The sequence below is a fragment of the Gopherus evgoodei genome, chromosome 8 (genome assembly GCF_007399415.2).
Source record: "Gopherus evgoodei ecotype Sinaloan lineage chromosome 8, rGopEvg1_v1.p, whole genome shotgun sequence".
Classification (NCBI taxonomy): Eukaryota; Metazoa; Chordata; order Testudines; family Testudinidae; genus Gopherus; species Gopherus evgoodei.
In genome coordinates, this window is record NC_044329.1 from 4380697 (window position 1) to 4522235 (window position 141539).

At 47.4% G+C, this 141539-nt stretch overlaps 5 protein-coding genes and 1 pseudogene across 12 annotated transcripts in view; 3 read left to right on the top strand and 3 right to left on the bottom strand.

The window, feature by feature from the left end:
* Positions 1–2200: 2200 nt before the first annotated feature.
* MRPL22 (mitochondrial ribosomal protein L22) lies at positions 2201–11911 on the bottom strand. The gene is made up of 7 exons (XM_030573252.1): positions 11833–11911; positions 11703–11748; positions 9246–9381; positions 5863–5928; positions 5315–5392; positions 3437–3506; positions 2201–2485 (listed from the first exon to the last, which is right to left on the bottom strand). Exons 1-7 carry the CDS (start codon positions 11858–11860, stop codon positions 2274–2276), a joined length of 636 nt encoding a protein of 211 aa, XP_030429112.1. The 5' UTR covers positions 11861–11911; the 3' UTR covers positions 2201–2273.
* A 90-nt stretch (positions 11912–12001) lies between these two features.
* GEMIN5 (gem nuclear organelle associated protein 5) lies at positions 12002–44818 on the top strand. Of its 2 annotated transcripts, none has more exons than XM_030571580.1 (28): positions 12002–12199; positions 13035–13189; positions 14625–14806; positions 16986–17137; positions 17375–17488; positions 18089–18221; positions 18593–18755; positions 19396–19608; positions 21471–21556; positions 22275–22369; positions 22914–23050; positions 25040–25113; positions 25678–25859; positions 26767–26906; positions 29477–29648; positions 29920–30138; positions 30549–30662; positions 31163–31291; positions 32176–32271; positions 32565–32702; positions 33223–33370; positions 34249–34368; positions 36375–36585; positions 37704–37961; positions 38974–39136; positions 40035–40593; positions 41076–41172; positions 44118–44818. In XM_030571580.1, the coding sequence occupies exons 1-28, from the start codon at positions 12055–12057 to the stop codon at positions 44283–44285; spliced, it is 4563 nt and encodes a 1520-aa protein (XP_030427440.1). In that variant the 5' UTR covers positions 12002–12054; the 3' UTR covers positions 44286–44818. The 2 variants fall into 2 exon arrangements, with proteins under 2 accessions (XP_030427440.1, XP_030427439.1); XM_030571579.1 differs by having other exon boundaries at positions 12003–12199; positions 17372–17488.
* Positions 44819–46238: 1420 nt separating this feature from the next.
* On the bottom strand, positions 46239–56979 carry CNOT8 (CCR4-NOT transcription complex subunit 8). 5 transcript variants are annotated; one of them, XM_030571587.1, is made up of 8 exons: positions 56848–56979; positions 56147–56302; positions 55155–55296; positions 51667–51860; positions 49904–50065; positions 48918–49062; positions 47928–48038; positions 46239–47625 (listed from the first exon to the last, which is right to left on the bottom strand). In XM_030571587.1, exons 3-8 carry the CDS (start codon positions 55269–55271, stop codon positions 47476–47478), a joined length of 879 nt encoding a protein of 292 aa, XP_030427447.1. In that variant the 5' UTR covers positions 55272–55296; positions 56147–56302; positions 56848–56979; the 3' UTR covers positions 46239–47475. The 5 variants fall into 5 exon arrangements, with proteins under 5 accessions (XP_030427447.1, XP_030427448.1, XP_030427445.1 ...); XM_030571588.1 differs by lacking the exon at positions 56147–56302 and having other exon boundaries at positions 55155–55275; XM_030571585.1 differs by lacking the exon at positions 56147–56302.
* A 145-nt stretch (positions 56980–57124) lies between these two features.
* On the top strand, positions 57125–65250 carry LOC115656120 (annotated as a pseudogene).
* FAXDC2 (fatty acid hydroxylase domain containing 2) lies at positions 62969–85518 on the top strand. Its single transcript, XM_030571584.1, has 10 exons — positions 62969–63087; positions 69138–69203; positions 71233–71280; positions 73406–73497; positions 73599–73702; positions 74642–74763; positions 77120–77325; positions 78151–78256; positions 81360–81526; positions 82905–85518. The coding sequence occupies exons 3-10, from the start codon at positions 71233–71235 to the stop codon at positions 83059–83061; spliced, it is 1002 nt and encodes a 333-aa protein (XP_030427444.1). The 5' UTR covers positions 62969–63087; positions 69138–69203; the 3' UTR covers positions 83062–85518.
* Positions 85519–89434: 3916 nt separating this feature from the next.
* LARP1 (La ribonucleoprotein domain family member 1) overlaps positions 89435–141539 on the bottom strand; it is a 75071-nt gene continuing 22966 nt past the window's right edge. The window contains exons 2-20 of one of the 3 annotated variants that reach the window (XM_030571582.1): positions 116309–116370; positions 112704–112769; positions 109252–109420; positions 107417–107548; positions 106708–106860; positions 104629–104791; positions 103555–103699; positions 103009–103183; positions 102260–102429; positions 101218–101571; positions 99702–99794; positions 97647–97770; positions 95724–95929; positions 95456–95562; positions 94666–94817; positions 93723–93867; positions 93270–93379; positions 92357–92484; positions 89435–90519 (exon numbers count right to left, since the gene is read on the bottom strand). In XM_030571582.1, the coding sequence (XP_030427442.1) occupies positions 90298–90519; positions 92357–92484; positions 93270–93379; positions 93723–93867; positions 94666–94817; positions 95456–95562; positions 95724–95929; positions 97647–97770; positions 99702–99794; positions 101218–101571; positions 102260–102429; positions 103009–103183; positions 103555–103699; positions 104629–104791; positions 106708–106860; positions 107417–107548; positions 109252–109420; positions 112704–112769; positions 116309–116370 (2876 nt within the window). In that variant the 3' untranslated portion in view covers positions 89435–90297. Of the gene's footprint in view, positions 90520–92356; positions 92485–93269; positions 93380–93722; positions 93868–94665; positions 94818–95455; positions 95563–95723; positions 95930–97646; positions 97771–99701; positions 99795–101217; positions 101572–102259; positions 102430–103008; positions 103184–103554; positions 103700–104628; positions 104792–106707; positions 106861–107416; positions 107549–109251; positions 109424–112703; positions 112770–116308; positions 116371–141539 lie in introns of all 3 variants that reach the window. The other 2 variants (XM_030571581.1, XM_030571583.1) reach the window with 2 other exon arrangements.

Sequence of the window (141539 nt, forward strand, 5' to 3'; positions counted from 1 at the left end):
TTGTGTGCTGAGTTGGGACCCAGAGTAGTGATGGGCCCAGGTCTCCTATCTGCCGTCCTACTAGCAAAGTGGCCTAAGCCCTGAGAAGAGGATATGGCTCTGTTGGGAAGCCTAGGTGAAGGGTCAGGCAGAGCATTGGACTCTTTTCTACCCAGGAAGGGGTTTGTCTATTTTTGATTGAGTGGCTCAACTAAAGAAGAGCCATCAAACGAGGTTGACAGCTTACCAGGGTTGGGGGGAGGAGGAGGAGGAGGAAAGGCCTGCAATACCACACCCAGCCACTAGGAGGCACTCACTAGGCGAGTGACCCCTGTTTCACAGATATGCTGCTCCTATTGCATGAATTCAAGACAGCATTAGCCAGTGGACAAATAAGCACTCATTGATGGTACTGGTTTGGGAATACATCTCCCATTTCTTCAGAACAGCTAGTATCATGTATTGCCTAAGTTTTAGCACCCAAGACAGATGCTATATACCACACCTCATGACAGAAGGATGCTATGCTTTAGATTGAGATATTTAAGATTATAAAAAAATAACTTATCCAGGAGTTGTATAAAAAGGTGCAGTTTGTTTGTATCCTCATAGCAATCTTTATCTTCCAATTGTTATAGAAACTTAAGCCAGGCAGTGGAAGAATCTAGTATGATGAGTGCAGTATAAGAACTGAAAATGAATCTCTTCCATTCCACTCACAATGGGTAGCTTCCAGAGGTTGAAAGAAGGTCTGGAATCTAGACATTCGTGGATGACATGCTACAGATCATTCTCCCCATCCCGGACTCATGTTAAGGTATTGAACCTTAAGCTCCATAGAAACTAACACTGTATTTGGTCTCTCATGTTCAAAGCATCAGGTAGTGAGGAGAAACTTCTATTGCCTGGTAGGGAGGAGGTATCCATATATAAAGCACAACCACCCTATGGATTGCATAATATAATAAATCATTCCCCATTAGAGTCAGAGCATTTCATTTGCCTTAGTATCACAAAAAACTCTCAAAGGCACTATTTGGTCTCAAGCATGGTGTATAAAAACTAGTTTCCTCCTAGTGACTAACAAAGCACAAAAACTTTGTTCCATGTTGTACTCTTGCTACCAATACAAAGCTTCCAATGAGATCAGCTGGAATTCTGTGCATGTATCAGTTAATACCATCATGACGGCTAAAGAATGAGCTTTAACATAGTACAAGTTTTCAGCGCCATCCTACCACTCACAAACTAGACAGTGCCACCTACTGACTTAATTTAAAGCTCCCAAGCTGAAGTTTGACTTAATTTTTTACTCGGTGGCAGCTAATCTGAAACAGGCTCTAAAAATCATATCCCTTCTTTCTATAATGTGTATGAGGCACTAATGAAACCGCAGTTCCCTGCCAGAGAACTCCTGGATTAAGTATCTCAACATTCCCCCTTCTCTGATCTCTTTGGGAGACTTAATGACAGAGGTCATCATTTACAGGGCCATAAGCATCCAGTACAACTGAAGGGACAACGATCCCATCAATGATCTTAAAGATGTGCTTAGGAAATGTCAAAGATGCGTCAGAGTAAGGGACACCCAACAATCCACAAAGTCAGCCTAGCACTTAAGGTGCATAGTTGAGACTATCCTCTACAGAGCTTTCCTGTGTGTCAGAAGCTGCTACAATAGACCAGCACTAAACGAAGAGGTTAATATTAAATGTAAAGAAAATGGAAGATCTGAGACTGAAATTATGAGCTCATCAGATTCTGTCTCTACACTTTAGTCACATTGTTGTACCTATGCCAGCTAAAGACTTTATGTACATTTTACTAATTAAGGCCCTGAGCCCACAACCAGATCTGAACCAGCAGTTCCTTGCACTCCTGCAGAATGAGAGCCAAAAACAGCTACTATACAAGGCACTAGTGGATAATTTAAGGACAACTGAATTTTCTAACTTAATTCTTCCATTTTCAGCATAATTCAGAGAACAGAATTGGCAATTTGAAGACTGAGAAAAATTAGTAAGAGATACCAAAAACAAGTTTAAAGGAAGTATCATTGTGTGACTGCAAACTTCTCAGGAGAAGGGATGCTCGCTGCATTTCCAAGTGTTACATCTCTGGTGCTATAATCAAATAGTAAAAATAAGCTTCGGATCCCCCATGCATCATGCAGTGGATCTTCCATAAGCCAACAGCAAACTGAGAATCAAACAACGCCAACTGTCTTACAATCTTATTTTTATTCACACATTTTCAAACTATGAAGAAAATATACATATAGCTGGATTAGTGTGTCATAGTGTATGAATAATGGTTCTGTTTCGGAGCTGCTGCACATATTCCTTAGCTTGGTCAAATCCAGTCTTTGGTGCTTCTGGAGGGGGGGGTGGGCCTTCTACCAGCTTCACAAAGTAATGGCATTTGACTTTCTCCATGATACCAAACATGCCTCGGCCATGGTAGCGAATCCGCTTCAGATAGTGGCCTTTTCCAGAAAAGGAGTCAGCTAGAAGAGGAAAAGAAAAGAAATGAGAGAGTCTCAGAGTGTGAGGGAGCTACTGGAACCTTTAACTGGACATTGGGAGGGGGTGTATTTTTTATAGCACCCTCAAATTCCTTTCCCTCCAGACATTTTTTTCCATTATAACAATTCATTATGCATGAAATAAAGAGTAGCTCATGACTGAGAGAATTCTTTAAGACCACTAATGTCGAGTATAAAAAGCATGCACACATAATTTATTCACTTTGCACAAAGTGAATGAAAACACCAAAAAAAGAGAAGCTAATTTTGGGGCCTACCAGGTTTTACAGTGTCCCTTTAATGACTGCTCCAACTTCTCATTAGTAACAATTAACATAAGGTAACAGATTCCTGCCTTCTCCATTCTTAGTGGAGACTTAGATTCCATTTTGTCGAATCTCCACTGCCCACAGAACTCAATGTATTTACCAGATATTTTCATTATTTGAACACCCAACCATGCACTCATAGAGGGAATGTCATCGGATCTTCCTCATGTTACCTTAAAGTGACCTTCGTTGCACAGCAGATAGGCCCATATATAGGCTCCAAAGAGTCCATCAGGCCCATATAAAAAGAACCTCAGGGCAGAGCCTAACTCAGAGTACCTAACTGGAGCCTGAGGCAGGAGGACTGCATCTGGAGTAGGCCGCAACCCTGTAGCACAGCGATTCCCACATTTTTTCAATCACCCCCCCTCCTTACCCTGTCCACACCCCCTGAGAGCTGGGGCAGGTGGTGAGTGGGGCAGGACAGGGGGGAGCAGAGAGGGAGAAGAGTTGAGTGAGGCAGGATGCGGGAGGGGGAAGCCGCCAGTACCTCTTGCCAGAGCAGTCACTGAGTGTTCCTCTAGGCTCCAGCAGCAGTTGCTCTGCCCGCCCCCTGGTGGCAGAAGCAATTTTAAAAAAATTTAAGAAATAAGAAAAGTTTTACCTATGTGTAAATTTGATTTGAATTCTACATTGTGTTTTCTCACTGCCATTTCTTGAGCTTCCAGAAGAACCTATAGTGAAAGGAAAATGTTGAACATGAATTACAGCAATGCAATTTCTCATCTCCGTAAAGATACCTGTAATTGTTTTCATTTTTAAATTTAGTAGTAGAAATTGATTCTAAAAGGATGAGTCTACAAGCAGGGAGGCCTATTTCTCTCTTTCAGAGAAGCTTTGAAAATGGCAGGGATGGTCTATGGTGTAGCTGTAGGGCTAAACTCATCACTGGTGGAAGCGGTCATCTCCATTAGCAGCAGTGGAGTTGTGCATGCTTATGGCAGATGAATGTGACCTGTACTCTAGAAGGGGGTTCTTTTTCTACATATTTGGATGCCGATTCAGTTTTGACAAATTAAACACAGAAGTATTTTAGCTAAATGGGAAAGATCAGTAAGAAATTTAGATATAAAGTTTGGAATTTAATTTAAACGTTAAAGATTGCTTCATCGGATACTTTCTCACTGTCCATTCTAATGCTGTTACTAGTAAGATGATCACACATTAGCAACAACCCTCTCTGTAGCATGATGTAACATACGGGGCCCACAAAAGCATTTAAGAGTTCTTAGTGATTTAAGCCCAGCCTAACTGATTTAGGAGCCTTGATCTCATTTTCAAAAGGGGCTACAATGTTTAAAAAGACTGGGCTTCAGAGATTCACAAAAACACTTAAATATTTACAATATTGTGCACTTTCCCTAGAAGTAACAATTTAGAAGGATGTTAAATTTGGGGCACAAACTGATGGTGACCAACTTTTATGCTAAATGGAGATAAGGATTTGAAGATTTATTTTCTGCACTCATTCTAGTTTTTTTCACCAAGTGCCAGCTTTAAATCCTGCCCCCCCCCTTTTTTAACACCCCTTCACACAACACAAGAACCAGAGATCACCTAATGAAATTAATAGACAGCAGATTTAAAACAAACAAAAGAAAGTACTTCTTCACACAACACATAGTCAACTGCCAGGGGATGTTGTGAAGGCCAAAGCTATAACTGCGTTCAAAAAAGAATTTGATAAGTTCATGGAAGATTGATCATCCTGGCTAAGAGCCATTGATAGACCTGAGATGCAACCCGATGCTCCGGGTGTCCCAAGTCTTTAACTGCCAGAAGGAGTGGGTGACAGACAGGGTTGGATCACTTGAAAATTGCCCTATTCTGTTCATTGCCTCTAAACACCTGGCACTGGCCACTGCCTGAAGACAGGATACTGGACTAGACAGACCATTGATTTGACCCAATATGGCTATTCTTATATTCATCTTCATGAAGTGTCCCACTGTAGACTAGAAATGCAATTTCTGAGGTTGTGCAGGATTACCTGCTGCAGCTCACTATTTCAAGGTGAAAAGGGACATGCTTTACTTCAGTATTTTTGTACTGAAAACTGATGCCTCCCCTAGTGAGCAAGTGGGTCACCTATTTAAGAGGCCTATGACATTTGCAACAAACACAACAGAGATTTTCATACAAGACTCAGCTGTTCTCTCTTCTTGTAACCTACAATTTATAAATTCAAAACATGTTTTAAGCTATAAGCTCAGAGACATGAGTTTAAATATTTTTGAAGGCTCGTCATTATGAACAGAGAACACTTATATGCACTGTATTACCACTAGTTACTAAAATATTGTATGCAGAGGTCATTAATGCCTGGACAAATTAGAGCAGAATAAATTAATTACTGTAACCAATAAAATTGGATCAAAATATTCCAGATGGGCTAAATGGAATGTCTCTGGAAACTCTGATATAGGTATGAGTTTGAAAAGTTTGTTTGGACACCGAACTGCTGAAGAATTGCACGATATACCTCTTTGATCACCTTTGCCCCCTTCTTGTCATTGAATTCCAGCTGAGCAAGAGCCTGATCAATTGACATTCCTTTTACCTGAAATTAGGAAAAGTTTACAGAAAAATTAAACCCTTCTGAACAAAAGGAGAAAAAAAAATGTTATTTAAGATTGCAGTGCCAGGAAGAATGCTGATATTGTAATTCAAAGATTTTAGCCCTCCAATCCCAGCCACCACACAAAAAAAGTCTTTAGTGCAGAAGCCAATTGCCATACAATTTTTCATAAGGGAATAATGGTCCTTGACCAAAATTCCTACCACCATTTGCTGCTCAACAGCGGTTAGTTGACTCTACAGAAATGCAAAATGTTAATCATCTGCACTCGATGAGCAAACTTATACAAAAGCATGAGAAGAGTTTTCCAGAGATTTTACAATGCAAAAGCTGAACAAACTTGCTGATTCAGGTTTCTGCTTATCCAAAGCAATAAATGAAAAATATAGGAATTTTAAAAAATTTACACTTTCCTACCAAGTACATTGCACAAAGTTAAAATTTTCTCTTACCAGTTTTGCCAAATACCACATCTTATCCTTACTGTATTTTATGTCCCTTCGACAGTGGAATATTTCCTAGGAAAAAGGAATTTTTTTTAAAGCTATAATACTGGTGATTTGGCTGTAAAAGTGAGAAGGTGGAATGTTCATAATGTCTCGAGAACAAAAAATAATTATACGAGATCAAGGCAAGCCAAACGTCATTCGTATCTGGTCAAAGCACGTTATTAATGCTTCTACATGCTGGTGCCATAATTAACTCTTCAGAGGCAGGATGGTTTCTCAATCAGTGATTGGTAAGAAAAGCTGTCTCCAAAGAGCCGCTTGAGCACCGCTGCTGTACCAGCAAAGGCTAGAAACAGCAAGTAGAATTTAAGACATCAGTGCAAAATTTTAAAGGGACATTCTTTAATTAAAGTTTCATTCATTTCATTACTCACTGCACATATTCTTAAGGCTTAAGATCAAAGGCTCATGTCCCACACAAAATAAAGTGGTTTTTTTTAAAAAAAAGTACATCTACTATTCTTTTGAGATCTTAAAAGTAGCACTACTCCTTCCTCCAATGCCCAGTCTTTCAATATTTAGTTTATCTAGTTCCACATAAAACACAAGCTGACAGAAAAAACTCTAGCAGTAGCATATCTAACTACATTTCCAACATGGTGGATTTGATTTTAATCAAATTGATTTAAATCACTAGTCAGGAAGACTTGATTTAATCATGAATTTCTACATAAAAGTACATTATTGTTGGTTGTTCTAACTTTAATACATATTCTTCACGGCTCATAGATAGATGCAGGTTTCATTTTTAGAAGGTACACACAATACATTTTTAAAGTTATTTATTTTGAAAACTTTTCAGATTCTTTTTACAGCTATATCAGAAAATGAATGATTGGTCATTTCATTTACCAAAGGTAATTGAAGCAGATATTTATGAAGTCATTGGGAGGTGAACTATCTCCAATTCAATAGGTTAATCCAGGAGTTGTCAACCTTTCAGAAGTGGTGTGCCAAGCCTTCATTTATTCACTCTGATTTAAGGTTTTGCATGCTGGTAATACATTTGAATGTTTTTGGCAGGTCTCTTTCTATAAGTCTATAATATAAATTAAGCTATTGTTGTAAGGGGGGGCAAGGGGGAGGGATAGCTCAGTGGTTTGAGCATTGGCCTGCTAAACTCAGGGTTGTGAGTTCAATCCTTGAGGGGTCACTTAGGGATCTGGGGCAAAAATCAGTACTTGGTCCTGCTAGTGAAGGCAAGGGGCTGGAATCAATGACCTTTCAAGGTCCCTTCTAGTTCTAGGAGATGGGTATATCTCCAATTATTATTATGTAAAGTAAATAAAGGTGTTTAAGAAGTTTAAATTAAAATGCAGATCCCCCTGGACCAATGGCCAGGACCTGGACAGTCTGAGTGCCACTGAAAATCAGCTAGCGTGCTGCCTTCGGCATGCATGCCATAGGTTGCCTACCCCTGGGTTAATCATTAATATTTGGAGGATTTCCTTGACATGCTTTATTAGGAGGAGAACTTCACTAGATAGACATTTTAGTTAAATAAAACAATGTAAATAATATTATGTATTCTGGATTTTTCGCTTCAACAGCAAACATATGATTTTTTGAATACAATTAAACATTGAAGTTTTTTAAATCAGGTTTGTTTTTGTTAAAATTGTTTTTAACTAAAATGGTTAAATGAAATATTTTTTAAAAAATTAAAATTTAACTCAGTCATCTTCACCTTCATTTTCCTGTTTGTTCATAATCCAGAAAAGAAAAACAAGCTTTCCTGCCAAACGATTTCTCAATTTGGAATGAATTACAATATTTTCTTCCTTTTGGACTTTCTACACCGGCAGAAGCTACTGCTGTTAAAAGTGAGATCATCACTTCAACAGTCATTGAAACCAAGTGCTTAAGTGACTTCCACCAGTTTACTGGTGTGACTTTCTTTAAAACACCATCAGCAAACAGATTTCTTGAATGGGTCTCTTTTACGGCCTGCTACCACTATAGGTTTTCCCTTCTAGTGAGAGAATGGTATGGTAGATCTCAAATCAATGAAGGCTACACTCAAAGACCTCAGGACTTCTGGAATATGCAGCTCAAACAGTTTCATTTTTGTTTCTGCTGCCTGTCCCTCCCTTCTCACATTTATCTCCAGACTTCTTCTCCTTGTCCAGATCTATTCCGCCCCCAACAGTCTTCTACTCATTGAATTTTTTGAAACCTTGCACTTTGAGAGAGGTAAGGGACTGACTCTGTGTACACAAATTCGAAGAGGGACAATAGGGTTGAGGTCTGTTATTTCTCACCTCTCTGTATTATGTATGTATTTATTAAAACAATTTTGCTGTTAACAAGCATATCTCTGGAGACACAAATCCAGTCTGAGAACTGCAGAACTAAGCATCTCTGATGGCATCTTCCGCACTGTCCATTGGGTAGATAGAAAGATTAACCTAAATAATCTATACAGAAACCCCTGGAATCCCATAAGATTGGGCCCCTAATCCATCAACTATTGGAACTCATTTACAATCTCTTGTTAAACATTACATGAATATAGTCTCATACTATAGAATGAGAATTTATAATCCCTATTCCATGATGAGATCTCTTTGAGCTATAATGTATCTAACTTTGGATGGGATTTTCTCCCCTAAAAAAAAGCATTTTATCAAAAAAATCCTATTTAAATAAAAAATTTCCAATTTTGTTCATATTTTTTAAAAATCATTTATTTTTATCCACTCTGATTTCCAGCTCTTCAGTGGCCAAAGGAAGCAAGGTAAGAATAATCACAATTAAATTTCCAATCTTGAAAAATAAGCCTATTACATGAACTCAACTACATAAAACATTCTATTTTTTTACCAAGTGAATTTGACTCAGCATGCACATAATTAAGCTAGTTTTTCCCACACTATCTTAACTGGGCAGCAGAGGAAGGATATATTAAGGAAATAATTAGAGAAAGGATTCTCATGTTGCTTTCCTCAGTCAGTTCAAGGCTCAGCATTTAATTAGTTTGGCAGAGTGACCAACAATATAAGGCTTATTTAATTTGTAGCTTTGTATTATGCAAAACACATACATTAGTTGACCAGTCAAACTAAACAATAACAGAGGTCCAAGCTGAGATTTGAAGATTCAGTTGCTCTTTCCCATCTCTAAGTTCTAAGATTAAATGAACCTCCTTTGCTCATACAGTTATGAATAAGATGCCAAAAATACCCAAATCTTGGACTGAGTCTGCTAACTAGTTATCATATGTGATTGCCTTGTGGAATTAGCCAGAGATAGGCAGCAGTCTGTTTGGAAGCAACTATTTGCTACATATAAGTAGGTAGAGAGAGATTTCACAGGTGAATTCTTACTGCTGGTCTTCGAGGCTCTCCTGGCAGCTGTGGAGGGTAAACTATTCTGTTCTTCTTCTCCCATCTCCCAGCATTCTGCAGATATGTTCTTGTTTGGATATTTGACAGAAGAGAAATACTGCAAGATGCTAGTAACCTGCAAGAAACGATATTGTAATCGTTTAGATAGGCTCACACTGCACAGGTCCAGCAGCAGATAACTGAAACCGACTGTAGGCTAAGTCACTGAAACATCTGAATGTACCAGATGAGTTTAAACAGCAAAGAAAAATGTTAGTTTGGTAAACTTACATGCATATTTAACATGGGCAACTGGCAAAAGGAAGTTATAAGAGATATGCCTTTATGTCAAGGGCATTTCTCCTGTGCATATGAGAAATCTGGGACTCACTGAGATGAGCAGTGAACCCTCCTCTACAGCTATTCCAAACTTAAGTGCCCATCAATGCTGCCAAAGTAACTCAGTCCTGGTCAATAACACAGCCAAGACACCTCATTCCAGATTTAAAGACTTAATCCATTCATTTGTCCTTATATATAAAAATGAACTCATCTGAAAGAATCGTATCATCTGGCAAGGAGACACTAAACTTCTGCAACTTAATTAATTCTTGCCCACTTATTGGCTTTTTGGCTATTGACCTTATAGCAGTAATAATGTTCTGCCCTTTTCAACAGCTGACTACTGATTTAGAACCAGAAGTTGTAAAGTAAAATTTAATAGCAAAAAGTGTGCTTCCTACTGAATTTGAAATGAAAGCTACTATTCTAAAATTACTTTCAAAACACAGTGAAGCCAAATTTTATCAGATGGTTCAGAAGGCAAAATGAGACTAATGGGTATTTTACAGAGAGAAATTTCTGTGGTTTATCAGTTATTTCCTAAACTAAGAACCAGACAGAAATATTCTTAAGTAGAAAGGTGTCCCCAGCTGGCCAAACAACAGAATGATATTTTACAGCCATCCCTGTTGAACACTGGGACTGAAGTTGAGCCCACAGTATGGAAATTGGAAAACGAGAAGCTAATTGCAAGAATAAAAAGGGAAGAAGACAAGATTGTTATTTTTTTTAGACTGCATGACTACCTAATACGCTGTCTTAGGAGATTTTAATCAACATGCTTATTCCTTAAGATAAACAGTATTTAAATCTCTGGATGATTTACTGTCATGTAACACTTTAATCAGAATTACTTTTCAAATCTATCCTAGAGTCTTAAGTGAAACTAATATAGGCTTCATCAGTATAGCAATACCTAAGCAGTTACATCTGAAGAAGAAATGTGTATGACTCAAGCAGAATAAGCACTCTGTGCACCATTTAGGAACAAGGTTCACAACCAGGAAAACAGTTTGTACAGTCATTGAAAGCAAGACTGAGGAGGTAAGAAAACACACCACCAACAAAAGCTCTTATCCAAGTGCTTAGATTTAACATTTTGTTATACATTAAAAAGACATTTTCCCCAAGATATTTTGTTTTCTTTTACTCTGACTCTAGGCATTTCCAAAACATTACTTCTACATATTTTTGTCAGAAGAGAACCAAAAATTTTTAATTTGTCTCACCACCTACGAGTCATGGTAACACTGAAGAGTACAACACTGGAAAAGCATTTAAAACTTTTTATAAACTAGTAAGACAGAGTCTCAATCTTTGATATATATCAGATGAAATAAAGGTGCTCCTTCAGAAAAATAAATAGTGTCTTCATAATCAGCAGAGGGATTAATACAATGTAAGATAAGCAAAGCGATCTTGTGCTACTCCCCAAAGACCATTCTTGAGAGAAGGAGAAAGGGGATTATATTGCAAGCCAGGCAGAGAAGGGAGGAGTAAGAGGAGAAACATGAATATACTGTAACAGAAATTGAGCTGATACATAATCTATATAATAATATTCCAAGATTGTCAGTCTGTCTCTGAAACCTAGAACATCTGTTGAGTCAGTGTGAAGTGACTAACAAGCCACAAGCATAGTTCAGAGCTCTTCTTGTTTAGAGCATCACTAGGTTAAATCATCACTGAGCTTCACAGTCTGTTACCATCCATTTTTTAAACTTTTTAGCCATTTTCGTTTTTCTTTTATACACACGAATTTACAAATCTCGTTGTGACAGCACAGACTCTCAGCTACTAGTACCATTATGAATACTGCAGGAATTACTACGTATCAATTGACGAACGAGGATGGGAAATAACGGTATGAACACCACGTGACCAAATCAGTCAGGAAGCTTATTCTAGGTTGGGTTACAAGGTTTTTCCATTTGAATGGATGGATCTAAGGTAGTGGGGCTGAGGTCTGAGCCGCAAGACAAGACCCAACCCGGGCCGCCCCCCTCCCAGCACGCACGCCCTCCCCCCAGAGGGACCGCCCTCACCCCCAGGGGCAGAGCTCAGCCCGGGAGTTCCGAACCAGCCTGCAGAGAGAAGCGGGGGGGTCAGACTTACCTCTCCGGCCGGGCCCAGCTGAGAAGGTTCCGCGCCCAGGCGGCCCCTACAACGGCGAAGCGGGGAGTTAGTGAGGAAGTGGCGGACAAATGTCTCCCCCCATCCCCGTCTCACATCCCCTCAGACTCACCAGCTCCGGTGACCACCTGCGCCGCCATCTTCTCCGGCTCGCTTTACAGCAGCTGCTCTCCACGCATGCGCAGCGCCGCCAGTGGCCCCGAGCAGGCTGTCGTGCGCCGGGAGGTCAGGGGTCGTGTTGCGGCAGCGTGCGAGCGGCGCTTTGCGGCAGCGCCTGGTAACGGCTGCCCGGTGGCGGATGAGGCGGGAGTGACTGCGGGCGCTGCCTGGGGAGATGGCGGCGGAGCGGGTGCTGCCCGCCTCCCCTAACTGGTACTGCAGCCGCTGCTGCGACACCTGCGGGGCCGGCCGCCTCTTCGGCTTCGGGGCCAGGAACAGCGTCTGCCTGCTGGAGATCGGCGCCGCGCCCGCCTTCCACGGTAGCTCTGCCCCGCGCGGGACCCGGTCCCCCCTCCCCCACCCGCCGCAGGGGGGCGCGCACAGATCCACCCGGGTCTGAGACCGAGCGCGTTGGGCACCTCAGCCCGGGGCCGTAGGGGCGCGGGGGACCCCGGGTGCGGGTGAGCTCGGAGTCACCCCCGTCAGGGACCTACTTCCCTACTAGCCGCGCAGCCGCTGCGTCCCGCTCTCCGGAGAGCCCGGGGCCGTGGCACGTGGGAGACAGAGGCATGCACCCTAAGGGCCTGTCTGCACTTGAAACTTAAATTGGGTTTCATTAGGGTGTGAGTTTAACGCGCAGTCAGTATTTCTGACTAGCTCTTTTTGTGGACACTCTTAATCCGGAGTAACTTGTTCCCGTTTAGCTTAATCCAGGTTTATTCCGGAATGAGAGTGTCCACACATGGAGTTACTCAGCAAGGGTCCCACCTCGTGGGGAGCTAGGGCTCCTGACGTCTATCCTGCAGTTAAATAGTTGCACCCCACAAGCCAGCTGGCATGGGCCAGGGATGGGTTTTTAAATCATGTAGGCATACCTGGAGTGTTTTAAAGCACCTTGGCTGTCACCCGGGCTTGAGAAACCTGCCCACTTCTGAGCTCTCCAACAAATGTGGGACCTGTTGCAGTGTTCTCATAATCATCCTGCTTTAAACAGCTTTTGCAGCAGTAGTCAGTGGATGTTGCAATGAATGATGTTTTGCCCTTTGTGACATTTAGAAGCTATATCAAAAATATTGTTGTCTCGATTTAGACAAACATTTGTGTTTCTGAAGCTGGAATTTGTTTTGTGTATGTCTTTTGCTTTTGCAATCCTAGGGGAACTTGTAGGCCATACAGAAAGGGTTTCTGGTTTCACGTTTTGTCACTATCCTGGTCAGAGCAACTTCTGTGCCAGCAGCTCTGATGATGGAACTGTGAAAATCTGGGATACGCAGACACTGACTGTTGTGACTGAGCATATGCTGCATCAGGTATAGTAGCCTATCACCCTGCCTGTGGAAAAGCTCTAAAACAAGGTTCCAAAATCTTATCTTTTCTTAGGCATAGACAAAGTTGTATCAATTTCTCAATGCCTGTCAGACAGCTGGAAACCAGCAGAGGTCCATGGAATAATTTGCAAATTGAAAGTGTAGAACAGAACTTTGAAAGCTGCATTCGTTTAGAAACTCATTTAAATAACATTTGCTTTTCCCACTGGAAGCAGTAGAAGAGCTATATGTTTTGGTGTGTCTGTAATTGTACTTCAGCCTGTGAAATAACCTGAAACCAAATCAAGAGGTGTCTCTAATTCTGATTTCTAGGTAGATTTTCAAAAAAATGTATGTACAGTAGTAAGATTCCAGGATTATCACTTTGTGTGTTATGCCGAAGCCTAGAATATCTGCTGAGTCAGTGTGAAGTAATGAAACAGCTACAAGCATGTTTGAAAGCACGTTTTGTTTAGAATTACACCTAGTTTAATTATCACTGGGATTTGCAGTCTGTTATCCAGTATTTAATTCTTGGCCATTTTGACTTTACAAATTACGCCTGGAGTTGTGGAGTAGAGAGGAAGAATTACTTCTGGTGTCTTTCTTACAACACTCCTACCAATACATCCCAGAATGATGTTTGTTTTTTTTGCAACAGTGTTACATTGTTGACTCATAATTAGCTTGTGATCCACTATGACCCCCAGATCCCTTTCTGCAATGCTCCTTCCTATTCAGTCATTTGCCATTTTGTATGTGTGCAACTGATTGTTCTTCCTAAGTGGAGTACTTTGCATTTGTCCTTATTGATTTCATTGTGTTTACTTCAGACCATTTCTCCAGCTTGTCCAGTTCATTTTGAATTTTAATCCTATCCTCCAAAGCATTTGGAACCCTTCCCAGCTTGGTGTTGTCCGCAGACTTTATAAGTATACTCTCTATGCCATTATCTAAATCATTGATGAAGATACTGAAGAGATTTGGACCCAGAACTGATCCCTGCGGGACCCCACTCAATATATCCTTCCAGTTTGATTCATGGAGTCTTTCCTGGCCACCTATCAAACAAAACACTTGCAAACCAAACAGTGGTCTCATGAAAGGATCGTCCTCTCACAATGTTGTCTACAATAGTTGATGTCAGTGGTTTTTAATCTTTTTTCATTTGTAGGCCCCTAGAAATTTTCAAATGGAAGTATGGACCCTTTTGGAAATCTTCGACGTAGTCTGTGGACCCCAAGGGGTCTGCGGACCAGAGGTTGAAAACTCTGGTCTACTGCTTCTACTAACTTCTAGCTGCTTACACAGACTTATCCATGTGCTTCCTGCTAGTGTATGTTTGTAAATTATTCCTTTAGACAAAGGGCCTACAGAAGAAGCCTAAAGACAAGGCTTCAGTAGGCACCCTTGATCAGTCTGCATTCTATTTTTTCAGCATACGATCTCAGCCTTGCATTGGTCATCTTGTGTGAAAGATTTGGTTGTGTCCGGTGATGAGAAAGGGACAGTCATTTGTTACTGGTATAACAGAAACGACAGCCAGCAGTTCTTCCCAGAGCCCAGAACTATATTCTGTCTAGCTTGTTCCCCGCATCATGAGAACTTGGTGGCCATTGGGTAAGTACTAGTAACATTGTGTCTCCCTTTTATTTTGCATAGTAGATATTGTGTGTTTTGCCTGTAATACAGTTTTAAGTTTATTCTTCCAAACGTTTCAGTAATTTGGGGATTTGGCCAGTATGGCGTAAAGGATTTTTTTTTTTTTGTTCTAGTTGTTTTTTAAGTGTTTGATTAACCTGGTGTATGACATAATGGCTTCTGTCTACACAACAAGCAGGATCCTGCGGCAGTGAGTCTCAGAGCACAGGTCTACAGACTCGGGCTCATGCTATGGGGCAAAAAATAGCTGTGTGGATGTTCAGGCTTGGACTGGAACTTGGCCTCTGAAGCCTAGTGGGGTGGGTGGGCTGTAATAAGATAACTGAAAAAATTATTAACTAAGAGAAGAAATGAGTTATTTACGAGGTTCAAATGGGAAACACACACGCACACACACACACACACACACACACACACACACACACACACACACACACGTTAGTTAGATTCAAAAAGGTAATATAAGCTTCTATAATAAGCGGCTCTGTATGTCCTTTAGGGCTGACCCATGCCAAGCAGCATGGGGATCTCTTGCTTTTGCTTCGGAATCTTTGCCTCTCAGTGTCCAGACAGCATAAAGATGCAGTTTCTCCTTGTCAGGGATTTGTATCCAATTCAGTCTAGAATCCAAACTGATGATGAGTTCATGTTGTCATGGTGTAAATCCCCACTCTGAGCCTTAGCGTCCAAAAGATGGGGTACCAGCATGAATCCCCCTAAGCTTAATTACCAGCTTAGATCTTGTAGCGCTGCCACCAACAAGGACTTGCAGTGCCTGATGCACTCTGGTCCCCCCAAAACCACCTTAGAGGACTCCAAGACCCAGAACTCCTGGATCTTACACAAGGAAAGTAAACCCTTTCCCCCACCGTTTCCTCTCCCAGGCTTTCCCTCCCTGGGTTACCCTGGAAGATCACTGTGATTCAAACTCCTTGAATCTAAAAACAGAGAGGAGTGCACCTTGCCTCCTCCTCTTTCCCCCTCCCCAAGATGTAATACAGATTCAAGCTCCGTGAATCTAAAACAGAGGGATTCCACCTCCCCCTCCTCCCTTCTCTCTCCCTGTCTCCCACCAATTCCCTGGTGAGTACAGACTCAATTCCCTTGAGCCTCAACAAGGGGAAAAAATCCATCAGGTCTTAAAAAGAAAAGCTTTTAATAAAAGAAAGAAAAAAGTAAAAGTTGACACTGTAATTTAGATGGTAAATGTTACAGGGTCTTTCAGCTTATAGACACTAGAGAGGAGCCTTCCCCCCAGCACAAATACACATTAAAAACATTCCAGCAAAATACACATTTGCAAATAAAGAAAACAATTAAAAAGACTAAACCGCCTTTCTACTTGTACTCACTATTTGAACAGAAAATTAAAGAGCCTGTAGGTACGTCTGGTTACTCTCAGAACCCGGAGAGAACAACAGACAAAGAAAACACACAAACAAAGACTTCCCTCCACCGAGATTTGAAAGTATCTTGTCTCCTGATTGGTCCTCTGGTCAGGTGTTCCAGGTTCACTGTTTGTAACCCTTTACAGGTAAAAGAGACATTAACCCTTAACTATCTGTTTATGACACGTGCATAGGCCTCTCCTTCCTGGAGGGAATAAGGCATGCAATCAACAAGATCTCAGTCTTCTGATGCTACACAATACCTCATTTGTCTTCAGTGGGGCATCTTGTGTACATGATGAGCAATTTACATTAATGCTGCTTTTCCTCTTTGGTGAATTACACAATTACAGAGGTTTACAATGCAAACATTCAATGTAACTTTATACCATGGGATACTGATATTATAAGTAGGATTAATACATGTAGCATCCTACAAACGTTCCAGAAAGTCTAAACACATTCTTATAACACTAATATCTGTTTTAACTCTACTAACGCACAGGTAAGCCAGACTGGTTTCCAGCTGTGCATTTGTCAGTGTTCAGTGGTGCCCTGGGCCTTGGCATGAGCTGGCACCTGGTCTGCCAGTGTCTCAACACCATCAGCCCCGGAGGCCAAATCCTCATTTGGTGTAGCTCCTTTGAAGTTAGTGGAGCTGTGCTGGTTTATACCAGCTGAGAGTCTGGCCCTGTATGCTTATTTGAGAATCCAAGTATTTCTCCATGAATTTAAATGTTTGTGTTTAGCTATAAAGATGGCATGGTGGTTATAATCGACATCAGCAGGAAAAGAGAAGTTGTTCATAGACTAAGAGGCCATGATGATGAAATTCACTCTCTGGCGTGGTGCCCTGTGGCTGGCGAAGAAGTGTTATACAGTCGGCAAGAAGAGCTTCAAGGTAAATAAATTGTTAGATACTTTCAAAGTATCTTATAGTTCATATGGCTATCCAGCTAGTAACCAGATAAGTTCCTTATTTCATTAATAAAAATGCACTAGCTGATCTAAGGCAACCAAAGATAAACTTTATCTGACATGGGACAATGTAATTGCAGTTGTTAATATGTACAGTGCTGTACGTTTTCAAATGCTATGCTGTCATTTCAACACCACTGAATGTTCCCTTTGGAAGAAGGCGAGGTTCCAAATGGAGAGCTAATGCAGGAGGCAGCTGTAACGAAAGGCTGTTACTTGGCATCAGGAAGCAAAGATCAGACCATTCGAATCTGGAGCTGCGCTAGAGGCAGAGGTAAGTCCAGTGGACCTTTCTAGAGCAAATAATGCCAGTGCGTGTAGAATGATAAGTCCACTCTCTGTCTACAAGCCTGCTAGCTCAGCAATGTGATGATGGTTCATTTGTATGTTAGTAGTGTCTAGATGCTCAGATGTGATCAGGGCCCCATTGTGCTGTAGTATGCTCTATCCTAGTGTACCAAATGCCACGTTTTATTGTCAGCCTAGATACTTAGCTTTCTGGGACACCCAGGGCTGGAATAAGTGTCGGAAGGGGCACCCTCCTCCACGTCACAGAACATGTCTTACTGGAAATAAAGAAATCCTGACCAATTCTGGGGAGTGGTGGCTCTGACCATCATTCGAGGGATTCCAAGAACTGAATCTAGAGTGCAGAGGACTCCATGCTGGGGAACCCTCACAGTACATTGTAGATTTTAAAAACGGAGAGATAGACACTGGCATACTGGGAAATAGTTAAAAATCAGTTGAAAGGACACATGGGGATGCACTTGGGGCTTTAGTATGAAGGTTCATGTTAGCAAGGTCTGGCAACCTCTCAGAGGACTGTCTTGTGCTCAGTAGCCAGATTCTAATTAATCTCTTGATTCCATAGGGGTGATGACCCTGAAGTTGCCCACTCTGAAGAGAAGAAGTGGAGGTGTTGACCCCGCTATTAAAGAGCGCATTTGGCTGACTATTCACTGGCCCTGTGGCCATCCCACAGAAATTGTATCCAGCTGCTTTGGGTGAGCAGGTTTTACCAGCTTGGACACGTTCTACAGCTTTGGACATTTTAGTTGCTAGCCAAGAAAGCATTGAGTAGGAAACCTCCTGTGTGCTGGGGAAGAAGGCACTTCTGATATTGGAAGTAGTGTGGGGACAGGATTTTGGCCTTATCATGTGGGTTAACTTTTATAAGACTGTAACTTCTGTGTTTCCTGGGACTTGTCCAAAGATCTAACTATATATCACTGCTAATGATACATGTTTGTCCATGAGATCCCTGAGGGAGAAAGCTGTGACACTCACTCTCACTTTGGTATGACACAGGTATACATATATGCATAGAGCTATTTCTTGTCCAGAGGAAAGTAAAGTGTGCACTTTCCTTTCACAGAGGTGAGCTGCTGCTATGGGATTTGACCCAATCTGGGAAACGCAAGTGGACGCTTCTGGGATCTTCTTCGGAAGGGCAAAATCACACAAGGATTGTGTTCAATTTATGTTCAGTGCAGGCACACGGGAGAGAGCTACTTCTTTCCATTTCAATGGATAGGGATGTAAGGACCACTTGTCATCTTACAATAGCATAGCAATATCTGAGCCCTTTTACTTCAGCTACATCTGACTATCCCAAATTTTGCTTCTAAGAATTGGGTCGAGCTGGGCCAGGTAGTATGTGTTTGTTGTTGACTTATGAGCTCAGACTTTTATTACAATGAGATTGATGAATCTCGCTCTTCCTCTGGGCTTGAAGGAGAAGTGTTTAACAGTGGGACATGTCCATTTCTTCTTTTTATATATGCATTTCTCTCTTCGTTTTAACAGGACCCAATTTCCCTGTTAAAATCACATATAGTAGCGCTGTAATATGTGGCTTGTAGAGCCCAGATCATTTTGAAGTGCTGTCTTGATGAGTGCCTTTCTTAAAGTATCTAAGACATCTGCAATTTTTGGAGAAGGGCCGTGAGGTTGAGTTAACTTATCCATATGGACTGCTCACCTTTAATGAATGGGTACATTCGCACATGATGCAGAGACATCCCTATGTTGTGTACTCCTCAGAACGGGGGACCAGGCATCCTTGGTGTAGTCTTGAATTTGACCCTTTCGGTATCTGTTTTGCTGTCATGTTCTTTTTATTGCCATTACATTAATAACTCATAGCCTTGCTGTTTATTGTTTCCCAACTTTCTCCAGGTAAAGTGTTGGGACCTGACAACTTTAGATTGCTGCTGGACTCTGCCTTCTCTCGGGGGCTTTGTCTACAGCCTGGCCTTCTCCCCCGTGGACACAGGCTGCCTTGCCATAGGTGTTGGGGACAGCATGATCCGGGTGTGGAACACCTTGTCTCTGAGCAATACTTACGATGTGAAAACATTCTGGCAGGGCATCAAATCCAAGGTCACAGCTGTGAGTGCACTTCTAGTTCTCTTTTCTCTTGCATTTTGTTTCCAGTTGTTCGTCACAGTTCAGGGCAATTGCACGTATATTCTCCCTTTGTGGTTCAGCAAGAACACCACTTTAAGCTTCCGGCTCCTAGCCATCACATCTCTTGAGGTGAGACCCACATCTCACTCCCTCCTGATTAGGGATTTTAAGGCTGCATAGCTCCCTGCCTACACCAGGATAGCCCCAGTAAACTAGACAGCATAAAAGGAATAGCATCTGTGGTTTGCTTTCTTTCCGAGGGCTGCGACTAGTGTGTTCCCTGCAGGTATAATTTAACCCACAGCTCCTTCTAATCAAGCACATGTATTGGTAAGTAAAAGCTGTTACAGAGAAAACATATTACAACAGGAAAAGGACCTACACACTGGCTAGAAAGAAAGCTTATCAGAGATCATCCCCAGCTCCAACCTCGGGCTCTGGTAGGTTTTAGCCCATCAAAACCCATAACTGGGTTTTCCCTGTGGTTATAAGTTCATCTGTTTTAGATCCAGAACCTGAAGAGAAACTGGGCAAATCAACCCTTTCTTTATACAGCTCGGAGCCTTTGATCTTGGCCTTCTGTAACAGCTAATCAGCAGATAACTACCCTCTCCTGTGGGTATAGCTTCAAAAGGCTGGGGTTTTGCATAACCAGAGTTGAGGAATTTGAATTAACATCTCCCTGGGATTCCCCATGAAATCCACTTCGCACTTACTGTCCCGAAAGTCCATACTTGTCTGTTTATATCTGTCACATCTCCCCCCATCCCGAGAGTTTGCATACAATCCTGGCCCACAGTAATACATACATTTAATATAATGCGGTCTTTCAAGTCTATTGCCGGAAATTGCCCATATCTGTCACACTTACTCATTTATCCTTCCCTTCTGGAAAATGTCTTATCCACCTAATAGATACATAAAGCCAGTATATTGCCCAGGTTCCCCCATGTGTGGATTTATTTGCAAGCAGCATATTTCTTCATGTCTAGAGACAGACTTCTAGACACTGATGCAGCTACAGGTGCCTGTGTGACCCGTAGGGAAAACGGACAAAGATCCATTTATATAGCGTTGTATTTCTGGCCGGTTTTTCCCCATTCTCATCTTCCAGCTCTGTCTCTAGGCTTTCCTTTGGCACCCTGCTATGAAGGCATAGTTGACTGCAGGTATAGTTCAACCACAGCTTAGCGAAAGGTTCCTGCTCTGTGGCGAGTGTTAGGGTCACTGCTGGCAAGACAACAGTATCTGTCTTCAGTAGAAACGGCTTTTGCTACTCTGAGCATTCTAATTCCCCCAGCTCTGTTTCTCTCAACCCACAATAAATGGAGAGGGAGCCGTGGATATTCTCAACAAGAGATCAGTGTAAGTGCCTAGCTGGAGGGCCTGGTAGCAAGGGGTTGATCTGTTAAGGACGTGGCGGCTCTAGGCATGTTGCCGCCCCAAGCACGGCAGGCAGGCTGCCTTCGACAGCTTGCCTGCGGAGGATCTGCTGGTCCTGTAGCTTCGGCGGACCTCCCGCATGCGGGAGAGTCTTTTGAAGCTGCACGACAAGGTCCGCCGAAGCTGCAGGACCAGCGGACCCTCTGTAGGCAAGCCACCGAAGGCAGCCTGCCTGCCGCCCTCACGGCGACCGGCAGAATGCCCCCAGTGTCTTACTGCCCCAAGCATGCGCTTGGCGTGCTGATGCCTGGAGCAGCCCCTGATTAAAGATGGTGTACCTCCCCAATTTCAAGATTTTCCTCACATTTTCTAGTTAATTCCTGGAAAAATTGTGCTAGGGAATAGGAATTAGCCATATGCCTGTATGGTTGTTTGACCTTTTATTATTATTTTGTTTGCAGCTATCCTGGCATCCGACTAAGGAAGGCTGCTTAGCCTTTGGAACGGACGATGGCAAGGTTGGCATGTACGACACCTACTCCAGCAAGTAAGAAACTCGTTTTCAAGTTGATCGGTGTTTTGATGAGCAAATTATAGTCGCTACAGTGATGGGAATAATGGAACCTTCTTAAGTGCATGGGCAGTTTGAAGTGACACTTCAACTTCTCGCTTATTGTTATGCTTCTAGTGATGATTGTCCATTGCATGCGTTCAATAGCATTAGATGAAGATAATCAGTGTCACTGCCAAGGCTGAAACTCAATGTGCATTATCCCTCTTTCTCTGTTGTGGTGTCCTTATCTTAGACAAGCTACTGCTCAGAGAGTAGGATTAAATTACAAGTAGCCATAGAACATAGTTGGTTGGATTTGGGGTGTGTCCATCTTGCCAGTATCTCCCTGCTGTGCCTAGTAGCTCCTAATGTAAGTTTGCTCCAGTTGCCCAACAAAATATCACCTATGGGTGGAGACCAAGCATCAAAAATTTCAGCCAGAAGAACTTTCCGGGGAACTAGGAGCATGTGCAAATGTGGCATACAAGAAAAGTCCGGCTGTAACCTTAACTGTAGCCAGCCGTGTACCTGAGGATGCAATTGTGAGGTGTGCTGCTGGCTGCATTTCTGCTTTTTGGCCTGTTGAACTGCTGCTTGTCCTCTTTCACTCATGGCCATTGTGCTTTGAGCTTTCTCTCTGTGTGAGATTTGTCTGGGGATGCTCACTGAAATCTGACTTATTTTGCTCTTCTCTGCTCCTCTCCATATCCAGCATCAAAAATAGGCCTCCTCAGATCTCCAGCACCTATCACAAGAAGACTGTGTACACATTAGCCTGGGGACCTCCAATTCCCCCTCTCTCTTTTGGTGAGTCTTGGAACCATACTATAGCAAATGGGAAGTCCTTTCACTTGTAGAGGATGTGAATACTGTGGAGATGGCATCTCAGCCTTCCTGCTGAGTCAGTGTGCATTGGGTATGATGCCTATGCCCTTGGAGATTTTTTAGTGGATTCCTTCTCAAGAAGGAATGAGCAAGTAGTGACATATATGCATAGACCCTGCAGTCATCACTGAGGAGCAAACCTGGGACCTTTAGCACCAAACCCACCAGCCCATACCACTGGAGCTAGATGAGCAACTGAGTTGACCCTTGTTAAATAACAAGCTCTTCATGTTGCTGATGGCCAGCCACTAGAGGGGGGTAAACCCCATTCACAACCAGTGTGTTAAGAGGTGTGTGTACTTCTGATATAAAGTGGCCCTTTTAATGGGTTATAGCAGGAGAATCTCTTACTGCCAAATCACATACGACTCTGTAAATCAGAGGGTATATTTTTGCTGGGAGCAGTTAGCCCTACTTAGGCCTGTGTAGGAAAAGGCTGTATTTAGCTTTTATCTCTGTCGTATAGGAGGCGATGGTGACAGGCCCTCTGTAACACTATACAGCTGTGCAGGGGAAGGTATTGTCTTACAGCACAATCCTTTGAAGCTTAGTGGAGAGGCAAATGACATCAATAAAGTCATCAGAGACACTAATTCAATCAAAGTGAGTATAATTCTTTATGGGTCATAGAGTAGAAATTACTTGCATGTTAATGTTCCATCTCTGTTTTTCCTTTTCTGTCCTGATGAGTCTATAGCAAATAAAATAAAGCATCTGAAATCCTTAGTCTTTCTAGATGCACTTCAGAGACATGTAAAGCATCTAAATACATCCACTTTTGTCACTGAAGGAGTTCTTTCTCTTTCCTTAAGGCAAGACAGCAGATCTTCTCATTATCGCCAATTGTTTTCTGTTTTTGTAATTTATTTACCCAAGAAAACTCAGCTGAGTTTTCTATCTTGTTTTCAGAGAAATACTTGCCTTTCTAAAATTAATACATGGTTCTTATAGCGCTTTTCATCTTCAAAGCATTTGAGACATTAATTAAAATCCATAATGCCCCTCTGAAGCTAGCAAACAAGTATCCTTAACACCATTCAACAGATCAAGAAACCAAGGCAAAGCACTTGAAGCACAGCTCTGCGATTAAAATGTGAAGCTTTTAGCTCTAGGTCCTGTACTCAGACCACACCTTGGTCTCATTTTTGCATTCAGCTTCCTTGTGCACAGTGGGAGAGATTTGCAGAGGCACAAAAGGCAGTTAGGACTCTAACATCTGAAAATCTCCCCCAAATATCTTGGCTGAGATCACATAGTGAATGAATGTGGGTCAGCCACCTGAGAACTCAAAATGCTCCTAGTCCTTTGCTTTGAACATTGGACCTATTAGATCACTACCTCTCTGAGTGCAGTTTACTAAATTTTTTTTAAATGAAGCGCTGTTGCAATAAGGTTACTAAGCACTGCAGAGAAGTCCATCTCAAACCATACTGCAGCAGGAGCAGAGTAGGCTATTGTAAGTGATCAGATCGAGGAAGAGGGGTGGTTAATCATGCCTTGGCAAAACAAAGAAGTAAACATAGTGGGCTAGTCCCTCACTTAGAATAAATCACCAAAGCTCCATTGCTGACTTGGAGCTTTGCTGACAGACGCCAGCTGAGGCTCTGGTTTAGTCTTTCTGACCAAAAGCATCACTAGCGATAAAAGGGTGGAAATCCATGCTTAACAGGAAACAAGCATCTTAAATTGACAATGTAGGTCTGGATGGAGGGAATTACAACAATAATTAAAGTCTTTATAAACTTGAAATAGAAGTTAGGAGTTTGTTCACAGAGGCTTCAAGTATCAGAGGGGTAGCCGTGTTAGTCTGGATCAGACTTAGAATGGCTTGCCAATTACAGAACCAGTTTCTCCTCCCTTGGTTTTCACACCTCAACTGCTAGAACAGGGCCTCATCCTCCCTGATTGAACTACCTCATTATCTCTAGCTTGCCTGCATATATATACCTGCCCCTGGAGATTTCCACTACATGCACCTGACGAAGTGGGTATTCACCCACGAAAGCTCATGCTCCAAAACGTCTGTTAGTCTATAAGGTGCCACAGGACTCTTTGCTGCTTTCACAGAGGCTTGGATTTTCAGTGGGTTCATAGAATATCAGGGTTGGAAGGGACCTCAGGATGTCATCTAGTCCAACCCCCTGCTCAAAGCAGGACCAAATCCCCAGATTTTTGCCTCAGATCCCTAAATGGCCCCCTCAAGGATTGAACTCACAACCCGGAGTTTAGCAGGCTAATGCTCAAACCACTCCCCCTGGGTTAGATGCCCAGATCCCACTGAATCCCACAGAAACTTCCTCTGAGATTTTTAGAGTCTAAATTGATAACCCTGAGTCACCATTTCCTGCAGTAATTAGTCCTGCTATAAATAGGACCTGTTTTATCATCACTCAAGCATTCATCTCTGTTACATAATGTGCTCTGGAAATCTGACATTGGAGATGCTCTTTTTATGGACTTTTTCTAATTGCAAACACCCAATTTGAGTACTGGTTTAATTCTCTTGAATTCATGGAAGGAAATAGTTTAGGGTTTGCAGCAATTACTACTAATAGTTATCTGTTTTTTCTTGGGTATGTTTTCTTTCTTTAGTACAAATTGCCTGCACGCACTGAAATCAGCTGGAAACCAGATGGAAAAATCTTGGCTCTTGGTAACGAAGATGGGTATGTTTTCTTTAAGGCCTAGGTTAATGCTAATGTCATAGAATCATGGACTATCAGGGTTGGAAGAGACCTCAAGAGGTCATCTAGTCCAACCCACCTCACTGATTTATCTCTGACCATCAGCCCTGTCAGTGTATCTGAGGGAGGAGGAGTTTCTTGTTTTCATGTCAGTGAAACAGTTAGTTCTACCCAGAACCAGTTATGCTGGAGGCAGGTGCTTCCAGCATGGCACTGCCCATGCATCTCAGTCTTGATCGGTAATATTCTCTACCATCCCAGAGCTGGGTCTCTCATGAGCACACACGACCCATCGTGCCACAGTGTATGTTGATTTTTACAAATGACTGATAAGGTTCAGGACGCTTGTTTTCACCTGTGACTTGAGCCAGGTTTATGGAGGTGAAAATCTCATTAATTTCTTGAATCACTGCAACCCACATTCTGCCACATTCCCTGTTAATGTGCAGTAACAACAGAATATTCACATTAGATCCTTTAGCACACCCCAGTTTTCACTAACCTGTGAGTTTCTCATGTTGTATTTTTTGTTTGTTTTAATTACAGATCAATTGAAATATTTCAGGCTCCTAACTTGAGATTGCTCTGCACCATCCAGCAACATCATAAACTGATTAATGCTATTCGCTGGCATCATGAGCATGGGACCCAGCCAGAGCTGAGCTACGTGGTAGCATCAGGCTCAATCAATGCCATCATTTATGTGCATAACCTAAAGAGTGTCATAGGTAACTGCCTGGGCTTATACTTTCAGATGTTCCAGGAATGTGATTTTTTTCCTCCATTCAGTATTTTCCTTTCCTTACACTCCCTGGGGGGCTCTGCGACTGTGTTTCACCACTTGACTCTGAAGGGAGTTGATTTTGTCTTTTTCCTTACCTTTTTAGCAATAATTATTTGTTTTGGGGTCCCATTCTCATGTTCACTTCCCCAGGCAGCAGGGCTTGGGACTGTTGGCAAGGACTTTATGCATAACCCCTGAATGGGGAGAGGACCTTGTATCTCATCAAGGATCCCTCCCAGGCCTGTGTAAGGAGCAGAATTGATAGGGAGCTGGCAGCAAGGCTCTGATGGGGTGCAGTACACCCTTCTGAGAGTAGGGAGGGGCTCCCTTGTTTTGGTCCTCTGAAAGAGTTGCCTATTGCTTGTGTCTTGTAATCCAAGGGGAGGAAAAGGTAGCAAAATCTGTGACATATTGAACTGTGAGAAATCTCGGCTTAAAAAAGAGCTTGCATATTTCACAGTGCTGTTAATTTGCAACGTGCACGTGATACGAGAAAAATTTCAGTTGCAATGATGGGGAGAATTGAATTAGTGTGATTATGGTATGAATGTAGCCAATAGAAGGCAACTTTCTTTTGCTTGGTCCTTTGTGCGCAACTTCTCCCAAAACTCTTGACCGAGGCTGCATTGTTGGACATTGTAAGCCAAGCTTTCAGTACACAGGGTTCAGGTGCATGTGCAGTGGTTCACCTGCATTTGCACATGCAGTTTTGTCCACTACTTTGCTCAGACAAAGAAAGCCATGCCCCAGGGCTCCTTGCCAGCTGCATATGTGACCTGATGTGACAATTTCCATTCCACTGGAGTGACTTGTCCTCTCAACCTTACCTAACCTCCATTGTTTGCTTTCAGAGAGCTCTTCAAAAACCCCTATGATGATAACAGAGCCTTTTCGAACTTTGGTGGGGCACACGGCTAAAATCACCAGTCTGTCATGGAGCCCGCATCACGAGGGGAGATTAGTATCTGCTTGCTATGATGGCACAGCACAGGTATGGTTGTGGGACTGCTTTTTATTACATTTCTTTTGCTTTCAAATCTGCCTTCCTCTGCAATTTTTTTAATGCCGAGTTGACAGCAGAATATTTGGAGATGGTTCCTTTGCCAGATAAACTGTGGTATTGCTGAAAACTTCTCTGTGATAGAAATCTGCCAAAAAGGACAGCATGATTTTCTCCTACCTTTCTGTTAGTGCCTGTTTCCAAACAGTAATCACCTTCTGTTTTTGCAGAGTGAGAGATGAAACCATTACTGGGGATCACTGTAAGTCTAGCAACTGGGAATGCAGAAGTCTGCAGGATAAAATTGTAAAGTGATAGATTTCTTGGCTTCTTTAGCAGCACCAGAGATGAATGGTGTGGAGAAAGTGGATAAGGAAATGTTATATGAAGGGATAAATAACACAAGGACCATGGTCACCCAATGAAAAAGTTTTAATAGGCAGCAGTTTTAAAACAAACATCAAGAAGTACTTCTTAACACAACTCGTAGTCAACCTGTGGAACTCATTGCCAGGGGATGTTGTGAAGGCCAAAACTATAACTGGGTTCAAAAAGAATTAGATACATTCATGGAGGATAGGTACAGCAATGACTGTTAGCCAAGATATAGTCATGGCTGCAAACCTGTGCTGTGGGTATCTGTAAACTTCTGACTTCCAGAAGCTGGGACTGAATGACAGGGAATGGATCATTTGCTAATTGCCCTTTTTTGTTCATTTCCTCTGAAGCATCTGGCACCAGCAACTGCTGGATACTTGGCTAAATGGACCATTGGTCTGACTCAATATGGCTTTTCTTATGTGTGTTTTTGGTTGGAGGAGAAAATGAAATAGGAAAAGTAGTAAGGACTTCCTGCCGGTGCCTCTGGCACTGAAATAATTGTGTAGAATGAAAATGCAGAGAACTGCACTCAACATTTTGGAGAAAGTAGACATCTAGAGCTGGTTAGAAATTGATATTTTAAAATTTGTTTTCTTCACAAGTTGGGACAGTCAAAATATCAAAATGTTACATGGAGTGAAAATTTCTAAAAATATTGATTGGGAAATGTAGAAACTAGACATTTCAACATTCCAGAATCAGAATATTTTATTTCAGTTTGTTGAACCGAATTGAAACATTTATTTTTGTCTTGAATCAATATTAATCTAGTTCTCATGAGCTGCTGTTGTACCTTTTTGGGAATTGTGGTTCCAGTGCCTCATGCACCCAAGCTCCTCTGGGCTGCACTCCCTGGCTGAACTGCATCTCCCATGATGCATGATGGCGGTTTGAGCAGAGGGGAGACTGCTGTGGATTGCGTGTTAAATGTCTAACAAAGTTAAACCAAAATGTTTTGATTTGTTCATCCTGACCCCAAATTGAATATTGTGTTTGAAAATTTAAACATTTCTGGCAAAACCTGAATTTTTTTATGGAAAATTTTAACTAAATGGGAACCGTATTTTCCACTAGAAAAAAAATATTCATTGGACATTTCCCATCCAGCTCTGTAGAAATTCTGCAATGGAAATGCAGAACTTGGCACTATCTTCTTATCGATCAGTACTGCGCAACTCGCTTATGGAAAAATATTCACACTGCATTGATTCTACAGCAAGAAAATCACCACCACGATGCCCTAAAGATTAACTAGACATCTAAGTGCCCATGTGATGAATAAAAGAAGTTGTTTACAGACATTCCTATTTTAGAGTCTAATATTTGAACGTCATCTCCCTTTCACTTACTTGTCAAATTTTGAACCTAAAGAGGAAAGAAAGTCAGACACAGACACACACACAACTATCTCTGTTTTAGATGCAAGTTATCACATCTCTCAACAGAAGGAAAGCGCAGAATCCTGCCCTGGCCTGAGAGCAAGGGAATGGGTTTTCAAAGAATATATTCGCAACGTAGTCTGATCATCTAGTTGAAGTCTTGAGTTTACACTGTGGATAACAGAAGCTTTGATCTTATATTTCAAAACACATCCAGTTTCAAGTCTGCAATGCTTTGCATAGCATGAGGCATCGCTAACAAATAAAGGCCTCTTAATTTGCCATCCGGTCTTCTGAAGGTATCATCAGTTTTGACACTGAAACTTTTCAGATGAGTGTGTTTTGAATTATTAGACTCAATCACTTAATCCTTTTAGAGAACTTCTTAGCTCTAGGGTTATTTACGGGGTCTTTTTCATATCTATTAAGGGATATTCTATTGTGCCATGTTTCTGGACAGTGCTTAATAGTTGCTGTGTTTAAAGCCCTGCATTTCAGTAATGGTAAACTGATTCACAGCTTCAGTTCATCGGGGTCTTTCATCAGCACTTTTGGATCCTTCAGGATGAAAGATTTTACATGAATGTACAGTTGTTATCAGTAGCAACAAAAGGGACTATTCAGCATCTCCTTCTGTGTGTTGGGTTTGGGTTACTGGTTCTTGAAACATTGTAGACTACTTTGGAGACCTCTCAGTGTAAAGCTGCTGGTGATGGGTGAAGATAATGATGCGGAACATTAGAGGAGTATCCAACTTGTTTAGATATTTGGTTTCTCTGAAAAAGAGCTTTTTGTTTTTAGGTATGGGATGTTCTGAAGGAGGAGCCACTGTGCAATTATCGAGGGCACCGGGGCCGGCTGCTTTGTGTTCAGTGGTCACCAGTGGATCCAGATTCTGTTTATACAGGAGCAGATGACTTTTGTGTTCATAAATGGCTAACCTCAAAGCAGGAGTATACCCGGCCCCCTCAAGGTCAGTATACCTGAGCAGAAGATTCTGTACTGGGCAGGTGAGGGGATAGGAGTAATGAAATAGTGGTAATATTTGTTCTAAATTCAAATTTGCCCTTTAGTTCTTAGGCAGACCCTCAGTGTCCCAGATCAAGTGGAGCTGTAAATGGGACCTCCAGTGTTATAGTCTAGGAAGTTAAGCCAAAATGGGAGCTCTGCTCTCCAGAGGTGACGTGCTGATATCTAAACAGATTGCTCTTTCTCATAGACATAATTATTGCAATCTTTTCCAGGCAAAAAGAGCACAGACTTGGAGAAAAAAAGGAGCTCTCAGCCCAAACCCAAAGCTAAGAAGAAGAAAAAGCCCATGGGGAAGGTTCCAGCAAAGCAGGATGTGAGCGACACAGTGAATGGAGAAGAGGTTGTAGACAATTTGTTAGATGAGAATGGGATATCAGACCCTGAGGAAGAAAAGGAAGTGCAGGAGTTCTCTGACAAGGTCTCTCTGGCAGGTAATTACCTGTTCCAACGTTGTCTCAGTTAATGAAAGAGGCTTGGTAGCCTGCAGAGCTAACCTGAGATCATGGTCGTGAGATAGCATGCCCATGAGCCAGATTCTCGGATATGCCTGGGACAGCTGAAGAAGAGAGGGTGGCTTTGTGCCATATTCGTGCCCCTCTCAAGTGATCCTGGAATCAGCCAGGCTCTGGTTTGTCACTTGACCAAACTTGGAGCACCTTTTGCAGATTCCCTTTAGATTACTGATTTCAATTAATACTTCAAACTACAAGAAGTTAAACCTGCATTGGAAACAAAGATGCTCAACCCATCACTGACACTACATTAAACCTTTACACTACATCTTTTAATGTCTTGGGCTTGTCCGTAGCTTCTTGTTTCTTTCATTCATTTAATCCCGCAGTTTCGAAGGAGCTCCCTTTGTGTCCACGTGTTTGTTCTGTGTCTGACCTGCCAAAACCTTTCATGAATCATAAAACCACTCCCGTGAAAAAGGATCACCCTAAAGAGAAACCAGGTTGGTACATTTTATGCACAAGTGTCATGACACAGATTGGGTTTAAGGGACCAGACAGAGCCACCACACTTTGAGGCTTGTTTCCTGTAAAAGAGCAGCTTCCTATATTAATGTTACATCAGCTAAGCAGTGTCTGGAGCGAGAGCTTTCAGAACTATTTATCATGGTTAGTTCAAACTACTTTTGATTTAACTGACCAGCCAAGCAGGAAAAAGGGCTAAGTTTAGTGTGATATGTGAATGTCTCAGTGCATACAGCTGCTATCTTCAGTGTAAACCAGGAGGCAGAAAAACATTTGGTTAGTGCATCGTGATCAGTATTCATAAGGCAGAAAGACCCTAAAACAGGTGTCGGGGTGCTTAGGCCTAGTTTTAAAAGCACCCTCAGTTTCCATTTCTTACTCTGTCATGAGTTGGTTTCTTTTGTGGGAGGGAGAGAAATGATTATGACTAGTGCTGAACTATTCAACAATGACTGAAATGTGACTGACTTCATTCCAGTCCCTGATGCCTCTGTGAAGAAGAGAAAACCTCGGTCTGTCCTACCCATCAGCACATCTATGGACCAGAGGTCGAAAGATGAATTGCATCAGGACTGCTTGATGCTGGCTACATGTCTAAGATCCAAAGGTACAGGAGACGTGCTGTACTTCCTCTTCCTGCGCAGCTGGGGCATTCCCTCATCCCACCCCAAAAGGATTTTGGCCAAGATTTTCACAAATGAGTGTCAAAGATAGGGCTTCTGGATCCATATCAAGGCACCTAAATATGGCTTTCGGAGATGGACTTTAGGCATCACCTTGTGAAAATCTTGGCTGTTACATAGGAATGGGTGAACAAATCTTGTTTTATCCTTCCTATAATGCTTCATTCTTCTGCCATTGTGGCCATTTTTTTGAGACTGGGGGATTGGAATAGCAGTACTGGGCACATTCTAATCTGTGGTCTAAACAGTGCAGGTGGGAGAAAACTTTATACCTGTAGGCGTGAAAATTCATGACTTTGGCTTTCCCCATTAGTAGCCTACTCTGTGTTTGTGTTACAGATTTTATTGTTTACAGCAAACTCAAATATTTGATTCATAGCAAGGGATTAGTGTCAAGCAAAAGATTATGACTTCATTGCAGAAGAAATTGGGCTGTGAGGGAGATGTCTCGTTCACACAATGATTTACTTAGATGAACAGGGCACAAATCAAAATACTAACTGAACTTGGGTTTGGATAAATATTCTTGCTCCACCCTGAAGGTCCTTTAAATCGGATATAGAAGTGGTGAGCATATGAAAACCAATTAGATATTTTGTATACAGGACAGGAGCAGAAGCCATCTGCTATAAGTATTTTTGAAGGTAAAGTGGAGTGTAATTATACAATGGATTTGAAGGTCTTTTTTTTTTTCCTCTCTCTCTCTCTCTCTCTCTCTCTCTCTCTCTCTCTCTCTTTCTTTCTTTCTTTCTTTCTTTCTTTCTTTCTTTCTTTCTTTCTTTCTTTCTTTTTATTTCCTCTCTAATAGGCCTGAATGAGGGTTTGGCCCCAGACTCAAGGGATCACGTTCATTTGGGGATGTTTACAGATAGAGCTGCACTGTACAGGATGATGGAGGTGGAAGGTAAGTGGGGTAACGAATGAGGTTTGAATCATGTCTGATTGTTTCCATTATCCTCCAAATATGGAGAATGATACGAATCTTGTTTAATTTGTGAATGTACTGTCCATTAAAACAAGGGTGCAAGAGCACTGGTTGGAGCCAGGCATGGTGCTTGGATGAAGACATTGCTTCTCTTAAATGCAGACTTGCAGCCTCTGTTTTAGCCCTGGGTGAACTCACTTTCCCCTGTGCATTATAGGGCACTATTGGTTCGGTACCAGCATGAGTGCAAGAGGCATGTTTGTTTCAAATAGGAAAAAACCACTTGGAGAATGGGCACTCGGAGTTGTTTCAGCAGCTCATGTTGTGGAAAGGAGATCTGAAGGGCATCCTCCAGTCAGCTGCTGAGCGGGGAGAGTTGACAGACCAGCTGGTAGCAATGTCACCCATGGGTATGTTTGTTCTTCTAACATGTAAGCAAATGGATTTAGCTCTTAAGGTATCCTAGTGTTAGTTGTGCCGGACCAGAATACTGTACTAACAATTGTCTGTAATACTGTGCTAACAATACCTGCATAAAGAACAGACAGACAAAAATCCCCCTAGATAATCTCTGGGACTAGGGGAGGAGGGAAGGTTGACCAATGAATTCCTTTTGGATTCCCAGACAGGGCAATCATCTACTTTCAAGCACAAAAACAAATTGTCCTCTGACATGTGATGATCCTTTCAGTCATTTGATTTTTGTTTAAATAAACTTGTAAGAACTGATCCTGGTACCGTCTAGCTCCATGGTCACTTCCAAACCTTTTCCTTTTCCGATTTCTTAGGTAACTCAGTTTAGAATGTTTAAAACATAACGAGTAGAAAAGGGCTATGTGCAGAAGTCGCTGAGTTTAGAAGTCAATTTTACAGGGAATCTTTCCTAAGTGTAAGTCCTTGTCTTTAGCTGTGCTACTTTCTGTATTGCAGCTGGCTATCAGGCCTGGGTGTGGACAGTAGAAGTTTTCGCGAAACAGCTGTGCTTTCAGGAGCAGTATGTCAAGGCTGCCTCCCATCTCCTCTCCATTCACAAAGTGTACGAGGCTGTGGAGCTACTGAAAATGAACCATTTTTACAGGTCACTGCACTGGACCATTTTGACTGTTTTTAATACAAATGTAGAGGTCTGACTGTTGTCAATTTCACTTCTTGGCTCTGATGTACTAGTATGGTACTGTAATACCTGAATCACAGATGTTACAGGGGACTATTTAAAAGGAACTAGACAACTTAAAAATCAGACTTTTGTCTGAATTTATTTAACTGCTGCTACAGGTAACTCCTAAGGTCGCTGTAACTGAAAGAGATTAGAGAAAAGATACATTAATTTATTTCTTCTGTGAATTTGGCAGTGCTTTGCTTTCAGTCAGTCCCACTTTTTCCTTGGTATAGCTAGTCAGTTTTTTCTTTTGTTTGCTTGACTGAGGAAACATTTTACAAAATAGAGAAACAGACAAAATCATAATACTTAGTGGGCAAGGGGACCCAGGTAGGTTTTTTGTCTGTGAAACTACTGTTAACTCATTACTTTAGCTCACTGGATTTCAAATTGGCGTTCCTTTTTTAAATTAAATAGGGTGCAGGGAAATAACAATGCATGGAAACATTCTCATTACCATTAGTTATTGTAAACAAGATACATATTTTTAAATAAACTTTCCCCTATGCATACCGCATTGCATATCTAGCCAGGTGTGTTCGTATTTTTTGGTTTCCACAGAAGCATCAGGTATTTGCAGCTACTGGAGGCGGAATCCCATAATTAATTGAACCAATAGCTTGATCCATTGAGAGAATTCTTTCCTACATCTTGGGCCTAAAATACTTGAGCCAGTTTCCTTTTGAAACCCCAGGGAGACTATGGCTGTGAAAGGAGTGGGCCTAAGTGTGTGGTCTTGTATGCAGGTATTATTTTAAACTGGATTCTCTCATAAGAGTTTCTCTTGTTTGCCTCAGGGAAGCGATTGTAATTGCCAAGGCCAGATTGCGTCCAGAAGATCCAGTCCTGAAGGATCTCTACACCTGCTGGGCAGCAGTATTGGAAAAAGATGGTCATTATTCCACAGCAGCCAAATGGTAGGTGCCGGCAAGAAGGAAACAACATTCTTACTGGCTAAAAGAGAGCACGTTCCTCGCTCTTCTTGAGAGACTATTCTAAACATAATGGCTGAGATTTTTGAGAAATTGAGTGTTCATTTTGGTGGTCCCATCTTAAGATTTTCAGAGAGAGGAATGAGAGAGAAGGTGGGTGAGGTAATATATTTAATTGGACCAACTTCTGTTGGTGAAAAAGACAGGCTTTCGAGCTCCACGGAGCTCTTCTTCAGGTCAGGGAAAAGTACTGGGAGAGTCACAGCTAAATACAAGGTGGAAGAGATTGTTAAGCATAAGGAGATCATTCTAAATGAAGTAGGCATTTAACAGGGAATGCAGTCATAGGACATAAGTGGGATACAGACTTGTAACAAGCCATAAATCCAGTGTCTCTGTTGAGGCCATGATTTCTGGTGACTGTAATTACACAGCCCTGATTACCTTAGTATCTGAGCACCTCAGTCTGTATCTTCACAACACCCCTTTGAGGTAGGAAAGTGCTGTTATCTCCATTTTACAGATGGGGAACTGAGACATGGAGACTGAGGCCTGCTGTACACTACCATGTTAGGTCAATGTAAACTCTACACTGCTGAGTTAGGTCGACGTAAATCAACCTTACTCCGGGAGTGACATTGTAGTGCAGACACTTCCAAAGTCGCTCACTACACTGACTTAATAACTCTACCTCTGTGAGAAGCATAGTGCTTAGGTCGATATAGTTAGGTCAGCGCAATGTCAGTCTAGACGCTGCTTTGACTGCTCCTGCAGCCCCTGGTGGCTGACCGCCCAGAGCCCTGCGGCTTGGGGCTGGCAGCTCTGGGCAGTCAGTGCCCCTACTGTCTGTTAAATCGGTGAAAGTGTGCCTGGTGAGGATGCATGCCTCTGACAGAAGGAACATAGGGTAGCCAAGAAAAATCTACTACTGCCGTGGTTGTACGTTGACTTAACTTAAGTCGACTTAATTTTGTAGTGTAGACTTGCCTTGAGTGAATTTCATGCAGGATGTCTGGGGTGGCGCAGGGAACTGAACCCAGCTCCCAAATCCCAGGCAGGCATCCCAACTGGGCCATCCTTCATCCACCTCAACTGTATCCAACTTGGAACTCCCAACTGAGGCTCCCAAAGTCACTGATCACTTTTGAAAACTGTGGTCAATCTGTCTGAATAGTTCTACCTCAACCTGCCAACTTTCTCATTTGGTGCCGATGCTGACTTCTGAGTTTAGGTGGTGTTCTGATGTCCATGCTTCATAAAGGATGTTGTGAAAATTGGAAAGGTTTCGGAAAAGAGCTACGAGATCTGGAAGAACAAGTCTTCTAGCAAAAGACTTCAGAAGTTCAATCTATTTAGTTTATCCAGGAGAGGCTTAAGAGGTGACTTGATATGGCCTACAAGTACCTATGTGAGGAAGAGATATCTGATACTAGAGGGCTCTTTACTCTAGTAGAAAAAGACATAGCAAGATCCAGTGGTCAGAAGCTGAAACTAGACAAATTCAGACTAGAAACAAGGTGCAAATATTTAACTATGAAGGTAAATAACCATTGAAACAACTTACCAAGGGACTGGATTCTCCATCACTTGAAGTCTTTAAATCAAACTGAATGTCTTTTGAAAAGATATGCTACAGCTTAAATAGGAATGGGCAGGTATAACTTTCCTCCCCCAGAATCTCTTATTTCCTATGCCTGGTGTGCATGCCATCAGTCGTTTCACTTCAAAGTATGCAGAGATATCTGCAGGTGATGTGACTGCAGGCTTTCCCCTTGGAGTCCTGCACCAGTTCAGCTGCCACCTGTTTGCCATATGTCTTTTGAAAAGGGAAGATGAGAACAGCTCTCGGAATGAAGAAGTGGGAGAGAGAGAAAGAGAGAGAGAGAGAGAGACTACTCCTACAGCGCAGGTTGGGGCTGCTGCAGTGTGTTGTAGGAAAATGACATTTTAATATTAATCTGCTGCTAATTAATTTCCATCTCTCTCTTTAGTTACCTGGGGGCTGCCTCTCCCTATGATGCAGTTAAAGTGCTGGCAAAAAAAGGGGATTTGACATCCCTTAAAACAGCTGCAGAGCTGGCTCAAATAGTTGGAGAGAAGGATCTGGCAACAACGTTTTCTTTTCGGTGTGCTCAGGAGCTGCTATCGGCCAGGAATTGGGTGGGGGCACAGGAGGTCCTTCAGCAGCAGGAAAGCTTATTGGTGAGTATGCTTCCCCCTATAGCAGGGGTGGCCAACCTGAGCCGGAGAAGGAGCCAGAATTTACCAGTGTACATTGCCAAAGAGCCACAGTAATATGTCAGCAGCCCCCCATCAGCTCCCCCATCCCGCTCCCAGTGCCTCCCACCCACCAGCACCCCACTGATCAGCGCTTCCCCCTCCCTCCCTGCACCTCCCGATCAGCTGTTTTGTGGTGTGCAGGAGGCTCTGGGGGGGAGCGAGGGCACGGGAAGGGGAGGAGTGGGGGCAGGGCTTGTGGCAGTGCCAGGGGCTGAGCTGTGAGCAACCCCCAGCACATTGGAAAGTTGGCGCTGGTAGCTCCAGCCCCGGCTTCTATACAAGGAGCCGCATATTAACTTCTGAAGAGCTGCATGTGGCTCGGGAGCCACAGGTTGGCCACCCCGCCCTATAGCAACAGGCTCCTTCCAGATACAGACCCACTTAGCAACCACTCGCCTTGCATTAGAACAGCCTCCAGATATTGCAGTGATCCGGCTGAAAACTCCCTTTGGGGTTCTTCCTGACTGAAAGGTTTTGCCCGAGGTTTATTTCTATAGCACTGTGTGTGTGTGATACTTTGCAGACATAAGCAAAGGGTCCTTGTTATGAGTGGTTTGCAATCTAAGCTAGACAGATGTGAGTGAGGATATCCTAACATGGAGGAGTGGAAGGGAGAGAGGCCAAAACACAGGGAAGGGGAGAACTGGACCCTGGGAGAGCTTTTTTTTTTTTTTTGGTAAATAATGAGTTATATACAGCTATGATCAGGTGCTTCAGTGGGGTCACTCTACCTAAGCAGAGGTCAGCAGTAGAAAGCATGAGTACACCTAGCTCAGCCAAGCCTTAATATTGCAATTAGTGGGTGAAATTCTCTGGCCTGAGTTCTTGAGGAGGGCCGACTATATGATCATAAGGGTCCCCTTCTGGCCTATAAATATCATCCAACAGTATTGATGCCTGGAGCATGGAGCTTGTGAAACAAAATTTCACTGAACTTACTTGCCAGGGGGTTTTATTCAATCTGCTCTCATATTGTTGAAGGTTTTTCTTTATCCTCAGATTTTGCAACAGTTCAGCGCATTCTTCCATTTTGCTTGCAGGGACAAAGACTAGTTTTCTGCCTTAACGAATTGCTGTGCAAATACCTTAGCGAAAGGAACCCAACTGAGCGGAAAAGCTGCTCCCTGCCCTGTTACCACAGCTGGGTTGTGAGGAACCAGGGCTCTTTCCTGGAGATGGTGAGCGAGGTGTGGCGGAGCATGTTTGATGTGAATACCACTGAACAAGCCAGGACTGTCTTTGAGCAGCTGCACAGTATTGAGTATCCTCCTGCCACCAGCAACACACATCCCAAACAGGTAATTTGTCTAGAATCTGTGTGTACTAGCACTTGCGCCTCTGAAAGTGGGGACAGGGTGAGGTAATAGAATAGAACTTTGATTTGACAAATGCCGATCTTACGATCGAGCAGTTATACGAACCATTTTTCCCAAGGTGGGGAGGGATGGAGGGAAGAATCACAGAATGAAAATGATGTCTGTGAAGAACAAGTCTTCCCGTTCTGGTGCCTTCATTGCAGTGGGGTGAAGGGCGAGGAGAAAGTGAGGCAGTGCCCCGTACTGCACCTTGTGCAACAGACCTACAGTGATTTTGAGATGTTCCATTGAATAAATTTTTGATTTTTATGAACTCCTCAATCTCCAGTAGGGAGAATAGGGGTTCTACTGTAATGCAAATGCAACTTTAACTATAGGACTGGGGTCACAACAGCACTAACCATTCACTGTGTGGCAGGCTGGATTGGCTCCCATGATCAGGTTGATGGTTCAAGACTGTGTATAAATAGATGCTAGGAGGGGAAGAGTGCTCTTCGGGCCTGTCTACATTACCCGCAGGATTGTAGGTGAAGTTGCGTAACTTAGATCGATCTGCCCCCTCCTCCCCCCTAGTGTAGACCAGACCTTAAGGTTGAAGTACTAGGCTGGGACCCAGGAGATCTCAGTCCAGTGTCCAGCTCTGCTCCAGACTCCCTGTGTGACTTTGGAGGAGTTACTTAACCTTTCTGTAGTTCTGTTTCCTCAGCTGTCGAAAAGGGTGCATGCTTGCCATTGTAAAGCCCATAGTCCTACGTGCTGCTGTAAAGTGCTTTGACTTCCTCAGCTGAAAGAGGATCTGTACGTTGTAGCAGAATTAAGTGGGGCATATGTTAAAGTTGGCTGGGGTTAAGTGAAGTTTTGAGGGACTCTTTTGGGTTCCTTTTGCAATGAAAACAACCTGTAATCCTTGCCTATGGCTGCACTTCTGTTATCCTGAAGACCCCTTCGTGGCTTGCAACAAAACTCTTAACAAGGACTCTGCTGCTTTCTCTAGCTCCTGTTCCATATCTCCCACGATCTGACCCTAGCAGTGCTGAGCCATGAGACAGCTGCATGGAATGAGGCAGTGAAGGCTATTCTTGGAGCTGTGACCCGCAGCTATGATGCCGGGAACTTTATTCTTATGCAAGAAATCTGCAATCTCCTCCTTCCCAAAGGTAAAGCTGCTCCTTCAGTTTGCTGGGATTGTGAGCAGCTCTTCAGTGTGGGATCTCCATAAACGCCAGTCCCCTCAGTGGGCTTTGCTAGGTCTTAGTAGAGCTCAAAAGAAGGAGATATTCCCATCAGCACATGCACACTCACACTAGTTAGGCTAGAACATTGTGTAAGGGTGATTGACTCTCCAGCTTCAAGATGTAAACCAGGGGTCGGCAACCTTTTGGAAGTGCTGTCCCGAGTCTTCATTTATTCACTCTAATTTAAGGTTTCGCATGCCAGTCATACATTTTAACATTTTTAGAAGGTCTCTTTCTATACGTCTATAATATATAACTAAACTATTGTTGTATGTAAAGTAAATAAGGTTTTAAAAATGTTTAAGATGATGCATTTAAAATTAAATTAAAATGCAGAGCCCCCCGGACCAGTGGCCAGGACCCAGGCAGTGAGAGTGCCACTGAAAATTAGCTTGTGTGCTACCTTTGGCATCCATGCCATAGGTTGCCTACCCCTGATGTAAACCAACCACTAACTGCCTGGGGTTAGGAAGAAATTTTCTCTATAACCTGGTTATTCCATAATTGTCCTCTGCAGGGTTACTTACATCTTCCTCTGAAGCATCTGCTATTGCCGGAGTCAGGATACTGGCTAAATGGACACTGGGGGTGATCTGCTATTGCAATGCCTATTGTATAATTTATCTCCCGAAACACTGGAAATTGTGGGGGTCTCTGTAAATGTTAGGAAACTGTCCCTATCTGCTCACTGCACTTCAAAGCTAACTCCACAGTGAATCTGGGCCCCCTGTGTAGCTCTGCAAAATATGGGCATTGGGCAGTTCTGTGTATAGTTTTGGAGAAACCCTTTTAATACAGCTCTTTTCCAATCCCCTTTCAGGTTGTGATCACCTGAGAGACAATCTGGACAGCACAAACTCTCAGAGCATGGCGGCTTACAGAAGTTTAGAGGGCTTTGTGGCTTATGGGCTGCTTTATGATCTATGGTGGAACCTACCCAAGGATTCCCTTGTCTCAGTACAGGCTGTGCTGGATTCTGTGCCATGTCCTAGTGAGCAGACAGCTGTTGACCAGAACTACCTTACAGCTGTCTCTTCCCCTGAAGAAACTACTAATCAAACTCAGATGGAAGAAAACCTACCCAGCACAGAGCATAACAGCAGGACAGAAAGAAACAGAACAGCTAGCTTAAGCGATTTGGGGGAGAGGCAGTTGAAACTGAATGGCTATAAAATGCTCCTTTCCGAAGTGCATGCTGCTTTGCAGAGCACCCAAAAGGATATATCCAAGGTCCAGCAGACATTGGCAGACATGATCCGCCAGCACCAGCGGAATAACCTCCAGGAAAGCATAAAAGACGGCGTGCAGGAAAGCAAGATGCATGTGAGCTCCGAGATCGAATCGGATGGGCTGGTGCCCCCAAGCAGCCAGAGCCATTGGTAGGTTTCAAAACAGCGAGGTGCTGAGTGAAATCAGATTCTGCTTTCTCAGTTTGCAGTTGCTCTGGCCTCCAGCTTAATTCACTCACTGTAGCAGTCCTGAGAAACTATAATCACTGAAGCTGTTCACAGGCCATTTCAAAAACTTGAACAAATGAGAATTCATGTCCGATGGCAAAGGATTGTTGGAGAGCTCTGAACTGAACTGCCACACTCCTGAGCTTATTGTAGATGAGTAAATGCCCTTAAAATACAAAATGCCTTAATGCTGCCTAGCTTAAGCGATGCATGAGAATGGAAAGCGCATGCTAGATGGAAGAATTTCTGTCTCTCCATTGGTGCATGATTTGTTTGGCCTTTGTCATTCAAGAGTTGTACGTGGCCATGTTTGGTTTAGTTCACCCGTCTCCCCTGCTTTGAAGGTGGAGACAGTACACTTAGGTAAAGCAGTTATTGTAACATATGTTATATTCTCTTGACAGTAAAGAAGCAGCAAAGGAGCCAGTTTCCCTGCCTGAGCTGATGAAACAGCTCACAGAGGCAAACCAGAAATTAGCAGAATTTCCAGAGAGTATAAAGGTAAGGTTTAAAATGGGATAATTCAGGTCAATAAGATGACAATCTTTGGTGCTTGCACATAAGGTAGTTTCTTGGCACTTCAAGTGCTATGCTACCATTGCACTCTCCAGTTCTGCAAGTTAACGGCCTCTGACTTCTGTGCACCAGGGAAGCAGCAGTCTAGATTTAGGTTTGCTCAAGTGTTTCATCTCTACACTATCTCAGTATCACGTCTTTGACAGTTGCCGGTGCCCGATGCTTGAGGGAATGAACAGAACAGGGTAATTGTTAAGTGATCCACGCACTGTTGTCCAGCCCCAGCTTCTGGCCGTCAGTGCTTTAGGGACAACCAAAGCAAGGGGGGGTTGTATCTCTGGCCATGTTGGCTAATAGTTCTTGATGGGCCGATACTCCACAAACGTGGTGGGGGTTTTTTTTGGTTTTTTTGAACCCAGTTATACTTCTGGCCTTCACAACATCCCCTGGCAATGTGTTCCATGGGTTGACTGGGCACTGTGTGAAAAAGTATTTCCTTTTGTTTGTTTTAAAGCTGCTGCCTGTTGACTTCATTGGGTGACTCCTAATTCTTGTGTTATGTGAAAGAGTAAACAGCACTTACTTTCTCCACACCACTCATAATTTTAAGACCTCTATCATATCCCCCTATATTTGTCTTTTACTAAGATGAACAGTCCTAGTCTTTTTAATCTCTCCTCACATGGAAGCTGTTCCATACCCCTAATCTTTTTTGTTGCCCTTCTCTGTACTTTTCCCAATTCTAATGTATCTATTTTCAGATAGGGTGATCAGAACCATGTGCAGTATTCACAGTGTGGATGTACCATGAATTTATGTGGAGGCATTATGATGTTTTTTGTCTTATTATCTATCCCCTTCCTAATGGTTCCTAATATTCTGTTAGCTTTTTTGACTGTCACTGCACATTGAACAGATGGTTTCAGAGAACTATCCCTAATGAGTCCAAGATCTTTGTCTTGAGTGGTAACAGCTAATGTGCACATCGTTTTGTATGTATAGTTGGGATTATGTTTTCCCATGTGCATTACTTTGCATTTAGCAACACTGAATTTCACTTGCCGTTTTGTCATCCCTTTTTAAGTCTTTGCAGTCAGCTTTGGACTTAACTATCTTGAGTAATTTTGTTTCATCTGCAAACTCTGCTACTTCACTGTTTACCCCTTTTTCCGACCATTTCTGAGTATGCTGGACAGCACTGGTCCCAGTTCAGATCCTTTAGGGACCCTACTGTTTATCTCTCTCCTCTGTGAGAACTGATAATTTATTCCTACCCATTGTTTCTTATCTTTTTAACCAGTTTCTGATCCACTGAGAGGACCTTCCTCTCATCCCATGACTGCTTATTTTGCTTAAGAGCCTTTGGTGACGGATCTTGTCAAAGGCTTTTTGAAAGTTCAGGTACACTGTATCTACTGGATCACATTTGTCCATGTTTGTTGACACCCTCAGAGAATTCTAATAGACTAATGAGGCATGATTTCCCTTTACAAAAGCCGTGCTGATACTGTGTTCATCTGGGTGTCAGAGAATTCTGTTCTCTTCTGTAGTTTCAACCAGTTTGCCTGGTACTGAAGTTGGGCTTACCGGCCTGTGACTGCCTGTTTTAAAAATCAGCACTACATTAGCTATCTGCCAGTCACCTGGCACAGAGACTGATTTAAGCTATGCTCTTACTATTCAACCAAGGAATTTCTACCCATAGAGATTCTATGGTACTGCTTGATTCATTTAAGATTATTATATTTGACTCTTTCACAGATAGTGCCACTTCCCCACGAGCACAACCTACTCTCATTCCTATATATTTGGTACCCTGGTATTACCATGTCTATTAATCATCATCATTCTACCATGTCTCTGTGATGCTTATTATATTAATATCTTCATTTAATACAAAGAACTTGAGTTCACCCATCTTTGTACTTAGACATCTTGCATTTGTAGACAAGCACTCATAAAATTTGTCAATAGTCTGATGTAATTGAATGGAACTCTTTCATTTCACTGTTCCTCTTAGTTCCTACCTGTACTTTTATCAGCTTCTATCCTCTCTGCTTTTGTAGGATATAAAGTATCCTCCTTAGTAAATCCTCTAAGGGATGTGTCTGTCCACACCTGTGAGCTTTTCCCTACTCTTTAGTTTAAAAACTCCTCTGACCTTTTTAATTTTACATGCCAGCACTCTCATTCTGTTTGGTTTAGGTGGAGCCCATCCTTTCCATCTAGACTCCTCCGTTCGCAATAAACCTAAATCCCTCTTCCGAACACCATCATCTCATCCATGCCCTGAAACCCTGCAGTTCTGCCTATCTAACTGGCCCCACACATGGAACTGGAAGCATTTCAGAGAATGCTACCATGGACATCCTGGTCTTCAATCTCTTACCGAACAGCGGCCTCGGGGACCTCTCTCTCCAAACTTTGCCTGATGTCACTGGTTCCTACATGTATCTTGACCAGTGGCTCCTTCCCAGCACTACATAAGTCTGTATAGATGTCTCTAGAGGGCTGCAGCTTTGCACCTGGCAGGCATTTCACCATGTGTAAATAAATACTTCTTACTAGCTGAGCAATAATAACAGCTGAAATTAGATGTTTAACACATGATATTTTTTAGAAAAATCAGTATAAACCCGTGTGCTTGTCCTCATGCCCGACCCTTCTGGATTCTGCAGTAAAAGTAGAAGGTGGCTGTAGTTCCTGAATACAAGCTCAAGGAGGAAACAAACTTGGCTAAACACAAATATATTCTGTACTAGAAAAGGGAATGCATAAAACTGCAGCAAAAGATTTGCTTTTCCCAAGTGCTCTTTCACTTTGTGCTACTGTCTGCAATATTTCCACAGATAGTTTCCCTCTCCCTGAATTACTTTACATGCTAGTATCCCCGTTTAAAGAGCAGATAACATCTATGGTTCTCTTTGCAGGTCTTCCCTTTCCCAGATGTGCTGGAGTGTGGCCTTGTGCTACTTCACATTGGATCCCAGTGCCCCACAGAGCTGAGTCCAGAACTGCAGCAACAGGCCTTGGACCTGGTTAGGAAATACAGCAGAGCTAAAGTTTATGAAAAAATCTGCAGGAAGTTCTTAACGTGAAGTTATATTCAAGCCTGGGCAGCCTGAGTTACCAGCAGCTGCTCCAAGCCAGGGCTGTACTGTTCTTTTTGAAGTGAAGAACTGTCTCTGGTCACCATACTTTGGAGAATGCTTTGTTCTAGAAAATGGAGTACCAAAAATCAAGTATACAGACTGACTCCCACTGTCAGTTACTAATGACCCCTTCAGCTGCATACTTGATATTGTGCTTGTAAAAGTGGAAAGCTAGGGCCCTTTGCCTTTAATATATACATCTTGTCTAAATTAACTTTTTTCCTAAAAATGTGTGTGGGGGGGGAAATTATGCCAGAAGAGCCCTTGAATTTACATTCACATTTGTAACCACACTTTGGCAGTAAAAAGGTAGTAGTTGCTATCTAACTAAAGACCAGCAACTTGATTTAATTTTAAGCAACCTACTAAACCCAGTTTGTCTTGGGCACATGAGGTGTTTGGTTTGGTTTGGTTTATTTTGCGGGGGAGTGGGTTGGGGGTGTTTTGCTCTCTCTCTAAATAAAAGTCTTACATTTTGAGCTTTTGAATTTATTTTGAAAGGTGGGTGGGGAGAAAGAAACCTGAGGTTATTTTTGAAGGTTATTAGTATTGAGCTGACAGGTTTTATTCACATTGTACCATATGTCAAACAAGAAATTTTCCTGACTAAGTGAAGTCCCTTCATGTTCATCTTAGGGGAAGGTAGGAGTGGCAACCTTTTATGAATGTTTGCTGAAGAGGAAAGTAGGTTCCTCTTGTTGCTACATTGATGGTGTATTTGGCTCTAACAGTAGTTCAGGTGGGATGTAAAAATCAAGGCCTTTGGTATGTGTAATCAGTAAGTGTGAACTAAGTAACTGTTGACCCTTAATATTTCATGTACAACTAGCCTCAGGATTCACATAAAGCTTTGCTTGTTTTAATTTGAAATGTCAATTCTTCCCTTGAAGCCCAGACTTTTGCTGTCACAAAAATGCTGAGCAGCAGCTACCCAAGCATGTTTTGCTGAGTAAAAGTGCAGCATGCAGGTCCAATAGCCCCTGTAACGGAGACCAGCAAGTGTTCAGAAGGATTAATTTACATACAAGGGCAAGGAAATTCAGGATGAGTAACGCCGGAGCACTTGTTCTGGTCCAGCATGTAAACTTGACCTAAAGGGATAGAAGGGAAGGTTTAATAGAGTATTAAAACTGCTTTGGAAGAGCAGAGATAGGGAGCAGTATATTCATTATGCTAAGGAAAAGATGATTTATAGACCTGAAAACCCAAATATTGGTGTGATGAACCCTTATTGGTGGTCCATGGAGAACCAGGTAACCCTAGAATCATGGTGGTTGTGTGCAAGGCAAGATGCCTGGAAACGAGAAGAGGGTGCTATTGCTCCATAAGGAAGTACCCTTCACCCTCTGCCAAGGCAGGCATAGCTGTGCCTGGAGGAAGCTGCTGCCTTCACCATAAGACAAGGGAAACAGCTTCTCTCGCAAACTGGCCTTACATGCTGGCAAGGCCTCAAGAGAACACACCATAAGAAAACTCTGCTCTGTTTCTCACCTCAACAGACCTGGGAACCAACAGCTGCCATTAACACGTATTTAGGGCTGGGGTACAGCTACCCTCTAATCATGTGTTCATTCCCTTTTCTGAACTGTAGAACCTCCCACATTCATTACAGCCAATGTAATCTGTCCCAAGATACAAACTAGGTGCCTGAAGTTGGTTAATGGGTATCCCACAACCAGCAATGTGCAGCAGGTAAAGATCCATTAATTCTTAGATGAAGCACAGTTGCATTAGTCTGTCTGGTCAGTGCTGCCACGCTCATATCCTGCTGCATTTACCTATAGAAAATTTGGAAAAGTTAACGTAGAACAGTTAGTTGCTCTCCATGAGGTACTTGGCTGCAAGTTCAATAATTGCAGGAAGTGTTAGAATTAACTAGAAAAGATCAAAACCGATAAGTGATTTAAAAAAAAATCTTTATTTTACAAAATTAAAATCATCAATAGTATTTACACACATTTTAAATACCAGCTTATAACATGTTAATCATTGCAAAAAATCAAGAATTTGTATAAGCTTGATAAAATGCAAAACTCAGAAATAGAGTTTTAATTTGCTCTGGGCAAAAGTTTTGGGTTTTCTTTTAAACATATTTCCAAGCTGTTCAAAAATATAGATGTGTGCTTTTAGAATATCTAATATTTAAAAAAGTCAGAATTGTGAGCCTCCCACCCTTGGGATATTCTCTATAAAAGGGAAATCCAATTGCTTTGCCAGGCTGTTAAACAACTAAAATATAAAACTAGAGCCACTTTTTCACATTTATGCACCTACTAAACTTGCTCATGCTGTAATGAAAAGGGTAAAATCTTCCACATTATCGGGTAATATCAAGTAGCTGAAGTCAACATCAATTTTGGTCCAAACTGTTACAAATCTCTTCTAGAAAAGGCAAACTTCTAGGCCATTTTAAACAACTACTTCATTAGAACAGTTCATTAGAAGACAGATGAGTCTTACAGGTGGGACACACCTCTGTGGCACAACAGTACTAAAGAAAGTGGGAAATTGTACTGAATTAGGAGCTATGAAGGTGGTTGCCTCAGCTTCAAATACACCACATCTGACTGTTACCAGGACAGGTCTATTTCAGTGTTTTAGCTCCAGGGAAAGTCTTACATTATCCTGTCCCAAAACTCTGCCATGAACGAGTGGGTCATTTCTACAGAAGAATACACAAAGATAAAAACAAGCAAAGGGTGAGGCGCAGATGTCACCCTTACAGCCAACAAAAAAATTTAAAATAAGCTTCTTAAAGCACAATCTGCAAATGTATTTGTCTCTCTGATTTCACTGGCATTTCAGAACCTCAGTTCTGCTGAACATTCTGGAGTAAAGTCTTCCTTGCAGATTCAGTATATTTTAAAAAGGAAGAAAACAGAGGTATATACATTAATTCTCTCTCTCTTGTCCTTGATACTAAAAAGATGGCAAGTCACCAGTGCTGCCATTGTTATTAACTCCCCTCTTCTAAGTTTGAACCAAAATGAGGAGCATCTTTTGTCTTCAGCAAATCTCTAGTCCTCATGCCAAATGCATACTGTTGGCCATCATTTGGATGAGAGAGACTGCTGGAAACAGTTTAGGACTACAGCTGCCACTCTGGGACCATATCTTGCTGAGTGGTACCCACTTATCACTGCTGCAAGTTGTTGATAATAGCCAAGATGCTCATCTTCTCCTGGGCTGTGTCCACATCCTCATTCTGTTTCTGTGCCACTCCTGTGCCAAGGCCATATAACCGCCCACAGTACTTTGCATCATCAATCGTGTCCTCAAAGAACAACTGTAGGGGGAAAAAATTTCTCCATTTTTTATAGTGACTTTGACCCCAAAGTACAGCTCTGTTTAAATGCCACCCCAGAAGTGGCTGCAATCAACAAACCCATGGGGAGGAAGGGATGGGTGGAGAAAGTTTGTTTGCCAACACTACCGAGTTTCACGACTGCTAGTCTAAGGCCTGCAGGGCTGACAATAAGGATCCAAAAACAAAAAGGCCAGGGAGTGCATGCAGGGGAGGGCAAGTCAGGCCATAAACTATGTCCCCCTCATCTTGCTGTTAGAAGGAGGAAAGGGACCCAGGGATACCTCTTTCATTCGGAAGAATGCCATTCCTGTGAGCAGAGAGTCTGATCCTGCCTGATGCTGTCGCCCAATTCGTTGTAAATCCAGCTGATCTGCAACTTCTTGAAGGCCTCCCTACAATGAGAGAACACACACTGACTTAGTAACCTGGAATCGCTCCCCTCCCAGTGCTACCACATACCACGCTTCCGCTAGACATGAAGGTTAATGGCTGCCTTTAGAGTTAATCACAGCTTATGTGCCAGTATTAATTAAAAAAACCAAAAGAGCCTGAACTGAGTGACAAATGCTAGGTCATCTGAGCACTGGAACAGCCAGGTTCTCAGTTCAATATCATAGAAAGATATGATGATGAATAGCCCCATAGGTGCTAAATATTAAAAAACTTTGCAAACGTTAATACAACCTCAATGCAGCTGGGAAGTAGGTACATGTTCTTCCCATTTTGCAGACAAGGGAAGTGAGGCAGAGAGAGGTTAAATACTTGCCAAAAGCCACACTGTCAGAATTGGGATAAGAACGTGGGCATTCCAGTGCTCAGATGACATACCACAGGAAACAACTCCTGAAAAACTCTGGGACTGGAAGTTGATCAACAGATTTCAGCTTTTAGCAGTTATCCAAGTCATGCAGTAATTCATTTAAAAGGAAAAATGCTGATCCACGTCTTTTCAGAGAGTGGACAAGTATGCCCAGTCTCAGCAGGCTTCAGAAATAAATACCCTATGAATCCTGTGAACTATTCCCTAATTGATTAGTCAAAAGAGCAGAGGAGGTAGAACAAATCTTTCAGTCGTATGTAAATAGTGCCATTACATGGCTAGACATACCTAAAGCCAGAGGAACTACCCCTCACCACCAAATTTTAAAATACTGTACATCTGCAACCAACCCCTATTTTGGCTTATTACACACTTATGTATAGAATGTTATGAACAAGGCAAATCCCAATAGGTTCTTAGCTCAACACAGTTACTGACAAGAACTAAATACCTTAAGGTTTTTGCAGCTCTTCATTAGATATTTGACATCATAGATGGATGGAAAGAAGAGGTTCAAGATATGGAAGAACTCGTGTTCCTCCTCTGGAAGCCTGGAGTCCGTCAGCAGTTTCACCATGTAGCCAAAGTCATAGCCACTGAGAGAGAATTGTGCAAAATCTGGTAAGTCAGCAGCAGCCACAACCAAAAGCAATATTCTCTTCCTTGCAGTGATGGCTCTCTACTGCATGTCATTCAGACCCTAACATCTAAGGGGCTTATAAAATTTTACTCACTTCCCTAAGTGGGAGCGTAGGGCTTACCTCAACCACCTACCTCAAGGCAGGACTTCCTACCACTTGCCTTGTCTACTTAGTGTAAACTTTTTCCTAGTGTAAACTTGGCCTCAGTGGCTGGAGCAATGTTTAATAGGTAAGATAAGAAGGCATAAAGCGTAGGATCCCATGCCTTTTATCCTCACCTCCAGGAGTGATACCTGGGTGACCGACAGATGAGAAAGTAGCTGTGCACTTTAGTTCAAGAGCCAACTACAAGAGGGGCAATTCAGCTACACAGACTTCTTCCTCTGTCCAGTAAACTTGCATACTAATGATGCTCATAAAAGGGAGAAAGCAGCACTGTGGTAGAGTCAGAAAAACAAACCCATTAGTTTACAATGCACATGATTTGGGAGTTTAATAAGCTGTTTCTTAGTCTTTTATTTCAGTTTTCTGTTAATAACTCCTGCTTTCAAAGGGGAAAGTTTTAAAAGTCTAGAGTTTAGGGCAAAGGAAGATCTAACACCAGATAAGTTGGATAGGAACAGTTTGTACTTTATGTAGCTGAAGAATTTATAACTCTAGTGTCAGTTTCTCTCCTTAAAATCTGTGTTTTATTCATTAAGATCAAAGGTGGGAGTGATCTGACAAGAAGATGATTCATTTTGTTGCTTCAATATTCTCTGATAAGCAACGCACTTTCAATTCCTCTTGCACCAACCTGTGAAATGAGAGCCATTTCACATTGTCGCAGAGCACCACCCCTGAGGTCATGAGCAACTCTGCAAAGTGCAAGGTATCAATCCCTTCATCCTCATGCTTCTGAAACTGCAGCCCAGAGTTTGCAAGGAGGTCTATGGAATCCTGTGAGTACATGTCCTCCCTAAAAGAGAAAGGCAACTTTGCATTAGATGTGCTGATCTGGCAGGCTCATAGCTGAAAAGAAGAATTATCCAAATACTTCACTTCAAAACACTAGTACAGTGACTGACAATGGCATCACTGGACTGTTTTTTATGTCTCAGTGAACTTCGTATCAATTCAGATTACAGGTAAAAGTGTTCTCTAAACTGCTGGTGCTGTAACTGCAACCAATCATCTTTCTGGCTTATGCAACACCAACAATAGCGATTCTGCAATTGTAACTTGGTTATTAATCCCACTGCTGATGTCCAAGCCAGAAGAACCCACCTTTACTGTGTTGGCTGATAGTTTCTGAGCATTGTTGTTTCTGCTAGTTAGCAGAAGCAAAACAGATTATTGTCACAGAAGTGAGCAGATGTGGCTCAAATACGGTCAGCAGAGTTGAGAGAGTAAAGGCCATTGCACATCTCTGCATGTATTACTCTCCTTCATCTCCAATTCCAATTGAGAAATCAAGTTATATTTTTTCCACTCCTAATTATATTGCCTATTCTGTGGCTTCCCAAACAGGACCAGGAAGGGGGAGAAGGGATGCATCACAGAGAGCTTGGCAGGAACAGGATTTTCTGTTTCACAAGTTAATTTTTTTCCCCATTCTGAAACAGAATGAGAACAAGAATTTTGAAGTTTCCCACAAAATGAAATCTCAAAACAAATTTGTTTGGGGTCAATCAAAATGTTTCATTTGTATTGACATTTTTAATTTTAAAAATTGATATTAAAGAAATATCAAAACAAAAAGCAGATAAAAAAATACAGAAACATTCCATTCCAAAAGTGACAAACCAGAACATTTTGACATTATTGAAAGGCTTTGTCTGTTTTGTTCAAAATGAAATTTTGCTGGAATTAATGCATTTCTACAAAATGTTTAGCTTTCAAAAAATTGCCATTTTCTGACAGAAAAATATTGTCACAAAATTTCCAGCCAGTTCTATTGTGCACACCCACCTTTTCTTTATGGCTAGATGTGAAAGGGTGCTGTAACTTATTTCTGCTGTTACATGGAGTCATGATATGGAGAAGATTGAGAATCACTGCCCTGTTCTATTTGACAAGATTAGTGCTGCTGGACAGCTAGTGGAATTTGGTTACTATTCTTGGCTTAGGTCATAGCTTGTACTCCAGCACAGCTCTGGGAAAAGGCATAGATTTTAAGTGTTGCAGAACCAGAAGAGAGCAGATCTGTTATTTCTGGACAACAGAGATGCAGTTTACAGAAAATCATAACCTGGAAGAGTCTTTCAGGTTCCAAAAAGCAAATGTAAGGTACCTCCAGGTTTGGAACTAAGCTATCTGGTGGTACTGTCAAGCAAACAACAACATGTTAGGAAGCTCAGATCAAGAGCAATATTTTAACTAGACTTTGACTTTGAGTATTACAACATCTTTCATGGTGTCAGAAAGGCTCACAACTTAGTCCTTTCGTGCTGAGATCTCAATTTTCCTGGTGCAGCCTCAATTGCTGGCAGTGGACACGCTGAAACATGCTGTCACCAGGTAGAAGTATAGTGGGAAGAGTGGGGAGTAGTGGATTGTTCTCTGACTCAGAAAACTTACGTAAGGTTGAATTTGAAGTTAAACTGCCAGGTGTTGATCCCAGAAGGATATTCCCCCTTCTCATTCGTGAAAGTTAGGCCCAGCTGGATGATTTTCAGAAGATCAACATTACACCGAAGAAGTTGATACTGATAATCTATGGAGCTGCGGAATTCACCAATTGGCCTTACTACGACTCCTGGAAACTCTGTATCCTAGGAAGGGAGCATGAAAAGTTAAACCTTGCTATAGCAGCAAGTTGCACATTCAGTCTGATACTAGCAGCTCTCAATGCTAAACTTCCCACCCTTTATATATATGTACAAAATTACAGTATTTGCTTTATCAGCTTTTTCTCAATGCTGTTTACTACACAACCTTAAACCACTATACAGCAACCAGGAAATCCATACTTGGCCCCCTTAGCAATACAGGTGCAGTACAGTGGGCAGGAAGGAATACTAATACATAAGCTCTTATAATATTTAGAAGCAAAATGTAAATTCAGACAGGAGGAGGAAGAAAACTTCCCCATAATTCAATTGCCCTGAACTCAGAGCATAGCTCCACATAAGAAATTTTGCCTACTCTTAAGATTTACCTGCTTTTACAAATTAATACATTAAACAAAGGTTAAACATTTGTATGAGGGAGGTAAAGAATACTTGAGCTGAACAGCTTTTACAGCACACTTTAGAGATCCTAGGGGAGAAGTATGCACACACAGCCCATCAACACTAACATACTGAAGAACAGGGTCCTTAATCTATTCTGGGCACGCATACTCAAAGCGATATTATAGATCACATGATCCAAGTATTCCCATGACTCCTGTATTACCAAAATGGGATATTTTTCATTGACTGTATACTCCCATATTAAAATATGGGGGATGGATGATGTAGCTGATAAATCACAGGATGCCCACAGCTACATTTTCAAGCATTTAATCTTAGAATTTTACAGGCATTCCTGTCCATAACAAAACTTTCAGTACGGAATTCACTATGGGCCAAAGAGTACAATACACCGACTTGATGCAACAATCACTCCATGTTTCTGTTTCCCAATCTGTCTCATTAATAATAAGCAAAATCACGTGTGTGGGGGGAGAGGGAGTCAGGAAGCTGGGAGATAAATTCAGGAAACAAACACTCGATAGGTTTACGCTCATTTCCTACTGAAGCATTTTTCTTTTCTTTGCTATGTTTTTGAAACCAGCACCACACACCACGTACACTATAGTGCTACTGATTTAAACATTTGAAAAGGAAAAGTACAAAAATAAATACTCCTCTCTGAATGGTTTTGGTGCTTCTCAGGGAGAGTTGCCTTTTACTTTTATTTCCCAGCCGGATGGCTGGTGTGCTCACAGTTTTAAAGTCAAATCCCCCAATTACATTAAATAACTAGAACACCTGATGGACAATTCATATCCTTTGAACAACTAGAATAAAACTGGATTAAGCGAACAAAAAGGTCAGAGAATGCTAACAGAAACTGCAATTTTAGATAATTTCTATTTCATCCACAGGCCTTCGTTTAAAAAAAAAAAATCTTCTGTGGTGATACAGTTTGTTAGCTCCTGCTACTATTCGCTTATCAATGGTACCCTTTCTTTTAGTTTATAATGTTGCTGCATATATCTAGAGAATTTTTTTTCTCCTCCTGGAATAAATCCTTTATCTCCCCAATATCTACTAAAATCTGTTTTATATCTGATGACCACATGGTGTCCTAAAAACACTTTAAAATCAGCACAGTGGTTATTTGTTGTGTGATCTCCCATGCTGTGACAGATCATCCTTGCTTCTGGGAGACACTACTACTAGACAACACCCCAGGTGCCCTAAGCTGATAAACTTCTGCGTGAACAAAATGTAAAGAAAGAGAGACATTAATAATGGAGAAAATATATAATATATGAAAAACAAACAGTTTATCTGGCCAGTAATGTTTGTGTGTTCTCTACTATTATTTCATATTTGTAGGGTAAATTCCACCCACAGATATGCTCATGCATCTTCTGTAGTCTAATTCGGGGTCGGCAACCTTTTAGAAGTGGTGTGCCGAGTCTTCATTTATTCACTCTGATTTAAGGTTTTGCGTGCCAGTAATACATTTTAACGTTTTTAGAAGGTCTCTTTCTCTAAGTCTATAATACATAACTAAATTATTGTCGTATGTAAAGTAAATATGTAAAGTAAATAAAAATGTTTAAGAAGCTTCATTTAAAATTAAATTAAAATGCAGAGCTCCCTGGACCAGTGGCCAGGACCCGGGCAGTGTGAGTGCCACAGAAAATCAGCTCGCATGCTGAAGGTTGCCTACCCCGGTCTAATTTAATGGGAAATGCAAGTGTACACAAGAATTCAATCGTAGGTATTCAGCAGTCTCTTCCACAGCCCAAAATCTCCTTTCTCCCTGATTCTATGTCAATCGTGCATGTGAGACACCAGTTTGGCTACGGAATTTTCATGTAACAAATTCTATTTAAATTTCAACTTTGAAAGCTCAAAAAGGAAGAGATTATAGATGGGAAAAGAGATAGCTCCTGCTTCAACACCTTTACAATCCATCCAGAGGTATGTGCGTTTCAGTGATGATGGAACTGATTCATATCTACACACTTGCATAGGGGGTGCCATTAAAAATTGTCTCTTTTCTGTACCACAGTAAATACAACGCTCTCTACCTTCAAAAGGCAAATATGGCTATTGGTGGTAAGTGTGCATTCGTAAAGGAATTTGGATACCTTGGGGTTTAGAGATGCTAAGTGAAGATAAAAGAGTTTGGGCTTTTTTTTGTAAATACTATAACTATGACATATATCATGAAATAAAACATACAGATTTATGGGTTGTTTTTTTTAAGGTCTGAAAGTTCCCCCTACAAAACTCCCCTCCTGAAACTGTTTCTCAACAAGATTCTTGGACCTTTTAAACAAATTTATCTGAATAAGTCAACATAAGATTCAAACCCAAATCATGTTCTTTCCTATAAGGGGGCAGTATCTGGCCATTATAAAAGGCAACCAATCCTATTAGCTAACAAGTTGTGACTTGTGTGCCTGTTGCCATATATCAGCATGAAGCCAATATGAACTAGCCATTCAAAAGAAAAATATGCTAGCTGCATTAAACAGCTTATAACCAACTAGGCATCTTAATTATTTTTAAACTCTATTATGTGAACAAAATACCACATTCCTACTTGTTAAGCATTAACAGATCTCAGCTGCTCAACGTGGCCTCAAGCCTCACTGTATACTTGTGTGATTTCACAGAGAATCTACATAAATGCTAAGCAAGATATTGGAGGAAGACCACATATTAAAAAAATCAAGTAACATTTTAAATGCCAAGCAGCTTTCCAACTGTTCCCCCACTTATTATTCAGTTTAAGCTTACCTTAGAATACACTTACATTTACATACAAGCAATAAAGCCACCTCATTGAAATTCCTCAGTTTAGTCAGACAGGTGATCATTGAAGTACAGCATATTTACCATTGCGATGTAGCTGTAGCTGAGAACTATTTCTCTTATTTTCCTCATTTCTTCTTCCAGATTGTTTGCCCATACTTCACAGATAACCTGACTGTTCTCCACAATTGCTGCTGGCATCTTGCCGGAATTGGAGTAGAAACACCTGATGTCAAAATTGGATGGTAAGTAGGATAGTGTAGAACCGTAGGCTGCGTAATCTAATCGGCACAGTGCAGTAAGCACACACAAACGCGTTACTTTATATTAATACATCTCAACAAATCAGATCACAATGACAGACAGTAAGTTAGAATGGCATGTTCTTAGTTTGGGGTATCAGCTTCAGCTGGCATATCTGAGTTATTGAACTAAATTCTTTCCTGATTTTAGAATTTTCTTGCAATAATCAGTAAGAGAAAAAAGCAAAACCTGTTTTAAATTGGCAGAAGATATCCAGGACTACTAAATCCAATTGATACAATCCAGTGTCTCTCCTTTTTTAGGTCTGCACTCTAAGTATAAGGCCTATTTCTACAAGCCTAAAGGGAACCAATACCTTAATTTTGTAGAGCTTTTGCAATAGTGTTGTTCTGTTAGGGTTAGAAAGTAAGAGTAAATAGCTCCCTACTACACTGTTATTGAAAGATGTGTGCTGCTCTCTGTTTCAATCCCCCAAGGCCTGGTCTACAAAGATTTTGTAGAAGTTGAACTATTCCACAAAGGAGTGAGCTTTTATGCTGATACAGTTACATCAGTACAACCTCTAGTGTGGACAGTTACAACAGTAAAAATTATTCTGATACATTTATGGGACTAAACAGATTGGCATAACGGCACTCATTAGGGGATTGTGCTGATAGTTAAAGTGGTATGAAAACCACGTGTAGACAAGCACTAAGATTATAGCAAGTTACAACATGCAAGGCATCTGGGGTTATTTACAGAAGCTGCAGTGAAACTAAACAGTCCACCAAAAACTTCATGAAAACACTTGCTGATCAATATTGTTTTACCTGCCAAGGAATTAAACTTTTGTTAAATTTAATATTATCAATGTAGGTCTTGCCAACTCTCGTTTTCCCAGAATTTCCTTACTGCCATGACAGAAGAGAAGAGGAAACACACCACCCTTGAGATTATGCTGTTACCATCCCTGGCTTGTTGGCAGCCTATAAGAGAGGAGATGCGATGTGTGCCTCGTTATGAGTGGGCAGGTCTCCACGTAAAGGGCATCCCTGTTGGCAGCCTCAGCCAAGCCTCCCAGGCTTTGTGGGCAGCTCAGGAATGGGGTACACAGCCAAAGGGGAAGTTTGCGTCTCCTGCTTCCAGTGCAATCTGCCACCAGCCAGGGGCGCTACGTTCCCTGTCTGGGGCCTGCTCCTGCCAAGGAAGCGGGCACACGGGTGGTCTGGGACGAGGCCTCCACCAAATTATCTAGCAGGAGGGTGTCTCAGGAAGGGACCCAGGAGTCCCTTTTAGAAGAGGGCTAGGTCAGGCCACAGGAGGGCAGCGCCGGGCAGTGACACAGCGCCCAGGAACCGTCCACGATCCTCCCAACAGAGGACCGGACATTTCTCACAACGGAAATAACGCAGCGGCGCCTTTCCCCAGCTAGTGTCACCCCCACTGGCAGCGCCCATCACTAGCCGGGGGCTCTGCTCCCCATTGCAGCCTCTCACCCGCCCAGCCCCCCACTTCTCCCCTCTCACGGCACCTGCTCTCTCCGCCAGGGCCGTCTCCTCACAGGCGCGCGCACACACAGCGCGGGCTGGGCCCCGGGCCGCCACTTCCCGCCAGCCGCTCTAGCCTCTCACTCCGCCTAGGCTCGTCTGCTCCTCCCCACGGGCGGGCGGACCTCGCCTGCGCAGCTACGCCAGCGCCAAGCCGCGTCAGAACTTCTCGCGAGAGTTGAGGCTACGGGGGGGCGAGGGAGGAGGCAGGCTGCCCAACTGCGCCTGCGCACCGCTCGTTCCCGCGGCGGGAGCTCCGTAATGCGATTGGTAGGGCGGCAAGAGGCTGCCCGAGTGCGCGTGCGCAAGGGCGTGACGGACAGCGGAGCGTCTTGTTCGAAGTGCGCATGCGGAAGGGGGGGGAAGGCTACTCTAAGTCCCTGTAGCCGCTCTCCCCGGGACTGGTCCCAGGGCTCCTGCTCGGCGCTTCCGCCAGCGGCCCCCAGGCTCGGGGGCGGGAGCGGCGCCAAACGCTTTGCGGGGCTCCTGGGCGGCCTGGGGGAGGCCACGCGGCCCGACCCGGGTCCCAGGGGCCCACTCCCAGCCGGGCCTTGGGGGTGACAGCCCCCCCCGGTGCCCTGCACAGACCCTGGGCACGGCCACATTGTGTCAGGCCTGGGCCCTCACCTGGGCTGGCCAGGCAGCACCTGTGAAAAATCAGCAGGGGTGGGGGGTAATAGGAGCCTGTATAAGAAAAAGACCCCAAAATGGCTGTAAAATCGGGACATCTGGTCACCCTAGTCTCGCCCAGTATCCTGTCCTCTGATAGCAGCCAGGGCCAGGTGCCCCGGAGGGAGTGAACGGAACAGAACAGCTAACCCTCACGTGATCCGTTCTCTGCCACCCATTCCCAGCTTCTGGCAAGCAGAGGCTGGGGACACCATCCCTGCCCATCCTGGCTAATAGCCATTGATGGACCTGTCCTCCATGGACTTATCTAGTTCTTTTTTGAACCCTGTTATAGTCTTGGCCTTCGTAACATCCTTTGACAAGGAGTTTCCACAGGTTGACTGTGTTATGTGAAAAAATACTTCCTTTTGTTTGTTTTAAACCTGTTGCCTATTAATTTCATTTGGTGACCCCCAGTTCTTGTGGTATGAGGAGTAAATAGCACTTCCTTATTTACTTTCTCCGCACCTGTCATGATTTTATAGACCTCAATCATATCCCCTCTTAGTGGTCTCTTTTCCAAGCCCAAAAGTCCCAGTCTAATTAATCTCATAGGGCAGCCATTCCGTACCCCTAATGATTTTTGTTGCCCTTTTCTGAACATTTTCCAATTCCAATATATCTTTTTTTGAGATGGGGCGACCACATCTGCACACAGTATTGAAGATACGGGCGTACCATAGATTTATAAAGAGGCAATATGATATTTTCTGTCTTATTATCTATCCGTTTCCTAATGACTCACAACTTTCTGTTAGCTTCCCGCTGGGACCCTGGAGGTGACAGGACCCAGTTCTCCCCTTCCTACAGCTGTTAGCTGGGGTCTTTGGGGCAATGGCCCCATGTGAGGGTACTCACACTATGCTCCCAGCTTGTAGCCATCATCTCTACCTCTCGGGCACAGACTCATGTCACTTTCCCTCCTGACAGGTTGTCCAGGCTGTGCAGTGCCCTGTCTATGCTGAATTTCCAAGCAAGCCAGGGGATATCTACAGGAAAAAACCCTTGCGGGTAGCGAGTCTCAAGAGCCAAGGTCAACTCACATGGGCTTATGCCAAAAAGTCCCTGTAGATGTTCCTCTAAGCAAGTACATTTATTCTTAAAGTGAAAAGTATCACACGGAAATAAGAATCTGCACACATGGTAGGCAGCTTACCAGAGATCACCTGCCCTTCCCGAGTAAGGCAGGTGATCAGTCTTTCAAATCTTGCCAAGGGGATTTTCTGTGGTCACAAGTGTATAACAGCTTTTAACTCAGAACAAGCACTCCCGTGAATCTATGAGTCACACCTTTTTACAGTTTAGGCCTCTGATCTTGTCCTCATGACAACAGGTGAACAGCAGACAAAAGTCTCCTCCTATAGGGGTGCAGCTTCAAAAGTCGGGGTCCAGAGCTGTGTAATTTTCATTCATCCCCTCCCAAATTCAATCTTGTGTGGTCCATTATTTTAAAAGAGTCCTTGGAAGCTCATAATACTCCCCAGGGTTTACGTTAGTCATGTCTCCCTCTTAAGGAAGTTACATACAATCCCATCATAATATACAAACATTTGCATTTTTAATACAATGATCTCATAAGCTATGTAAGCTTAATTCAGTAAGGTTTGTCCAGGATATTTCTATATATGTCTCAGAAACAACAGGGCCTGGTGGGCTGTGCCCCATCCCCTTAGGAGCTAGACCCATGGTGGCCCATTTTGATCTAAGCACAATCAATAGCTACAGTGGACCCCAGTCTGATCAGGGTATTTCTATCTGTGCCAGGGTTCCTTGGTGCCTACAGGCCCAATCCCAAGCCTGTTATGGTTCATTAAAACATCACTAACACATTCATCCCCAGTAGATTCAGCTGCCAAAGCATAATTCCTGTGCGAGAGGACAGTGCTCTCCATTTTGCCTCTGGTTTTGCTGCTCTAAATTGGATTACACTTGAGTCTGTCTCCAAGGGAAATACCTGCCTATCTGCATCTGGCTTTACTGAAGGCGCAGAGGCCCTTGGATCCATGGGTCCCACCGTTGTTACGAAACATGACAGCAGTTGCTGTTCTCTTCCCACAATTCAGGGTTAGGTGGCTTCTTTCCTCCCACTGAATCTCAGATCTGTGCCTTACTTGGACAAGTTTCCTTTCATGTCAGTTTTATTTCAATATCCCAGTCCTAACATTGATCCCTTCACACAGACAGCTTTTCAAGCACTGTGAAAGTCATTTATTTAACTATCACCTTCCAGCAAGTGACCTCTTCCATGTCAGCATATTCTCATGATGTCTATCTCAAGCAAAGAAATGGAGCTTTTGTAACTCAGTATTCACTGAACTTCATCTTTGAGGTTATTAGGGATTCAAAGCTTATCTTCCAGATTAGTTGTTTTTCGTTCTCTTTTTGTTTTCTCAGCTGCAGCATATAGCCCTTGATTTGCATGAGTTAGACATTACATGCATTACATGTACTCCTGGGGGAATTCTGTGCCAAAAAATTAAAAATTCTGCGCATGATATTTTAAAATTCTGCATATTTTATTTGTCAAAATAACACAATATGATCACACCAGTTTCAATTATTTTGGTAATTTATTTCAAAATACCTTTCAGTGAGTATGTTTTTAACAATACAGACAAAAAAAAAGATTCAGAAAATGTTTTTTTGACAAATAGATTCCTTATTAGGCATATTAATACAGAACTTTGAGTAATAATTCATTTGAACTACAATACAGAACTGTCTTTCCTGCACCCCTCAGAAGCAGTGCAAAGGCTTGGGAAAGTCAGGGGGACTGAGGGAGAGGGAAGTAATTGCTGAGAAGGAGCCTGGGTGTGGGTGAGAGAAGTGTGGAACAGGTTTTTTTGGGGTGGGGGGTTGTTAGGGAGTTGGGGAGCCTTCCCCTATGCTGACCCTGGCTGACCCCTAGCCTCTCCCATTCAATCAGGCACATCTGCCCCGTTCCTATGTGTCCCTGTATCCCCCGCCATCCCTATGTGTTTCCACACCCCCACTCAGCCACCCCCTCCCCCATGTATCCCTGCACCCCCACTTAGCCATCCCCTACCCCCAGCCCCCAAGTGGCAATGCACCCCCACTCCCATTCAGCCATCACCCCAGTCTGTCCCCCCACTGCCTCTTTTGAACCCGTCTGTGTGACCCCCTTCCAGCAGTCCTGTGTGCCCTGTTCCGTCTGTTCCTCAATCCCCCTTCCTGCCTCCCCCAATCCTGTGCCTCCTCATCTGGCCCCATGGGCAATGTGCTGTGAAGAACGCAAACTCTCCTCCCTATCCATGGTTGGCTGCTTTGACCCGTGACCTGGCTGTCTTCTGTTCTGGCACCACAGCAGTCCCTGGTGGGCAAAAGGCATAACTGCAGCACCTGTCCTGCAGAATGTATTTTCTGTGGAGAAAAAAAAATCTGCAGGGCACATGAATTCTGTGCCTATGCAATGGTGTAGAATTCCCCCAGGAGTAGGCTCTGCCAAAACAGAACTGTCACAAGCAGTACTGAGTATATGTATGGCTGTATTAAACCATTGCAAGGACATGAGACAACCAATCTTTTCATGCAAATAGTTTCCTAGATGGGTCCAAGGTTTTTCAGGAGTAATGGTAATTTTTTGTGATGTGGATACCCATCCACTAGGACCCAAACTCATTTCCGATGGGACACTGACTAGCTAAGAAATAGGAGATGCTTTTGGTTACTGTCAACCTGGATTGGATTCAAACTAGCAACTTGGAAAGTGAAAAGCCCTTATCTAGCCCGTTGCCCATCCCCTGTGCCATCCAGTCCTCTGTCAGGAGAGTGAGTCAGTGAAAAACAATTTCTTATTTAAGTGACAGTTAAAGGAAAACACCAGAGTCTGGAATTTGGTGAGATTCCAATGGCCTTTCACCTACTTTTTCATGCATGCAGGATAACCCTCCCACTACAAGAACCAGTCAGAATGACGCTCCGCTCAGTCACTCTGTCCTCACTCAGTCTGTGTATTTCCATTCTGTGCTGTGTTTCTGCTTGCGAAATGTGGCATCGCTTCTCCTTGAGTCTATGAGGCTCCAGAAAACTACAAAAAGAGAAGAGCTCCGCCCCACCACGGAGAAGTTAGTGTCAATCAGGAGAAAATGTTATTGAAATGTAACAGCAGTTTAGCTCTGAAATAAAGTCACGGCAAGTGGCTGAGGTACCAAGTGGCCCTCGAGGGGGCATGTGGGAATGGAGTTTGAAGAGCTGTCCCTGCTGCAGAACACGAGTGGGTGAAACGTGTCTGTGTGGTTATGAGTACAGGGTTTTAGCCACAGACTACGGGACATCTGTGATTCTCATACTTGTGGATCTCTCTGAGCTCTAGCCACCATTAACTGAGCTGCTGCTTATTTGCCTTGCAGACCTGGCTGGGCTAAGTGGAAGTGTGTTGTGGTGTCTCTCTTTCTTCCTCATACAGTAAAGCCAGGAAGTGTTGATGGATAACAGCACCTCTCCTGGAGTTTGGATCAGCTGCCACACTATCTGCTGGAATGTCACATTTTCTGGGCCCACACCTGCATACTAAAAGTGAGGGCTGCCACAAGTTACTTCTTACCAGCCCTGCACTACCCAGTGCTCTCACATACACTACAGACTTCACTACATATAAATACTGTTGTTAAGCACGAGGAAATCCCAATTTAATCTTTTCTACACAGATAGGACCGATATCATGCTATAGCCCTTTTAAGTCATTGTTCTCTAGTCCTGCTTATGCAATGTGAGCGAACAGTCATAAGAACATAAAAATAACCATACTGGGGCAGACCAAAGGTCCAGCTAGCCAGTATCCTGTCTTCTGACAGTGGCCAATGCCAGGTGCCCCAGAGGGAAAAAACAGAACAAGTAATCATCAAGTGATCTTTTCGCTGTTGCCCATTCCCAACTTCTGGCAAACAGAGGCTAGGGACACCATCCCTACCCTACGAGTCAGACTTGTAGTGAAGACAGGAGGTCAAGGACTTAAGCAGCGTTGCCCAATAACTCTCCCTGGTCCCAATAAATACACTTTTGACCTCTTGAATTGCACTGGTTTTAAATATTTGTGCTTAGGGCACCGGATGGGGGCAATATGCATAATCTACAAACTTAGTTATGTGTAACTTGGGGGTTGGACTAGCTGACCTCCTGAGATCCCTTCCAACCCTAATATTCTATGATTCTAACATGAAAAAAAAAGTGAAAAGATTTTTAATGATGTAGCTAAATTACTTTTACAGCAAAAATAAACTCCTTGAAGACCATACACCTCTCAATCACACACTGACACGCGCGCTTTCTTTCAATCACACACACACTGCCTCTCTCTTTCAACTGTCTGAGTAAAAGGGCATAACAGTTGCCAGCACCAGTAATGGCCTAATGCTGGCTTCACATGACCTGCCTGGGAGGAGACAATCAGCTGCTCACTTGTAGACACACCTCCCTTCTCCTTTGCCTGAGGACGTGATAAAGGGACGGCGGCAGCAGTGGCAGGCAGGAATTGAGTTCTGGATTGGGCTCTGGCCAGCGACCCAGGCCCCCTTCTAGGCTGCAGCCTGCAGGAGGTGAGCAAAGAGGGAGCAATCAGCACTCTGGGGCACAGTGGTTCAGAGGTACTTTATGGAAACTCTAGGGAGGGCAACTCCATTAAGAGACAGACTTACAGCCTGGTGTTCTATGAACGCATTTATTAAAAAAAAAAAAAAAAAAATTCAGGCTTTTCAGAGTGGGGACCGTGTCTGCCATCCTGTTTGGGCAGTGCGTGGCACGCAGTGAGCAGCACCAGAAGCACATGAGCTAGCGCTATACCTACCCTAGAGAGGGTGTCTACTGAGCACCTTTTTAGGTGTTTTCTCAGGTATGTGGTTCCCCAAGGTGGCCAGTCTATAGCTGCATCCTGTGGCATCACAGAGCATAGTTGTCTCTTTTCGCAGGTGAGATGATTGTTCCAGCAGTGGACTCTCAGCCTGTGTTGATGCCAGAGGGGTCAGGAGAGAGGGCTAAGGGAACGGAGCTGTGTTATGGAGTGAATCCATTGCCACAGACATGCCCAGTTATTCAGCTCCTGCACCTGCCAGGAACAGCTGGGTCTCCAGTTGGTGTCTGCAAAGAGGGTTGAATTGCAGGCTCAGTGTAATTAGACAAGGGCAGTGTTCAGCCTCAGGTTGGAACCTAGGTTGCTAACAGTAAGTTGGGGGGGAGGGGGAGAATCAAACTGATAAAATAAATGTTTGAACAAGTGTCCGTGATGCTATAGTTTGCTGGCCAGTGTCGCTGAGCCTGTGCCTGGCCTGCCATGGCTTCCTGGCCGCCCAGCTCTTCCCCACCTGGCTGATGCTGAACAGCAACAAGAGCAGCACGCTGGCGCCAGCTGGCAACCGCAGGAGAAGAACATCATCAGGAAGCAGCAATTTGAGTGCTAGCACAGCAAGGCTAAGTGCCAAGGGAGCGTGATCCAGATGCACGGTGTGAAGAATATCGTCCAGTGTTTCCTTGTGATCTTCTGGGTGAAATCAGGGATGTCTGTGGTGGACAGTCCTGCAGCTTGCCTGCAGCGCTATACCCTGACTGCCCAGCTCGCTGAGATCATGGGGTGCATGAATGGCGAGCGGGGGAACAAGCTGATGCATCACAACACCCAGCTGCTGGAGGCCCTCAAACCACCACATAAATACATGCCGGAGATCCTCCTTGACGGGGAAGACATGGACGCTCTCCAGGGCTGAGCATAGGTCACTCTGTTCAAGATGGCTTGACAGATGTACAAGGAAAGAAAGCCAGCTGTCTGCAAAGATAAGGGACTGAGTCCAGCTATCCCGAAGACTGAATCTCTGCCTGAATTTCTACTCCCTGCGCATCAGAACTTGGCACCGCAGTTGGGGTGACCAGACATCCAGAGCCAGCTGGGCACCTCTTTTTGCCTGGCATGATTTCAGCGTTGGCTCTATGCCCAGGGACTAGGCAAGAGTTACATATGCTGTAGTTGTGGGCAGTTCTGTTGTGAATGTGGGTGGGTATGATGGGAGAAAAGGCACAAGGTAGTTTGAATCTGGAGATGGGAATTCCAAGAAGCCACTCCTGAAGGGTGTCCTGGGGAGAATCAACAGCTGGAGAGTTTGCTATTGGGTTAAGCGAGCCAGTTCTGCTGGATAGGGACATCTGGTTCCCCTGGCTGAGCCATGAGTGTCACTGGCTGGGAGGGGATGCTGATTCTTTAGCCCAGCATGTCAGAGTATTAAATGCACAGCATTGACTTTGTAGGAACGACTTTCCACATCAAGGCAGTCCCCAGGCCTTGCTCCGTGTACTGGCACCTGGACTCTGCAAAGCTTCAGCTACACGAAATAAGGATGATACATTCTGTCTTGCCTCCCTGGGAGCTGCCCCTTCCCTGGGCTGGCACCTGCATGTCTAACTGATAGACAGTCCAAATGAGGGATGGGACCCTCCCACCTCCTCTTCTCCGCCATGGCCACCTCCAGCTGCAGGAGTGGCTGCAGCTCTGCTAGACCAGTCCCCAGCCTTTTCCTAATGCTGGGCAGACATGACACAGGGGGGCTGTTCCCCAGGAGGGAATGCGGCTCAAATGCAACAAGGGGCAGGCGGGCAGGATATGTTTGGTGAACAACACATGCTCCGTTTGCCCATAACTGATGCCTTATGCACACAAGCTCCCCCAGCCCCTCCAAGCACTGATGTCTCCGTTTCCCCAGCCCACCTACCCTGTCATCTGATGGATGTAAGTTGAACCACGGACCCCTAGAAAGCGGGGCAAGTGGAGCAATTTGCCCCAGGGCCCGGGCCCCACAGGGGCCCCGCGAGCCCTGGCCTGGCGGTGGTCCAGGTCTTTTGCGGCATTTCAGTGGTGGGGGGGCCCTTCAGTCGCTCCAGGTCTTCAGTGGCATTTTGGCGGGGGGGAGCCTTCAGTGCTGCCGAAGACGCGGCGCGACTGAAGGCCCCCCCCGCCGGAATGCCGCCGAAGACCCAGACTGCCGCCGGGTGACAAGCGCCGCAGCGCCCCCGCTTTGCCCCAGGCCCCCTGAATCCTCTGGGCGGCCCTGAGTTGGACACAGAAATCAGGAGAGCTGATCCTGTTTGACTAGGTCCACTGCCTCTCTGCTTCTCTTTCCACCCAAACAGACTGGTCCCGCTGTCTCGCCCGCCTGATGTGCACGCAGTTTTCTTTGCTCTGATTGTATTGGTGTTGCAACTCCAGCTTCATGGGCCTTAGGGGCTAGGAATGTCCTGCCTAGTGACTCCCACGAACATGGGAGTTAGCTTTCAACTAAAGCATGTCTCATGGAAGCACAACCCCTACCCCACCCCCGGAGATGCTTTTTTCTCCGGCCGTGCCAGCCAGTGGCATATGAAGACTGGACCAAAATTATGTGTGTGGTGTGAGAAGAACGCTAGCCTGCTCTGGAGGGGCTGGGGCCATCTCCATGCACTCTGTTGAGCTCAGGAAATGTTCAGCGTATTTGTGTCTCGGCTTGAGTTTACCGTCGGTTTCACTGCAGTAGATTTGGATTTGGCTAACCAATGCTGCAGTGTCTGCTGAGCTCAGCTGACTGATAGCAGCTGCCCTTTGCCTTCTGTGGTGCTCTTTGCAAGGGCTTGCAAAATGAAGGGAAGCTGCTGATCAGGCCTGCGCTCTTGCGCTGCAAATCTGAGTCTGGATGACCCTTAGAGGACTATCATTGGAGAGGGGAGGCTGATCCGTCTCATCCCCCCACCCCCCACCCTATTGAGAGGGACCCACTTTTCTTGCTCTCTGGCTGCTTCCTTCCACAGCCAGTGCAAGAGGCTTGGAAGCGAGATGGTTGTGAGCAGAGACTTAGGGGGCTGCTGTGGGTAAGCAGGTGCTCAGATGGCCCAGAGGTGCTGCAGTATGAGAACCTAAAAAGCACAGACTAGAAGGCAAAGCCAAGCATGTTATTGTGCTGCCAAAACACCTGCTGCAATTCCAGGCCTGGGTGTCCCTGTGCCTGCAAAGAATTGCACCCTCCTAGTTTGTAACACTGTAGTAATGTATCACTTTTCATACGCAAACTGGATGCCTGGGCCACTTTCAGTGGCTGGAATGGTAAATTCTGTGAATATAGCCTTCTTGGGTGGAGGCATGCATAGTTTAGTGGTTTCAAACACTAGTTTCCTAAATCCAGGTTTGTAAATTCAATCCTTGAGGGGGCCACTTAGGGATCTGGGGCAAAAATCAGTTCTTGGGCCTGCTACTGAAGGCAAGGGGCTGGACAAGGTCCCTTCCAGTTCTAGGAGATAGGTATATCTCCTACTATTATGGTCCATAAATGGCTGTTGTAGAAATCCAGACCCACTTTGAAGGAATAATTATTCGGATTATTGAATGGTTTGTAGACTGTTTTTTAAACTTTGACATGTGATCATTAGATATGCCTATGCCCAAAATTCTCATAGTATATTTCCGAGAGACACGCCCCACTCCCATACTCCCTGCCCAAAAGCCTGTGTGGGCAGGGGCTCAGGGCTTCTGCTCTGCCCCAGGATGGTGGGGCTAGGGGCATCTGCTGCAGGGAGGGGACCTTGGGCTTCAGCCCCGTGCAGAGGAGCAGGGACACCAGGGCTTCTGCCTTGCATGTTTGAAAATATTTACTGGAGCTCTGCTCCAGCCAGCGCTAGCTGAATTGGAGCCCTGGTTGTGCCAGTATTTTACTTCAGGGGGTGAGGCCTTGGTGTTCCTGCCTGGGACTGGCTTGGTTTTAATAACAGTTTCAAACGCTTTGTAAACATTATTTTAAAAGGCAGATTTAAAAAAATTACCCAGCATCAGTTCCAGGCATCTCATTTCATGTCAGACTCTGCTATGACTGCAGCCAGCTGAGCGGGCGAATGGTTGGTTGCTTGACTACTGCCTGGGTTATAGGCCAGAGGAAATTCAGCGGCCGGTGGCTTATTTCTTTGTTTAGTGGAATAGCCCCAGCTCAGTGACATAAGGTCACTGTTTAGTGGATGCATCCTGGGTCATCTCAGCAAAAAAATGCTATGTAGTGTGGTGCTGGGAGCAGAACAGGATCTAGTTAAATTTGGCTTTTGCCTTTAAATGTAATACTTGATCTCACAGTGCCCTTAAGTGAAAGAGGACTGCTATAATTTGACTACAGGGCAGGACGGGACCCGGCCGTGAGGCATATCAATGGTTATGTTAACAGTTCCCCAAAAGCGCAAGAGATGAGATGGCATTGAGCAATCCTGCTGCCTCCCCTTAAGGACTCAAAGCCATCTTGCAATCGTTCCAGGCTTCTGACTTGTTGGAGAGACAGTTTCAAGGGGATTTGAGCTACTGGATCAATATAGAAACCATATTCTCAAGCACCAGCTATGTAACAGGCTGTTGTGCATCAGGTCAGAGCAGTGAGACTCTCCCTTTTAAATACACCTAGCTATCCAGGACCTTATAACATTGCCCACCCCCGTAGCATCTGAGCAATGCTCAGGACTCTGCTCAGTCACAAAAGGCCATTGGGCTAATTCGATAGTGTCCTAGTAGAACAGTTTCAGTTAATATGTTCTTCATGGAGCAGCCATTTCGAAAGGGTTTGGTTTTTTTGACTATTTTCTTGTATAAACGGCACAGCGATGACGTGAAGTCTCAAAAAGAAATTGCCTTTTTAAGTATAAGCTTTTTATTGTACAAGCTATTTCACTAAGGCCCATGCGTGCAGCTGTACAGCTAGATAACATCGCAGCAATAATGGGGTTATATTGGGATGAAGCAGAACAGTGCAATGTGGCTTGATAAGTACATTACAGAGGGCTAAGGGCCTTTTGCAAAATAAGATAATTTGATCCTGCAACAAAGATATTTACACTTGTTATTCTCCGGACAGCAGGATCCTTCTGTTTGGTAGTGTGAGATACCAACCATTTAGTGTGTTTATCAGAACCATTAGAATCAAAAGTCATTTTCTTTTCTCAGAAGAGCCCTAGCTAGCAAACAAGGCTGCCAGTTGGAAACGAACAGCATGTCAAGGATTGTACAGGTTGGAAAGAATAGGGCCCCATGGCTCAGGAGGGAGTGGGCAGTTTGAGTTCAGGAGGAAGAGTCTAGCAAACGGGACGAAGACACTAGTTTAAAATCTAAACAGCTTCCTCTTAGGAGGTGTCTGTCAGTAGCTCTTTTGGGTCAGCACGTTAGAGCTAGCGCAATCCCTTTGCAATTCTGAGTTTTAAAACGGCTGGTTCCCCGTTTGTTAATGTTCAGCACAGCCAGCAAATGCCCTTGTGCTCCAGCTAAGAGTCTGCGAGTTAGAATTGCTGGATTCTGGTCTCACTCCCACCACAGGCACCTGGCAAGTCATTTAAGGCCGGATTTCAATGGTGCCGGGCGCCCACTGAAACCATTTGGAGCTGTGGGCTTGCAGCAGCTCTGAGAATCAGCCCTTCCCTTTTTAACCTGTCAGTAAATAACGCCCCAGACAGAGAAGTGAGTCTGATTTTGGACTATAAACCTTCTGAGCTGAAATACTAACGAGCTTGGGGGGGGGGGGGGGGGCCGAAAAAAAAAGCATTAAAGGTTTACAATTTCAAAGCTGAAATGTTGTCGCCAAGCTAACGGGGTGATTTTTGTGCTTGTTGGCAGCGTGGTCCTTTACCCGGAAACTCTACAAAAGCAGCTCCCAGCGGAGGGAATATTAGCATCCTAAAGGTAATGCATCACCACCTTCTGAATTATTTATTGGGTCAGTACTCGGTGCTGGATGTAATATTGCCGGTGTGCTCCTACCGTAAAGGAGTCAGCGTGTCACAGACAATTCCAGCTGAACTCCCCTCTTAAGAGCTCTCTCTCTGGACCTCGGGGGTGGGCCTTGCTCCAGCTTATGCTAATGGGACTTGGATGCCAGATCCAGGAACAAAGGCACTGACCTAAGGAGCTGTACAGAACCCTCTGTACTAAACCAGTGACTTTGGCTGGGCCCTGAACACAGACTAACAGTTGTGTTTCGACTTTTACTGAGGCATGGGCTGTTCTTGCCTGGTAACCAGACAAAGCTATGCTGCTTCCTTCTTTGGTAGTCGCTTGTGCTGGTATTTTGGAGAATGCCATTTAGAGGGTTTACTGTGCACTCATCTTGTATGTCCAGCAAAACTCCCATGAACTTGACTGCAGTGGGGTTCTGCCGCAGTAAAGAATGGAAGGTCCACCAGAAAATCTAGTAAAGAATAAGGCCTTTTTCTTGGCTACATTGCTTAGTTCTAAAAGATCCAGGAGTCAAACTCTGCCCTTCATTCCAGCCATGCAATCCCATTAATATCCCTGGGGTGGCCAGGGTTTAACCAAGGGCAGAATCTGGCTTGTGACTTCTGGGTATTGGGTGTTACTTTGTCTTTTATTTGAACATTGATGAAGACTCAGTAAGGAATATTTTGTGTAAGCAAATTTGTTGCTGGGAAAAGTTGGCCATCCAGGATATGAAAACTCCCCAGGTTAGGCCTGCAGCAGACGCTGCACATGCACCAGAAGGACAAGGTTCCTCACACCAGCACCTGACCTCTAGGAGCACAAGCTAGTTCAGACTTTCTTTCTCTATTCAATCCTTGGCGTCTCTGCTGAGCTTGTCTGCAAGGGGGCTGATTAGAGCCATGCGCCAGGCTAGTTATGATGCTGACACCTGCTCTGCTGGTATTTGAAGAGCCAGCAGATGGTAACAATTTTCAGTCAGTCCCCCTGGGCTGGATCTGAAGCAGCGACCTATAGGTGAAAAGCTCCCCTTAGCATGTTACCAGTGTTTGGTACCCAGGCCCCTAGTTCAGGGGTGGGCAAACCTTTTGGCCCGAGGGCCAGATTGGGATTGCAAAACTGTATGTAGGGACGGGTAGGGAAGGCGGTGCCTCTGCAAACAGCCTGCCCTGCCCCCTCCCACTTCCCACCCCCCTCAGAACCCTCAACCCATCCAACCCCCCCCTCACTCCTTGTTCTCTGACTGCCCCAACCCCTATCCACACCCCCACCCCGACAGGCCCCTACACCTATCCACCCCCCCGTTCCCCTGATCCCTATCCACACCCCCGACAGGCCCCCCAAGGACTCCAAGTTTATCCAACTCCTGTTCCCCATCCTCTGACCACTGCCCCCTCAGAATCTCCACCCCATCCAACCACCCCTGCTCCCTGCCCCTTATCCAATGCTCCCCCATTCCCTGTTCCCTGACTGCTCCCCAGGACCCTCCACCCCTTATCCAACCCCCTGGTCTCCTTACCATGCCACTCAGAAAAGCATGTCTGGCAGCTGCACCACCTGGCTGGAACCAGATACGCTGTCACGCCGCCCAGAGCAGCGCCTGCGTGGTAGTGGGGGAGGTGGGGGGACAGCAGGGGAGGGGGCAGGGGCTAGCCACCCCAGCCAGGAGCTCAAGGGCCAGGCAGGACCATCCCACAGGCTGGATGTGGCCCACAGGCCATAGTTTGCCCACCTCTGCCCTGGGGGCTGTAATTTAAGGGCACAGGCAGATCTAGAATTTTAATCCCTTGCCCCAGTGATTTACCACATTTTTTTGTCCCAAAGGCCTGGGACAGCCACTGACCACAGCACATTCCAGACCAATCAGGCCCCCGGGAGAGAGCTGTATCATAACCTGTGAACACTTCCTTTAGGGCTGCTTTCCCACCCTCTTTTCCCCCCCTCCCCTTTTCTTTACAGCTCCCCATTCACTCACTCGCATCATTTATTATTTTAGATGAAGGGAGATGCTGCATATTCCACGGTGGGCTCACGGCAGAAGCAGGTAAAGACTCAAAGCTGATGTCTCAACTGAAATGGTCTATGGTAGCCGATGCTGGGTGCTATGGAGCTCTGCGATTGGCTCTTGGTGATGCTAAGGAGAACAGTCTCTGCCCTGGCAGATGCCTTGTGGCTTCAGTCACTTACCCCTGGACAGGGCAAAGCCCTAGAGAACTTAGCAAAAGGAAGAACCTGGTGCTGAGAGGGGTTAGATGAACAAAGAAATCTTTCCCCCGATGGCAGCTTGACAGATTCCATAGCGGATGCCGATCTACGCTCCTATGTGGAGTGGTTTTGTTAAATGTGATTGCTGGCTCCTTTGATATGCATGATAAAGGGGCAGCAATTAAACAAGGCAGTTTCTAGTCAAAGAGCCTCTTAATACAGACACACAAATTGCTGAATTTCTGAGATTGAAGCCCAGGACTGGGAGTTGTGCAAGAAAGGTGATGTTTGTGGATCAGGCCCTAGCTTGCTGCATAATCTTGGCAAATCACTTACACTTTCTATGCCTCAGCTCTAAAACGGACAGTTACTTTAGGGAGCGTGGTGAGGTTTTATACATTAGCCTAGGGAACTTTTTAAGATCAGTAGCTGGAAGGCACACAGGAAGACTGAAGCATTGTTCTGTCTACCTAGAAGCATGCACCACACTGAATTCAGCTCCCTGGAGGAGGTTGGCTTCAGCAGAGTTTTTCAAGCAGCTGTTATGTAAATCCCACCTTTTGTCTGAGATGAAGCCAGATTACTGTCATGTTAGAATGCCCTAAATCGGCACTGGGTACCGTAACCATCTTCTAAAGCATGTGCAGTGTGAACTAGGATATAGTTAAGGACAATAGTGTGTTAGTGCTGAGCGCCAAGGGCTTTGATTTCTGATATAAGATTGTAGGGTTCTGAAATTTTGAAAAAAAACTCACAGCAGGGCTTCTTTAAAGGGTCTTCTTCCACGCCCCAGAGAACGGGCTGATTGATCTAGTTTGAAACTGGTATGAGCTGGGTTAAACCTTGGTATGGGTTAGTTAAACCCTCATTGAAATTGATGGCTGTGACCGCTTCCTTGGTTTTAAGATACAGAGTAAGGAGAGTTAAGGGCCTCACCTAAACCAAGGCATAATGAGTCAGCCCAGAAATTAGCAACCTGTGAACAGAGGGTTCCACCGGGTATTGTTTGGGTGGGTGGAAAGAAAAAAATAGGGTACAGCCAAGCACCCGAGACTCAGAGCAAGGCAAACTGCATGAAAGCCAAGCATGGTGCGGCCCTGCGCAAAGCCTAGAGAACGGCTCAGGTTCAGGGCTGTAAGCTGAGAGCAGCTTAGGCCAGTAAACAAAGAAACTGCTCCTTTTGTGCTTGCTTCCTCCTCCGTTCACAGCAGCAGGATGCTGTAGATTCCTGGCCAATAAACAAGATTGTGTCAAAGAAAATACTAGGTGCAATCATCAAGTTCTACTGCCAGCCGCAACCCCCTACAGGGCCTCAAACTTGACTAGCCCCTTGGACCGAAAAGGGCTAACACCCATTCACTTGGTGGTCTTCAGGGCAAATGACTTAAATCCTATCCAATTCCAGGGAGTCATTTCCTAGGCATCCTGGAGCAGGAGTATTAGGCTGATGCTGGAGAGAAAGCCAGGGGCATAGCACTGAAGGAAGCAGGACTCGGGGCTGTTCCTTACACCACACATCTGCATTCATCCTGTTGTAAGAGATTAAACATCTCTCTTGTTGTTGCCCATCCTGTGGCATTGCTAAGAGAGGAGATGAGTAGAGCAACTAATGTTATTTAATTATAGAAGCCTAATGAGTGTTGCTGTTTTATCTGTTCATTGTAATGGCCTGTTACACACAAGAAGGGAGGAAATCATAGACCGAGTGCTATCTAGATCCAGTTTAAATGTGTATTTCTTTTACCCCACAGATACACACTGTAACATATATTCAGAGAGTCTCATCCCGACACTCCTAGCATTTGTTGACAGGGTGGATAACAATTTGCCTCCACTCTGTTCTGTAGAGTGCTGGTGACAAAAAACAATGGATCCTAGGACTGGATTGTCCCTTGATTTCCTGTGATTTAAAACACAGGCTACTCCAGTACCTAGGTGTAATCGCTTTTGTTTCCTGCTCTCAGGAGGGGAAGCTCTGGGACTCCATGAAGACAACTGGCTTCATACTGGGCACTAGCCTGTTGCTGTTTGCTGCCTTCAGGAACTCTGTCACCTGGTAAGACAGATAGCTTGAGAAGCAACATTTCAGTGGGTGGGGAGATGAGACGGATGTGATTTTTGCAATGAAAAGCTAAACCCTTGGGCCTTTCTCCCCAGGCACTTGCAGAAGTTCTGGGGGGCTTCGGGTGATTTCTGGCAGGCCCAATGGGAGAAAGTGCTCCACTTGCTTGGCGGAAATGAATGGGCAATTTTCTTTCTAGGTAAGTTGTTTTGAATGCCAAAGCTCGGCTGCAGGAAAGCCAGATTCTAGCTCTTCCAGAGCTCTGTGTACCAAAGACGTGCATTACCGCCAAATCCCTCCCATGCCTCCCCAATGGTCAGGGTCCAGCCAACATTTTGGGACCACCCTTTCCCCTGCAAGTATTTGTAACCCCCAAACCATCCAGGACTGAGGTTTCCACCTCCCTCGTTTGACTATAGTGGAATTACATCCCAGGTCTCACTGGAGTAGTTCATGCTAAAAGGATAGAGCAGTGGTCCCCAACCTTTTTCATCTGGTGGTCGCCAGATGACAAGTCATGGAGGACGGTGGCAGTGGATGAGCATCCACTGAAATTCCACTGACAAGAAACAACATCAATAGGCTTCGCTGCCGCCAGGTAGCATCATTGTTGAAATACCGCTGAAAATCAGTGGCATGTCGGCAGTGATGCCTCTAGATGACCCAGCTTGTCGGCAGATGCTTGTCCACCGGCCAGTATGCGGGCGCACTTAGACGCCCTGGCAGGCACCATGGTGCCTACGGGCAGCGCGTTGGGGATCCCTGGGATAGAGGATAAGGCTACACACCTTAGTCATATTCTAGCAGTAGTGGTACCTGTATTGCAGCCAGGTTTCCTCCTGGGGCTATGTCTACAGGACACAGCCTGGTGATAATGACTTGGTGGCAGGGACAACATGCCTGAGAGCAGGCCTGGATTACTGTAATCTCATCCCCGCTCCTCTCCTGCCCTTTCATCCCATTCCAGAGCAGTGTCTTTGCTCTGAGACTCTCATTTCTGTCCATGGCCTAGCCCAACAGGGCCCTGGTCTCTGCTAGTGGCCTCCAGGCACCACTACAATATCAATCATTTCTGATAGACAAAGGCTCCACTTTCTTCAGCAGTCTCTGCCCATCTCTCTCCCCCCTTCTACCACAGGCATGGCCGTAGTTCCAAGCCTTGTTTACTGGTGCTTCAATGGACTCCTGATGGTGGCAGATGTGACCGGAAAGCCAAATTTCATCACCCGTTACCGAATTCAGTTGGGCAAAAACGACCCTGTAGGTATTTCTCACCATGCCTGCTGAGCTGGACGAATACCACCTGCGTTTTCTTAGGAGGCGGCAGAGTGGTCAGTCTCCTTCCCCCCGCACCCTCCTGCTCTTCCATACCGGGGGCTGGCAAAGTAAAAATCAAGGCAAGAATTCTACATGGCATGAAAATGTAGAGGGGACGGATGGTTCCGTGGTTAGGGCAAGGCTTAGGATACAGGCCATCTGCGATCAGTTCCCAGCACTGGCACAGACGCCCTGTAGCCCTCAGTGCCCTCAGGCAGCTAGGTGTCACACTGAGAAAAATCACTGATTGCCCAAGCCTGAGTTAGGCACCAAACCTCCTGGGGAGAGAGACACCTTAGACTGCGCTCCACAGCAGCTAGCTGTGCCTGGGGGAGGGCAGCCTAAGCTAGCCCAGGAGAGATGCCAGATAGGAGCACATGCAGCTGTGCTTCTGAGGCAGTTGGAAGCTTGAGCTGTAGCAGATACTCCCCTGGCTGGAGTGTGGTTTTCCTGTTGATATAGGTAATCCACCTCCCTGAGGAGCAGTACCTAGGTAGACAGAAGCAGTCTTCCCTCAACCTAGCTGCATACACAGCAGGGCTTGGGGCCACATAACTTCAGACCCCTGAGCACTGTAGCTAAGTCAACATAGCTGTAGTCAGGGGTGTGAAAAACCCACTCCCGACAGACATCACTAGGGTGACCTAGTCCCCACTGTCAACATAGCTGGGTTAATAGATGAATGCTTCTGTCCATATGGCTAATGTCACTTGGCAGGGCTGTGTTCCTACCCCATTAGAAACACCCCTTCCCATCAGCATAGGCTGCAGGTACACGATGGGCTTATGCTGGTGTTGCTACATAGAGTGTAGACAGCCTAAACCTATGTCTACACTACAGAGCCCACGGCAGCATAGCTCTGTTGGCCTACGCCCCCAGCATAGAAAGAGCCTGCACTATCTCGCCGTAAAGCCTTAGGTAAGGCACCAGAGGCTATATCTAAATTAGGAGGTTTGTCCACATTGCTAGGGTATGTTCCCCTCCCCCCACCCCTTTAACCTACACAGCTCTGGTATAAATTTTAAGCACAGACCATGGCTAACTAACTCCTCCTTTTCCCCCTACCTTTGACAGCAAGCAGTTTCACCAATGCCCTCGTATTCTTCACTGCATGCAAAAAAGGCAAACACATACACCAACATGAATTGATTTCTAAACTGAACAGCAGTTAATAAGCTTATGCTGTCAGACTTCAGTGTTACCAGTCCAGTTTGGTAAATGGGACAAGTTTCATACCTCGGGGCACTGTCAGGTCCAGGCAGACAGCAGCTGGCTGCTAGTCATATCACATTTGGAAGGTTTCTTCATAAGTATGTGGGCTAAAGAGTTCTTTCCATGGCATTTCAATTGCTGGAGTGGAGTCAGGCAGCCCTTTAAAGCAATTCACAGTCCCACGGCTGCATAACCACACTGTGCACACAGCCCTGGCCACAGTGATCAACAGGGCGTGGGGACTAAGTCATCAGAGAAGTCACCACCAGAGGCAGCGACGGTTTCTACCCCTTTCCTAGAGCCACGGGGCTGCAGGTTAAAGAATGTGCAGACGAGCGGAGACATATTCCTGTAGCACCAGATTCGGACTCCTGACCCTGGCAGATGACATCAGATTGTACATTAAGGTCTTTAATAAAGAAAGGAAAATTTCAGCCACAGCCCTTCAGCTGTTTGTCCCAGGGGGGCGAGCAGGAGCAGGAAGTCATGGGGAAAGCTGGAGGAGACAATTCAATTGGGGATCCACAAGGGCACTGAGCTTTTTTATTGCTCCTCCCTGAAGCAAGGTGGAGCAATGCACCTGGGGGCTGACAAGTCAGTATCTGCCACTGCCGAAAGGTGTCTTTAGAGAGATTCCTGACTCACTATAAAACACCCACTGTTTCGCAGTGAAGACAAAGCCTTTAAATAAGAGTGGTGCCTTATATCAGCGTGGCCATGCTGAGCCATAAGCACAGGAGATGGGCTCACTTTTAATTCCAGCCTTGGAGCTGCTCAGGCTGGCATGGGGAGGTGTCCTGCTCAGAGAGCAAAGGCTGATCCGCTGCTTGGTACCAAAAATGTGTTTTGGTTAGTTCTACCTCTCGCCCCTCACCTCCAGTTCTGTGCTTTCCCACAGCAGAGCCAGGCACTAGGCTGCCAGCGACACAAAGAATGAGAGTGCAGAACTGTAGGCAGATCAGCTTGTTTATTTGCCTACATGTGAAACTTCATCCAAAAATAACTTCCCACAGCCAAGGCCTGAGTCCTGGAAAGGTTCCCTCTCCCCAGAGCTGCATGGCTCCATGGTTAGTCTCCTCTCTTGCAGGTGGACCCAGAGAAGCTGCGGCAGGCTGTTCACACAGTGCTGGGTAATCAGGTTTTCATCTCTCTCCCAATGATGATGTTCATGCTCCCCATCATGAAGTGGCGGGGACAGCCCTGCAGCAAGGAATTACCCACCTTTCACTGGTTCCTCCTGGAGCTGTCCATCTTTATCCTGGTGGAGGAAATTCTCTTCTACTATTCACACCGGTGAGCTGGGCAAGAGAACTAGTCTGTCCTGTGGCTGCTTCTTCCTCCTTTAAGCTCCCTAAGAAATGTGAACTGCTGTGTCCTGAATTATGATTGTGCCCTCAACCAAACACCTCCACTGACCTTGACCAGTCAGTGGCACCTGCCTCTCTTTTGGGAGCTCTTGGTGGTATAATGCTACCAGGGGCCGTGTTTAACCAGAGATTATGAAAATGAGAGGACTGACATGGACTGGCCCACAGGCTAAGAGAGGGAAAAGACAAGTTGATTTTATATGCAAACTATAATCTAAAGCACTTCACCCAAGCTGGGGGAGGAGGCTGTAGCTATTGCTTATAGGAGGAACTATACACCAGCCAAAGAAAATCTACAGAGAGTGTATTGTGTATATGTAGACCAAAAAGATTGTGAACTCCCTTGTCAAGGACCATGACCTCTTATACATGTGTACAGCGCCTGGCACAATGGGGCTTAGCTCCTGACTCTCCTGAGTGCTACCACTACACAAAAAAACCCAAAACAGATGCAGAGTGAAGTCAAAGGAAAAAACCCACCTCATAAAAAGAGAGAGAGGCAGTTTAACAGCAAACAAAGCAACTGTGGGAATACACACAGGCCAGGTAAATTACCCAAGGACATCTGGGTTCTATTTCTGGTTCTGCCTTGATTCACGAGTCCTGGTAGCTAGCCTGGTCTTTAATTCACTAGGCCACTTGGGTTCTCTGAAAATCTAGACATTAGAAAAGTATTGAGATTGCACCCAGACTGACACTGGTCTCAGGGTTGACTGGACTTGAAGACTTCATTCCGGTTCTCTCCATGCAGGCTTGTTCATCACCCGCTTCTGTACAAGCGCATACACAAGCAGCACCATGAATGGACAGCCCCCATTGGTGTAGTCTCCCTCTATGCTCATCCGGTCGAGCACGTGGTAAGCGGGCACTCTTGGGGGGGTCACTGCCCAGCAGCCTATCAAGTAAACCCAACTCATGGCTGTGGGCTTTGCATTTCCAGCATGGGTGAGAATTTGTGGGAAGGAAAGAGTATCTACACTTCATCTCCAACAGAACGGGTCTGAAGCTGGGGTCTGCAGTGTCTCCAAAAAGCTGCTGTAGTGCTGCTGCTGTCTGGTGGCTCTTTGCACTGGGACTGCAAACTCATAGGGAAGAACTCATAGACTCATAGACTCATAGGTCAGAAGGGACCAATCTGATCATCTAGTCTGACCTCCTGCACAAGGCAGGCCACAGAACCCCACCCATCCAATTTTATAACAACCCCTATCCCAGGATAGAGTTATTGAAATCTTCAAAATTGGTTTGAAGACCTCAAGCTGCAGAGAAACCACCAGCAAGTGACCCGTGCCCCATGCTGCAGGGGAAGGCGAAAAACCTCCAGGGCCACTGCCAATTTGCCCTGGAGGAAAATTCCTTCCCGACCCCAAATATGGCGATCAGCTAAACCCTGAGCATGTGGGCAAGACTCACCAGCCAGCACCCAAGAAGGAATTCTCTGCAGTAACTCAGTTCCCATGCCATCCAACAACTCCCCGCAGATCATTGAGCAGACCTATCTGGTGGTAATCCAAGATCAATTGCCCAAATTACAATCCTATCATAACATCCCCTCCATATACTTATCAAGCTTTGTCTTAAAGCCAGGAAAGTCTTCTGCCCCCACTACTTCCCTCGGAAGGCTGTTCCAGAACTTCACTCCCCTAATGGTTAGAAACCTTCGTCTAATTTCAAGTCTAAACTTCCTAATATCCAGTTTATACCCATTCGTCCTCGTGCCTACATTAGTACTAAACTTAAATAATTCCTCTCCCTCCCTAACGTTAACCCCCCTGATATATTTATATAGAGTAAGCATATCCCCCCGCAGCCTTCTTTTGGCCAGGCTAAACAAGCCAAGCTCTTTGAGTCTCCTTTCATAAGGCAGTTTTTCCATTCCTCGGATCATCCTCGTAGCCCGTCTCTGAACCTGTTCCAGTTTGAATTCATCCTTCTTGAACATGGGACACCAGAACTGCACACAGTATTCCAGATGGGGTCTCACCAACGCCTTGTATAACGGTACTAACACCTCCTTATCCTTGCAGGAAATACCCCGCCTGATGCATCCCAAAATCGCATTTGCTTTTTTAACAGCCGTATCACATTGGCGACTCATAGTCATCCTGCTATCAACCAGCACCCCAAGGTCCTTCTCCTCCTCCGTCGCTTCCAACTGATGCTCCCCAACGTATATCCAAAATTCTTATTATTAATTCCTAAATGCATAACCTTGCACTTTTCACTATTGTATTTCATCCTATTTCTATTACTCCAGTTTATAAGGTGGTTCAGATCTTCCTGAATAGTATCCCTGTCCTTCTCCGTATTAGCAATACCTCCCAGCTTCGTGTCATCCGCAAACTTAATTAGCACATTCCCGCTCTTTGTGCCAAGGTCAGTAATAAAAAGGTTAAATAAGATCGGTCCCAAAACCGATCCTTGAGGGACTCCACTAGTGACCTCCTTCCAGCCTGACAGTTCACCCTTCAATACGACCCTCTGGAGTCTCCCCTTTAACCAGTTCCTTATCCAACTTACAACTTTCGTATTCATTCCCATCTTTTCCAATTTGACTAACAGTTCCCCGTGCGGAACCGTGTCGAACGCCTTACTAAAATCTAGGTAAATTATATCTACCGCATTTCCTTTATCTAAGTAATCCGTCACCTTCTCAAAGAAGGAGATCAGATTGGTTTGGCACGATCTACCTTTACTAAATCCGTGTTGCAATTCGTCCCAATTGCCATTGACTTCTATGTCCTTGACTACTTTCTCCCTTAAGATTTTTTCCAAGACCTTGCATACTACAGACGTCAAGCTAACAGGCCTATAATTACCCGGATCACTTTTATTCCCTTTCTTAAAAATAGGAACTACATTAGCAATCCTCCAATCATACGGCACAACCCCCGAGTTTACCGATTGCTTAAAAATTTCCGCTAACGGGCTCGCAATTTCACGCGCCAGTTCCTTTAATATCCTCGGATGGAGATTGTCCGGGCCCTCCGACTTCGTCCCATCGAGCTGTTCAAGTACGGCCTCTACCTCAGTTGCGGTAATATCCATTTCCATATCCACATTCCCGTTTATCATCCCTCCATCATCCCAAGGTTCACTAGTCTTATTAAAAACTGAAGCAAAGTACTTGTTTAGATGTTGGGCCATGCCTAGGTTATCCTTAATCTCCATTCCATCCTCTGTGTATAGCGGCCCCACTTCTTCTTTCTTTGTTTTCTTCTTATTTATGTGGCTGTAGAACCTTTTACTATTGGTTTTGATTCCCTTTGCAAGGTCCAGTTCAATGCGGCTTTTAGCCTTCCTCACTTTATCCCTACATGTTCTGACCTCACCAAGGTAGCTTTCCTTACTGATCCTGCCTTTCTTCCACTCTCTGTAAGCTGTCTGCTTTTGTCTAATCCCCTCTCTGAGTTGAGTAAGATAGAGTCAATCTACTGTCAGACAAATCTTTTGGGAGCCAGGGCCTCCAGCAGGTTTGGGCACGATGGAATGGGGCCTCTTTGAGCCTGATGGAAGATCTTGCTGCATAGACTAGGGAAGGTCCAGGTGACCAACGCTGCTGGGCTGCTTCATCATGAACTGTCCCAGCCAGACACACGTGCCGGGGGTAAGTAGCAAAACCTGAGAGAGGGACTTGAGATGTTAAAGCAACTTGAGTTACAGTGGGAGTTGGCCTCTCTCACCTCCTTTATCCCAGTCTCTTAGGTGCATTGGCAGAACACTCCCAGTGACTCTGCGATGAGTCTCCCACAGCAGCACTAGCTAACTTAATATCACACCTCCACAAGATGCTCCACTCCCATGATTCCACTTCAACCAAGTGCCACGTTCAGCAACAGCTGCGCCGGGTTCTAGGTGCTCCCGTAATACAAGCGACAAGAGGAGACACCAGTTGCAGCCTGATGAGCAGAAGGTTTGGGTGCGCATGCTAATGAGGCAGGGCTTGTGTCTGAATTCCAGTTTTCCAACATGTTGCCTTTGCTGGTGGGTCCGATAATCCTGGGATCCCATGTTGCTTCCATCATGGTGTGGCTCTGCCTTGCTATTCTGGCGACATCCATCTCGCACTGCGGCTACCACCTGCCTTTCCTCCCCTCGCCGGAATTCCACGATTTTCACCATCTCAAGTAAGGTCATTGGATACTGTCGGTACAGCTGCCCCTCCCTCCATGCTCTGTAGACTGGGTCACCCCATCGGTGGTGGAGACGGGACGTAGCCCATTTGTGAGGACCAAACAGTCTCACATGACTACTAGTCAATCTAACCCACCTCAGTCTAGCTCACCTGAAGGCAGCTTGAATGTGTCCAGCCTCCTCATCCTATGTCAACAGGAAGCACAGAGAGGTCAGAGCAGAGGCTCGGGCCTCAGGCAGTTCCTGCTTCCTTACCTCAGCTCAGCCACTGACCTACCATGCAACCTTCAGACAAATCATTGACCTTTTCCTTTCTGTTTCGCAGTCAGCCAAGCTGAAAACTGGCTACAAAGCAGAAAACCAAAGGCTGAACCAGAGCTCAGGTTTCTTGGGTGGATTAGACAGAGGAAAGAACGTGTAGATTCCAGAGACGCAGGGACAGCCTGTGCTTTCCTAGCAGTGATCTAGGGCATCAAGGGCAATGCTTTGTGGAGCATCTTTCTGGCTGCTTAACTCCTTCTCTGTCCAAAGGCAGCAGTGGAAAAAATCAGACATTCCCAGAGCTGAAAAACCTGATACCGCAGGAACCAGGCTTTGCCTGGTCAAAGTGCTGCATGCACACGATCGTTATCCCCCACCCACCACCCAGTGGAGGTGAAGCACTAGCACCTTTTTACAAAGGTAGCACAGCAAAGCAGTGTCAGGCCTGCAGGTAGAGTTCCCAGAGCTGTGCTCTGTTCCCTGACCATGCTCGCTGGCTAGCATCGCTTCCCCTTTCCTGCAGGAACGGGGATGACAGTTCAGTTCCAGCCTAAGGACGGGGTGATACCTGACGTATCAGCCAGTGCACATCACCCCTACCTCTCCAGGACACTGATCATGCTGTATGCCAGGAGCACGGATCACCAGGGATATCAGAACCTATGGCGCTGAGCAATGCTGTAGGGCCAGCTCAACTTTCTTGGCCATAGGCGTGTATACAGCCAGTCTGGTGTTCCTGCGGCCTCAGGAGCTCATGTGGCTTGGAGTTGTGGCTGTCTAGTGTAGAGTCCCACTCTCCCACTCCCTGGCTGGTGATGGCTAAAAAGGCAGCCCGCAGTGCCTGGGGATGGAGAACACCCCTGGTTCAACACCTCTCCTAGGTGACAATGTAGCAGGACGGGCAGGTTCTAGGCTAAACCCCATCCAGTCCTGGGCAGGCTGCAAAACAAAGGCTGGGAGAGACAAAAAGTAAAGCAGGATTGCCAGGGCTCCGATAAGGACACGGGCTATGGGAGGGGGTGAAAGGGAAGAGGAGATCTGCATGGCCTACCTTGTTTTGCTCGCCTGTAACCTCCAGTACTGTGTGGTCCCTTTCTGCTTGGCTGCCAGGTTCAATCAATGCTACGGAGTCCTGGGGGTGCTGGACCGCCTGCACGGAACAGACACGCTCTTCAAGCAAACCAAGGCCTACGAGAGGCACATCATCTTGCTAAGCCTCACCCCGCTCACGGAGACCATTCCCGACTCGCCCAAGAAAGCCAAGTGAACCTGCCTTCCCCGTGGCTTGCGGCACGCTCACAACATGGGGACTCTTGAGAGCTTGGAAAGATGATTATGCCAAATAATTTTCTGATGAAAAGCAAGTTATTGTTCATCTTAAGTAGCAAAGACAAAGCGGAACTGTAACCCATTGCTGGTGAGATTTGCACTCGCTTCCCTTCCGCCCCCACCAGCCCGGAGCGCAGAGCTCAGCTCCAGGCAGCAGCCCTACAGTTGGGTAGCCTCCTGAAGTGAGCGTAGGGTTTTCTTAGTCCCCTGGATCAAGCTGCTCACAGACTGCCCCATGCAGGGTCCCATAGAAATGGCTGCTGTTCAGATCTTCATTTCCTGCTTGAGGCTTTCGGGCCCAGGACATCTCACCAACACTGCATGGGGAATTCACGAGCACTGTGCTCCAGACATTCAGCCTGGCCTGATCTCATCCCAGCACTCTGGGCCTGGGAGGATCAACCTGAACACCCCATGGAAACACACTTGTTGACGCAACATGGCCCTTCGTAACCACTTCGCCAGCACCATCAGCCCTGAGAGCTCAACTTCCCACAGGAGTTATTCCCCATACCTATGACATAAGGGCTTCAAGCTTTAAACCATCACCGATCAACAGCGAGGGTCAGGCAGAAGCTACCCCCACATGGTACCGTGCTACGTTACTGGGAGCACTGAGTAGGTTTTATTGTTTTAACAATACGGAGGGTGAAACCAAAATGCAAGTCACTAAAGGAACTTTCCAGGAGGGAGGCTCTGGACCTGAAGTCCCTTTAGTACAGCCAGTATGGACTGACCGCTCCAGTATGGACTGCCAGTATGGACCGCCAGTATGGACTGACCAACACTCACCTCACTTCTAGCACAGCAAAGCAGGCAGAAGGAAACCCCTACGATTGCACAGAGTTATACGTGATGGAAGAGCTCCCCGCCATCACTGTTCTCCTGAGCTGTCTGGGAGGGAGAGCTGCAAAACTCTTCAAGAAAATGGCCTCCCAGTCAGAAGACCACTACACAATTAGACACAACTGAAAGTATCACATGGTGCCCCGGGAGCGGCGAGCGCTGAAAGTCAGGACTGATGTGTGTTGGCAGAGCACCATGGGGGCCCGGGGCTGGAACAAGCAAGGGAAGAGTGCACTGGGTTGAGACTAAGCAGTCCTACAAGCACTCTTCTGCGGACAGCTTGTAGAGTGCCTAGCTGCAGCGTACTGGTCAGGTGCCATCAGTGTCTCAACTTCACAAGTATTCATTCCACGAGATGTGTCTGATCTGTCGCTCAGACCCTTAGACCCCAGAGAATGACCAAGGAGAGAGCAAGGAAGGTTGCAGGGACAGGAGAGTCCATACCACACTGTCTTTTGAGGTTTTTATTTTTATACATTTTTTTTGTATTAAAAAGGAAAAAGCATAATTACCACAAATTACAAAGGACTAAAGCATTACTAGAATAATGAATCACATCAGCCTAGAAAGCAGATACTCTGAATAATATTAATGTTATAATACAAGCTCTCGTTCAAGTATTTTACATTTTTTTTGTTGTGGTTGTTTCTTTTCCTTTTAAATGGGATGATGATCCTAGCACACAAGTCAAGATTATGTACTATCAACAGATGGATCACAGAGTGGATCGTATTAACAAGGTTTTCCTCTCCCGTGATAAGTCATTTTAAATTTGTCTCTACAATAAAACGCAGCTGAAGAAGGTTGCAAAACACTTTTTGTCTTTTGTTTTTGGGAGTAGAGGGATGAGGTTGGGACAGACAGAGCCTGGTTGGGAAGGGCAGCCAGATCAAACTAATAACCCCTTTTGTTCTGGCTAAGTGATTGGGCACCTAGACAAAAACACTGGCTCTTTATTGAAAGGCAGGTTATCCACACAGCTCTGAGCAGTTCAGAGTGAGAACTGACACTGGAAAACCTTCCCTGCTCCAACCACTTCCAGTTAAAAGCTCAGTGTCAATTTCCGAGTCGGAATTCCCTGGGCTGGGGTTCCAACCCCAATGATAGTACATTCTGCAGGGACCAACCAAGGCTGGGGTTGGAAAGGGAGGAGAGTTCGGCCACCCTTTCCCACAGGCACACAACACTATGCCAGGAAGACTCTAATGGATGAAACGATACCAAGCCCCCCTCTCCCAGGGATATCATTGGTACAAGCCAACCTATTGTACAAGACTGATATTCTGGAGGTGATGAGCAGCGGGAATGTACCACTGAGAAATAAGGAGGAGGGGTTGGGGTGTTAGTTGAAATACATCCGACTTTTGACATGAAAGTGTCTATAAAAACCAAAATGGATAGGTTTACGCCCATGCCCTTTCACGCTCCGAGAGCTTCCTACCATAGGGTGTGCTTGTCACAGATACGTCGGTCCTATGTTCAAGTGTCTTCAGAAAGTGAAGATGTAAACGATTCTTTGAAACGTTACCCCTAGAATTTTTTTTTTTTTTAAAAAGTCACTCCACCCAATCCACATCAGAGATGAAACTGTTTTCCAAAGGAAAAAACAGAAAACAAAAACAAACCCCCCACTCTCCTCTATTATAGGAATTGGAAATTAAAACTAAAAAGTCAGTGAGGCATTTAACATCAAGTGTAGCAACCCTCTCCTTAGTAAGAGCCTAACGTTGATTCCAAAAGAAAGCGAGCAGACAACCCAAAGTCTCTGAGAAGAGACACACAGAATATAGAGCATTGCAAACAATTTGCTACATTTACAGATTTGTGTGTGTTTTTGCTTGATAAAACAAAATATAGATCAGAAAGGCATTAACAGCTAAAAGGCTCCCCTCCGCATTGTCGTATTGTACGTGTACAGAAGTATGGCAGAGTTTTGAGGTTAATATGTCATTTGTTACAGTACAGTCAACCAATCAGAAGCAGTGAGTGAATACAGAACCTGGACAGAATCCAACAATTACAGATAACCACCGGGAGGGGGAAACAAGCCACGAGGAGCAGACAGAGCAGCAGCACCTAGATACGTTTTCCTTTAAAAAAACCGAAACCAACCCCACCTCTGTGCAAACCCTGAACCACAGTGTTTTGGATCCTGCCACAGCTACCTGTATGCAAGATGGACGTCCAAGGTACAGGGCCAAGAGAGGAGATGCACGTGATTTAACAGATACTTCTTCCACCTGAAATGGCAAGGCCAACTGCACCCCCACTTGGGGGTTGTGGGGCAGACTTGGCTCTGCATTAACAGCTGCCTCTGACTCCCTCTGCAGCAGACATGGCAACCACAAGCTACAGAACCAACCAGCACATGGGAGAACCTTTTTAAAGGAGGTGGGATGGGTCAAGATGGACCATCCGTGACTAGAAAGGAGATCAAGTTCCTCCCAGGAAAGTGGTGGCGGGGGAAGCAAATCAGGCCAATGCAAATGTCAGACAGAATCTGCTCTTCTCTAGAAGGGAAAGGTATTTCAACAGTCACCTTCCCGCCTCGGAGGCGCGTTTGGCCATATGCAATCCTCTTGCTATATATTCTACATAGCAGAGGTGGGTCTCACTTAGCTTTGGGAAAGTGCGTCCGGAGACTCGTTCCGTGGGCACCATGAAGCATGGCAGACCTCTCTGAGGTCAATCCTAGCGTTCAGTCAGCCCTGGTACCCACTAAGCAGGCTGTGGGACTCTGTGCCTGTGGAGACAGGCTAGAACCCTATGGGGACAGCCCTCATCTGCGCAACTGTGCCAGAGACTCGTACTCCTGGTGCCACCCAACGCTAGATTGTCCTCCCCTCTTCGAAACGTGGCCTACATCATACACTGCAGGCAGTAAACAGCAAAGGTCTCCTCTCCCTCTAGAGCAGAGGGTGAAACAGGAACTTGTTGCCTTGATTTATGTCAGTCTTCAGGACCATATGCAGCATGCAATGCAGCTGTCTCTCTCAGGTTCATTTCCATGTCTCCTCTCCCTCTCCCAGGTATCTGGGCCTGCCTCACACAGCAACATGCAAACACAACTCACACTTGACCATATGGGCTGTGACAACTGCTGGGATCTCTCTTCTGGGCAAGTTTCTCCTGCAGGGAAGAGTTTCTAGACAGGCCCCATTCACTGATGACAAACCACTGACTAAAATGGGAAACAAACTGCTCTAGGTTGAAATTGGAGAGGGTGTCGCACAAACAAAAAACAGCCAATCAGTTTGGATCTCTGCAGCTCTCTGGGACATTCCTGGGCACTTCTGCCATCCAATGGCTCCTTTAGCCTGTTGACTTCACAAGCAACCACTCCTCAAGGCAAGCCCATTTTTCCTAGTTTCTGGTTTGAGTTGCTCAGATGCAAACAACTAGTAACAAAGAGACCATGCCCCCAGTAACAGACAGCTGTCTCCACAGTCACTGCTCAATATCCTCCAGGCTCTTTCCTACCACCCCCTCTAAATCCCAACCCGGAGGGAGGGTCTGGCTCCAGCTCACAAGACTAAGGAAATTCAAAGTCAAGGCTGAAAATCAAGGCTGACACGCGATCGCGCTGCACCTGCGTGTTGGGGCTCTCGTGGCCAACTGGGCACGCCGTGCTATCCCAGACACAGCGGAATAAGGCAAGGACTCTGGGCAGGCCTGTGTGTTTAAATCATTAGCGGGTTTTCGCTGTGGAATATACCAGGATCTTGATCTGAGGAAACACTAAGTACCAGCCACTCAGTTCCCTTGGCTGGGCTCTAGCTTGTGGCAGCTCCTCTGCTGTAGGGTCACCCAAAGCTGCTCTGAAACAACCAGCATCTCTGCCCGTCCCCACCCCCTGCAGCCTGTTTTATGCAGTGTAACTGAGAAGCTGGTTGCTTTCACTGCACAGGGCACATTAGCAGCACATGGACCTCTCGCTACCCACCTCTGGCAATGCCAATACCCAACGGCAACGAACACTGGCTGATCCACCCAGCTCACTGTACTGAGCTTTGCTCTGAACTGGACTCCAACTCCCCAGCACTGCTGGGCTTCCTGTTGGTACAGGGCAGGGTTCCCAGCTGCTAAGCAGCATGCAAGCCCTAGAGACACCCCCTTGCCAGGAGTGGTACCTAGTACATGAGGCAGCCCTAAATCAGCAGGATGCTCAGAGGTGACAGGCCATTACATTAAAAGCTGATGGGGCAACAATGAGCTAAGGGGGTCCTACGCTGCCCAGACAGCAGCAGGCCAAGGTAGCAGCATCTGCAGACATTCCTTTCGATGCCCATCGAGCAAGGTCTTCCCTGGCTTGCAAGGCCAACACACAAAGGAGATACAGCACAGAACCCAGCAAAGCACATGCGTGAGCACATGGAGGCTGAGCATATTACCAGCAAGGGAAGTATCCCTTCCCCTCCCAAGGAATTCACCTCCGCCTTCAAGCCTGAATTCCCCATTGCTTCGTTGCCAGGACACCTTGCGAGCTACAACTTCCTTCTGCGTCATCTCAGCCCTGTCTGCTCCCCACTCTGGCCAAATCCAGCCAGACTCAGCTTGTGTTCTGGAGAGTCCGAATGCAAACTCTGGGGGATGACTCACTCCCCGAAGTCATCTCATGCTGCAGCGTGATGCCTGCCGTGCACCCTAATGAGGGGAAAAGAGGAGGACTGAATGCACCCATCTGTAACAGGGAAACCTGCACTGTGACCAAATTTCGCAAGCAGCCTCTGAATTGAGACCATCCCTACCCTGCCAGCCCCCTGGGTCAGCGCTTGTCCAAGATGGGTTTCTTGGATTCGCCTTCCTCAGCTGCTGGGCCGTAGCATTAACATACTCCGGGACATTCACGTTTCTCTCGGCTCCACACCTCCCCTTAGCGGTAAGAAATCTGTCCACTGAGGCTGTCCCCAACCCTGCTAGGCTTCTACCCTCCCAGCAGACTGAGCAGACCGATAACCCCACCAGCGCTGCCCCTGCTTGTTGGGCTGGTGGAAGAGGAAAGAAAATGACAGTGCACCTGTAAGTCTGACAGAGGCAATAGCATGGCCCGTTGCTGTAGCAGGAAGGACACTACAACAGTATATACATTACATCAGCTTCAACTACTTAGGCTATTAAGTCTTAGATTAAGCTGCGTCAGCACCGCTTCCTCTCCGGAATGGGCCCTAGAGCCCACCTCCAAGGGAAGGGGGAGGGGATCGTCTGGTGTAGTCTGTACAACATCCCTCTCGGCTGCAGAAAGCAGCTCCGGAGTCTATGTCAATGCAACCGGGTTGCCGGGAGATCACCAGCTGTTCCCCGCAGGAGTCTCCCAAAGGGAGGCTGTTACCGAGGGGCTCCCGCTGCTCGGCCGAGGGCTCTTGTCCCACGCAGATGCCACGCCCCGAGGCCATGTGAGGAAGTCAGGTGGGTCACAGAACTCCCACTCCACAATAAGGCAACATTTTTTTCTTTTTTTTTTTTTAAAACAATTATTTTCAAGGAAGAAAGCCAAGGGAGAGCAGTCTGTGTAGAGGGTTTTTTGTGTGTGTTTGTGGTTTTAAAGGGAGAGGGAGAGGAAGAGAAAGCTCCTTCTTCTAGTGCAGCCAGCGTTCCTGCACGAGCCTGCAGCTCCCATCCTCGCTGTCCTCGCACAGAAAGGTTGAATGAGCCCATCGCAACGCCTGGTCAAGGTCCTTTGGTTGACTTCCAATTGTCCATGATGGAAGGGCTAGTTGGGTGGAGGGAAATGGAGCTGGCGGGAGGAGGGGCAAATACAATCAAGTCTTTCTGTATCGGTTGGGTTTTTGTTTTTAAAACGCATCCTTGTATTCGGAATGGGTGAAGTCAGCCGAGTCAGGGACGTCGGCGGTGCCACAGGCCGACTCGACACGAAACCTCGTAGCTTTCCGAGTAGGCTGCATAGCTGATCTGAAGGGGTGAGTGTCAGGGGGCGGAGGGGGGAGGGGCTGCCTAGCGCAGAGTGATTTTGGTAAATCCAGACAAACTTCTATCAATAATTTAAAACTTGATATATATATAATAAAAAAAATATCTCCCCCCTTCCCAACCCACCCAGAAAGAAGCTAAGACATGGAAGTGGGGGCGGAGGGGGTCCGGCTCCAGTCAGTGACAGACAGCAAGCAAAAGATCCTTTCTGGATTGTGATAGTCTTGTTTTCCAGCCACAAGAGAGGTTGTGTGCGTTGAAGTTTCCCCCAGCAGCCTATTCTTGGACACCCACGTTCCGACTCCCCTTCTGTCCCTCCCCACCGCACTTCTCCCCTCCCCCGGTCAAATTCCCCACCAACCCACACCTTCCCCAATAGGAAGCAGAAGCTCCAGCTTCTCTACTTCCCCAGTGTCTGAGATTCCACAGCTGCTGTGGCAAGGGCATGGTGGCTCAGGTTTTTGGCATCCTGTCTCGCAGGCTGGCTGGACGAGGCATGGGCTTGGCTGGATGGGGACTGGCTGACCGGTTTGCTGGAAGACTGGGAGGGGTAGCGCTTCCTTCCATCTCCTCCCGACGTTGACTGGAATCGCTTGTGACCACCTTCCTCTCCCATGGGTGGCTGAAAGAGAACCGACCCTGGCATCAGAGCAGCCATCTCAAAGCAAGTCACCCCATGCACACGACCACAGTCTTGCCTCCACCGCCCCCATACATCCGTGTTCTGCATCTGTCATCACCTAGGAAGTCCCATCAACAGCTGCAAGAGTCCTCCCTGAATCCCAGGGAACAAGGGGAGGGGGGCCCGCAAACCTTAGCTCAGCCTCCCCATCCACTCACGGAGGTGCTCAGGGAGAGGGCTGCACTCCGGCTGCATTAGGGAGCCAGAGAGAAGAATTCTTGTGGGGCAAACTGGCTTCAGGCCCAGGCCGATTCTCAGCCTTGGGAAGTTTTCAGTCTCCCCTTCCTGTTATAATCCCGATTCCTCTCCCCAGGAGGCAGCAGCTCGAGCTGTTTTTGCTTCCTGCTGAGTCATTACAGCGGGCAAATCATTCGCGCTTCCCGACACAAGCTCCCCTGGGATGCAGCCTGCTCTACAGACGCTGATGGTTCCAACCCACCAGCGCCAAGATTCATCCCCTAAGTGCATAAGGGCCTCCAGCGAAGATGCAGCCTCTCTCAGCAGAGTACAGTCCAGCGGTCCGGTGCAGGACAGGGAACCAGCTCTGGCTACCCAACCTGGCCCCACCAAGCAAGCCAGCTAACTTGGTGCTGTGTTTTAATCATGGACACAATGGGGAAAAAAAATGCATACCTGTCTCCCTGGGGTCAGGGGGGTTAATAGAGTAAATGTTTGTACAAACAGGCTTAACCTGGCTCCCAATATGCAAACCTAGTGGTACCTCGTTTCTCCGAGGTGGAACCCTCAGGAGTGCTGGGCATGGGGGAAACGGGCTGGCAGCTACAGGAGGGTAACTGACCTCCTATCGGGGAGGCCTGCGATAACCCGAGAGCTGAGTAACATGCCAGCGGGGCAGGGTTAGCTTTCCTGGCTCCACCATACCAGGCAGGCCCCTCTCTCTCCTTATCTAAGGATGGCTGTTCTTCTGTCCTGCCTCACCTCCAACACCCACACATATCTGTGCAGCAGCCTCCTGCCCAGCCCCCTCTTTATTTCAAAGTTAATCGGAAATTCTCTCTCCCCTGCCCCGACGCCTCGAACGCCTGTGCTGCCAGCCCCTAGACCGTTGAGCTGTATCCGACAGTGCTCCAGCTCAGCTACTCCTAAAGTCACTGACTCATTGTCAGAGATCGAGGGTGAAAATGCCACCCCACCGTAACCCATTCAGTGTGTGGGGGAGCATCCTCAGGCCTCTTCCACGCAGCCCGGTTACAAGAGAGCACATGGGATCAAAGCAAGGCCCATGCTTCTCTCAAGCAGGGAAGCCCTTGACAGCTGTTCAGAGCTAGGGAAGCAAAACAAAGCTAAATGTTATTCCCATGGAGACAGAGTAGCCAAGGAACAGCCCCGTATTCAGGAGGCCCTTAGACACAGAAACCAAGGGTCAGAGGGGTAGCTGTGTTAGTCTGGATCTGTAAAAGCAGCAAAGAATCCTGTGGCACCTTATAGACTAACAGACGTCTGTTAGTCTATAAGGTGCCACAGGATTCTTTGCTGCTTTTACAGAAACCAAGGTGAATGTCGTTATTCCTCCACCCAGCTACAATGACCTGAACACGACACTAGGGGTCGCTGCTGAGCTAAACCTGGCTGCGATTCAGACTGAATTTCCACCCACTGCCCCTGCTCTGGGAGGAGTGGTCAAGGATTGGGACTGGGGTGTGTCTGTGTGTGGTTTGTTTTTGTTTTTTTTTTTTTTGGGGGGGGGGGGAAGATATGAAGAGCAGAGAGCTGGGGGGGGGGCAGGGAGGAGTGATCAGCTGCAGCTCCTACTCACATCCACTCGGAAGTCCTCGAGGCGCCTGAACTTGCTGAGGTATTCTTGCAGCTTGCGATTGATGTCCAGATTTTTGGCTTTGGAATATTTTAAGTAGGCCCAAAACTTTTCCAGTCCATAGAGCTGCCCTGTTACGAGACACAAAGCTACAGACATCAGAGCTGTCCATGAAGGGCTCCCCAGAGCCCAACGAGCACTCTCCATCCACCCTGGCCGAACACAGACACCATGCAGACGGGCCTCTCGCAGACTCACTGATACACTGCACTTCCGCCAAGGGCACGCGAGGGATTGCCTGTAACCACGTGGCACCACCCCATTGGGTGTCGAGACTCCTCAATAGACCCTTTGGGCCTGGTGCAGTGACCGCGTGGCACCAAGAGTGTATCCTGACATGAAGTCACAGAGGAGGGGCTGCCTGCTTTCCACACATGGAGACCACCTTGGCCTGTCACTCCCATGGCCAGCCAGGGGCTATGAGCACAGCAAAGCCAGCATGGCTGAACCACGGGAGAAGAGAGGACCCCTCTCACTACTGGGGGATTAGCTCTGGGTGCAGAGCATGGGGGCAGGGTGTCCTGTTCAGTCGGAGGGTTGGGTCACTGCAAGCCCTCAAGAAAAACCCTGGGCCCACAAGAAGAGTGAATCTGGAGAACATCTACTATGGCCTATTTCCATTAACCTTCCCAGCACCAGGCCCCCCAGCCACCTCTGTGTCCCAAAAAGCCACAACCCTCAGTGACTCCAGGCCCAATGTGCTCTACTCCGCACAGCCCTTGGACAGTCACAGCCGGGTTTACCATTAGCACAGTAAACCCGGAGCATGGCCGGACTTCCCAAAGGAAGCCCCTGGACAGCCGGTCACAGAGAGCAGGGCTATAAGATTCAAGGAGTGGCTGAAGGAACCACCTACCAGCTTCATAATCCTTGATGGTTTCTTCTTGGAAATCCTTAAATATGTCCGGCCGGAATTTCTTCTCCAGTCCGTAGCTGTAGTATCTGAAAAGGCACTCTAGGCCGTACCTGCAGAACACAGCAGATCGTGAGAGAAGCCTAAGCCAGAGCAGGGCTCCTGAACCCAGCCCCGTGTCAACAGGGAATGACGTCATCTCTCAGGGCTGGGAACACTCCCGAGGGACACACCATAGCTAATACCCTGCTTTTGTGTGAGGTGGCGCGTGAGCATCTCCCCTGTTCCTTCCCCAAGGTCACATCTGCTCTCTCTACTTTAAAACCAGCCAGCATTTACTCCCCAGCCCGAGGATGGGCCCACCCCACTCATGCTCTGTCACCCCTTAAACTGAAAGCAGCCTCCCATCCCAACTCACAGCACAGGAGCCCGTATCCACATCGGCCACTGCCCTACCTGTATCCCTCCTTCCCATCTTCCAATGCCAGCTGCTTGAATTCCTCGTACATTTTCTTGTTAAAGTGATCTCGGAGGAAAAATGACCAGAACCGGAAGAGCGTGTTCATCTCCTGGGATTGACCAATGCCCAGTCGTTTCCGCTCTGTTTGGGGGAGAAGGCAGGCAATTACTTTGGGTTCCAGAACAATAGGTAGAATACCCCTGCCTTGCAGAGCGTGTTCAGGAGCAGGGGCATATGGATGAGGTGGTAAGATGCCCTGGATAAGCTTAAAAGGGCATCCAGCCCTAAATGTAACACCCCCGCCCTTAAGAATGGCCATACTGGGTCAGACCAACGGACCATCTAGCCCAGTGTCCTGTCTTCCAACAGTGGCCAATGCCAGGTGCCCCAGAGGGAATGAACAGAACAAGTAATCAAGTGATCCATTCCCTGGTGCTCATTCCCAGCTTCTGGCAAAGAGAGGCTAAGGACACCATCTCTGCCCATCCTGGCTAATAGCCACTGATGGACCCATCCTCCATGAACTTATCTAGTTCTTTTTAGAACCCTGTTATAGTTTTGGCCTTCACAATATCCCCGGGCAAGGAATACCACAGGTTGACTGTGCTGCCAGTTGATGTAACTTCCACAAATCAGTTCTCTCTGCATGCATGGAGACGGTATGCTAGCTACTAGTAACCCGGAGCCCTTCTTAGTTTACAGTGCAGGGTCAAGGAGGGTTTATATGTTTGGCTTGTCCGTTCGATGTTCTTGCCCCCTGGCTTAGGCAGCAGTGGAGTCTATTGTCCAGTGCAGAGAGCACAGCAGCAGGACGATATGCTCACCCGTGCCCCGTGTAGCTAAGGTATGTGGCTGCAGAGAGGGTGCTCCCACACTGCTAGACAGAGCGAGAGCTCCAGCAGCCCCGGTGCAAGCTCCGCGGGGCCTCCCCCAACCCACCATTAAGGCAGCGCCGACGGTACTTGTGATACACATGTTGCGTGAAGCCGTTCTCCTTAAGCAGCTCGTGGGAAGGATGCTGAAACTTGGGCAGCGACTGAGGGGTGCAGCCGTAGCTCCCGACAGCAGGGGTTCCTTCCGAGGGGCTGGAGCTGAGCACAAGACACACCAATCAACCCCCCTTTCCTTCCTTTGGACACCACCAGCTGCAAGCCCGAGCCACAGCATCACTCATGGGATGAGAGGCTGCAGTCGAGTGAGAGGGGGAGTACCCCAAGGGCAGGACAGCACGGCAGGATTCGTGTGGTTTGCACAGTGGCCTGGAGCATCCTGCTACCTGATCATATATGGGATAGCCTGGGGAGGGGCTGGTGCATGAACTCCTCAGGCCAGGGCCTTCCCGGTCTTCAGTCTATAGCCTTGTGCACACCCAGAACACTACAGAAATCAGACACGATTTGGAGCTGCAGAGTCACAGGCCACGTGAACGGGCCCCTCTGACACCAACGCACATTGGTTTAGCTGCTCTGATGTCTGTGTCACACATACGGGCGACAATTCTCTTCCTTCCCTTTAAATGGAGCCTCAACTCCGTCACCAACTCTCCTGCAGAGGCAGCTCTGCTGGACGAGCGTGCCACAGAGAGGAGAGCCCGCTAACCCGGCTGACTGCTGTGCTTCTCGAGCCAGAGGGCGCTAGGGGCTGCACTAGGGGCAGATAGCTACTTGGTCGTCAGCTCTACGGGTCTGTCTCTGGCCCCTTCCCCATCCTCTTCTGCCCTTCTGAATACCTGATGGAGGCAGTGCGAGGCCTGTGCTCCCGGGAGTCCATCACCCAGCCCACGTGGCATTCCATGGGGGGGTTCGAACTGTGCCGCGTCTTCCTCTTCCGGGGGGTCTGCAAGAGACAGCGGCATTAAGTGTCTTTTCTCCTGGGTTGACCCCTTCTCCCTCCCTCCTATTCCTTCGCCACCCCAGACAGGAAGTCCCAAATCCCTCCTGGGTAGCTGAAAGCATTGTCACCCGCACACACAGCCTGAGCCCCCCGGGATATCTCACCTTGGCATCTATCGTCCTGCCCTCTTTCACCACTGGGTAGAACCGGGGTGTCTGCGTTGGGTCTTTCAGCTGAGGCGTGCGAGGGGTCCGGGGGGTCCTGGCATTGCGATAGTTAGGCGATTCTGGCACAGTGGTTGGCAGAGATCGGGCGATGGCTGAAGGCTCGGGGACTCCGAATAGCTTATTGGCCAAAGCGTCGGTAGGAACTGCAGGAAGGAGAAGGAGATGGGAACAGCCCCCAGAAACCACCTCACACCAAGCTCTGGCTGAGGGGAAGGGGCCCCACTGGTTGTACTTGGAACCATGTAGCAGAGATCTCTCCCTCTGAAGCCTGTTCAGGAGATGTCCCAGACACACAAGCTGCTGTCCCCTGCTCTTGGAAGAGCAGCCTGCAGTTCTGACTTGTCACCGAGCGCCTCTAGAAAGACAACACCAAGTACCAGGGAACTAAGCTGCCTTGGGTGGAAAGCTGAGAAGAACCATGTGGGGCTAAGAAGAGCACCCGTAGTTATGGGACTAGAGATCTATGGTTCTGTCAGTGTCCTGCTGCAGGTTCTCACCAGCTGGGACTAGGGAGAACCCCCTTCCCAGAGAGTCTCCCCCACCCCCCCCACAAATGCATCACTTCCCTGGCCAGGATACTGGACCAGCTCCACCACCAACCCGGTCCCACATGCAGATTCCTTCATTTCATTCATAGGAAAGATATATCCAGTCAGTCTGACTGTTTGAATCACCTCCCTCAGAGCAACAGATGTCACCTGGTAGCATGACCCACAGGCGAGACCTATTAGAGTCTCCTACACTGCCTGGGAGACCCTTGAGTTTGAGCTCCCCCTCCTCCTGGGACCCTGAGCTGCGCGGCTAGATGGGAGACGGCACGCTAGGCCATGCCTCTACAGGTAGACTTCTGGAAGGATTCTTTGCAGCATGCGCCGCCTCTGTCCCAACGGGACCGGGAGGGGACACATTGCTCCTGGTTGAGGGAGCAGCTCCAGCCTGAGGAGCTGGGCGGCTGGTAACCGTGGAGGGACCCAGGGCACTGAGCTGCACGCTACGTTGCAGGCAGCTTGCTGGGAGGTGATCTAGAACACTCCCGATTTCAATCACCTTGTGCTGCAGATGTGATGGGTGGGACAACCAGTGTGTATGATGGGGCAGCGCCCCCTCTGGTTCAGAAGACCCTGAGCAGGACGGTTGGCGAACACCCCCCTACACACACCCCTCCCCTCAGTGGGGTCACTAGAGCACTACGCTACACCCTTATCCTGATCCCCAGCTCGGCAGCATGCCAGCCACAGCATGATCGAGGCCACCGTTCACGGTGCTCCAGCTGCTTGGGCGGCAGGGGATGGGTCCTAATAAGCACAGCTCATTACCCACAGCACCAAGACACCCTGCCTCCCCTGCTCAGCAGAGTCACTCCAGGAGCTCCCCCCAGGGACAGCTGCCAGACCAAAGACACCCAGCTCTCCCTAGGCAGATCAGGCTCCAGGTATGGTAACACTTACCTGATGTATCTAAGTGATGGGAAGGCACATTTGGCAAATGTGCTAACGGCAGCACAATGCCACCAGCACCCAGAGCCGGCTTTAGGCTGATTCCCTGGAATTGGGCCCCATGCCTAAGAGGGCCCCATGCCTTAGGCGCTTTAAAAAATTTTTTCTACTCAACCGGCGGCATTTGGGGGGGGGGGGGGAGGGGGTCCTTCAGTGCCGCACAAGACTCGGAGCGAGTGAAGGACCCCCACGGCCAAAGACCCGGACCGCTGCTGGGTATTCGAATTGAGCCCTGCAGTTCCTAAAGCTGGCCCTGCCAGCACCATCTCTCCAGATTTCAGGCCCTGGAGCAGGAACAGCCAGCTTTATTCTCCAGGGCCAAAAGTAAGCTACTTGAATACATCCTTAATACCACATCTCTTACCTTGCTGGAATCTGGGGGGTCCAGGAGGGACTTCCTGGTTTGGATCGACAGGGGGCTCCGGGGTCAGAGTATCGAACTGCTCCCGGCTGATCATATTCACCTTCTTGAAGTTCTCCACTTCTTGCTGTATTTAAAGATAAAGAAGATGAGTAGCCAGCACAGCTGCCCTGCCCACGACAGGACGGTTCATCCCAATTCAGCCGAGAGCCTTCTCTGGGGTTCCACACTGGCCCTGAGCAGACACTTCATCTGTGGCTCACCTCAAATCAAGCTGTTCTCTCCGGTTGCCAGCACAGCCTGGACATGCCCCCACCCCTGCGGGTAACTCCGGTGAGGGGTCAGTACTGCAGTGCCTGCCCATTTACACTGGGAAAGGGAACTGACTTAGTCCATGATCTGCTTTTAAAGGGAGTCCCACCCCTTCGTGCTGGTGGCAGTTCCCAGCACTGAGGGGCATGGCTCACCCCTCTGCGCCATGGACAGGACAAGTGAACCTTTCCATTCTCTCCCTACACGAGCGATTTGTGCTGCCACGTGCACCCCTCGCCCTAGGCTAGCACAGCTCCCTGGCATCTCTGGTACTTCTGCTGTCCCAGCTATGTTTTTTCTGGAGACAGGACAGGGAAACCCTCCCATGGCAATGTCCTGCAAGGATGAGGCCGTCACTGTCTCATTGCTCTTAGCCAGCCAACTCTCAATCCAACCTGGAGCTCTTCCAGAGCAGCGCCTTGCTCATCTCTAGGAACGACAGCCCGGTGCCAGGGCACAAGCCTAGGCCGTGGGAGACCCAAGATTCGATTCCCAGCTCTGGACAATTCCTGGTGACCTTGGGCAAGGCACTTAAGCCTCTCTGTGCCTCAGTACAATGGACCATACCAATGCTTCCCCACCCTCTCAGAGGTGATGTGAGGATAAATACATGAAAACACTAGAAGACACCGGCATCACCACCCCCTTCCTGCTCCTTTCACACTCACCTACTTCGGTCACCTCTAGAATGTCTTACAGCTCCCTTGGGCTCCAAGGTCTACTCAGGGACCAGCCTCCCCCAGGCCTCCAGTGCCTTCTTCACCCCCCAGCCCCTCTGCTCTCTCGAGGTACTTACACAGGCTCTGAGTGCTCCCAAGCAGGTGCCAGGTGTCCCCCTCCATGCACCACTTACTATGTGAATCTGCCTATGGCTTCCCAAACAGCACCTTCCACAGGCCCTCTCCTCCTCAGCCCCGCCCACTTCCACCTCCCCATTCTCAACTTCAATCTGCCCCCCACAGGACAGCTGTATTTCCCCTTTACGGCGTAGTACCAAGCATAGTGCCACCGCGTATGCCTGGAGAACCATCACTGACGTCCACGGCAGTCATTTCTGTGAGAAATGCTCAGCACCTTGCAGACTAAGGCCTTCTTGGGGGTGGGGAAGAGCATGTTCTTATCCCGAGTGAGGTAACTTGGGTCAAAACAGCAGCGAAGACACGATACCTTGGCTTTCAACTCCATGTCAAGCGCACAGGGAGCCTGGATTGAACTGGAATTGCTACAGCCTGGTCTACGCTACAGTCAGGTCGACATAAAGCCGCTTAAACCAACATAACACTATCAGTGTCTACACTACGGTGTTGCTCCCGCCAATGTAAGTCACCCACTACACCGACCTGGTAACTCCACTCCATGAGCGGGGTCCTGCTAAGGGTGATGTCGTTTGGGCAAGGCAGTGTCCGTGTAGACACTGCATTGCTTACAGCACCTGCTGGCTGTCAGCCCTACATGGAGATCGCAGCTAGAGCCCCGGGGCAAGGAGGATCCAGCTGTCAGTGCCCCACACGGTTAAGTTGGTGGAAGTGGCAATGGGGAGAACACACAGCACCACCAGAGAGGGTGTAGCATGGACATGAACCACCATGCGGCTGTATGGTGACCTAACTTAAGATGACTTAATTTTGTATCACAGACAACGCCTGACTTGAGTCAAAAGCCAAGTTCCAGGTCTTCCCTGCCATTTTAATCCCACGTAGCTAACCCGAGTGAGAAACATACCCCCTTAGCGTAGCGGCTACCCACCTTCACTGCCCAACTAGCTTTCGCTCCCTGAACTGCTGTGCTGCTCGTTGGGTTGAAGAGAAAGTCTCGGAATCGGCTGCCCAGAACGTGGCACTTCAGAGAGAACAGAGACCACCTATAAAAAGCCTGAGTCTCTGGAGATACGACAGGTCATTGTGGCAATGAAAACAGACAGAATAAGGACCCAGCAACAGATCCAGGGCTATGTGTGGGGAGAGGGGACATTGAAAAGAACTGTAACCAGTATTGTATTATCAGAGACGTGGTATGATCCTGAAAATAAGTGACCACAACACATAGGCATAAAAGGGGCCGCTTTAAATGGGCACCTCCTGACTTCTGAAAAGCGCAGTTTCCATGCAGGAATTTTTTGGGGTGGAATGATCTTAACCTGGCTCCTACGTGCATGAAGAGACGAGTGTGGGGTGTCTCTGACAGCTAGCGGTACTGCCCCTGCTCCCCTGCAGAGAGGTGTCAGCTCCTCAGACTTTACAGAGAAGCAGAAGCACTTTGCAGCTTGCTCTCCTCAGTCTCTCCCTTCCCAGAGTCTAGCTGCCTCTCCCTCAGCAGTGTCACCGGCTTTACCAGCTGCAGCTGGCAGGCGGTACTGTCACGTCAGCTTCCAATCTCATTTCCACGGCACAGAGTTCCTGGCTGCAGACCCATAGCCACACAAGGAGGGCAAGCCCTAGAAAGGCTTACACGCCGCCAGAGATTATACGATGCTCTACAAAGTCTGAAACAGACTCCACAGTACAGGCCACTGGTGCACAAGGAAGAAGACAGAACAGGGGATGGGAGAGTGAGTTTTATCAAGTGATTGGCTGAGAAGGTCAGGGGCTGTCAAGTAAAGGAGGCAGCATGAGCAGAGATGCACAAGCACAGTGGGAGCAGCCCAAAGGAGCGAGGACGGGACACGGTGAGAACAGAGGTGAAGCGGGGAGGAAATGAGGCAGTTTGGGGGGAGATGGCCAGAAGCACAGATCTGCTGCAGGTCGAGAAAGGAAGGAGGAGATATGGTCCAAGTAGCATGAAGGGACGAGGAACTGGTGTGACTGGCTGGCTCCTGGCCAACTGCACCCATCACTCTAACTAAAGCCAATTTCCCTCCCAGGTGTCGTGCTACTGCGGGATGAAAAGAAGGCAGGGAGTCTTAAGGGAGGGCTCTCCAGAGCATGCTCGGGGCCGGGTGCAAAGCTAGCCATGCCGCTCCCTGTGACCCTGTTTGGCGGGTAGGGGTCCCAGATCCAGCACTGTTGGCTGGATGCCTTTCATGAGCACCATGCGATGACCTCGCCCACTCCTGTCTCAGAGCTGCACTGATTTTCAACCAGTGCAAGAGGCAGCACAGTCGCGCCTGTTTCCGTCTGAACCAGGTTTATTTCGTTTCACATAAACAGGTTAGGAAGAGGTTTAAGTCCAAGTGAAATAAGCCAGCTACTCAAACTGAAGTGAGAGCATGTCCCACGTTCGGTTCGCACTGGATTAACACTGGGACACTGGTTCTAGCTCTCACCTTGATCTGCGAGTATTCAGGCTCAAACTGCTCCGTCCACAGGTCCTGCTCGTAGTAATACAGCCCGTCATTGATGACCTTGGCTAGCTCAGAGCTCATTTTTGCCCTGGAGGTGTGATTGCCTGTGCGATCCCCCCCGGGGTGTCGGCGCAGGTAAGGGGGCGTCTGCGTCACAATCAGGATCTTGTTCACGTCCCTGTCGTCAATCTCGTAGTCTGAATCCTCATCTGACCAGTCGGTGAAGGTGTTCTTACGGCCGTCTATCTGCTCCATTTCCTCATCAAATAGGAAGTCCAGCTCCTCAGGCTCGTCTTGGTCCTTCTGTTTCTGTGGTGCCTTCGACTCCTCCATTTTCTAAAGGCAAACGGAGGAGAGGATGAGCTGGGGGCCCTGGGGGATGCAGCTAGGACTCTGGGTGAACAGACACCACGAGACCTGCTGGGTTTTCATGTCAGGAGCCAGGGAGAACTGCACATTTCTACCCTTGATAGTTAATACTGGTCCAGCAAGACCCTGGTGCTGACTCAGTACAACACATGACGTGATCCTGCTGTTCTAAAGGCAGCAGGCTCGGTGTTGCTGAAAGAACAGGCCCACCTTCAGCTCACTGGTTTTTCCTCTAGGTCACACGAAGCTGACCGCCCATGTTCAACCAGGAACGTCTCACATCAGGCAGTGACTCCATGCCCTCAAGGCTGAATGCAACGGGGGCAAAAAAGAACAGGGAAGCCACCCACAGGAGTCATGCTCTAGGGTGACCAGATGTCTCGATTTTATAGGGACAGTCTTGATTTTTAGGTCTTTTTCTTATATCAGATCCTATTATCCCCCAACCCCTGTCCTGATTTTTCCACACTTGCTGTCTGGTCACCCTACATGCCCCAGAAGCCAGTCCAGTACTAAACTTGCACCTGACTCATTGTGAAAGCTGGCCAGACAACTGCCAGCAAAACCCAGCCATTTCCAAGACACTGCCCAGCTCTGTTCCCACCCGGTGCATTCAGCCTGCTACGGGGGGAGAGCCACACAGGCCGCAGAGTACCTTGGGTCTGGCTGGGGAAGGCCTAGGCCTCTTCTTCACTTCAATCCACGTCTCTGAATCCAAGTCCGGTAAGCTGGCAGACAGGCCTTTGGGCATCGTCTTCAGGTTGCTGATCTCCTCAGTCTTAGTCGCCACAGGGCTGGCAGAACGGGGAGAGCCAGGTGCAGATTCTAGATACATTTTGGGACAGATAAGGGTTTTATACATGGTATGTAAGTGTTTGCGTGTCCACCCACCCACGCAGGAAAGGACGGCCCCAGGGCAAGTAGCATGAGTTTGTGTGCATTCAAGGGTCTTATTCTCAAAAAAAACCTAGAAGGAAAGTCCCAGAGAAAGCTGCCACAGCAGCAAACACAAGTCCAGAGAAGGGAAAGGCCTTGTAGCAAGGAGAGGCCTGCTAAGGGGAACCCTCTTGCCAATGCAGGATTGCTCTGTATGTTATACTCTCCATAGTTTGTCAGGTCTAGATGGAAAGGCTGAGATTTGAAAAGCCACTCAGGGTATCTGGACACTCATTCTCCACTGAATTCAGACAGCCCTGAGACATCTCAGCCCAATGGGTCTCGAGTGCTTGGCCCCTCCATCTTCAGTAGGACCCTTCCCAGGAGGGTCAATGTCTCAACAGGACAAATTACCAAAAACCCATCCACCCGCAATTAATGCCATGAATTTGTGATAGCACTAGATAGTTTCTTCCCCCAGTTACACACGCGCACACACACATATATATCCCAACGTGCCCCTCTAACCTGTTTCCTTTTGGAAGCTCTGCCGGGGGACAAACTCGGGACAGTTGATAAGCTGAGAGAAGTCAGTCTGTGTGTAGTCCGCCATGGGGGGGCCAGGGAGAGGCCATTTTTCTGGCTGCTCCTTTCTCCTGATCTTCTGGTCCACAATCTCCACTACCTTGCTGTCCTTCAGAGCCTGGAGACCAAGCCCCCCAAATGGTATTAATTCAGAGACGCCCCTCAAGGGCAGCCGTGTATGCCAGCTTGGAGGTGAAGGCTGCCTTTGCAGGGAGGTGCAGACAGAACCTCGGCGTCTGCGCCAGGGAGGGAGCAACGTGCTCCCATTGGCTGAGGTTCCAGCAGTGGGGCAAGGCACGAAGTCCGACTTGCTTGGCCTCACCTTGGGGAAGTCCCCCAACTGCCTCAGCATCTTCCCGGAAGTCAGTGGGAAAACCGGGCTTGAGAGAATTGGGGACCGAACAGGAGGGGAGCGGCCGGAGCTGAGCTTTGTCCGGCAGCCGCGCGGACCAGCCCGTTCCCGGAGGCGACCCCATCAGGAGCCCTCACCTTGACAATGAGGCCGACGTCCGTGGTCAGGGCCTGCACTCGGTGGAAGCTGGCAATCAAGGTGATGGGGAGGAAGCCTTCCGTGTCCATCTTGCGCCGCAGGAAGAAGTCCCGCTCCAGGTTGTCCACGCTGAAGTAGTACTCTCTGCACGGAGCACCAGCAGCAAAGGAGAGAGATGCAGACTATCACCGCCTTGCTCAGGCACTGCAGACCCCACGAGCCCCCTCTCACAGGGAGTTCCAGCCTTTCCTGTGCGCCCTGGGAGCTCGGGCCAGGCCCTGGAACTGCAGTGAGATGCTGGAAGCCAGCCCTGTGCGGCCGCCAGCCGCATGAGGAGCGGCTCATTAGCAGCGCTGGGTGAAGCGGAGCTCAAACGCAATCCCTACCAGGGAAGTTATGGGACTCTCCAGTGGTGGCTCGGCTCTGAGGGGCCTATCAGTTCATGCATCTCCCCAAAAGAGGGCTGGACCCGAGGAAAGGCTTCACCCCTGTACCTCCCTGCCCCCTCGCCTCTATAGCTAGAGTCATCCACCTGCAACCCACCCTGCTCACAGCCAGACTGTTAGCTCTTGCTCGTATCCCAGGGCACCTGAAGGCCCCAGCTCAGCCAGGGGTCCCGTCAGACTAGATTCTGTGCACATAGTCCCTGCCCCACAGAGTTTATCTAAACAAAGATCATGGGTGGGCAAGAGACCCAGTTTACAGGTGGGGAATTGAGGGACAGAGTCAAGAGCCTTGTTCAAGCGAGTCTCTGGCAGAGCAGGGAACTGAGCCAGGTCTGGAGTCAGTCCCATTCCCTAGCCACAAGCCCCTCCCTTCTGGGTTCGGTAACTCCATGGCAGATAGAAGCATTGACTGCCAGGCTGTGGCAAGAACGTGGCTGCGTTCCCTCCCAAGGCAGTGACTACTGAGCATCTCAGGTAAGTCAGGTGCCACGTTTTGAGCCGATTTCAGCCCCTGTGTGGGTTCACAGAGTTTCGCTGCCCCATGTTACACCACGGCAAGAGAGGACAAACCCCAGTCCCTGACTCTGCTGGCTAGGGATGCCGCCAGCCCCCAGGGGAAGCACTTACATCTGCCGCTTGATGTAGTCCTTGAGCAGCTCCTGATCCACGCTGTACAGCTCTGTGCTGCTGACGTTATCGAAGTAGTAGGTGATGTTACTGGCGTACTTCTGGGTGCGCGAGCTATCCGAGCTGTCGAATTTCCGGTAGCCGTACTGGTAGTCAAAGTGCGCTGAGCGAGAGGAACAAAGGGAGGCCTTTCAGGGGGGCACGTGACATCTATTGTCCCCGGGGCTTCATGATCTTCCTGAGGGTGTGGCACTGTGACACAACCCAGGCATTACCGCCAATCACCAACAATCCCAGATAAGGGCTCAGAACACAGCAAGCCCATGCTGCTCCCAGCAGCACGCTGGACAGTCACAAGGGAGAACGGCACAGGAACTCCTAAGGGAGCCATTCCAATATGGATTCCTGCCCCCAGGCAATTCCCTAAATCTGTAAATACCACGGCAAACAGAACAAGGGCTTGTGGTAGGTGTCCAGACACTGCAGCAATTCCTGCCCCTGCTGCTACCAGCCGTCTCCTTAAAGACCAAGGACAGGGACCCAGACAGCACAAGGAGCTTGAAAAACCCACACCCGCCCTGCTTTAGCCATCAGGAGAGCGTTCTGATTCGGCTGGAATGCTGAGAACAAAGCACTGGCCGTTGTCACAGCAAAGTCAGCTGGATTTTCATGGCCCCAGCAAATGACAAATCACCACTACATAAACTAGAGGGCTCACATAGCCCCCTCCCCTGGGGGCTGTCCATCAACCAGGAGTTCTCTCCCCATGACGAACACGAGGAAGAGGACTGAGAAGAGAAGCTGCAGCTCTGGGCTGAAGCTCTCAAAGCACATTGCAACTCACGTGAGGCGCACCTCACCACAGTTTCCTTTCATGCCCTGTATTCTGCACTCCCTAGCCCAGCCGGCCTGTCAGGGCTTTGGAGCCCCTTGCTAGAATGGGCATGGCCAGCTCCCCCGGAGCAGCTGCCTCCCCCCCGCCAGAGACCCCTCACTGGGAGCAGCTATTCTGTCATGCTCATGGCAGAGACCGGCACCCAGCCAGGGGCTCGTGGGAAACTTGCATTTCTCTGAGTGGGGCACAGCTCCGGCAGCCAGAAACACAGGGGGTCATCGCAAGTTCACAGCGCTGCACTGGGAGGGCCCGGTGCCACCGCGAGCACATTCTATCTCAGGGCCTGAGGACAATTGGAGGAAAATTTAACCAGACTAGTTCTTAGGCTCATACTCAAAGCAGATCCAGCCATGCACTGATGGAGGAGCTAGCCTCCTACTGAGAGGAGACGGGTGATCCAGTGCTGACCTGGGTTTCACCAGTACTGGGTTCAAGTCCCTACTCTGCCAGGCTTCCTGTGTGACCCTGGGTAGGTCATAGTCTCCCTGGGCCTCAGCTCCCCATTTCCAGAGGAGGACTGCAATGGGGACCATATAAACACTTCAGAAAGGCCAGTCCTTAACCGTCACTTGGGATGCTCATCCACATGACTTATGGATCCCACAACACTTCTCAAAACACCACGCAGCTCTGGTATCCTGGCCAACGTGCCCTTCACATCCAAGGCCGCGTCCGAGGGGAGAGTTACTTGTGATCCCACCCCGGTGCTGCGCTAACCGACAGTCCCTGAATTGCCAGGACCGAAGTCTGTCTGGCAAAACATCAAGGTTCCCAGAGCACGGACAATACTTTTCTCCGTCTGTGCATGATCCACTTCTGTGGCTGACCTGTATCAAACTAGGCCTGTTTATCAGCTCCACAGCTACCATTCCATGTGATGGAATTACAGTGTTTTCTAGCTTGGTGGGTTTTGGCCTGCGGTGAATGCTCACACCCCAGGTGATCTGAAGAGACAAGGCTGTGAGGAATGAGATAGGCCTGACTCTTCCCATGTGCACTCAAACACCGTCACCCCTCAAACCCTTTCCTACCTTCCCAAAGAACAACCCAGCTCCAAGCCCCCATCACTCCAGCAGCAGTAGTCAGTCACTGTCCCCTTACAAAAGAGCTCTGAGGATGGGGTGCAGCCCATTGCTGACTGCATCTTGCCCAGTTACAGACACCCAGAACAGGGCTATACGTACAGCGAGTGCCTCCTCTTCCTCGGCCCCGGCCCCGGCCTCGGCCCCGGCCCCGGCCACGGAAGGCTCCTCGCACTGCTCCTCCCTCGCTCTTGACGCTTGAGGTTTCGTCGTGATCAGGCCAGTTCCGCTCGTGCTTGTTATCCGGGTGCCAGCCTGCAGAGGAGCAAGGGAGGGCACAGGAGGGACACTAGAGATGAGGTCAAAGCACCTTCTGCGGGCTCTGATGTGCAATTAGGCCTGGGGATTGCACCCCGGCCGAGGGACACTTCCCCCTTGTCCTTTGGCAGGGACAACAGTGCCCTGGAAGGAGTCTAGTATCTAAAGCAATTCCATCCCCTGTGCAATGCTCCCTGAACACATGACATGGCTAAAGGCCATCTCTGCTCTGCGCCCAGATGAGCTCTCTACCTCAGGGACAAATGCTGCAGAGGCTGGGCTTTACCCGACCCTCTCCTGCGTTGGAGAAGAGTGGCTGGGAAAGGGCCCAGCTGACGTTAGCGTACCACGACCAACACTGTCCTCAAGAGCTTCTCTTTGGATGTCGTTCGTAGTGTGCCCCTGACCGCAGCGTCCAGAAGCTGCTTTCTGCCCCTCCTGCAAGCGCTCAGATTCCGGTGATGGCTGTGGCAATGCCACAGCAGCGCCACCAGGTGCCAGAGGGGAGAGCTACCATCTGACCCTGCCCCCCGCCCCAACCCAGCCCACCCACCTTTCAATTCACTGCGGTTGTTGGAGGGATGCCTGTGCTGCTCGTTCTGCCGGTTGTTCCGAGAGGCCGTTTTGTCCCTAGATGCCTCTGCCTTCATGTCTATTTGCAGAGGGACCCACTTGTGCTTGTTGCCTGAATGAGGGACAGGATTCGGGCGTGACACAGCTTTAAAAGGAAGAACAAATATTTGCTTCCATCCCCACCCTCCTCTGTCTCCCTGTATGTTCAAGCAGGGAATCTAGGATGCACCCAATTCCAGGCCAGAAGGCGCCTGGGCCTCTCACACAGATCCCTCTGTGCAGTGCCTGCTGGACCAATGCCCTGAAAACAGCCTCAGAGAGACTGCAAACCACAGCACAGGAGGGCTGGGTGCTGCTCCTTTCCCCACAGTCTCTGCTGTTCTGGGGAGCTCAGGGCCATGGTGCTGCTGGTAGAACCACTGACTTCAAAGCTTTCTGCCCCATGTGTTTGGCATTTGTACATGGCCCCAAAGTCACATGTGGCCCTTGGACCTGACCTGGTGAACTTCAAAGCACAAAGAGGAGACCAAGACTGTTCCTGCCACTGTGTGCAGCTCGCTCGCTGCCAGACTGCCTGTTGTGCCCTGGGATTGAAGCAGGCTTCCCCCTGGAAAGCCACCTCCTAGGGTCAAGTGCACAGCCAGCCACTGCCCCAGGAAAGATGATGAATGGGGCCCATCCATCCATCCGAGAGGCAGGCTACGGTATTCCCAGAATTTATCAAGGTCTAAAGAAAGCACTGAACCCAGCGGTCCCACTGTCACTCTCCTGATTTTCTAGTTCTGCTGATTTTTGCAACTTGCTTCTTTCAGACACGTTTGCCCCTCTCTGCAGTCTCATGGGGACTGTCCCTGCAGCAGCAGCCAGCTGAGGGCTGGTCTACACTGGGAACTGACATGGGCATAGTTCCATCTCGCAGGGCTGTGAAAAATCCCCATGCAGACAGTGCTAAGTCGACGGACGAATTCTCCCAGGGAGGTGCATTAACTACGTCAATGGGAAAACCCCATCTGTCAGCACTGGGAGTGTCTTCACTCAGTGCTGCAGCTGGGCCACGGTAGCATGTAAGTGTAGACATCCCCTTTGCAACCCCGGCTACTCAGAGGGAACAAGAGCAACCCCAAGACTCCTGGAGGGCAGAGGTGGCAGAGTCAGAGATTCAAGGCCTGGCACTGGCTACCCCCTCAGATCCAGGGACAAAGCCTCACTCCCATCCATTATCTCTTGTTTACAAGCAGCTACAATGGAGCCTAGACCAGGTTCCATGTGCCCCTAACATCGTCCAGCAATAGACCTGATCCCTACCAGCAGAGATTAGCTAATGCCCTCTCCCCAGAGGCGGCAGAAAAGAGAAGACTTCCCCTGGAGATGAACAGAGCTGGACTAGTTTGGATCAAGCAGAGTAGGGGAGCGAATCCCAGAGCAGAGGGACCTCACTCAATAGCTGTGGCTGAACTGGGGAGGAGTCTCAGGTTGGTAGGTGCCAGGCCATTCAGGGCTTCTAGGCCAAAAACAAATCACCAGTAATTCTATCCAGCAACCCAAAAGGCAGCCAGGGCGGATGATGAAACAGCAGGACTCTCTGCAGAAGCAAGGCATAGCGCCTGCTAAGCACCAGCCTGTGAACGGATTTCAGACGCAGCCCCGAGGGACGCAGGTTACAAATCGCCCATCTGGATGTGGCCAGAGAGCTGCGATAGCCAGGACAGCAGGACATCAAAGGTCACGACCCCATGGAAACTGGCTTGGCCAGAATCAAATCCCCAATCATCCGGCAGCCCCCTGGAATCTCGCCCATCCCACCCCCATCCTCACCTTTCTTCTTCTGTGCCAACTTCTGGTTGTCGTCATCCCCGTTCTTCTCCTCCCCGGACTCGTCCGATTTGGTTTTCAGATTCTCTTTGCCTTCGCTCCCATCCCCTTTCTCCTGTTCTTTCATGTCCTTCTTGATGGGCAGCTTCCGGAGGGGCTGGGGTTTGGGTGGCTGCTGGAGACAAGAGCCAGGCAGGTGAGGCAAAGGATGGTGGGAGCTGGCTCAGGACAGACTCTGCAGAGCTGGTCAGATCCGCGCCCATCTAGCCCCGCAGAGGGGAAGCCGGAAGGACAGTCACTAGTCTGAGGACGGGATCCCAGCATCTCACCTTGGGGAGACATCAGCTCCTGGTAAAGAGCAGCTCAGCTAGCAGGGGCTTGGAGAGAAGTTGGAGTAAGCTTTGCATGCGCTATCACCACCCCCAGTGCACACCTGGGCCTGGTACCAACAAGAGTTCCCACCCCCACAGGGTGAACAGTGGGGAGAGGATTCACAAATACGGGGAGGGGACATAAGGGATGCTCAGAGGTGCCTGTTGCATTGAGATGCTGGGTCTTATAAAGATTCTCATCACGGGGGGGGCCAGGCTGGGTAGCAGCGGGGCACCGACAGACAGCTCTTGCACAGGCAGGAAACTAATGCTGAAAGGAAGGTGCCCAAAAATAGAAGGGCTTTGACAGCCTCAGCATCTTGGCTGCAGCAGCGCGGGGCCATGCCCCTCATGAGTGCCAGTGTTAGTAGGCACCAAGCCACGGGCTGGTCTGCTGCTCTGCTTTCACCTGGGTAACTCGACCCCTGTCACCAGAGGGCCGGCTTACTGAACTTCCCTGCCCGACTCGCTGTGCCCGGGGTTCAGAACAGGATCCAGGCTCCTTGTCCCAGAATAGCACCGTTGAACGAGGGAATCCAACGTGCACTGAATCCCTAAAAGGAAATCCTCTGCACCCGGGACCAGAGCAAGCTATTCCTGGCTGCCTCCTGAGCCGATGCCCAGCACCCTGAAGAGCTGCTCAGCTGGAGCGACCAGCGCTACAGAAGGAGAGAGACAGTGCCCACAGGACCATGCCCTGAACTCCAGCTCTGACACCCCCCCATAGAAAACACCACCAATGAACGCTCTTGGCTGAGATTCCCCTGGGGCCTCCTGCCTCCAAGATGAGCAGTGCACAGAGGGGCTCCCCCATGTAACATACCGACCAACATGTGCTAACACAAGGAGAACATACATGGATTACAGCCAGCCAAGGGCTGCTCATCTATGGAAGTGATAAGGGAGCAACCTGGAGGGCGTGAGCCTTCCTGGCACACTGGCAACCCCAGGGGCTAGACGCAAGCTTTGCAGGGAGCTCTGGTCAGGCCCTTCTCCCAGCAGGAGAGTCATCTGTGCTGACACACCGCAGAGGGGGCTGGCCAAGGCAGTCATGAAAGTGCAGTTTTAACCAGCATGGGGTCACCGGCTTCACAACCGGACCACTTCCTTCCGGCCTGCAAAGGTCCCAGTCACTATCTGTTTCTGAGAGTAGTGGGCAGGGGAACATTGGAAGAAAAAACAGTTTCACCTCAAGGATTAATTCTAGAGGACAACAGTGCAGAACTGGAAGGTCAGGGAAGGGGAGGAACTCTAGACTGAAAGAGGAGCTGGGCTAGAGGAGAGATGCCATCTCACCTCCACTTCAGGACGAAGCATGTTGTGATATCAACTTCAGAACAGCCGCACAAGCTGAGGGCATCTGGCTTCATTCCTCCCTCGGCTTGAGAAGGCTGCAGGAGCCTGGTACGTTCTGAGCCACAGGGAGGTTGTGTTTAGAAAGCGGCATTCATCCCGCCAGGCACAAAGGTCATTCTAATTGTGCTGATTTCGGGTATTCTGAACAGCCAAGTGTCTTCTCAGTGGGCAGATGAAAGTGCTTCCAACTCACACAGGCAAGTGAGCGCTTTGCACAGAATGTTCCTCACTGACTGCTCAAACTGCTCCTTTAGCTTTTTAAATTATTATTATTAAAGGACAATCCAAGTCCAGTCTCAAATCTGAACCATGTAAAATCAATCTGTTACCCAACCTAAGCAACACATCCAGGCTTGTGTTTGTTTGCAATTCTGACAAACAGATGTTTAAAATAGCCATTCCCCTGCTCTTCCAACCCAAACACTGTAGCCTCCAGAACTGGAATGCAAAACCACTTGGGAACGTAAGTGAAACAAGACCTGCAGGATCTATGATTTTAAAAATAAACAGAGGAGATTCTAGCTCTTTTGGTTGCAGGGATCACCTTCAAACATCACTCTAGCATAAAGCTGATGCAATGCCATCCTGGTGAGTCTGCTCGCAGCCTCAGCACCTTTGCTGACGCTCAGAGCTTTGCTCAACAGCAGCAGCCTGAAATTAAGAAGTGCTTGGGTCAATTTCATGGCAACAATTCAGAACCCTGTGGGTTACATGGAAAATGACAACAGGGCCAATTTCACATTGCTGCTGGGAAAAGCAATGAGTAGCTGGGACATGCAATGGTGCTCTTCACTAGGTAAAAGAAAGGAGGCTAAATCTAGCCGACACAACCACTCCTCCTTTCCAGTAACAAGAGGGGGCTTCAAACTCAGGAACCCACTAGCAGGAGACTATAAATGACAGACCATGCACCGAGCAGGGTCCAGAGGCATTGCCTTGGTAGGAAGCTAAGGAACAGCTGGCTGGCTCAAGAGCTGCCTGAGGGCAGCTGGGCCTTTTCGTACGTTTAGTTCTCTGGTTACTGGGAGGCTACCGAATTTGTCAAGAACCAGAGGGTGTATAGGAGAGACAGAGGGGACCCATTAAAAGGTGAGTGGACTTAACGGGGGTGGAGATTGAAGGGAAGCAGAGCAGGAGCTGAAGGATGACGGGGCAGGTGGTAGAGAAGAGTATGAGGAAGAGGCCGAGGGCAAGAAAGCAAAGAGGAAAACAGACACTGAGAACATAACAGGGAAATATACGCTGACCTGTTATGACAAAAAGAAAAGCGAAGGGAATAAAGAAAGCAACTCTCACAAACTTACATTGTAAAGGCATTAGAATCTGCCCAGAGAAACACAGTTAAGAAAGATACACGAACAGTACACAGCTGTTTATTCCTTGCATTCCAGGGAGTTGCAGCCTAGCTCTTTTCACTGTGACTAGCAGGACAAGTCCATCAACTAGCAGGAAACTTTTCCAAACCCTGCTATAATAATCTGTGGTGTTATTGGTAAAATAGGCCCTGAAATGTGATAAAGGAAGATTTCAGCTGACTGTGTCTATTTCAGCTGTTTTAGGGACAGAGAAGCCCTCAGGAGACCTTGCTTCCAGAGGAAAAGCCCACAGGACATCTTGGTCTTGAACTTTCTAGAGCTCTCTGCCTTCAGAGAGAAGAGGGGGCATCACTCATTCACCAGGGAAACCTCGTCTGTAGAAGTGTTTTGTTCGCAAGGTCATGCTTCTTACCTGGATGGTCTTGTGGGCTATTTCTCCAGGGGTTGGCCAGTTTGTGGCATCACCAAAGTCACCAACCTTTATTCAAAAAACACAGAGATCTCGTTAGTACAGTAAGCGCAAGCGCTGGTTCTGAAGGGCTGCTTCCCTCGCATTCAACAGGCCAACATCCCTCCTCCCCCTTCCAGAGCACAGGGCCTGGGCTAGAGGATCGGACCAACCGCCCCTGACCCCATCTGGCAGCACCCAGTACCAGATGCTTCAGAGAGAGAGAAGAAACATCCTCATGGACAGCCATGGAATAACATAACCAAAGCGGAAGCTGCTGCCTACCCCACGGGGATCCGAAGTTTGTTTAATGCCCTGAACCCTTAAAATCCTGTCTAAGAAGCGTGGATAATTATTATCCACATAAAGCGTCACCCTCTTTAAAATCCTGTTAAGCGCTTGATCTCAATGACCTCACAGGAACAAGTTTCACCGGCTAGTTATACATGGCGTAAAATGTTATTGTCCAGTGGTTTTAAATGTGCTGCCTTGGGGTTCGCTGAATATCCCCCTATTCTTGGATGATGGATGAGTGCACCACAGACCAACTCTGGGTGCTTCACCGTACCTGCCTACGCTAGCTGGCCAGAGCTGGAGGATCCTGCTTTTAGCTCTGGGTCTTTTAGCCCCGACAGAAGACGGTCACATGTTCAGAACCACAAGGGTCAGGTTCAAGCCCAAGAAACAGCTGCTGACATCCTCTTTATACTCCTCACTGCCGTGTGGAACGATCATCTCCTCCCTAGGCTAACCCGCTCTCTCCAGACCCCTAGGCATTTTCATTGTCCGTCTCAATCGCCTCTATTTCTGCAATCAGATGTCTGGAGCCGAACTCCAACATCACCCTGGTGCCGCCTGGCGGGGTCAGACCACAACTGCAAGGTTCCGTGAGGTTTCAGTACAACCCTGTTTCCCCTTAAAGAGGTGCAGAAAGAGCACCGGGGCCTTCAGGGCTGTTAATCCAGCGGGGATACCGAATTCACTTTAAAATTCATTCTAAAAGCTCGTGCCACCTGGCGGCAGATGATTGCAGGGCTCACGCACATTTAACAGCACAATTGCAATGAAGGGCTGCCAATTACACGAGCCAACAGCAGCACAGAGCAGCAGAGCTCTGTGCTCCATTGACGGCAAGAACAGGCATCTGGTTTCAATTCAATTCACCCAGAGCAGCCTCCAAGGCCACTCACAACACACCATTCATGCGCCTTCCGCTGTGGGGCTGGAGCTTGCCGGTGAAGCTGTTTGGTTTGCAGGGCAGTTATACCGTTTATTGGTGTCTCCGCTTGATCTACTTTTCAAACCTGATTCTTTGAGAACGAGAGGTGTTTGCAGAGGAAAGAGAGGCAGGGAGTGGATGTCGCTTCCCAAACAAGCAGAGGAGGAACATTAACCCTCCAGAAAGAGGACCAGAAGATCATGTTCTGGGGAAAGCACAGCAGCCCTTTGAAGAGGGGCAGCCAGTGAGGAGTGCAGGACCCCGGAGCGTTCAGGGAGAGCGTCACACAAGATGTTACACTATTTTGCTTGCAGGACAATTCTCTGTATTCTCCCCCAGCAGAGGATCTGTATCGGTTGATCGGTTTAAAATGGGAGTCTAGTGGCATGGTCCAGCTCCTTTGCCACTGCACTGCTCACTTCAACAGCCCATTCCTGCATTCAGCAGCTCACAGCCCGCTCACAGGCAGGTGCGGATTTCAAACATGCTACCGAAGGGCTGCGCCAGATGAGCGGAAGGAGAAAAACCCTAGCTCACAGGTGGGCGGCACCGGTAGAGTCAGGATCTCCTGCAGGGTCTCTGGTGTCGACAGGACTTTGCACAGTGACAAGGGCCTCCGTCAACTCAGTGTGGCAGGCATAGTACAGCAGGGGCTTGACCGCTCAACGTGAGCTGGGGCCCAACTCCCTGACGGAGGTGTCAAGCCGCCCAGGACAGGTCTTGGCTCTCCTCCGGCCCTCTCCTTTCCCTTACGGGAAGTAGATCTTCCCCTTGCAGACCTCTTGGGCTTCTTGGCCATGGCCGGGGCGGGGGGGGGGGGAAATCGGTGCCAGCTCGTACGCGGCACCAGCAGGGCGCTCCAGGCCGAGTCGGGCCTCTGCTCTGGTGCTGGGGTCAGTGCTGACTCCATTAGGAGCATCCTGAGATGGATGTCTCTCTCCTTATTCATTCTGGGTTTGAACGACTTACAGATGCAACACTTGTTGCTTATGTGTCCTTCTCTTAGACACCTTAAATGGCTAACGTGTGGGTCGCTGATGGGCATGGGGCACTTACAACCGTCACATGGTTTAAAACCTGGGGATCCCTGGGGCATTCCCCATCCCTAGGCTGAGTCTCATCTGGGACTAACTAAATAGAACAACTACTAAGGGTAAATATTGAATTATATACAACTACAGTATTTGACAAGAAACATTTGAGAGATACACTGAACTAGGCGAGAGCCAGCTGAAGCAGCAGATGTTCCCACACCATCACTGGCGGCAAGAAGGAACTGAGGGTGGGGGGAGCCAGCAGCTCCCCTTATATTGCGCTATGTGGGCGCCACTCCAGAGGGTGCCAGAGCCGGTCCCGTACGGATACTGCTAAGGGAAAAACTTCCAGCACTGGTGCATGCAGCGAACACACACCTAATATGGAATGGACATGAGCAAGCACTCAAAGAAGAAACAATGGCCTCCAAGGAACAGCATGGAGCAGGTCCAAGTGGGTGGGGAATGATGGTCATGCTAGGCACCCACGAGGCGCTGTGCATCATCTATCCACTTCATTGACATCAATCCATTCGTGCATGCACGTGGGCTCACACCCGCCCCCGGGAGGCGGGCAGGCATTGCACCCAACATACGGGTGGGCAGAGGGCACCAATTTAAGTTGTGCTGATCACCGTGGCATCTAGGCACAACCCCTGCCTCTGAGGGTGCTGAGAAGCTCTGTTGTGGTAGAGCCCTAGGAGATGCTCTGATGACAGATGCTAAGCAAGTGCCTAGCAGGACTGACAACCCAGAGTTGCAAGCTCTTGTAAATGCAGCAGCTGGGACAAAGTTGCCCTCTGCAGCGCTGCCATGGCCCATAGCTGGGCGCTGCCATGAAGTACCATATGAGGCTGGAGGCATGCTCAGGTTTCAAGCAGCCACCCATAACTGGTGGCTGTGCAGAGCTGCAGGGTGTGTGAAGAGTCATCCCTGGCTGATCTGGAGTGGAGATGTATGCACTAGTCAGAGAGCTTGCTCCCCGGTGACGTAAAAAAAGTACTGCCTTAAGTGGCATAGGAGGCAGCGTGGTCTAGTGGACAGAGCAGTGACCTGGGAGTCCAGGAGACCTAGGTTCTAGTCCTAGCTCTGTTACTGATCTGTCAGGTGACCTGGAGCAAGTCACTTCCCCTCCAATGCTTTGCCTATCTTGTCTGTGAGGCTAAGCACCCCTGGGGGCAGGGACTCTGTCTCCCTACACGTACGTACAGCGCCCAGCACACTGGGTCCAATCACAGCTGCTGCACTGCAGAAGACAAGCAGCGAGAGCCTGGTAATACACCACCAGAAACAGGAAGATGTCGAGGCAGACGTACCTTGCTTCCTTTCCGCTGCCTGGGGTTTGCAGCCCTCACCACTTTGGCTGCAGTCGTATGTTCTGTGAAAGTAAAACAGAGGTGTTAATACGCAACCCCAAGCGTTGCTAGAGCATTAACCTCAATGGACAGTGGAGGGAGGGGGCCACGTGCTGGCACTGGCTAAGCCCTCTCCCTACCTGGGCAGAGTCCCGGTTAGATCTTCCCAAGGACTCTTCTCTTCCCCACAGTGCACCAAGGTGAGTTACCCATCCAGTCCTTAGAAAGGAGGAGGGGAAGGGGCCCAAGCCCCAATTCCATCCACACACAAATCAACCCAACTCGAGTCAGCAAGCACTAGGTCTTAAGGCTGGGTCAGAGCTACTGGGATTCAGTCGAAGCCCTGGCATTTTGCAATGTGCAAGCAGGGACAGCTGCAGACCCGAGTCAGAGTCTGCATAGTGCAGCACGGACACATTAGCACAGCTGAGAGACTGGATCCAGTCACTGTAAACCCAGGTTACCACAGCAGTGCAGACAGACACTCCATCGCGGCATTGGAAACACTGAGTCCACACGCCCAGGTCCCAGCGTCCTGGGCTTCGCACGCAGCAGATATACCCTATGTGGCCACATCCGCAAGCACCCAACCCCTCTTGTGGGGGGAGGAAGCAGAGATCCCAGGAGGAAGTGCAATGAATGGGACAGGCTGGACCTTGTGATTCTGAAAGGAGCTCGCCTGCTCACTGCTGGATTGGCAGAGTGCAGTCTCTCTCAACTATTAGCTCAGGAGTCCAACCTTCTCCGCTCCAACCCAAAATCAACAACCCAGATCACTCCAACAGAGAGTCCCCATTTCATCTCTGGGTGCACGGCAGAAACCGTCCCAAACCTCTACAGATGCTGGGCCACAAAGACTTGAAAGGTCACCCGCCACAACCATGATCGCGGAGCCTGCAGACCCTGGTCCAATTCCCAGCACCACCCATCCTTCCCCAATCCACCCATCACCCAGCCCCCAGGCAGGGAGTTACACTCCGACTGACAGCCAGTGTTTCCTACAGGCTAACACACTGTTCTCCACCTCTACGGTACACACCCCATTTACATCAAGGAACCTCTCCCTGCAATGCATGTGTTGGGGTCAGTCTCAAAGGTGCAGTTTTGCCCACTAACAGGGTGGCCAGTCCCACCCTAGCCTGCTCAGCCCAAGCAAGAGGTGGGAAAGGAACCAGGGACACACGGCCTTGGCTGCCTGGTGTCTTCCCTGAATTCACAAGCAGAACGGGACAGCCTGGAATTCGGGGGTGGAATTCAACACAGACACCTCTGAAGTGTGAGCACACAAACCAAAGACAGCGACATTACTGCACAGGGGTCAGTCAGGACCCTTCCCGTGAACATGGAGGGACAAATGCCCGACCTCCACCCCAAGGCTAGTAAATACGGACAGGCCTGCAATGGCCATTACTGAGGGAGTAAATGCCAGGGCCGGCAACAAGGCAGAATTACACCCAGCACAATAGGGCTGACAGGAATGACGACCAGGGAGCGAAGGAACGCAACGGCAACTGAATTAGGAGAGCTTTATAGTATCATCAAAGCACTCCCAGTGTGGATGCAGCAACACTGCCTTTGTACTGGTGCCATAATCCTGCCTCACCTCCCAAATGAAACAAACTTCACCGGTACAAGTGCACTGTTTGTCAGAACAGCTGTATTCACGCTAGAGATGTTTGCCTGTTTCTTCTCTGCTGGTCACGTATCGCACCCGACCACACAGCTATGCCAGTAGAAGTCTGTGGTGTAGACCCGGCCTTAGCTTCCAATCTGCAGAGTTTCAAGCATCCACGCAAAGGCCCACCTGAACAATTGAGCTAGGCGACCCTGTTAAGGCTGTAGTATATCCCTGCATATGGTTTATCTTGCAGTACAAACAGGATTCAGCCAGGTCCTGCCATCCATCTGCAAACCCCATCACAGCCTAGGCTTGTTCGCATGGCTAGAAGACATGACCACATGGTGGTTTGATCTGATCTACGCTGCAGGAGGGCACACCACTGGCCGTGTTGCAGGCAAGGGGAATTATCCTGCTGCAACTAGCTTCTGCAGCAGGACTGTTTCTGGGATGGAGACCAGCCCAGAGACTTGTCCTCTACATACAGCCCCTCCCACACTCAGCATGACTGCCAGCTTGCTCAACTCTGAGGCTTCGGAGGAGGGGCAGTGAAGTTCTGCTTGTTCTGTAAAGCACCACACAAACTTAAATCTGCTGCATAAGCAACAAAACAAGAGAGCCCTCGAGCAGCTGGGCACCAAAATGGCTTGATGAGCTTGGCTTTTCCCGAGAGGGTGGTGGAGTGCTTTTAATGAGGGACACGTGGCCCTTGCTGCCCAGCGTGTCGTATGTGCACCCGGCTCCTCGCAACTGCTCTGATCTCAGCACAGTCCCAGCAAAAGGCAGCAGCTGTGCAAGCGCCCTCTGTCAGGCAGCAACTGTAGAGACAGAAGCTCGAGGGGAAGAGAGCAGCTGAGGCTGCTCCTCCACCTGCCAAACAAATTGCTTTCTCCACTGGCCCTCCTCTTTGCTTCCGTCCCCTCCCCTAGCAGGTGGGCAGAGGGAATCAGCTGCCCTGGATGGCCATGACTGTTTGGATTGGGACTGCAAGGTTTCAAATAGCTGCCCCACTGGGCAGGACTGCAGCACAGCTCTGTGGGGTATTCCTGTTTGAGTGGCTCCATGGACACTGGTAATCCCCCCTTCCACACTGCATGCATGGACCCCCAGCGCATGCCCTGCACAGGAGCATCCTTGCAAAGAGCAGCATCCGAGAGCGCAGATGCATTCACTGCACACAGAAGCCTCAGTTTTACAATCACATGACTCTTTTGCGGCTGGCCTGGGAAGGGAGAGGTTCAGCCGTAGCCTCTCTCAAGGCAGGCTGGGTGAGCACTGCCATGTGTCATGGCTGCCCCCATTAATTTCAGGGTGCTAGTAGGATAACTAAGGTCTCCATTCAGTAGAAGGACACAGAAGGACAGAGCAGCATCCATGACCCGCTGCACAGGTGAGGAGGGATGGGCTTGTGGATAAGGCACTTGACTGGGGCTCAGATCTGGGTTCAGATCCTGGGGCTGCCACAGCCTGCCTGTGTGACCCTGGGCATGTTGCAATTTCTCTGTGCCTCAGTTCCCCATTGGCCATCAATCACCAGCTGTAAAACAGTCATAATACTCTGTGTGTGTGTGTGCGCGCGCGCGTGCGCGCATATACACATACAACACCTAGCACAATGGGGTCCTGATTGTTTTGGAGGCCCCACTTGCTATGCCAAAATAACTTCTCCCACTTTTTGTCTATTTTGACAGCAAACTCTTTGGGGTAGGGACTGTTGCCCAGCACTATGCGAGCCTGGCACCTCTGGGCACTAGCATAATGACGACAAATTGCTGCACAGAAGTGAGCGTGGGAGGTGGACGAGCCTTTGGGGGAATTAAAAGCTTTTCCCTCTCACCTACATTTGGCATTCCCCCCCACCCCTTTCAGAGAGAAAACCCTGTCCCCTTCCAACATCCAGAAGATGCCCTGCATTTTTACTCCTGCTAGACAGCACTGGAGCGGGGTTTTTCAGCTCCAGTTTCTCTGTGCCACTGACCCCACAGCAGGTTTACAACAGCCACCACGAAAATATACCTAGGCTTAACTCCAGCTCCACACCTCACCTTTAAGGGGCACTGGGCCCAACATTTCACACCTAGATGATTTTCGTCCACTAAGTCCACAGAATTGTAACTGTGCTTCCTCCTGGGCACTCGCTGTCCTGCCCAGAGGAAGGCTCATGACCCAGTTGTTAAAACAGTTTGAAAACGATTCAATGTCTCTGAGTAAAGCCTGGGCCGGGAGAGCACAGTGCCACCGTTGTAACATCTGGCTGGAATTTCAGTTGTGAAATTGTTTTACAAGGTTTGATGCGAGCTGATTCAGAGAAGGTGGCTTTACAAGCAGGGCAGGTCACATCGGGACATCACACATGCTCGCAACCATGTCATATCATATGTTGATAGTGTCTCTAAACCTAATTATTATTATTATTATTTTTTTTTTTAACACCATATCTTAACTCCTGAAATTTTAAAGCTGGTTTCCCTTAGGGGGATTATTTTTCCCCATAGCCTGCTCCCAACTGATGTTTTAAAAGGCTGCTAAACACGTGCTGGGGGATGGCTCATATGTGGCACATGTGTGCGCTTGACTACAGATGCATTTCAATGATATGCACCCCTCTCCCTGCCAATATTTCTCCCCAGCACTCTGTCGCACACTCCTGGTACCACAGGCAGAACGACGCACTGCAGCCAGCCAGGGATGAAAATGAAGGTAACACCTTCATTCCATTTTACCACCCTGCAAGCTCCATAGCAGCCTCGCAAGCAGGCAAGAGCTCACACACACCAGAACGAACCAGCCCTGCAAACAGCAACCCTGCACATCCTTGAGACAGCCAGCAGACCCCCCACCCCCAAGATCCATCCTCTGCTGAGTGAGGGGAAAGGGAAGGCTACCATGCACTCAGCACCCCCTATTCCGGAGACGAGCCCAGGGTTCTGCAGGGATGGAACGACGGGCACTGGTACCCCTGCAACACTGGCTCGGTGGCTTTACTCCAACAGGGGGAAGGGCAGAAGAAAGGGGGCTGGAGGAGCATGAACATCCCATTACCAGCACCAGGCAACTGCAGATTAGAACTGGCTGGGAGCTGCGCTGCATCACAGAACGCCCTGGCTGGTTACCCCAGAAGCTCACTGCTCTCGGAGCCAGCCTATGTTACATCGGTGCTCAGACCAAGGGGTCAACACGGTCTCTTTTCAGGCCTTAGTGTCCAGGAGCGAGGCCAGGGCACCAAGCTGTGCACACTGAAGCGCTAATGAGCCAGAATAAGAAGTGGCAAAGCAGAGTTTTCCCTGACAAGTCCCCTTTCAAAGCGTTCCCGAGTGGGATTTCACAGACACCAGCTCCCTGGTTCTGGAATTCTCCTTGCTAGCTGGCACTCATCCACCGTCCTCATCCTCCCACAGACGGCGGTGCCAGAAAGCCGAGCCCGCAGCACAAGCACCCGCTCGTGGAGTGATGCTCACCATTAGGCTTTTACTTCCCTTAGTGTAGGCAGCAGAACTCTTTCCAAACAGCCCCTGAATTCTTCACTCCACGCCCACAGATGTCACCAGCTAAATATAGCTTCAAAAGGCACCTAGAGATACAACAGAACCCTGGGGCCTGCTTTCCAACAGCATCTGGAGCTCTCGCTGACTTCAACCGTAGCGGCGAACATTCAGCCCCTCTGAAAAATCAAGCCACTAACACATCCAATTAACTATACAGCACAGCGTCTTCAATTCACTCTGTTACCAGGTGTGTCTGGGGGAGAGGGGGACCCCCTCCTCCCTATCCCCTCCCTGCTGCCACTGTACCAGATATAATCCCACTGGCCCTGCCCTGGGCTTCAGCTCTCCTCCAGCCTGCAATCCTGCACCTAGAGCTCAGTAAGACACCCGAGGACAACTCTGATCCACCAATTTCATAGGTATGTCCTCAGGGGATGCCCAGCAACACCGACGACACCGCTAGGAGAGACCCTCTTCCCTAACTAGCAGGAGAGGGAGGCATGGTCAAAAGGAACGAGCACAGCACAGGGAGCCAGGAACTCGGCTATTCTGGCTGCTTTGAGAGCCACCATTTAAACCTGTCCTCATTTCCTCATCTGCATGATGGGAATACTACTCCCTTATCGTACGGAGGTGCTGGGAGGAATTATGTTTATGGAGCACTTTAAAACCGGAATGTGCCAAGCATGGTCTTGCCATGAGACCTTTGAGCACTCTGTTCCGCTAAGATCTATGTGGAGAAAATACACAGAACAGCAGAGAGAGAAGGGGGTAAACTGCTACCTCCGGACAAAGGGCTTGAGCCCCAGTTCCGTTTGGCATAGGCAAGACATGAGTGGATCGCACAGAGCCCATTCCGACAAATGAGAACACAGAGAGAGCATGACCCAGCCAACTGCTGCATATCATGATTTATCTACACACACACACAGCAGCCGAGGAGCCTGCAGACTGCTACAGGGATAAGCTACTGCTGGAATATGAGCAGCTGCACACTACACCATCCTCGGCTCGTCTAAGTCAGCCTGGCGGATCCTATGTGCCACCAGGAAAGAGCGCTGGTGCATGATAGTTTACTCAATCGCTTGTCGTGGCTGGGTTGCTCAGCTTCTTGCAAAGGCTTCAGCCGAAATTAAGACTTTTTTAAAAAAACAGTGCATACGGAGAACAACGTACCATAAAGCTTTGTGAAGGAGACATTCCAGCGAGGCCCTTCCTGCACACACCCACCCACGCATGGTAAAGAGCCCAGGGCACATGCCTCACAGGTATCACCAGCCTGGATGCGTCTGCACTAAACTAGGCATTTTTTTTGGTACTTTGCCCACCCGGTTGTTCTGGGTGGGGTTGCTGGCATACACAGGGTCCCGGGGAGCACCAGCGTTTTAGCACCAAGTCATCTAAGCCTAGCGTAGTCCACTCTCTAGCGTCCCTCTCTCAGCACCGACTCAGTGAACATCTCCAGCTTATTCCCGGGCACATAAAGGCGGCTGCACTTGTCTATGAAATCCCTGCACCACCCGTAAGCAGCTCCTTATTTTGCGAATGGTATAAAAGTCCTGCTAACAGAGCCACTCGTGAATTCCAAATTAAAGCCAGGTCTGAATCACTCCCTTACACATGGCCCTTTCTGTGCATTTATGTATGCCCAGGGAACGCTAGACACCCCCCCCCCTCAGGAACATTCGCGGCACTGCACTTTGTCCAGCTCCATTACGCTACAGCGTGCACAGGGAGAAAGAGAAACCCAGCACAGCAAAAATGCCAGAGGATGGCAGACCCCACCCAAGCCGGCCATGCAGAAACCTACCCAGCCCAAACCTGGTACACTGCAGGCATTGATAGAGCAGATCGCATGCTGAGGAGAGGGTGGAGCGTGCGATCTTTATGGAGGAGGACACCTCAGATAGAAGCCTGCACCAACTGCCTGGCAGCTGGACTGGGGACAGGTACTGGGTGACAGGGAGGAACCAAAGTAATGCGACGGCAAACCTGATTTAAGAAGTCAGGAGACTTCTGGCAGCAAGACAACAGCTCCCTGGCGAGGGTGGAGCAGACATGCAGCTTTTCGTGAGCCCTATCATTTGCACCAAATGAATTTGGCTAAAGCCGCACTAGGCTCAACTATTGCATGTGACCTCAAACCCACAATTCCTTTGCTAAGGCCCCACTGTGCAAGGTGCTGTACAAAACAGTTACATGAGAGTCCCCACCTGCAAGAGTTTACAGTTTAAACAGACAAGACAAAGGAAGGGAAGGGAAGCTAGGGACCAGAGATTTTGCCCAAGGCCACAGGACAAGTCAGTGGCAGAGCAAGGAACAGAACTCAGGCCTCAAGCCGCAGCTCACAGTGCTATCTACTCCCCCATGCTGTCTCGCTCCTGAGGAATTTCAGATCACAGTACAGCCCCCACCATTTCTGGGTCTTGCTATTTTGCTCGCTGGTCACTTCAATGGGCTGGGTGGGCGAGAATGATACAAAACTGGTTTGGCTTCCCTGAATGGTTTGAGGAGAAAGTAGCATTGTCACAGGCAGATACCACAAGTGGGTACGTCCAGCCAGGCTTTCAGGTGAATGAACCGTATGCACTAAGACAGGCACTGAAACAGGTACCAAGGACAACGCAGCCACACAGTTCAATGCCGGCTCACTAGCGTTTGTAACACGTTCTGAAGATGAATCGTGCTATGGAATGGTGAAGTATTACGCTGCGGCTTGGAGATAGGTTTACTTATTCTCTGCTTGGGGAAAATAAAAAAAGAGCTTTAGCCAGTCTGACTTCTACAAGCAGCTCACAACAGCTTTCTAAAGGGTTGAATCAATCCAGGAGGCACAACTGGTACTGCAACACAGGCCATGCAACTAGATAATGGCACATTGCCACACAGGTCCTTGCAAACTATTCCAACAGTGCAGAAAAGGGCTACCTGCTGGGTCCTGGCCATTTCAAAAGGAGCTTAAGATAGATAGGTGCTCTTAGCCCACTGAATTCCAACAGGAGTTGGGTGCCTTGTGCACCTAACTCCCTTAGGCTTCTTTGAAAAGGCCACCATTTTAGAATTCCAGATGCTTAACAAGATTTCTAAAACCCAGACATTTCAATGGACAGAGACATCATCCCATCACCACGACTGCCCAGGGCTTCGGGAAGCGCTTACTCCACAGGGTATCCCCGGGGCAGGTGCACTCGTGTATATAAGCCACTGGTACCGAGTTGGGGGGGGGGCGCTACGGGGCACAGCTTCCTCCCCCAAAAAGCCCAGCTGCCCTGGCAACTCTCCCTGGGGTTCCCAGCACAGTAACATGCTGCTGCTGCAGCAGCAGGGTTAGCCCAGTCAGAGGTGGTCAGGGATTCTGGCAGTCTGCCAAGACTGTCCTAAGGAAGGAAATGGCGATTTTTAACATTTCATCTCTCAGCCAAATCTGAGAGAAATTTAATTGAAGAAAGAGGAGGAACTTCTCTGGCCCCAGGAGACTCCCTCCCTCCCCCACCCGTCGTGAATACTGTGGGCCTGCTGCAAACAGTAGAGATGAAAGAGCTTAATGGAAAGTGTTAGACAACCTAACCCTAGGTCAGATCAGCTCTCCCCTATAATGCAATACATAAATCCTCATGTGTCAGGGCACAGAAAAGCCACCAGTGGGGAGGAGCGGAGAGGAGACTCTCTTCCTAGACAGAGTATTCCTTAACTGGCTATCAGAGGAAGACGTAACAATCCCTGAAAGCAGCTACCAAATGCAGGACTGCAGACTAGAGGCAACACTGGATATTCCAGTTAGATAAATACTGGGCTTCGCACTGACTCAACACCCACCCTTGCCAGGCAATTCATTCAGCAGATGCAAGCACCAACGCTTGATGGAATGTGTGGGGTGTGGCGCTTGCACATTGGGGGTCGGGGGGGGGCAGGGGAGAAAGAGGGCACTTTTTTAGGTGTATTAAGAATCAGCCTGTCTAATACTGGTGGTTTTTGTTTGTGGCACTATCTACTTCACTTCAACAATCAAGGAACACTTTGGAGAAAGGACATCTTTGTTAAGAGACACTTCCCACCCACCCTCCATCTCTGAAATCAAGGTAATGCCAGCAAGACTCCTGCATTCAAGGAAGAACCGATTCCACACTTGGGATATTTCTAAAAGATAAGTAAAATATTTTTTCAGAGTCTTTTTATGCCAGCTTTATACATTCTAAAAAAACAAACAAAATGCAGCCAAAGCCCCAAGGTTTAAAAATTCTTTAGGCATATAAAGTCAGAATTGAAACCTACTTTAAACTGCCAATTTGCCCCCGTTACAGCCATCAGTGCAAATCCTTAGTACAGACAGGCAAAGCTACAGTTATTTGCCCCAGTGCAACGTAGCTTAGTTTCACGGGAATGGCAAACTGCATTGACACAAACTGTGGCTTGGTCCATCTACACTAGCAGATTGCACCAGTGCAGCCACTCTCCTGTCAGAAATCCTCAGTAAACGAGTTGCAACAGTCCCAGAGAATGAAGTTGCCTAGTCATTCACACAACAGATATTGCAGAGCTACAGAACTAGCTAACTATCGTCTAAATCAGCCTCTGCGTAGGATGACTGGAGGATAGGCAACGTAATGCCAATTTTTTAAAAAAGCTCCAGAGGTGATCATGGCAATTACAGACTGGTTAAGCCTGACTTCAGTATCAGGCAAATTTGTTGAAACTATAGTAAAGAACAGAATTATCAAACACCGAGACAAACACGGATTTGTTGGGGGAGAAGCCAACAGGGGTTTTGTGAAGGGAAATCATGCCATTAGAATTCTTTGAGGGGGGTCTAAAACATGTGGACAAGGGTGAGCCAATGGACACAGTGTAGTTGGAGTTTCAGAAAGCCTTTGACAAGGTCGTTCACCATAGGCTCTTAAGCAAAGTGGACAGCCATGGAGTAGGAGGGAAGGTTCTCTCATGGATCAGTAACCGGTTAAAAGGTGGGAACCAAAGAGTTGGAATCAATGGTCAGTTTTCAGAATGGAGAGGGGGTAAATAGTGGGATCTCCCAAGGACCAGTGCTTTTCAACATACTCGGAAATGATCTGGAAAAGGGGTAAACAGTGAGGTGGCAAAGTTTGCAAATGATACAAAAAACCTCAAGGTAATTAAGACCAAAGCTGACTGTGGAAAAATTACAAAGGGATCTCACAAAACTGAGTGGTATACCTAGACTTTAGTCGATAAACTAGGCAAATAATTTAGATGGGGCTACTATAAGGTGGGTGCATAACTGGCTGGATAACCGTACTCAGAGAGTAATTATTAATGGCTCCCAATCCTGCTGGAAAGGTATAACAAGTGGGGATCCGCAAGGGTCTGTTTTGGGACAGGCTCTGTTCAATATCTGCATCAACGACTTAGATGTTGGCATAGAAAGTACGCTTATTAAGTTTGCAGACGATATTAAACTGGGAGGGATTGCAACTGCTTTGGAGGACAGGGTCAAAATTCAAAATGATCTGGATAAATTGGAGAAATGGTCTGAGGTAAACCAGATGAAGTACAATAAAGACAAATGCAAAGTGCTCCACTTAGGAAGGAACAATCAGTTTCACACATACAGAATGGGAAGAGACTGTCTAGGAAGGAGTATGGCAGAAAGAGATCTAGGGGTCATAGTGGACCACAAGCTAAATATGAGTCAACAGTGTGATACTGTTGTAAAAACAGCAAACGTGATTCTGAGATGCATTAACAGGTGTGTTGTAAACAAGACACGAGAAGTCTTCCTTCCGCTCTACTCTGCGCTGGTTAGGCCTCAACTGGAGTATTGTGTCCAGTTCTGGGCAGTGCATTTCAAGAAAGATGTGGAGAAATTGGAGAGGGTCCAGAGAAGAGCAACAAGAATGATTAAAGGTCTGAGAACATGACCTATGAAGGAAAGCTGAAAGAATTGGGTTTGTTTAGTTTGGAAAAGAGAAGACTGAGAGGGGACCTGATAGCAGTTTTCAGGTATCTAAAAGGGTGTCATCAGGAGGAGGGAGAAAACTTGTTCACCTTAGCCTCCAATGATAGAACAAGAAGCAATGGGCTTAAACTGCAGCAAGGGAGATTTACGTTGGACATTAGGAAAAGTTCCTAACTGTCAGGATGGTTAAATACTGGAATAAATTGCCTAGTTGTGGAATCTCCATCTCTGGAGATATTTAAGAGTAGGTTAGATAAATGTCTATCAGGGATGGTCTAGACAGTATTTGGTCCTGCCATGAGGGCAGGGGACTGGACTCGATGACCTCTCGAGGTCCCTTCCAGTCCTAGAGTCTATGAATCTATGAAACAAGACAGCAAATGGAATTCAATGCTCATATACACAAAGTAATGCACACTGGAAAACATAATCCCAACTATACCTACAAAAAGAAGGGAAATAAATTAGCTGTTACCATTCAAGAAAAAGATCTTGGTGTTACAGGATAGCTCCCTGAAAACATCTGCTCAGTGTGCAGCAGCAGTCAAAAAAAGGAGAACACTGTTGGGAATCATGAGGAAATGGATAGACAAAACAGAAGATAGCATACTGCCTCTTTATAAATCCATCGTACACCCATACCTTGAATACTGCACACAGTTCTGGTCATCCCATCTCAAAAAAGATATCAGAATTGGAAGAAGTACAGAGAAGGGCAACAAAAACGATTAGAGGTATGGAACGTGAGAAGAGATTTAAGCTGAACAATCCCAAATCTTTTTAAAGAAATGACTAAAGGAGGATATGATGGAGGTCTATAAAATCACGACTGGTGTGGAGAAAGCGCACAAGGCAGTATTATTTACCCCTTCACTAACACAAGAACCTGGGGTCACTCAATGAAATGAATAGTCAACAGGCTTAAAAACCAAACAAAAAGAAGCATTTCTTCATACAACGCACAATCAATCTGTGGAACTCATGGCCGGGGGATCCTGTGAAGGCCAAAAGTATAAACTAGGGCCTTGAAAAAGAACTAGATGAGTTCATGGAGGAGGATAGGCCCAGCAGTGGCTATCAGCCAAAACAGCCAGACAACCCCATGCTCTGGGTGTCCCTAAGTCTGACTGCCCAACGCTAGACTAGACAGGAGATGGATCACTTGCAATTGCCCTGTTCTGTTCGTTCCCTCTGAAGCACCTGGCATCGGCCAGAGTCAGAAGACAGGATACTGGGCTAGATGACTCACTATGGATGTTCTTGTGCACATGCAATGGTGGTGCAGGCTGCCCTACCACCTGCCTCCGGAGGGGAGGGACCTGTCATCCTCCCCAGTCAGGGTTTGGCCTCTTTTGTGACCACCAACCAGCCTGGTGGCTCGTTAGTGGCAGACACAAAGGTAGCTAATGCTCACACCTGGCTGCAGAAAGTCTGGTAAGCCTAATGGGCCAGAGAGAACCTCATTCTCCCCAGCCTGTGACTTGGCTGGAAGTCTGGCTCTGTGCTGAGGAAGGGGATCCGGGGGGGGGGGGGGGGGGAGGAGGAGAAAGACAGACACACGCCACCTCCCACCAGACTATGTTTCTCGGCTGCCTGCTCTCAATAGTGCTCAGTGCCTCCAGCCAAGGTTGGCAAGTTAACACCTTTGCGGGTGCGGAGGGTGCCCTTGTTTGGCTGCAAACAGACCCTACAAAGGCTCTCTTCCCAACCACAAAAATCCCCCCAAAACAAAAACAACAAAAACCAAACCGTTGTCATTCAGAGAAAGAAAAGCAGCTATGTGCCGGGAGACCTTACGACATCAATGCCGCTGTCTCCCAGCGATACCCATCCAAAGGGCAAACAGACAGCCTACAAAGCTTGGGAGTCACAAGATACACCTTAGAGAACATCCCCAGTTATATGAACTAGGATTTAAAAACAAAAAAAAAGAAATGCAAGCCCTCCAGTTCAGAGCATACATCCACAGTGGACACGGGCTCCCTTCCCTACAGGCAGGTTATTCCAGAACGATCCCTTGCAGAATTTCTTGCACAACCCTCGGAAGCATCAGGAGGCAGCCACTGTCAGGGACACGATAGACACCTGGTCTGAGCCCGTCTGGCAACTGCTATGTAACTTCACGGGGCATTAGCAAGAGAGCCTCTGGGAGACATCTGCAGGGAGCTCAGAATCTCTCCCCCCATCAGATTATACAAGAGCTTTCTGAACCCCAAAAGCACCTGTCCTCAGTGCTCAATGCTCCTGGGGAAGTCGAACATTTCCAAAGGCTAAGAGCCACATTGTGGGATGCACTCCAGTGGCATCTGCAATGATTGTGGCTTCCTGTACATGCTACACACAAACCGCTGCAGGCAGCGCTGCTTAAGTCAGATCCAAGTAAGAGGCCTTGTCCTAAGCATCAGAGCTGAACAGCACAACCAAGGCTTGCAGAACACCTGCTGAGCAGCAGCAAGACATGCTGCAGGTGCTGGAAACTCAAAGCATTCAAACCAATTTGTCACATCTCCAAGGGTAGACAGATCCCTCTCGCAAGTCCTACTGTACCAGCAAAATAAGCCAGGAGCTGCCTGCACCTCTCTACAATGTACAATTTAAATTATGCAACTGCTGCAAGGATCACCTTCTAAAAATAACTTCAGAAAGGGTATCTGACAGACATGCAGGGAGCATATGGGAGTGGCATATGCAGGGCATATCTCAGTGCCCGGGAGCTCAGAGATCTCAAGCTCCATGACAACACAGTGGAATTAAAGTCAGGAATACAGTGCAATGATCAGAACCAGTGGGCTGGGAGCAGGCCATTTCAGTTCTATCCGCAGCTCTGCAACAGACTCTCTGCATGGTCTTGAGGAAGGTACTTTAATGTAGGATTCACCCCTTTCTTGCTGGGCAGATTAAGCGAGGGCTTGCCTACACTACCGGCCCTGTAGCTAGACCATGGTAGCACCATAGCGTAGACCAAGGGTGGCCAAACCGTGGCTTGCAGTTAAAATGCAGCTCGCTGAGCACCCCAGGCCCTCATTCTCCATCTACCAGACTGGGAGGGAGGTTGGGGCTTCTGCCCTACAGCAGGGTGGTGGGGCTAGGGGCTTTTGCCAGACATGACTGGTGCCTGCTGAGAGCAAGGGGCATAATTTAAAGGTTCAGCCCTCCAAACAGCTGGAGTCATGCCCCCCTCTTGCCCCCAGCAGCCCCGCCCTGCAGCTCCCAGGTGACCCTACATGCAACCCCGGCCCACCACCTCTGGTTCTGCCCAGCAGGGAGGGCAGGTCTCAGAGCTTCACCCCACAGGGCATACCTGCCGCAGCACAGCTCTCCAACTTCTGAAAATCATCATAAGCGGCTCCGAGGGTCAGTTAAGTTTGACCGCCCCAACGCAGATGCTTCTCACAATGTAGGTAACCCACCTCCCTCAGCGACAACAGCTAGGTCAACAGAAGCATCCTTCCATTGACCTCACCGTGCCTACACCAGGGGCTGGTTGGCACAGCTACAGTGCTCCAGGATATCTTCTCCCCGCCCCACACACACCCCTGAGTGATGTAGCAATATTCACCTAAATTTTAAGTGAAGATGGGCCTCAGTGGTCAATCACCACCCCATAAATCTCCAGGCTCAACTCACCCATGTTTTTATTTAGGAGCCCTTCCAGCAGCTGTCTTCTCCCTCTGCAAAGAAAGACCTCATCCTCAAACCTGCTCAGGCCTACTTGCACAGCGGCTCTAAGGAAGAAGTAGCCACATCCTTGCACCCTAAAGCAAGAAGAACCTGGGACAGCGCTGGCAAACACATACCCCTAATAGGGCTGGCCCTAGGGAGGAGCGGGGCCTGGGACATAGGCGCAGGGTTTCTAATCTACTGGGGCAGGGTGGGGTGTGCTCCCCGACTTTGCCCAGGCCCCACCCCACGTCTTCCCTGCCCCTTCCCCACCCACGCCCCCAAGCACACTGTGCCCTCTCCTGCAGCAGCTCCTGATGCAATGAGACATCTGATCCACAGCAGGCGCGGGGGGGGGGGGGAGCATTGATTGGCAGGGCCTGCTGGCAGGCAGCGCTGTGGAGACAGGGGAGGTCCTGGCAGTGGGGCTCCTCCTCACCCTCCTCACCCGCCTCACCTCACTTCCCCAGTCACCTCCAGAAGCACAGGGCCTGGGACAGTCACCCCGATCCGCCGTATCCATGGGATGGCTTTACCCCCTAACGATGGGAGGGGGCAAGGAGACCTGGAAGGCGCTCCTGGATCTCCCCAGCCACCACCAGGAACCAACGCCCTTCCCCAGAAATCGGACCAACGCCACTTCTAAAAGCAAAATGGCTGACTGGGCAGAACTCAGAGAACCAGCTACTGTGTGCCCTCACTCCAGCCTGCGGAGTGGGCAGCTGCTCATCTGCCTTCCCCTCTTTATGTCCCCGTGGGGAGAGTCTGTTCGAACCCATCGATTCCCAGGCCCAGACCAACTAATGTAACCTCCTGTGTAGCAAAAGCCAGAGAACTTCCCTACAAGAATTCCTAGAGCAGATCTTTTCGATAAGTATCCAATCTTGATGTAAAAATTGTCAGTGACGGAGAGTCCACCACGACTCCCCCATAAACTGTTCAATAGTTAATTACCCTCACTGTTAAAATGTATGTATGCCTTACTTCTGGTCTGAATCTGTCTAGCTTCAACTTTCATGTTACATCTTTCTCTGCTAGACTGAAGAGCCCATTAAATATTGGTTTTCCCTGTAAACAAGTGGCCCCTTAACTCTCTCTTTGTTCAGCTAAAGAAATTGAGCTCCTAGAGCCCATCACTATAAGAAAGGTTTTCTAATCCTTCACATGGCTCTTCTCTGAACCCTCTCCAAATTTATCACCATTCTTCTTGAGTTGTGGACACCAGGACTACTGGACACTGTATTTTAGCAGCACTCACACCAGCGTCAAATTCACAAATAAAATAACCTCTCTACTCCTACTTGAGATTTCCGTTTATGCATCCAAGGATTGCATTAGCCCTTTTGGCCACAGCATCACACTGGGAGCTCATCGTCAGCTGATTATCCACCACAACCCTCAAATCTTTTACAGAGTCACTGCTTCCCATGACTGAGTCCCTCATCCTGAAAGCATGGCCTACATTCCTTATTCCTAGATGTATACATTTAGCCATATTAAAATGCATATTGTTTGCTTGAGTCCAGCTTACTAAGCAATCCGGATTGCCGTGTCCATGATCTGTCCACCTCATCATTTATAATTCCCCCAATTTGTCTGTCATCTGTAAATTACGATTTTACATTTTCTGCCAAACCATTAAATAACAAGTGTTAAATAGGCGTAAGGTCAAGAATCAATCCTTGCAGGACCTCACTCAAAACATACCCATTGAATGGATGATTCTCTGTTTATACACCTCTACCTCGATATAACTCTGTCCTTAGGAGTCAGAAATTCTTACCGTTATATCACACTTACGTTGATCCACCGGAGTGCACAGCCCCGCTGCTTTACCACGTTATATCCGAATTTGTGTTATATCCGGTCGAGTTATATCAAGGTAGAGGTGTAATTACATTTTGAGACCTAACAGTAAGCCAATTTTTAATCCATTTAATGTGTGTCATGTCAATTTTATATCTTTCTTTTTTTTTAAATCAAAATGTCATGCAGTATCAAGTCAGATGCCTTACAAAAATCTAAGTATATTACATCAACCCTATTACCTTCATCAGCCAGTCTTGTAATAGCAACAAAAAAAGATCCTGTCAAATTAATCTGACAGAATCTATTTTCCATAAACTCATGCTGACTGGCATGAATGACACTGCCCTCTTTTAATTCTTTGTCGAGTCCCATCAGCTGCTCCATTATCTGTCCCAGGATCGAAGTCAGACTGACAGGCCTATAATTACCCAGGTCATCCCATTTAACCTTTTTAAATATTGGCACAACATTAGATGTCTTCCAATCCTCTGCAACTTCCCCAGTATTACAAGACTTATTGAAAATTAACACTGATGGTCTAGAAAGTTCCTAGGCCAGGTCTTTTAAAACTCTTGGATGTGAGTATTCAGGACTTGCTGATTTAAAAACTACATAATCCCCCAAAACGCAGAACAGAAATATTTATTGAACACTTCTGCCTTTTCTGCATTATTGATAATTCTACCATTTCCATCCAGTAATGGACCAGTACCAACACTCGGATTCCTTTTGTTCTAAATATATTTTGAAAACACCTCCTTACTTTCCTTAGCTCCTCTGACCGCAGATTTCTCCTTGATTAAGACTCCCTGTTCATTCCCACTTCTGCACACATACCTGGTGCCTCTCTCAGAGCAAGGAATATACATGGCACAGCTAGGAGCAACTGTGTGTGCGCGCCCACAGGTCCCAACCTGCACTGAAGCAAGATCTGAGGTATTAGGTAAACTACTGGAGGCAAGAAACTGACCAGAACCTGCAATTCCACCTTTACCCTATTTATCTGCAGACACACATCCATGAATTATGATAACTTTAAGGTGCATTAAATAATTCTGTAAGTATGTACTTCTCAAATCAACATAGTACTGGCCCCAAAGAGATATTAACTGTATAAATAGCGACTTTAAACACACTAGTAGAAAGAACTCCCTACCTAATACCTATTTATCCTATGGATAATTCACAAGGATCATAGGGACCAGTTTTCAAAATGCATTTTGGTGGCGTTGGTGGACATGACAAGGGAAAAGGAGGGCACAGAGTCACAAGCACACAGAATATGCTCATTTGTTACCTGGTGATACCCCCACACCGCAGTCAAGACTGGGGGCCCATTGTGCTAGGCACTGGCATCGTACAATACCTGCATTAACATCATGCCTGCCTCAAAGAGCTACATGCAGTTTTTAAAATGCAAGTAACAAGTACTGAAGCACAACTTTACTCACACGCACAGGCCCGATCTCACATTATGAACCAAAAACCGGTCCAAATGCCATTAAGAAACAAATGCCTTGTGAGCCAGTGCGTAATGTCTGTTTTTTCTGCTTTCTGATGGGGAGCTGAGGAGCAGGAAAGACGACCTCAATTGTACTGAAGATGCATTTAAAAAAACTGAAGTTATCTCCAACTCAGGACAGAATCCTATGATGTTGCAGGCACATTATAAAATGCTAAATACGTGAGCTAAGAATAAGAAATGCTGCTGACAGGTTCCCATAGCTGCAGTGCTACCAAAAGCACTGCTAAGAATTAGCCTGTGCACATGTAGGAGGGGGAAGGGGAGTACAGTTATTTTTTCAATGAGCAATCTGAAAAAAAAATTAAATTCTCCCTTTCTCCACCACCCCATTCTACAACTAAGCTCTTTACCAACAATGATTTCTATAAATCTTTATTCATAAAGGTGCACAAAGCATGTGCCCGCTCATGTCCCTCCTGCACCAATCTCTGCCGTCACCCGGGGTGAGATGCGTCAGAGAAACTCCAGGCTCCTGGAAGAAGTTTGGGTCTACCCCCCTCAATTTAAATAAATGTTTTTCCAGGAAAGCTCACATCAGCTGCAGTGTCTGGTCCTCAGCAAGCTTCCCGCTGGGTTTGACTGAAAAGTTTGACTGTTCACTAACTTTCCCCCAGTTACCCAGGAAGTCAATGTGTTCAGCACAGGCTATATCAGAACTGGGAAACCACGCTGCACCCCAGCACTCCGAACCGCCACACCACAGTAACTGCTTTTGGAAGGGGACAGGGTGGCTCTTGTGGGACGAGTCTGAGTGGGCAATTCGAGCATGCAAAGGACAGACGGTCCAGCTGTGGTCAATAGAGGCCTGGACGTCACAAACGCAGACAAGTCTCTGGTCAGCAAGTTGTACAACCAGCAGGTTCCTCTGCTGCCATGACAGGCAAGGGATCAAGACACATCAACGCCCACGGACTAATGCCTCGGAAGGTACCTGGAAAAGCTCTCCTGCCGAATGTAGAGTTAATGAAGGTGGGAGGAGGTAGAAGCTGGACGGTTCTTGTCATCCCTGGAAGAGAATCGTGCTCCCAGCTGAATGCCACGTTAGCCCTCCCACCTGTGGCCATCTATCAAGAGGCGTGCTGGGGCTGCAGGACAGCTCCTGGGAAAAGCCAAGTGTTTTTTCAGCTGTCACTCAGGGAGGTGAGGAGCCGTGAGGACACAGTCACAGCACCACTCAAGACAGGGATTGCGTGGGGGTGGAGGGGGGAATTCCAGGAGATGATCCTACCAAGAAAAGGGTGAGCCCCCACCCTGGAGCTGTTCTCCCCTCAGCACTCCAGCAAGGCTCAGGGAGGGAGCTCAGAGAGGCTGTACAGAGGGCAAAGTCACTGGAAAGTCTAAGGGTCAAATCTTCCTCCTAGCTGACAGTTCACAACCCAAGTGAGCCGCACGAGACAGCAACCCCCCAGCCAAGGACAGGGCATGCGCACAAGACCACGCTACTCCAGGCCACAAAGAGAACACCCAATTTACAAAATTTAATTAAAACTGAGGGGTGGAGGAGGGTATGACCCAACAGCCTCAGCCTCCACACTCTAGGGGGGTGAGGAGAGGGACTCTCCTCCACTCTTGCCTACCTCTGCAGAAGTCCACATGGCTGGCATCTGCCAAACTCTAATGCAAAGCTAGTTAACAGTTAATTATTACCCATTCAGATACCCAATCCCAGCCCTGACTGACACCCAGGAGAGGATAAACAGTCACATGACTCGAAAATCCTTGCCTTATGTCAACTATATTTAGTTCTAAAAACGATGACCTGACAGGACCACCCCCGAGCAAAGGGAGCCAAGCTACCACCTCATCAAGATCCTGCCACTCCATGTGCAAAGTTAAATCAGCCCCAGTCGAGTTAGGTGCTGAGAATGGCAGGCTTGTCACTTGACTGACAAGAGCCCAGGTGGGGTTTCTGCTACAAAAGGCTAAGCCGTCCCATTGCCCAGCACTTCGGAATAGAAAGTGAGACTGAAAGTGGGTTGTGGTGATGAATCACGCATCAGGTCACCTTCTAAGCAGGAGAGACTAATGGGCACAACAGGTGGCACTTAAATTCTGAGACCAACCCAGGGTCCTGGGCCTCAGTTATCATGACCTACTCTCCCCTCTGATCTGGTGCAGCAGCTGTGTTCACAGTTGCTTTGGTTCCTGGACCCCAGCATGCAGGGGACTTGGAGTGACAAAGCACTCAGTACCAGGGAATTCACTCCTACCAGACGCCAGGCTGTACCCACCATCTGGCTCAGATTCCTTGCTTTGGGTGGGCATTTGCCAATCTTGCACTCACTCAGAGCAGACCCTAGCATAGAAAGGTGGCAGCTCTGAGAAAGGAGGGCAAGTCCAGGGAGCTGTGCAGAGGTATTTGTGCACTACAGAATTACCTTAAAGATACCCAAGATTTGTAACAACAAAACCTAGGTCTGCTGCTGCCAAAAGGACTATCATGATTTCCCCCCTTGGAGCATGCTTCAAAGAAATAAAAAGACTCAGACCCGGATATAATTAATCTCTTGACGCCATAAGATGGGTATTCTCAGCCCGCATTCCACTGCAGCTGATGGGACACCACAGCCATCGGTGCCCAGAAGCTATGTGTCAACACATCACAGCCAAGCCCGGAGCTCTACACAAATTCAATCCCTTTAATGGCCGTCAGACTTCCTCTGCTGCTGCAATAGGGGACTTGCAATCCGCCAAAACCTTGTTCTGAAGCATCCTACCTTTTACTGTTAGGTATTTAACCACCAACGCATTTCGGACAGAAACAGAATGCACCCCATGCGAGCAGCACTGCCAGTTCAGGTTGGTCTTGGAACCTTCAATTTGGCAGCTCTAGACTTTGCTGAATTAGATGAAGCAAAAGGTGTAAAGAAGCGGGATTCTCCCCAGAAAAGGCATTTCTGAAGAAGGGCTTCAGCTCTGCCTCCTTCAATATGTGCCCCTACCTTTCCAGCCTCAATACCTATGCAAGCACAAAAAGGAGGCCACTTTCTGAAAGTCATGCCCTAGATCTTCTACATTCAGGACTCAGCTGCACAATCACAGGTCACTAATAGATATATTTGTTTCACTAATTTAAGACAAAACTGGATTGTGCGGTCAGCATATACTTACACAAAAATAGCGCATGCTCTCATATCTGGGACTGAATAATTTTACATCCATCCGAGACCCAGCACTTGACTCTTGTCCAGAAATAAATATAGCTAGAACAAGGGGCCAGTGATCATTTCAAAAAGGTCCAAGACCATTAACCAGCCACGCTATGAACATGTGACTGCGCCCCGTTAACTCCTGCCCTTTTTAAGGTAGATCCCAAAGCACTGATTTCTAACTAGGGTGCATGAAGTAACTCATGAAAAGTAATGTTTAAATTGAAGTGGGAAAGAACTATCTGCCCACCTCCTCCCATCTAGACATAACTTCTGGAGAACCTGCCATGTCTTTTGACCCCTCTGTGTAATTTTTTTCTTTGGGGGCGGGGGGAGGTTTTACTTTAAGAGTGACTTATGAGCTTGTCACACAAAAAACCTGCACCAAAAATAATTTTAAAATAGGTTTAATTAAACCAGTGCAGACTCCTGCATGAATTCTCAAACAGACATAAACCTGGTTTAACAGCGTTCACACATGCTCTTTTCACCACTTTCACGAAAGCTGCATAGCTACATTACACCTATTTAGTTAAACTGGTGCTAACTCCTGAGTGAAGACAGGCCTATGTAAGCTCGTGAGCTAACTAGTGTAACCGTAGTCATACGTTATTAATATTCTGTATCTGTTCTAGTCGCTTCCTTGGCACTCCAGTGCAACTAAAAATCCTCTTTAAGATTACGGAAGAGTCCTAATGAAATTTCTGTACAGGCTGTGACATGAACTGAAGTCCTGGCTGCCTCATGATAGGTCACTGGACGATGTGAGGCATCAAATCAGTTTCATGGAGCACAATGGCATCACCACACAACACCACACTATCATTCAAGGCGGAGTATGTCGCTGCTGAAGCAAGTCTAGATCCCCCATAGGGGCAGGATCTTCAGTTATTTGTTCTTCAGCCGTTAATCTATTGGGACATTGTTATGCAACTTCCTGGCTCTGGGGAGCAGAATTTTCTGACACAGGCATTACCAGACACCCTAAAAATATAGCTGGAATATTTTCTCTGCAGTCTCTCCAACCAACTGGCAGCTTTGGTTTTCCAGCTTTTTGAAAATCTTGTTTGGGGACAGAAACGACTTGAGGGGGAAGAGAGGGAGGAGCATGGGAAATCCCGAGTTACAACACAATGTGTTAACTCGCATGCAGGAAAGGATGTGCTGTAAAACCAACAGCTATTTGCCACTTAGCCCTTCCTGCAGAGAGTCATCAGTCGCTTTCCAGCAAGGAAGTGGAATATGTACGGCTCTGAGCTGGGGCACCGACTGACATGCAGATAAGGACCACAGAGATTTGGGGGGGTGGGGGGAGGGATTTGTAAGATATTGTAAAGATACAAATAAAGATTCTTATTAAAGAGCTGGTGGGAGGGAAGGGAACAAATCAATTATTAATCAATGCACCATATGGCACAATCTTGCAATGACCGGGAAAGAGATTATATAGTCTAACAGGCCTTTTAAACTTCCATGGTTCTCAAAGGTGCCAACTACTCCTCTCTCAGGTTGCTTTGGAGAGAACGTAGCAACAGCCTATTGGCAGTTGAAATGGAGAAGCTACTTTATGGTTCTTTTTAAAAGAAAAAGCTTTCAAAAACAGTTCTAGGGTTATATCATCACAGATAAGAACCACCCCCAGCCCCAAAATTGGTCTGGATTCCTTAATCACTGCATGCTGTGGAGGCAGCTCATAGACTTGGCAGAACTCGAATTTTTTTCTTTTCTTAAATAATTTCCACTGATAGAAAGAGTTTCAGAATAAACATTAGCATCATCAATTTAAACTTTCACTGCTGTGGGAAATAATAGGAGGTCAATTATTAACAACAGAAGATGCTAAGATTCAAAAAGTTAAAACTTTCTGAAAGCTGCATCATCATCTGCAGCTCCGGGTTCATGAATGCTGGAGCCAGCTGTTTTAGCAGAGCTGGTAATGTGTGCTTTATGCTGCACTCATTACAACAGGGGTTGGCAACCTTTCAGAAGTGCTGTGCCGAGTCTTCATTTACTCACTCGAATTTAAGGTTTTGCGTGCCAGTAATACATTTTAATATTTTTAGAAGGTCTTTATGTAAGTCTATAATATGTAACTAAACTATTGTTGAATGTAAAGTACATACGGTTTTTAAAATGTTTAAGAAGCTTCATCTAAAATTAGAGTTAAAATGCAGAGCCCCCCCGGATTGGTGGCCAGGACACCGGGCCGTGTTAGTGCCACTGAAAATCAGCTTGCATGCTACCTTTGGCACACGTGCCATAGGATGACGAGCCCTGCATTACAACATGTTTTATACACATTAAAGGTGGGACTCTAACAAGTTCTCAAGGAGCTTTTTCTTACTTTGATTAGCATCGATGAAATATTTTTCCCCCTTGGTCTCTGTGTATATGGTGGAACTAATATTTACCAACACTTTACCCCTAAAAAATTTAACCTTTTCAACCCCATTTATCTTGCAGCAAGAGTTCCGAGGCCATTGACACCTGTAGCTAAGTCACAGCCATGCAAGTTACCACAGTGGCAAAGGAAGTGCTTGTTTTCCGATGCAGCTTGCACTCGGGAAGAGATGGGCACTCGGGAAGAGATGGTTCAGGATTTGTGGAACTAACTAGCAAGATCAAGATGGTTATAGTGAGCAGGACAAAGGATACAGACCAGCAATGCGGCAGGTAGGAGGGATCTATACTGCACTTCAGGTCACCCAAACCATGTTAAAATTTACTTCACTGTACATAGTCCCACACCCAAATCCCACCTTCATTCCCTTTTGCATTTCCAGCCTAAAATACAAGGCCTCCCAGACAAGACAGCTAAGATCCTCTGGCTTCTTCCTCTTACCCAAAGTTGTTTTGTTCCTGCAAAGGAAATGCCAGTTACTCTACGCATACAGCCTCTGAATAAGTTTCCTCCTATCCTTAGAAAGTTAAGCTACTGCATTTGCCTCCAGACACAGAGGGGTCGACTGTAACACCCACCACTGGCCCCAGGGTCAGCAACACCTCATGCGATTCAGTGCATTTGGGGTGAGCACGAGAGAGGGAAGGACGGGGAAGCATTGAAGTCTGACTCACCTACAAAGAATCTGCTAGAAGTTTAGTGCATCTCCCTGAACTAGGCCACCTGGGTAAACAAGGTGCTCTTCCCAAAATGGGATTAAAACCCACTCATCTTTAGGCTGGTAGCACTGGGACTTTCTCCTGCTAGTGAATACAGCAACACGTCTTGTGAGAGACCCAGTATGGCACCTGGGAGTTGTTGCACCCTTTCGCAGTCTAAGCCAGCAACAGTAAAATTTAAGGATTTTTAAAAAGAAAACAATATTCGAATACAGCAACATCCCCTCACAGTAGGCGCTCCTTGGGTTTCATTGCCATGACTTACTGTAATCAAGCATGCTCTCAAACCCTTCCTAAGAACAAACCCTAAGAAAACAGGTGCATTTCCCATCCCTCTCTTGCAAACAAACACTACAAGCCAATACCAGAATTACAGGAATTTAAATAGAGGAAGAACAGACTTTGTCTTAATTTAAACGGATCTTTACAAAGCATGAACAACACGCTAATACTTTCTTGCAAGAAGGCCACCACGCACATGTCCACACACAGAAAGGTCTTCCACAAAGCCCAGAGTACAAAACTAACAGGGATTACTCATTGCAATGATATTATCTATGTGTTAGTAAAGGGAAAATCCCACCCCTCCTGTTCTGGCGGAGTAATGCAGTGGTGCGCAAACTTTCCCAGTCATGCCCTGCCTCACCATTAACCAAATCTGTCAGTGCTCCCCACCCCATTACTGCACAGCTGAGGCTTCCTCAGAATGGAGCTTGAGCTAAAGACAGAGCTGGGGAGGGAAATGGGCTGGGGCAGAGATGGAATGAGGGCACAGTGGGGCCTCCCATCCCATCCCCCCGGGGGCTGGCAAGGGCCCCTCCTGAACATTCCTCTGCACCCACCTATGGAGATGCGTCCCCCCTGTTTGGGGACCACAGAACTAACGCTCAAGTA

Bases quoted from the DNA above. Each gene is read 5' to 3' on its own strand.
- MRPL22 (XM_030573252.1), bottom strand. From the start codon at position 11,860: ATGGCGGCGCAGGTGGTCACCGGAGCTG. The intron at 5,929-9,245 runs GTAAGAATTCAC...CCTTTTTCCTAG, and splicing joins GAGAGCCTCGAAGACCAGCA to GAAATATTCCACTGTCGAAG. The intron at 3,507-5,314 runs GTATATCGTGCA...CTTTCACTATAG, and splicing joins GGGCAAAGGTGATCAAAGAG to GTTCTTCTGGAAGCTCAAGA.
- GEMIN5 (XM_030571579.1), top strand. From the start codon at position 12,055: ATGGCGGCGGAGCGGGTGCTGCCCGCCTCCCCTAACTGGTACTGCAGC. The intron at 17,489-18,088 runs GTAAGTCCAGTG...TTGATTCCATAG, and splicing joins GAGCTGCGCTAGAGGCAGAG to GGGTGATGACCCTGAAGTTG. The intron at 39,137-40,034 runs GTAAAGCTGCTC...ATCCCCTTTCAG, and splicing joins CAATCTCCTCCTTCCCAAAG to GTTGTGATCACCTGAGAGAC.
- CNOT8 (XM_030571588.1), bottom strand. From the start codon at position 55,271: ATGCCAGCAGCAATTGTGGAGAACAGTCAGGTTATCTGTGAAGTATGG. The intron at 49,063-49,903 runs GTTGGTGCAAGA...ATTCTCTCTCAG, and splicing joins AAATGGCTCTCATTTCACAG to TGGCTATGACTTTGGCTACA. The intron at 48,039-48,917 runs GTATTTAGTTCT...CTCTCATTGTAG, and splicing joins AGAGCTGCAAAAACCTTAAG to GGAGGCCTTCAAGAAGTTGC.
- FAXDC2 (XM_030571584.1), top strand. From the start codon at position 71,233: ATGAAGGGAGATGCTGCATATTCCACGGTGGGCTCACGGCAGAAGCAG. The intron at 74,764-77,119 runs GTAGGTATTTCT...CCTCTCTTGCAG, and splicing joins AGTTGGGCAAAAACGACCCT to GTGGACCCAGAGAAGCTGCG. The intron at 81,527-82,904 runs GTAAGGTCATTG...CTTGGCTGCCAG, and splicing joins CACGATTTTCACCATCTCAA to GTTCAATCAATGCTACGGAG.